Source organism: Schistocerca cancellata, chromosome 9, assembly GCF_023864275.1.
Source record: "Schistocerca cancellata isolate TAMUIC-IGC-003103 chromosome 9, iqSchCanc2.1, whole genome shotgun sequence".
In the NCBI taxonomy this organism is placed as follows: Eukaryota; Metazoa; Arthropoda; class Insecta; order Orthoptera; family Acrididae; genus Schistocerca; species Schistocerca cancellata.
The window spans coordinates 137049987-137194165 of record NC_064634.1 but is presented as its reverse complement, the minus strand read 5'-3'; the positions used below and the strand labels follow the sequence as shown (position 1 = coordinate 137194165).

Here is a 144179-nt window from a genome sequence, read left to right as displayed (position 1 = left end):
GTTCGCGGTCCCTGCTGTAGTGGCACGTGGAGCTCTGTAGTACACACATCAAAAAAAGCTTTGTTTCACCTCGGTTCCGAGAGTTCCGGAACCAGTACAGATAATTGGAATAGACATCAACATAAACTTCATTTCCGCACTTTTTATTGCTCATGAAAACCACACATTGCATGTTGTACCACCATACAGCGAGACCTTCAGAAGTGGTGGTCCAGATTGCTGTACACAGCGGTACCTCTAGTACACAGTAGCACGTCCTCCTGCATTGATGCATGCCTGTATTCGTCGTGGCATACTATACACAAGTTCAACAAGGCATTGTTGGTCCAGATTATCCCACTACTCAACGGCGATTCGGCGTGGATCCCTCAGAGTGGTTGGTGGGTCACGTTGTCCATAAACAGCCCTTTTCAATCTATCCCACGCATGTTCGATAGGGTTCATGTGTGGAGAACATGCTGGTCACTCTAGTCGAGCGATGTCGTTATCCTGAAGGAAGTCATTCACAAGATGTGCACCATAAGGGCGAGAATTGTCGTACATGAAAACGAATGCATCGCCAGTACGCTGCCGATATGGTTGCATTATCGGTCGGAGGATGGCATTCACGCATCGTACAGTCGTTAAAGCGCCTTGCATGACTACCAGCGGCGTACGTCGGCCCCACATAATGCCACCTGAAAACATCAGGGTACCTCCACCTTGCTGCACTCGCTGGACGGTGTTTCTAAGGCGTTCAGCCTGACCAGGTTGCCTTCAAACACGTCTCCGGTGACTGTCTTGTTGAGGACATATGCGACACTCATCGGTGAAGAGAACGTGATGCCAATCCTGAGTGGTTCATTCGACATGTTGTTGGGTCCCTCGTACAGATGTACCGCGCTGCATGGTGTCGTGCTTGCAAAGATGGACCTCGCCATGGACGTTGGGAGTGAAGTTGCGCATCACGCAGCCTATTGCGCACAGTTTGAGTGGTAACAAGACGTCCTGTGGCTCCATGGTGGCGTTGCTGTCGGGGTTCCTCCGAGCCATAATCCGTAGGTAGCGGTCATCCACTGCAGTAGTAGCCCTTTGGCAGCCTGAGCGAGACATATCATCGACAGTTCCTGTCTGTCTGTATCTCCTCCCTGTCCGAACATCACTTTGGTTCACTCCGAGACGCCTGGGCACTTCCCTTGTTGGGAGCCCTTCCTGGCACAAAGTAACAACTGGAAAAAAGTTATGATTTTTTCCCTAAACATTTAATTTTTGGTGTAAATTTTTACAATTTTAATTTCTTGAATTTTAACTATTACAGTAAATACTACTAAAGTAGAGTTACAACATCATTGTACTATCTATGTTAGGTGGTAAATAATTCATTGATGTAGATTCAAAAGTTTCTGAGAAAAAGGAGCTATTATACTGAAAAATGTCATGTTGATAAAACTGCGTTTAAAGAAAAAAATTTCAATATATAGCCAACTAATACACAAAAAATATGTTAGAATCCTCATCTCCTCCTTCATCTTCCTCACTCAGTGCTGCCCTCCTTCTCTTGGATCTGGCTTCTTTTGACATATTGTTTGTTGCAATCTCTGCTTTCATGATTCGCAGTTCGTCCAAGTCCATCACGCTTTTAGTGTTGTTGTAACCTTTATGAATGCCAAGATATTCCAAAACCTGTAGTCTTCCAGAATAGCCATCATTAAGAGTAAGAACAGCATCCAAAACACCAATTCAAAGACTGACCTTCCATCCCTGGCCATACAACATTGTTAAATGATTCATTCGCATTTTGTGTTCTGCCCTTGAGACATTTCTTGAACAGCTCTGGTTGGGCAAGATCCTGAAACACAGGTTTCATGGCAAGCATAACAGCATTGGTATAGAAATTTTGTGCGAGAAAGTGTCTTCTTTACCCTCCTCTTTTGCCTTCAAGTATTTACACCATTCAGTGGAACACAGGTTGTGTATTGGTTCAGCATCTGTAGACAGCTTATTTTCAAATATTTATTTAAAATAGTAAATAATCGAATATTTCAATAAAACCAACACCAAATTAAGCATAAACATCGATATTTTCATAATTTACATGAAATAAAAATGTTAAATTTTGTCATTTTGGGCCCCTTAAGTCCCATAGTGCTCAGAGCCATTTGAACCATTTTGAACTAATCTTACTTTTTCCATATAGTATGCTTCTGGTTACTTGAGCTGACATTGTACTGGCAGTACATTTACATGTCCAACATTTAGAACTAAGTTACAAACAATTCCCTTGGTTTTCCCCACATCTTCGTACAAAGTGACATTTCCACCACAGTTTCTACAACAAGTTCACGTAATAACCTCATGAAAATCAGAAAGTTTGTGTCAGTAGAAGTAGAAACACTGTTCAAACTATGTATTTCACTGTCACGCATTTGAGTGGCACTTGGAAAACCGGCAGCGCCTAGAAACTTTCTACTCGAACATTCCTCGCACTGACTTCACTTTCAATCTTATTTTCTTCCCTCTGTTCGCAACTATCAGTTTCGTGATTTATTTTTACATATTTATTTCCACGAAACTTGGGCTTATATCCAGACTTCCTTATTCTAGCCATTCTGCTATAACTTTTCACAAAAGCGTTTCATTTGTATCGCCAAAACGTAAACAAGAATGAGGAAAAGCTGACAAACGAAAGTCGATAATGCAGATAGACCCCTCCTATTCCTGCTGCGCTGTTCATCGCAAGCTGGTTAAAAAGTTTAGAAATTATACACATATAAAAATATAGTTTTAGTAAATTCTTCTTTGGAGGCGGTAATGACCCCGCATGACCCTCCCCCGGATCCCAACCTAGCTAGAGAAAGCAAAACAAAATACCGCAGTTCATTTCCACTGACCTGGCAGAGCAGAATATGACCAAAAGCACCCGCCTCCCCAAATCTAATAGCACAAACATATTAACTGAAATTGCAATATTTTGCTTCTATCGGAAAGTAAGTTGCAGAACATAGGACGTCTTTACCCTATAGCAACCGAGAAACTAGTTCGTAAATTCTTAGCTGAAGGTGCTATAGACAATATTCTTTCAGTTCGTAAAGGTCTTATTAAGACGGTGAACAGGCGCGAAGAAGCGAACAAATTTTTGAACGAAACAGAATTTCCAGCAACATGATAAGGAGGCGTACATTACTGCACATTTAGTAACCAATCAAAGAAACATTAAAAGGGTGGATATTTCCCTCGCAGAGAAAGAAAACATCGAAGCCAATATAAAATAGTAAATGACTGATGACTATAAAAAATATCGTACGTAAATGTTCTCTATCTCACGTCAAATTACAAACTTGTTTTTTAATTATTGGCTTACAAGTTTTGTCTCAGCTTCTGTCCATTCACGGCATGCGGTGCGACGTTTATCCTTATGTACTACAGTTCCTTAAGGGTTGGGCATTAAACAAAATTACAACAGCCATGTTTGTTGTGAAAAATGCAGAAAGGCCACATCAGTCACAAACTTGTACAACACTAATATCGAGATGTATTCTTTGAACACAAAAACATGAAGCTATTGACAAAAAATCAACCTGAAGATGAAAAGTGCACGAATCATCACAATGAGCGGTCGCAGTGAAATATATGCAGGGTGATTTTTTCCGCCGTGTACAAACTCAAGGTTCGATCGATGAGGACACGAAACAACAAAACTCTAATGAACTTTCGTCCGGAAATGTACGGTTTCCAAGCTAGAGACGATTTATTCAATAATACATTGTTACAGAGACTGCGGTCTAATAAGCGCTGTACCATGCAGCCACAGTTACAGTATGTGCTGAAATGGTTTCCATGTGCCTCAGTGCACTCGTGTACGCGCCGTAGCATTTCCTGTCTCACACGTTCACCTCGGGCAGGATGCATCCGAAGTGTCAAAGGCTGCATGAATACGCTGCTCCAGGATCCAACTGCCTGGTACTGACACGGCTGTCGCCTTCCACAGTGTTAATCACATTTTCATCCAAGTCTGGTGTCCGAACATTTCGGGTACGTCCTTCATTATTTCCTGCTTCCTGAAACGACGCTGTCTCAGACAAACGGCGAAACATCTTTGTAGACACTGAATGCTGTGGTTGTTGTTGGTGGTGGATACCGCCCGCCGCCCGATATTTGCCTCTCCGTAAGTAAACACCATGTTGCCAAGCTCTCTCGATTCGAATATGGAACTATTATGTACAACGCTATATCACATACAGGACAGTGAATCAGAGACGACGCTACCAATGACTATTGCAGGAGAGGGCGCTGGGGTATGACGTATGAGGAACAGTGCCACCCTCTAGGAGGAAAGCATTCATACTGTAACAGTGGCTACATTGTACAGCGTATATTAGACCGCAGTCTCTGTAACAAAGTATGACTGAATATATCGTCTATAGGAGGGAAACCGGACATAAGTTCATCAGACATTTCTTGTTCCATGTCCTCCCATAGATGTATTCCTAGGGTTTGTACATGGTGGACAAAATCACCCTGTATGTATGGACACAAACTGGAAATTCTACCAAAAAAATAAAACCTTTTAGTACCAATCCGATATGGTAGACCAACTGCCGTATAAGTGATAAAGCGTTCTGCACGGCTGGCAACAAAACTACAGTGATTAATTCAGAACGATCCCATACTAATCAAGGTAGGTCTAGCAATCTTGGATCCCGGTCTCGCACAGTCATCAAGAGGACTGAAAATCAGAAGAGCCATATGCCATCAACCAGACAATCGTTGGGGACGTGTTCGGAGGCAACCTGATCAGGCTGAACGCCTTAGACACACTATCCAACGAGTACAGCAAGGTGGAGGTTTCCTGCTGTTTTGAGGTGGTATTATGTGGGGCCGACGTACGCCGCTGGTAGTCATGGAAGGCGCCGCAAAGGCTGTAAGATACGTGAATGCCATCCTCCGACCGATAGTGCAACCATATCGGCAGCATATTGGCGACGTATTCGTCTTTATGGACGACAGTTCGCGCCCCCATCGTGCACATATTGTGAATGACTTCTTTATCGAACATCTCTGGCATAGATTGAAAAGGGCTGTTTATGGACGAGGTGACCCACCAACCACTCTGAGGGATTCACGCCGAATCGCCGTTGAGTAATGGGATAATCTGGACGATCAGTGCCTTGTTGAACTTGTGGATAGTATACCACGACGAATACAGGCATGCATCAATGCAGGAGGACGTGCTACTGGGTAATAGAGGTACCGGCGCGTACGGCAATCTGGACCACCACCTCTGAAGGTCTCACTGTATGGTGGTACAACATGCAATGTGAGGTTTTCATGAGCAATAAAAAAAGGCGGAAATGATGTCTATATTGATCTCTATTCCAATTTTCTGTACAGTTCCGGAACTATCGGAACCAAGGTGTTGCAAGACTTTTTTTGATGTATGTATATAGCAGTCTTTTCGCTGTGGCTGTCTGTGATGCGGCGTTTCCTCTATATGGTGAGTAGGAACTTACCCTTTTCAAGACATGGTTATTATTCAATTGTAGACTTTCTGTTGTTAGCTATGGGAATGCGAAATAAAAAAAAGAGATCTGGATGAAATTATAGCCACGATGCACAGAGCAAATGTGGAAACCCACTGACATGAGCGACTCTGATAGATGGTAGATTTTTATAGCCTGGCGCCTTGGAACGAGTACCTCAGAAACAGCGAAATTGGCAGGCTAACATACTACTATCGTGAGCATCTACTGAAAGTGGTTGAAGAATGGTGACACCACAAGTAGATGGCTAGGTGTACGATGTCAATACATTATCACAGAACATGGAGGTTGGAGGTTTCTCTGCCCTGTATAACATGCTATACTCAAGTTACGTAAGAAGATTCTTGACAGTTGCGCTAGGCTGGGCGCAGCAGTTTCGCACACCACTGGAACCAGTCACGTTACGCGATTTTGTAAATGTCTCTACGGCTATGTTCAAATGGCTCTGAGCACTATGGGACTTAACATCTATGGTCATAAGTCCCCTAGAACTTAGAACTACTTAAACCTAACTAACCTATGGACATCACACAACACCCAGTCATCACGAGGCAGAGAAAATCCCTGACCCCGCCGGGAATCGAACCCGGGCGTGGTAATACGGCTATGTCTCAGCGTTGCTGGATCTCTATACACGGCTACTGTTTTCGCCTGCAGCCGTTTACACTTCACAGTTGAAAGATGGCAACAGTGATGCCAAATGTCAGGGATCAACTTACACCAACTCCGCTATAGGCAGTGATGTGCGACGTATCTGACTACAGAGTACAATGCGGGTGCAGATGCAAGTGCTGCTGGGCATACAATTCAGCACATGTTGTTGAACATCAGGTTTTGCAAGATACAACCCCTAAGTGTTTCCATGTTGAGTGAACGACATTGTCAGTTACGACTGCAATGGGTTCCGCTTCATCGAGATTGGATCATGACTTAATGGAAACTGCTCGTCTGGTCGGATGAATTTCGTTGCTTAATATGATTGGTCGATGGTCGCGACTCGATACAATGTCAGCTGTGCGAATGGCTACTCAGAACATGCAGGCCGTTGTTATGCAATGGGGGACATTCAACTGGGGTCCATGGGCCTTATAATAGTAATCGATGGTATTGTGATAACTGCAGACAACGTGAAAGTTATTAGGAACCACATGCGCCCATTCGCGCTTCATGACTTCTCTGACAGTGATGGCATGTGCCAGTACGATAACTGAGCGTGACACAAAGCCAAAACAATGCTACACTGGTTCGGAAAGCATGATAACGAACTCACATTGATGTCTTGTCCACCACATACGTCTGACCCGAACATGATGGGAGACATCTGAGAGGCTATTGGGCACCAGCTCCGCGTCCTCTTACCGACGGTCTGTATAAGTTACGGGAACTGCGTGACTTGTGCGTAGACATAGAGTGGCACATACATCCAGAAAAATACCATGGACTTGTCAGGTTCATGCCATGCACATTCACTTCTGTACTGCGTCCCAAAGGTCAACCAAGACACTAATAAACAGGCTGTTATCATGTTTTTTGCTCATGAGTCTATTTTCAAGTGCTAAAGCGCAGGTGACTCTGGTATACAAGAAAGGTAAAAGAAAGTTCCCACATAATTACAGACCATTATCCCTAACACCAGGTTGCGTAGAATTCTTGAACACACTCTGAGTTTGAATATAATAAATTACCTTGAGACACAAAAGCCTCTATTCAAATCTCAGCCCGGATTTAGAAAGCACCGATTGGGCGAAATTCAGCTTGACCTTATTTCACACTATATCCTACAAACCATGGATGGAGGGCAACATGCAGATTCCATATTCCTTGATTTCCGGAAAGTGTCTATCACAATGCCCAACTGCAGACTGCTGACGAGGGGCCAAACATGTGATTTAGGGTCCCAGATATGTGAGTAGCTCGAAGACTTTTTAGGTAATAGAACTCAATATATTGTCCAAGACAGCGAGTGTTCATCAGGAGTGCCCCACGTAAGTTGTGATAGCACCGCTATTAGGGGTAACTCTTCCCATTCTCATAGGGTATTTTTGCCTCAGAAGCGGGCGATTCGGTGAATAAGTGGTGTAAGTTCGCAAACTTCTTGTTGACCGCAGTTCATTAGTATAGGTATTCTAACATTGGCCTCTCAATACATATATTCTTTACTGTCGTTTCTTCTAACAATATCAGCTTGTTCCCAAGAATTAGGAGCTTTCACTCAGTTAATACTAGGCATAAATCCAATCTGCGTTTGGACTGCATTTTCTTTACTCTTGTGCAGAAAGGTGTGCAATATACTGCAGCATTTTCAATAAGCTACCACAAGAATTCAAAAGTCTTCGCGTTTTCAAATCGAAACTGAAGAGTTGTCTCACAGGTCATTCCTATTCTATCGAACAGAAAAATTAAAGAGATTTTTGTGTTATATTGTTGACTGCGTTAGCATAAACTTACGGCTTATCATTTTTTATGGATTCATAAGCGTTTTATTTTATCTGTTATTAATTTTATGTTGTAATTTCGTTTAATGACACGTTCCATGACCATGGAGATGTTCTCCTTAATTTGGTCCTACAGAACCAGACGTGTAAAATTAATATATATATATATATATATATATATATATATATATATATATATACAGATGATCTGACGGACAAGATGAGCAGAAATTTACGGCTGTTTACTGATGATGCTGTGGTGTACAGGAAGGTGTCGTTATTGAATGATTGTAGGAGGATACAAGATGATTTAGACAGAATTTCTAGTTGGTATGATGATGGCGGATAGCTCCAAATGCAGAAAAATTAAAGTTAATTTGGATGAGTAGGAAACATAAACCTGTAATGACCGAATAAAGGATTAGTAGTGTGACACAGTCACATCGATTGAATACCTAGGTGTAACGCTGAAACGTGATACGAACTGGAATAGTCGACTTTGGTTTATTGGGGGAATTTTGGGAAAAATTAGCTGATCTATAAAGTAGATGGCATACTGAATACTAGTGCGACCCATTCTTGAGTACTTCTCGAGTGTTTGGGATATAATCAGGTCGGATTAAAGGAAGACATTTGCAGCAATTTAGAGGTGTGCTGCCATGTTAGTTACGGGTAGGTTCTATCAGCACAGAAGTATTACGGGAATGCTTCGTGAAATCAAATGGGAATCCCTGGAGGGAAGATGATGCACTTTCCGCGTGCATCCATCGTGGAAATCTAGAGAACTGACCTTTAAGGCCGACTGCAGAAAGATTCTACTGCCGCGAAATTTGGGGGCTTGCACAGAGGCTTTCAGACAGTCTTTTTCCCCTTGCTCTATTTGGTACTGAAACAGGAAAGGAAATGACTAGTAGTTGTACTTGGCCGCCTCCGCATGCTGTTCGAGTTTAGGGGAAATACCGAAGTGGGCTGAGCCGTGTAGGACTTTGGGTTAAGCAAGGAGGAGTGCTAGGATAGTCCGTGCAGTTGCGCAAAAGCCACTGTGCCAGGGTGGCGTAGTGGTTAGCGAGTGCTACTGGGCAAGAAAGACAGATTCAAATCCTGACCTTGGTACAAATTTTCATTCGTCTCTTCAGTCTGCATACACACATCATAAGTGAAATGTTATGCTGACTACGCGAGTGGATGATTAATAACAGTAACTGAACTTATTTTTAAATGGATTAACAAAGACACGATCACAACTGTTTAGAATAATGTTTTTCCTCTACTCATTGTGCGGTATTATAACAACCTTAATTCAATTTTTAATATTTATTGGTACAAATACACACCGCATTTGAAGATGATCATCTCTATGATGCGTATTCACGAATCCAAGTTCCATCTGTATCAGAATTCATACCACAGCTACTGATCGGTACGACTGGAGCACACCCGTTGAGTTGTCAGCACTGGATGACAAAAAATTAAACATTACCCCTCTGACATGCTCTAATCCTGCAGCGGCTGCGCTATTTACACCTCTGCTCCTGAGGTAAGCGGCCTGCTTTACTTAGCTCGTGGCTGCATTCATCAACGTCAATTAAAATGAACCACATCTTGAAATATAACTGTCACTGTAAGTATTTTTGTTTGGTAGTGAGCAACAAAACTAAACTCTTAACAAGCTCTTAACATTAGTTAAAGTTTTTGCCTCAGCTGTTAGTTTTAGACGCCGTTATCACAAAATACAGCTGAGAACCGAGGGCCCCTTGAATTCTTCATTCGTGCGGCATGTGGCCCTCAGGCTGCAATTTGACTACTACTAGACTAATAAAAGCCGGCCGCAGTGGTCGTGCGGTTCTAGGCGCTGCAGTCTGGAACCGCGAGACCGCTACGGTCGCAGGTTCGAATCCTGCCTCGGGCATGGATGTGTGTGATGTCCTTAGGTTAGTTAGGTTTAACTAGTTCTAAGTTCTAGGGGACTAATGACCTCAGAAGTTGAGTCCCATAGTGCTCAGAGCCATTTGAACCTTTTTTAGACTAATAAATTTGAATAAACACATACCCAGGCAACGATGGGAACTCAGTTAGCAATGAATAAAAGGACATTCCCCTTCTGCCAGCACAGCCAATCCGACTCTTGGTTTCCACTCCAGTTCTTCACTTTTATGATTCTTACAGTCCAATTGCATACAGTTCTATTTCGTGTTTAATCTTGAATGCACAATATTTTCTCTAGACATCGTGCATTATAACCATTTTGTGATGGAGTCGAAAATGCGCTTTCTTTAAACTTGTTAGAAATCCTATCAAAACATTTCCCCAGAAATGTAGACGGCAACAGCTGTGATTCCAGCACAATGTGTTTACACGAAATACACGGAAAATATTTTCCATTCAAGAGTAAACAAAAAATAAAATATATCTTGGTCCTGAAAGAATCGTAGAAGTGAGGAAATGAAATGACATGAAAAAGGTGGAGTCGGTTATAGAACTTGCGAGACCCCTCGCCTCATCGTTATGCACACCTGCACAGCTTTACTTCCTGTCAACACTGCATAAAATGCAAGCACATGAAGCCCTATCAACATATTGTCCATACATATGAAGTCGAAAAACTATCCAAACACTGTCAGACTGTTTCACGTAACGTGGGTGACTATACAGCTGCCGATTTATTTATCTCACATGTTTGCCTGCTGTGCTCAACAAACTAAGGAAAAAACGCTATTTAGTATGCACTGCACTAATACAAATGAATTACAACTTATCATGCTAATGTCACGAAAAAAAAAAACTTTTTTAATAAAACTAAGTATCCAAAATCTTCACGAATTAGCAGAATAATACGCACTTTTGGCTTCGAAATGGTATGTCTCTTACGTCCAGTCCACAGTCATACTGAAGTAGCGTTACAGGATTACTATGAAAGTATGCAAACGCAGCAGTAGATACTTTACAAATAACAAAATCCAGTAACAATCTATTCAGTGCCACAATTATGTCAATACGCTTGATAGAAGCTTATATACAGGGTACAGAATCAAGGTACCGGCAAGACTTACGGGGAAAAGTGCTCTTGGGACATTTTTTCCTTTTTTTTTTTTTTACTAACTGTCTGTCTGTCTCTAATGTCTCTTTCAGAAAAGACGTAAAAATCTTGTCTCCAGGGAGATTAGGACCGATAACTAATGCAAACACTTCGCCGTACTTTTTTTTTTAAACAAAGACAATAATACAAATGATTAGCTTGCAATGAGATGACATAAATATGGTAACAGCTAATCCCAATCAGTGACAGCACTCATAGAGCTAGTAATGACATTCAGTCTTCAACACTAGCACACGGAAACAAATTTAACAATGTCCCCCGTTCGAGAGCATCTTCACTGTCACTCTCAACTGGTGGCAGTTCAGCAGCCACATTTTCTTCCCCTGTAGCTTGAGCTTCCTCTTCATCTATGTCCAGATCCAAGTTAATCATTCCGTAAATCCTTGATGTAAGCGCCTTAGTCTCCCCAGAGTACATTAGGGGGACAGAAGAGCAGTCTCGAGGGGCAGAGTTGCAAAGCCCTTCCCTGCCTTGTCACTCTTGTCAGTTTCAGCCTCCTAACAGCATTCTTAGGAAATTTAGAAATTTGCTTTCTAACATACACCAGATGTTTGCCTCATATTCTTATATATGCTGTACTACTGATTTGTTTTTCATGTGTGACTTTTGGGAGAGTTAAGGTAGGGAACTCGCCGCAGAAGCAGGGGGGCCTCTCCGCAGCAGTGCTAGTGCTTCGTTGCCCAACCCATCCCCCTTCACAAGTCACGTAGCCCTAACGCATTCCCACTCTATTGAGGCAATTCGGAGTATGCTACCATATTTCTTATTGCGGCCAGAACACTTAAGAGTTTTTTTCCAAATTCAATTTCCATATATATTTTGTACTCAAGATGTTCATCGCTTCCAATACTGTTACAAATGTAGCTTGTGTATTTGCCCATTAACCAGATCACTGACGATATTTTTCGCCTGAGGGTAGCAGTTTTCTTCTTGTCTATAGAAAATGTTAGTCGGTACATTGTTTCTGGAAGTTCTTGTTACTTGGGAAGTTTTCTCCCTGGTCCACCTCCAGTTGATAGTACGATCGCCACACGTGTACCGATGAGGTACAGTGTCAGCTATGTTGCATTTACTGCGACGGTTAATGCCACTTCAACCGATGGTAAAGAGACAATCATTTCTGCTAATGATGTTATTGACAACCTGTACCACACTGTTCTCTCGTCAGACGAAAGAACATTATTAATGATGTCTTGCCAGACTACATTTCATGCTATCCCGACATATTTAGTTACTATGTTATTTCTCCTTCCACGTTTCCTTCTTTCTTCTAAAATCGCCTTCGCTATAATGTTTTTTGGATTTTAAAAGCTTCTTGCTGAAGTTATTTTCTGTATACTGATCACCAGTTCTACACTTTCCGGCCTGACAAGATCGTATAGTTTCGCTGGGTTGAAACTTCCTGGCAGATTAAAACTGTGTGCCGGATCGAGACTCGAACTCGGGACCTTTGCTTTTCGCGGGCAAGTGCTCTACCAACTGAGCTACCCAAGCACGACTCACGCCCCGTCCTGGGTTGTTACACATTATGTTCAATGTTCGTTTGACATACAGTGCCATCGCTTTAGACTTGATGTCGGTTAGTCCCATTCCTCCATTGCTTGGATCCAACGTTGCTGCCTTTACAGGCTCTGGAAACAATTCCCGTTTCCAAATGAAATTTCGCAAGGTGCACGTGATCGTCTTCGCCCTCAACGATGGGATGGGTAGATCCTGTGCTATGTAGTAGACCTTGCATAAAATATACGTTTTGATAAACTGTATTCTCTAGAACTGGTCTATGCTACGTTGACAATTTTCAGTCAATTCTCCCTTGATTCTCCTTGCCGGCCGGGGTGGCCGAGCGGTTCTAGGCGCTACAGTCTGGAACCGCGCGACCGGTCGCAGGTTCGAATCCTGCCTCGGGTATGGATTTGTGTGATATCCTTAGGTTAGTTAGATTTAAGTAGTTCTAAGTTCTAGGGGACTGATGACCACAGCAGTTAAGTCCCATAGTGCTCAGAGCCATTTGAACCATTTTTGATTCTCCTTGCCACATTCCGCCAGTTTATTGCTATCATTTTTAAAAGAGAAGTTGGCAGTGCTATTCCAAAAGCCTTGTCTCCCTTGTCTTCGCTAAAGTGGTTCGCCCACTTCTGCGTTTTCTCTGACGATTACGTCTACATCGTCCGCGTAGGTATCTCCCACTGTCTTTGTTTCCTGAATGGTAATGCCTGTCAGTCTATGCTGTAGCTGTCTCAGGAAAGGTTCCAGCGATATAAGAACAGCAGCACTGATAAGGGACTTTCTTGGGTAATGCCCCTTTTTATTTCAATTTTTGTTTGTTAGTTGAAAATAAACGGAGATCTATGCCATAGCCACGTTTCTGATGATGTCGATTGTTTTTTGTAGGAAGTACTTTCGGCGCATTGTGTCTATCACACAATGGTGATTCATTTGATCAAATGTCTTATGGAAGTCTATGAAAAGCAGTCCACATTTGATGTTACTTGCCTGTGTTAGTGCAATGACATCGCTTTACAAAGCAGCACCAAGCTAGCATAAAACTGCGTCAAAAAGCGCTCCCTTGTTGTCCCAGATATGGCTGAGACAGTAAATTCACAACGGAATGGCGAAGTAGGCTGCAGTTCCTGTTGGAACGAGCTTCCTGGACTCAAAACTAAGAGAGAATAATTCAGAATATTTCATCGTTGCAGTAAAATATGAAGTGAAATTACCATGATAATTCTGATCCAAACCAGGAAGTACATCGACGGTCACAGAGCTGCCAAACATATTCTACAATGTTCCCAACTCTTCGTTAGACTAGCGACAGGCAGAATACGGCCGCTCAGACGATGTGCTGGCTGGATGGCATCGGGAAAGCTCTCCTTTTGAAGATGCGGTGTTACCGGCTGCCACTGCATTGTGTAGGAAGACAAGTGCCTAGTATAGGTCAATGAGTTTTATCCGCATTTCTGTAACTATGATTTGGGTCTAAAGCGTAGTTACGAATAATATGCAGATGCACCGACTGCAACTCGAACACCATAAATAAAGAGCAGGGAATATTATTTCAGCGATTCTCCTCCACTGTAGCTGTCGTAGCTATTTTTGTTTTTCTGCCTTATGCAAACTACGAACTAAGAAACGCATTCACTGCTAGGGATTCGTTTCTTTTTTTTTACTATTACACCAAAGAGCCAAAGAAACTGGTACACCGGCCTAATATCGTGTAGAGCCCCCACGGGGACGCAGAAGTACCGCAACATGACGTGGCATGACTCAACTAATGTCTGAAATAGTGCTGGAGGGAATTGACACCATGAATCATGCAGGACTGTCCATAAATCCGTAAGAATACGAGGGCGTGGCGACCTCTTCTGAATAACACGTTGCAAGGCACCCCAGATATGCCCCATAATGTTCATGTCTGTGGAGTATGGTGGCCAGCGGAAGTGTTTTAGCTCAGAAGAGTGTTCCTGGAGCCACTCTGTAGCAATTATGGACATGTGGGGTGTCGCATTGTCCTGCTGGAATTGCCCAAGTCCATCGGAATGCACAGTGGACATGAATGGATGCAGGTGGTCAGACGGGATGCTTACATATGTGTCACCCATCAGAGTCGTATCTACATGTCTGAGGGGTCCCATATCAATCCAACAGCACATGCCCCACACCATCACAGAGCCTCCACCAGCTTTAACAGTCCCCTACTGATATCCAGGGTCCATGGATTTATGAGGATGTCTCCTACCTGTAAACGTCCATGTGCTGGCATAAGCTGTCGCCAGCACACTGGTCAAGCAAAGAGGTTGCGAGGAGATACTTGGCGCTGGATCAAACACGCCTATCAGGAGAGAGGCCAAAGACAGACTCGCAAGCAATGTTCCGCCGACGCCCTCTCGACCGCAAGTATTTAGATCGCCGCTGCGGCCTGGGGGGCTCAGTTGCAGTTTCAGTCTCTCAGTCAGTAAGTCTCAGTTACTATCTCGTACTTCACCAGCAGTGAGGCTAATATGGACTATTATGGAAGACCTTGTACCACAACACATGGACTTGGTTAGATGTAAATATCTTCCTGTTCTCGTAAATAAAGAACCCTGTTAATACATGTGTGCAGTTGTGTTGTAGAAAGAGGATACCGACCATCAAGCAACATCCTCTCCCTTGCTTCCCATGGTACAAAAATCTACAGTATCGAGGAGGACATAAAAGTCCATCCGCTCGATAAAATGTTAAACGAGACTCGTCCGACCAGGCACCATGTTTCCAATCATCAACAGTCCAAAGTCGGTGTTAACAGGCCGTGGCGAGGTGTAAAGCTTTGTGTCAATTAATATCGATTCTGAATCTCCAGATTGCGCACAAAGAGGAGGAAATCATTTTATGATGAAACTACGAATGCAGTGACACAGTTATCTAAATTCCGAACATTTATTCAAGATAAAAATGTTTTTACGTCGTTGTTCACAGTCTAGGGTCTAACTTGAAAAGCCGATATGAAACAGTGAAGACTTTATATGAAACAACTGGGTTTTTATGAAAATACTCAAAGATTACTGACAATCGGGGTCGCTCAGGCATGAAAGCTATTTATCAAAGAATAACATAATGTTGTCAGAACAGATTTAGAAGAATAAATTAAATAACAGTTCTTATTTAAAAGTTCGAATTACTTAAAACTTCAACCATTAAACGTACAAGCTTAAAATTTCAAGATTTTTATCTGAATGAATAGCTTTGCGCATCTTTTACTGTCTTCCAGTGGCTAGTAACCGAAGCTGGAGGTCATTCAGCACTTTGACTCGTGTTAAAAATCGTCTCAGATCAAATACGCATCACCAACGTCTCATAAATTTGGGGATCTTGGCAACTGAATATAACCTGATAAGGCAACTAGGCTTGGATGCTATGGTTCACACATTTGCTTAACAAAAGGCTCGCAAAACGCCACTGACAGTGTTACAGGCAAATAGGTTATAACATACTATCCGTTGCACGACTCACTGTGGATTACACGTGGACTTCCTGATGTCTGTTTACTGAATGGGGCCAGAACACTACATATCGCAGCTTTACTGGCACCAGACATTTCGTCAATGTACAATTTTTTTTTTATTCGGGTCAGAAGCACCATGGATACAGGAATATAAAAAAATGAATAGCACACAGAAAAAAATTAATTACAGGCATATATATATATATATATATATATATATATATATATATACATGTGTGTGTGTGTGTGTGTGCACAGAAACAAAATGTTATAGGCATTTGGTCCATAAGCGGGCTACGTCGACAGTATTTGGGGTTGCCAACATCAGATCCTCTAAAGTGCAGTGTGAAGGACATTCAGGGCAGTTATACATGTGCTGGGTCGTCTGCACCTCTCCACAGCCGCAGAGATTAGATGTTGTAGAATATCCCCACCTCAGAAGGTTATCTCTTGACCGTGCAGTGTTGGTGCGTAGCCTGTTTAGTGATCTCCAGACCACCCAGTCCTCATCGTAGCCTGGTGCCAATTCTTCCTTTGGTTCCATCCAGTGCCCTTCTCCCGACCGCTTCCATCTCTCCACCCTAGATCCAGGTTGGCCGCTAAAATCTTCGGTTGCTCTGAGAAAACTGCGTCTAGATTTCAAGCGTTTGGTGGCTGACTGAGTTTTGTGGAGGAGGTGGCTCTCTACCATCTCAGCCCTCGCTCTTTCACTATAGGCTGCCGCTTCTCTTCGCACTGCAGGAGGTGCAATCCCAGCAAGATGGTAGAGCTTGTCTGTTGGCGTCGGTTTCAGACATCCAGTGACGAGCCTGCAGGTCTCATTCAGAGCAATGTCGACCTGTTTAGCGTGGGTAGAGTTGTACCAGACACTGCTTGCATATTCACCTGCTGGGAAGCAAACTGCTAGTGCTGTGGTCCTCACTACCTCTGGCTTTGCGCCCCAGGAGGAGTTCGTTATTTTCCGAAGAATATTATTTCTGCCGCTCACCTTCATTTTGGTGTTAATACAGTGCTGTTTATACGTCAGAGCCCTGTCTAGGGTTACTCCTAGGTATTTGGGGTTAACGCAGTGTTCGAGGAGTGTGTCCTTCCAGAAGACACGCAGCTTACGGGATGCCTGCTTGTTACGGAGATGGAAGGTGCAAACTTGTGTTTTGCTAGGGTTCGGCTTGAGTTGATTGTCGGCGTAGTACTGACAGAGCATGTCTAGCGCATCCGTGAGCTTTGTCTCAACATCCTCAAAGGAGTCACTGCCATAGCACGGTCATCGGCGTAGATATAGTTTTCCGTACCAGCTGGCAGTGGTTGATCGTTGGTGTATATGTTAAAAAGTAAGGGTGGCAGTACGCTGCCCTGAGGGAGACCATTTTTCTGGGCCCGCCACCTGCTATGCATCCCTTGGAATTCCACAGAGAACCTACGGTTCTCTAACAGACTTCTAACTGTGGATGTGAATTTAAAGTCCCTGGTAATGGCATACAGCTTCTTCATTAGCAGACGTAAGTTGACGGTGTCATATGCGGCTGTCAAGTCTATAAAGGCGACACCGGTTATTTTCCGGTTCTCATAGCCGTCTTCAATCAGCTGCGTGAGGTTAATTACCTGAGATGTAGTGCTTTTTCCTGGGCGGAAACCTGCTTGTTGGGGGATTAGGTAGGGTTCTATGGCACTGGAGAGGCGATCCTGGAGTATTCTTTCAAAGATCGTAAAGATATGGCAGAGAAGTGATACGGGTCGGAAGTTTCTGGGGTCATCAGCATTTTTGCCTGGTTTTAAAATGGCAATGACTTTAGCCTTCCTCCAGATTGTGGGAATCTGACATGTTTCTATGCAATTGTTAAACAGTTTCAGTAGCCATTGTTTAACGTTGGGACCAAAGTGTTTAATCTGTTCAACAAAAATCCCGTCCAGGCCCGTGGCCTTCCTTAGCTTGCATTTCGCTATGGCTTTGTCCAGATCTGCCATTGTGAGAGGGGTGGTCAGAGTTGAATTTTCTTGGTGTTCAATCCTGTCTATTTTGGTCTCCGACTTCCTGATTTTGGTGTCGGGTTTCCCATTCTTGAGAAGCTGGTGGGCTATTTGGTCGGCTGTGACGGGAGAATGTCCTGGAGAGAAAGTCGGGTCATTGTTGAGACGTTTAAGGAGTGTCCAGGCTTTCTGACTGCTCCTTTTCATGTCCAATTCCTCTATTGTCCTCAGCCATTTCTCTCTCCTGGTTTTAGCTAGTGACTCTGTTAAAACCAGGAGAGAGAAATGGCTGAGGACAATAGAGGAATTGGACATGAAAAGGAGCAGTCAGAAAGCCTGGACACATCAATATAATACTTATGCTTTTGTTTTACAGTGAAGTGAAAGTAAATTACACCAATTTAAAAAATAAAATTATAGTGCGTACATATGTTTTACAATAATTCATTATTGAGTAACTTCGGAAGCTGAACTTGTTAAGTTCGTCAGTTGTATCAATTTTCTCTATTGCCGTGTAGGTCAGGGTGGAGCTGTCATCCAGTTGGTCTTGGGGAGCCCGATAACTGTTTTCGCTACTACCTTTTCATACCAGTCTTAATACTAGTCTTTCTGTCTCCCCGTCCGTGAAATAACAATGGCGCTGGTATTCTTTTTCGATTATTTAACCTTTGCACACTCATTCGTGATTCGTTTGATTGGTGTATTAGTTCTTTCAAAGCCCAAAGTGGAGACATTTTACGACATTTTTTATTTTACTGCACTCCAAATGATTTAGACTGCGACAGAACATTATGTAAGGAGTACCACATTAACTATTTCTAGTTATCTGAAATAAAAGAACGCACGGAATTAAACATTTTTCTCAACAAAGTGATGTTCAGTAATGCGTCGTTTTGAATTTGTATTGGGATGAAGGAAACTGTATAATGTAATAAAAATGCTGGAAGGACTTAATTGCATCACGAGTGTGAAATTTAGGACACATTCTTAGCAACTGTTATCAAACCATCCTCAGTAGTTCATTGTTGTCCTTGCATTCCTTTGCGGAATGTGAAACTGGATTTTCCTCTGTCACGTCCCGCCAGAAAAGCTGACTCCGAGCGCACGGAATGGAAGCTTCGGCTGATGTCACAGACTGTCGTATTTTCCAAGCGTTCCTCTCCACATATTCTCGACAAAATGGCCCTAGACTCTGTATGTCACCCAGTGTCATCGTAGGCTCGATTCTTCAGCGTCACCTTTGATTCTCGGTTGGCATGGAACCCTCACATGAATCATGTAATAAGTGACTGGAAGACCGTTAGTACTACACGATCACACTCCTGAGTTTGGTGGCCACCTGTTAACAGAAATACTCAGCACCATTTCGATATCTGTCTATATGGACATTTATTCAGTCATCTCTCATGAAGTGTGTATACATTCAGACGGTGTGTCACTAACGGAAAATCCACTCACCTATCGTGATATAAAGTGCCTTAATACCAGGTACGGCCTGTCTTTTTCTACATATAGATGGCTCCACATTAAGAGAAGGAGAAAATGTGCGATGTGCCTTTCCCTGTTCACAAAGACATGTCTCAAAAATGTTTCGTAACTGCCGAGGAAAACTTCGCCTTTTTCTGCGGAAGCTGTAGCCTCCAGTGGCGGAGACATTTGAGGGGGCGTGCCCCCTCGCCCCCTTGCGGGCCAGTCAGTCCGCACGCTACTCTTTCGTTTCTTTCGTCAGTCGACTCCACTAATCGAATTATTTATTGCTACAGTAACAAGAAGTTTTTCAACATTGCTGCGTACAAAAACATGGCTGAGGTCGACAATGAAGGAGGATCGACTTAATGCCTTAGCTCTGTTGAACACTCACCTTGACATTGATTGTCGTATTGACGACGTAGTTAACCTATTTGCCAGGAAGAATAGGCAGGTAGAATTCATCATTTAAGGAAGAGAACCACAGTTGTAACTTTTTTATATCATAAAATGGCATTGTCTAGTATAAAACTTTCCTATACTTTGCATGTGACTTGATTATTTTTTATTACAGTAAAAGTAAAGGTAGCTCACGATATCTTTAGCGCCCCCTCCTTGAGGATTTTCTGTATCCGCCACTGGTAGCCTCACTAGAAGCCTCAAATACATCAGCCCCCTTTATGTTTCCACGGACCTGATTTTATCTGATTCCAAGTCCGTTCTACAATCTCTAAGGCATAAGACGCGGTGAACTCACCCGCTCCGAGACAAATCGTCCGTTCCCTTGCGAGCAGGTTGTTGCAAGTAGTTCCTATGTTATCCGCTAGGTGGCTCTCTGTCCTGTTGCTCGCATCAACTGCCCAGAGGGCAGGACGTGCCACTGAAACGATCGCCGACAGAGTGCGATGCGAAGTAAAGCTGCTGCACGCGGCAGACGACGCACAGAGACGGCACGGCATATGTGAAACACAAAATCCAATGGGGCACTGCACAATGCAGGCAGCCAACGTAGAAGCAGGGCAGAGGCCGGCGCTGGCTGTGTTGTGTGGCGTGCACTGTGCTCTGACCAGCAGAGACGCTGCTGATATGCTCCGTCTCTCTCTCTCTCTGCCGTGGGAAACGTTTGGAGCTACCGTTCTTTTTTTCTGAATCACTGATTGTTCACTCCTTTGAAAGATTCAACTCTATGAATTAGTTCAAGAGCGGATCCCACATCTCTACCAGGCACTCTCACGCGTGGGGTCATCCTGCTCCACGACAATGCTAAGCCTCATACGGCCAACACGGTCGCGGCACTCCTGCACAAATTCAAATGGGAGGTTCTCGGCCAGCCTCCATACAGTCCGGACCTCTCTCCCTATGATTACGCAATTTTTGGTCCCTTTAAAAAGACTTCTTCTGAGTAGCAAACGATTCACCTCCGACGACAACGTCCAACTGTGCGTGCGGAACTGGTTCACATCGCAGTCCCGGGAATTTTATGAAACCGCCATTCACCGCCTTGTATCACAGAGGGACAAGTGTCTGAACAGCCAGGGTCAATACTTTCTTTTTGAACGCCCCTTTTATATATCTAAACAAGGTATTGCTTATCGTGGGAAACGTGGAGCCTTGTACTCATTGACGGATATCGACGACGGCCAAAACAAGAATCACGGAAACTTTCTAAATTTAGTTGTCCTATTGTCGAAGTATGATCCAGTTCCTAAAACCTACATATCCTGGGTAACTGTTGAAAGTAAGAAAAGAAAAGCGCCAGAAAAAGGTATGCGTGGTCTTATTACCTTTTTGTCAAAAAAGTCTGGAACCGCGCCACTGCTACGGTCGCAGGTTCGAATCCAGCCTCAGGCATGGATGTGTGTGATGTCCTTAGGTTAGTTAGGTTTAAGTAGTTCTAAGTTCTAGGGGACTGATGACCTCAGCAGTTAAGTCACATAGTGCTCAGATCCACTTGAACCACTTTTTGAATAAATTAATAAACATATGTATACGTCAAGTTAAATAAGAGATTGTCGAAGAAATTCAGGCGGGGAAATCTTTTAGCCTCAATGTGAATTTTTGCCAGGATGTCGTTGATCAGGCTGTAATTTGGGCACGCTATGTTACGAAAGGGGGCAACGGCCTTGCCGCAGTGGATGCACCGGTTCCCGTCGGATCACCGAAGTTAAGCGCTGTCGGGCATGGCCTGGATGACCATCGGGGCCGCTATGCGCTGTTGCCATTTTTCGGGGTGCACTCAGCCTCGTGATGCCAATTGAGGAGCTACTCGACCGAATAGTAGCGACTCCGGTCAAAGAAAACCATCGTAACAACCGGGAGAGCGGTGTGCTGACCACACGCCCCTCCTATCCACATCCTCAGCTGAGGATGACACGGCGGTTGGATGGTCCCGATGGGCTACTTGTGGCCTGAAGACGGAGTGCATGTTACGAATGGAATCCCACAAGTACGGGCGATCAGCATGGTTCCTGTTTGTAAATCAACAGGAGTAGCTTATCGAGCTCTTGTAACTCATGAATTAGCCCAAATAGGCTGAAATTTGCAAGATCTTATTAGTGCATCCTTTGATCGGCAGGAAATATGGCAGGCAGGTTTATTGTTCTTCAAGCGACACTGAAGGAAGAAGCACCAAAATTAATTTTCACACACTATTATGCTCAAGCTTTGAGTGCCATAGCTTCGAGCATGGAGTTCGAGCTAAAGCTTTCGTTTCAAGCGAAGCATTCATGGAGTCCTGTTTGAAATTCGAAACTAGACTGACAGCCTTCGCATTCAGGAAAATATTTGACCTATCAATCTCGGTACCCAATGTCTCCAAACTCCTACATTAGCCTACCTTAAGGCTCGGGGGCTTATCAAAAGCTTGTAGATAAATTTTCGAAAACAATTACATAATTTTGACGACGTCTTCAGAGCTGCAACTTTGTTTGCACTCAAGTTCAAGAATTAATGCAAGTCAAAAATACTGAGATCGACATATAGACCACGCTGCTATTACTGCGACTCTCTAAAAACAGAAAAAACACGATGAGTTCTGCCAGGACGAAGTGGCATTACTGTCTGCGGACCCTAAGAGATCATATTCTTTTCCTTTCCTTTCTACAAAGCCATTATCAACGCAGTTTTAGTGAAAATATATGCTAAATTCAGTTGCAACGTACAATTAATGAAAGATGCCACCTGTTTGGATCTGTTGAACTTCATGAAATATCAGAAGTGGGATTCTTAATGACGCATTACGTCTGTCGATAGAGAATTGCTGTCAAAAGAATCTTTTTGCAAAAAGTTTTAATGAACTGTCGAAAATTCTTTGTTATGAGCACGTTCCACCTAGGCAACAAGGCGGCGATGTCTCAAATTCTCAGAGTGAGGAACAAAACGACGAACGTAACGAAAATGTCTTAGACCAAAGTGCAAGGACACCATTTGTTTTTCCCGAAGCGGATCAGACGCCTGCCAAAGTTGCATACGAGGTGTATGTAAGCTTTTGTCACAATATAACAAGCACATTAGTACGTAACTCCAACTTCTATGTTGCTTATTGTGTAATACAATTTCGTTCACGCAAGTGCTGTAAAATGCATGGGCATTTATAAGTAGAGGCACATGCCCAGGATAAATGCCAGGGCAAATGCCCGAAGTTCATAAATGCCCAGGCATTTATGCATTTTAAAGATTAACTGAAAAGCGGTGCTTATAAAAAAATTTAAGTTGATATTTTGTACTGGAAAAGGTGTTTTGCAACACTGCCTCTGTAGTGGTTGTATAACCAAGTTGATAAAGCTGCTTGAGAGCTAGGGGAGCGTCATTACGAGAAATAAATTGGACTATAAACATAACTTTTTACATTTTTAATTAGATCAATTTCTGAAGTAGTGCATAATAAAAAAGTAAAACAACACTCAAGTTTACAAGTAATTTTTGAAATAAAGTAGATTTTATATTAACTAGCTATCATCATTCTTCAGTTCAATAATATTCAGAGATTTGACACGGACTGTAACGTGTGTTACATTACAAAGGACAATTAAGTGAATTTTATCCATAGTGGATTATATTGAACTCGTGACTGTCCTTTATAGGGTGTGGAAAATTTTCCGCTACCAGTCACAATATTGTGACTGGTAGCGAAAATTTTCCTACACAGAGGACAATGTTTTCTTAAACTGGCTTACCACTACACAGCTGTTCAACACGGTGTGTGTGTGTGTGTGTGTGTGTGTGTGTGTGTGTGTGTGTGTGTGTGACTGAGTGCGACAGAGAGAGACCGAGAGTAAAGAGTAGAACAGGTAACACTATAAATACGTAAGTTAAAGTGTAAACATTTACTAACCTTTAATATCGGGAGTATCATCCCACTTCTTATTTTAATTGGTAAATGATACATCCTGGCAGTCACAACTTTAAGAAGTAATTTTTCTATAAATGCCCAGGTTTTTGGCATTTAAATTGTTTAGGGCAAATTTCCAGGCAAATGCCCATTTATAAACGTCTCGCCCATTGGACATTTGCTCGGCCCACATAACTACTTGTGGGAGATGATATTCGGCGCTGAAGGGCATTAAGACGAGGTTTCAGTCTTTTCTAGAGCGAGAACTGTTGGATTCGTTGATTATCTTAAACACATGATGGGATATAATCAAGGATGACGAAAACAGCAGCTTTTACGATCGAGTTACTAACAGCTTAGTTGAAACTTCTCCTCTTAAAAAAAGAAACAAAATAAACGCTGATTGGCCAGCTTCTGATTTGTTTATTATACGTAACCTGAGCTATATTTACCTAGTAATATATATCACTGGAAGTCAATAATTTGTATATTTTTGTTATTATTCGATAGTATCCCATCTACCCTTATCCAAGGCCTGTGGGGAGCCATCGGGCCCTTCCGTCCCAGTCTGACCCTGACCACACTTAACGCTTATTGTCAAAAGTACAATCATATGCGAATCAAGTAAAATTTATGACTGGACGGAAGATTTTTTGGTAGGGAGGAAGCAATATGTTATCTTGGATGAAGAGTCATCGTCAGATGTAGTAGTACCACGGAAGTGTGTTCGGACCCCTGCTGTTCATGTTATATGTTAATGACCTTGCGGACAATGTCAATACTAAGCTCAGGCTTTTGTTGATAATACAGTTATTTATACTGAAGTACTATCTGACAGAACTTGATAAGATTTCAACGTTGTTGCAATGATTGGCAACTTGCTTTAAATAGTCACAAATGTAAAATTGTGGGCTTCACAAAACGAAAAACATGGTATCCAATGACTATAATATCAATGAGTCACTGCTGGAATCGGCCAACTCATACAATTACCTGGGTGTAACACTTTGTAGGGGTACGAAATGTAATGATCACATAGGTTCAGTCGTGGGTGAAGCAGGCAGTAGAGACCGGTTTATTGGTGGGATACTGGGAAGTGTAATCGATCTACAAAGAAGATTGCTTAAAAATCACTCGTGTGACCGGTTCTAGAATATTGCTCAAGTGTGTGAGACCCATACCAAATATGACTAAAGAGGGATACTAAACGTATGCAGCAAAGGGCAGCACAAATGGTCACAGGTTTGATTAATCTGTGGGAGGGTGTCACAGAGGTACTGAAGAAACTCAACTGCAAGACTCTTGAAGATAGAGGTAAACTATCCCGAGAAAAACTGTTCACAAAATTTTATGAACCAGCTTTAAATGGTGACTCTACGTATCGCTCACGTAGGGATCATGAGGATGAGATTAGAATAATTACTGTACGCTCATAGGCATTCAATCATTCTTCCCGCGCTCCATACGTGAGCGAAACGGGAAGAAACTCTAACAGCTGGTACAATGGGACGTACCCTCTGCCTTGCACCTCGCGGTGGTTTGCAGAGTATAGATGAAGATGTAGATGATAGATTTATAAACTTCCTGCTCGCGCGATTGCTTCTGGCTCATTTGCTTTCTAAATACAATGCAATGGCATCTCACAGTGTGTATAATTTCCTCGAATGTTTATAGGCTCGGTAATGCAAGATAACACTGCCTCCGACATGCAACCAAATAGTGGTTTGATTGACGCGTGTATACCACCGCACACTAATTTAACATATTGCCCCATAAATAACCGTTATAGTTCGCTGGAATTCCGCGGACAATATTTCATTTAACATATAGGGCATCGTACAACTTGCACTTGAGAGTATACGTTTAGTGTTTAATAAGAAATTACATTTATTCTATATTTCATCCGAATGGGTATTTTTTGTGTATCTCCACTATTCTCCGAATTATATTTAAATCGTGTCAGCCTTTCTTTAAAATCACAATAGTATTCGATAGCTACATTTGGAGATGGAGCCAATCACACATCCAGCCCTGGTACCTGTTCTGACTCTCACCAATTCTGTGAAAATATTTTAATGTAATATACTCCAGCAACATTCCCACCAACCTCAAGATATCTAAGTGAAACGATTGTTAACTGGTCCTCATTAACAGATACAAATAATACAGTACGACTAAGTACACTACATCTCACCCCCTTCCCCCCGTTCCTTTTTAAAAATGTTTTTGACCACACGAAACTCAAGAATCAGGGCACATAACGAACGATTACACGATTAACGCATCGGAAAATAAACAGCAGGGCAGTTAGTAGACGGAAGGAGTATATCATATGTATGTACAGCAGAATAGTACATAGGTGACGTTGCTTTAATTGATACTGTTGACGATGGTGTTGGAACAGTTTCATTTTGCAGCAGCTGTGATAAAGATAAGTCCCATTAGGTTACAAGCGAGAAGGTATTCTACGATTCACTACATAAATCTCAATTTTAATAACAAGATGTGCTTTGTGCAGAGTACAAGACAAAATAACTTCCACCACTTTTACAGTGAGTGAAACTCGAATAATTTCTACTTAACAGTAACATATATATAATATTCTTCACTATGGGCATAACAGTGGCTTCAACGACAAAGATAAATATCCAAAATTCATATTCTTGACATTCCAGGAGCTCATCATAGCAAAATAGTAACGCAGATATGTGTATAATAACTCCGTTAAAAACAGACTAATGACATTGTAACTTTCAAACAGTTATTTAGGTTTTGGTATAGTACAGAACAGTAAGTGAAAGCCTAAGTTAAGTAGTATAGAGATATAAATATAGATTCCAAACTTACTTGCTTGACAACGTTCTCTCTCACGTCAAAATACGTCCATTTGAAACTGAGCTACATTCCCCGACATAAATGCTGACAACCTACGAAGTGACCGCAACAAACTCACAAAACGTTACTTGGAGTATTTGAGAGTTAATGCCGATTCACAGTGATGCTAATTAAACAACATTAATCAATTTTGATACTGAATCTTACTGAATACATAATTGAAAACCATGGCTAGATTTACAGCTGTACTACTGAAATAAATAGTGTTGGCGTTATGTTGGCAACAAAACGTGGCGTTCCTGCTACGTAAACTTGGATTTGCCAATCGCATCATTATCTTAGTCTTCCCGTCATGCAACGTGTTTCTGTGTATGCGTGAGAGTGTGTTTGGTATGTGATTAAATAGCGTGTGTTTTCAGTGTAAGTTGTTGAAACATGGCTACTGGTATGGGTGTTTCTTTGCGCGTTACGGCCAGTTGTAGTCAAGGAGGCCGTCGCTATATGGAAGACACATTCACAGTCGCTTATCATCCTCTCGGAGATGGTTCCGTAGAGTACGCTTACTTTGGTATTTTCGATGGCCATGGTGGTGAGGAAGCATCGACGTTTGCACGAATTCATTTACTGAATTACATTATCGCACAAGAAGATTTCTGGTCTGATGAAGATTCTCGTATTAAGAGAGCCATAAGGAAAGGATTCCTCGATACTCACGAAGCAATGTGGCGTGATGTAGGTAAGACTTAAACACTTCCAGCGTTGTGCGACATCTTTCTTTCTACTTCCCTGCATTTTGTCGCTCTGGTTTCCGCCTGAAGTTTATGTTCACAATGTTTTCAGGTAATTGGCGAAAGACACCTTCTGGTCATACTAGCACAGCGGGTACAACTGCCACAATATGCTTCGTCAAGAAAAGCAAATTGTATATAGGTCACGTCGGAGATTCCGGAGTCGTTCTTGGATATAAGGAAAAAGGTTTTCAGTTTTTCTTATTGTTGCCACGATATTTTACAGTACCATTGTTTGCTAATTATACATGCTATTTTTAAAAAAACAAAAATTTTACTCAACGTTGTGATTGTTCTCGGACCGTTCAACGTTGATTTCCTTTTGTTACACTGTGCGAATTAGTTTCACAGATAGTTAGAAGAGTGCCTTGTATTATACGTGGTTTGTGCTTCCTCTACCCACTATAGAAACTGTGTGTACATAAAGCTGAGATGTCGTTTGGCTATGCGTGAAATTTAAAACTTGCCTGAATGTATGTTTGTATTTCATTGTTTCCCTGTAAACAATCATGCATCAGTTAATTTAGACTTGATTTTGATAAGCGAATTGCAGGACAACCAAAAATAAGTTTTTAGCCACGAAGTTGTACGAATGTGATTGGGGGGAGAGTTTGTCTTCTGTGTATATTTTACAATAAAAGGGTCTAATGTTTTGTTTACTGCAAACACACAACGCATTTCCACACATTCCTGAAATGATCAGCGATTCCAACGAGAGAATGAAATGTCTGGCATACTCATTCTTACTTGAAGTAATTATTTTGATGTCTCACGAAAATGTGTGCTGTCATCTGTTGGTTAATTAATGACATTTAAACGAGTTAGTTTTTAAGTTCATATATGTTTAAACTTGCAGTAAAAAGTCATCGAACTGTTTTCACTCGATTTGCTAGTCTATTTTCATTTTCGTTTCTACCTGCTGATTATCTGAAAATGTAGCTATTCAATTTTCTCTTTGCCGTTGGTATAGTCGTTACATATTAAATTTCTGATTTGGCTGATTACATACTTCGTGTAGCCGAAAGAGATTTCCATTCATCTATTGTGGCATGAATTGTTCAGTAGTAGTTTCAGAATTGCCCATATTCTGTGACTTAGAATATATTTACAAATTGTTGTTGCAGTTAAAATTGTCAATAGGGTATCTTACCTGTAGACAAAGCTAAGTGTGGAGGTAAGTTTGTAAATTAAACCACTTTATTTTTTAATGTAGTGTGTGTACTGCCTTTTGAGATAGACCTATGTTAATAATTTCATCATGGAATAAAATTGGTCAACCTATGTCAAGTGGATAATGATCCCCAAACTGACCATTTTCAGTTAAGTTGTAATTTCGCGCAGGTGTTGGCTAAGGAATGAGAGTAAACTGCTAAATGTTATACCACCATAACAACAGTATGGTAGAGGCAAGATAAAGACAAAATTGAAACCAATAGCAATGGAACCGGGACATTTTTATTAGCTGTGTAATGTTTTGTGCTCACACAAAATGTTGAAATTTCAATGCTCTGCCAAACACTATTTTTGTCCTGCATGAGGTAAAATTGAGGAAAAATCAATTGTGACTAAATTTCCGAATCTAGGCCTATATGAAGTGCCTATAGTTATTTCATAGAGAATTTACTTATTATCAATTCTACCAGGCTGCTGCTGTTGTGTGTATTCTACATCTATATTTTGTAAGCCACCGTATTATCGGCAGTGGAGGGTTCTTCCAGTATCAGTATTTTTCTGCCCATCGTCCCAGTTAGATACACGAATGGTGTGTGGGAACAACAGTTGTCGATAAACTTCTGTATGAGCTCTAGTTTTTCTGATTCTCTTCTTCATGATCATTCCATAAGATTATGTGGGAGGAAGTAATATGTTGCCCAACTCAACTTGGAATACACAGCACAGACTTTAAATATAAAATATCTCTGTGATGCATGTTGCCAACTATCATTAGATTTTCTCTCCGTATTATGTTGATCCAACTAGGTAAGGGTCCCAAACTCATGAGCAGACCTCAAGAACTGGTCTTAAGTGTTTTGTAAGCCACTTCTTTTGTGAATGAATTAGGCATACATTTCTTTAAAATTTACCAAGTGAATCTGCATGGGATCTGATTTCCCTGCAAATACTTGTATGTTATTATTGCACTTAGCGTTGCTCTGGTCTGTTGCTTCTGGTTAGCTTTTAAATATTTTTGGGAAATACGGAAGCGTCCGATCCCACCTGTCTCCTTTGACTCATGACGTCACAAATATGGCACAAATGACCATAAAGCACGATTCCAATATGGTGCATATAAAGTCGTTACGTACACATTATGATGACGAAAATACATCGAAAAACAAACGCACACACACTTTCCACATAAAGCCTAATGACACTAATGGGACAAGTGCGGGAAATGGGGTGTTTTTTGGGTGGGGGCAAACTAAATATAAACAAACTTAGGCACCCACCCTCATACAAAACCACACAAAATGACAAAAAAACCGACATCACAAAACTCCCCAAATACCACTAAACACAATATCATCTGGAATCGGACACTTCCCTTGACGTATATAGCTCAACAGCAGCTCCCAATCCCATAAATTAGGATCAAACACTGCCCTTGGCCTACATAGCTTAAAAACATCTCCCGATACCAATACCAACATACACAGCCACACATTGTGATCGAACACTTCCCTTGACCTGCGCACTGTTAATTTTATCCGTCATATCCATTCCTGAACAAAAACAACATCCGATTAATTTTACGAAAATTACCACACGACGACAGCGAACAACACTAAATTAACCTTCACACAAAATCATTAACTCACTGAAACGAATTCCACTACAAACACAGCCGACACTCAAACAATTCTGGATAATGAGCAAAAGCAAACTGACCCCATTACACCACACAAATGAAAACCCTGAACATACCACCAAAGAGCACAACAAACCACAACACGACGACATCTACAAACACGCCACACTCGCTCCGCGCCGTCATGACGTCACACACGACAACACCCTTACGTCAAGGGTCAAAGCCGACGCGTGGGATCGGACACTTCTGTCGACCCTATTTTTGGTATGAAGAGCTTTCATCTAAAACTATCTCACCAAATTTGCATATACTTAGATGTTATATTTCTAAATATTATTACTTTTGACTTTTTATTTTCATTTCAAATAAAGAAAAAGCTTTAGTGGGTGAGAAGAGGTATTGTTTTGGAGATCCTGTGGACAAGCTAACAAAATGGCTTGAAAATGCAAAGATTCTTCCATGTCAAGCAGTGTAGCTGTCCCAGCTCAAATTTGTTGAAAACTGTGCAGACTGTATCTTCAGTAAAGTCAGTGTAAGAAGAATCTATCATTGCAGTGGCCAGTGTGTAGCAGCTTCATGTGCCTACCTCAGCCAATCATGTAATGTAGTTTTGTAAATGTCTTTGGGGATATCTCATTATGGTTGCAGCTATGTAAGTGATTTCTGTTTTGCATGCAGCCGTTAACGCTGTGCATTTTAAAGCTGGCAACAGTACCGGTGGCTTTTGGGAATCTTCTTATTACTCAAGTATTGGGACTTTATGAACTGCTGAGTTTTGTCTCAGGCTGTAACTTAGACTAGGAACTAGTTATTTGCACGTGGTCCAGTTTCTTCAAAACTGTAAATGCTTAGAAAAAAATCTAAAGTTCAACAAGGCACTATTCCTGACATAATAAAGGTAGAACACGACAGCATCCTGTTACTGTCTTTTTACGTAGAATATAAAAATAAAACGAAGGTTAGAAAAGCAGGGTCCATGGCATGATTGCTATTCAGGCTTGGAAAAATTATGTTTGGATCAATTTTTCTGATTTTAATAATGAATAGGTAGAGAATAAAAGAAGCTGGACACATGATAATTTGTCAGCATATTGTCTGTCTGATTTGTAGAAAACTAATAATTTACCAACTTTTCTACAAATGTGTTTACCATAATATTAGCCTCTAAAGTTGCCACAAAAGCCAAATGGGCACCAAATTTTCCCTATTTTTAATACCATGTACCTTAATTGGCACCAGAGTTTATGGACCAGAAAATAATTTAGATATCTGTGCCCATTCAGTGAAGGTGCTAACATTTGGTTAGAGAGAGAGAGAGAGAGAGATATATCCTTCTGCAGGTTCATGGTGGTCGTGCTGTACAACCTGTCACATGAAATTCTAATATATTATGTATATTTTACCAAGTGTGAACCGTCTGCACCTAGTCACAGCAGTTATTTTTAATATCTCATGTGTTATTCAAAGATTTCTACCTAGCCTGTGTACTTTCGCTGATTGGTACCTCTGCTGCTTGCCCTATTTCATCTCTCAAAGCTACCATTTTAACTTCTATTGTATTTCTTTTGCCTCCGTCAGTCATTGCCTAATCTTGGATTTAAAGTTTGCCAGTTCCCATCTTTCTAACTTTCTTTCCTGAATTCTTAAGCCAGTCAGCATTTCATAATTAATAAATTTTGGTGTGTCTGGTACTCTGTATACGCCTAACTTGGCGACTTTGGCGAGCATGCTGTGAACAGAATCTTGTGATTGGCTGCTTGGAAAAGCCCTGCCGCTGCCGCCGCCTTCTCCCACAGCAGCCAGCTTACAGTTTATAAAAGAAAAGTGCATCACAGAAATGACACAAAAGTGAGCATTACTTTAATGCGTAATAATCATATATGGGATCTTATTGCTACTAAATAATGAATTCCACAACAACACGAGTGAATTGACAATATATTCACGCTGGCTGCTTATTGCCAAGGCATACAATACTGCTATGTAGATAAGGTTGGCAATGAGCATAAACATTCAAAAGTGGCACAAAGTGTGTGGACTTTCTTCTATCATAGTGGGACCCAAGTTATAGTGTACTATTAGTATGTGTGTCTAGAGTGATTTTTTATGGTAAAAATACAGTTTCAAAATGTTAGTGTTAACATATTATTCCTTCTGTTCCTTTCCCTTGTAATGGAGTCCTGTATTCCACGACAATTAAAATTTCAGCTTCCTTAACATACTTAATACAGTAAAAGTCTGTCACATTTGGGACCATCCCAGTCCTGGATTACTGAAAACGTCCGTCTATTGGACGGTAACTGTTACTACTGGTATATGCTAAGCCGTAAGGCAAAAGCAACTGTAACAAGTGTTTTACAGTAAATGTTGATTAGCAGAATCAATAGGTTAATAACCATAGCTAAAAATTAGGCCAGATTTTTATTCAAAATGTTTATTTTACATACTTGCACTTTACAACATTTTAGTTTGACTTAAAGAAAGAAAACTCTCAAGTATCTTTTTGTTTTAGAGATTGTTTTTACTAGGAACAAAAGTTCTTCTAATGATGTGTAAATCAGGCATTATATTTAGCATTACAAAACTTGTAATGATCACCGTACAATAAGCTTAATGAGTCACACCTTAAAGATATTTCTAAAAGTTATACACCAACGAATATACAAAAATGTAGAAGAAGGTATAAGTGAAACACAATTCGGTTTTAGAAGTTCCCTCGGTACAAGAGAAGCATTGTTTGCTTTTAACATATTAGCGCAACGATGTATGGAGGTTAATCAGCCACTATATGTGTGCTTCCTGGATTATAATAAAGCATTTGACAAAGTTCGTCATGATCATCTCATAGAATTGTTAGAAAAGAAAACACTTGATAAGAAAGACATCCGCATTATATATAACCTCTACTACAATCAAACCGCAACCGTGAAGGTAGAAAATGAGTTATCGAATGATATAGAAATAAAGAAGGGTGTGAGACAAGGTTGCGTTCTCTCACCCTTATTGTTTAATATGTATTCAGAAGACATATTCCAGGCAGCTCTATCAGATGAAATAGCTGGCATTAAAGTGAATGGGCTAAACATTAACAATGTTAGGTTTGCTGATGACACTGCACTACTAGCTGGAAACCTCAAAGATCTACAATTACTTCTTGACAAAGTCGCAGAAAAAAGTGAAGAATTTGGCTTGACTCTTAACGTAAGCAAGACTAAGTTCATGGTGATATCTAAAACACACCAACAAGAAAATCTTACAATCAATAGGGAAAGAGTCGATCAAGTACGTAAATTTAAATATCTCGGAACAATTGTAAATGAGGAGATTGAAAGCTCAGAAGAAATTAAATCGAGAATAGGACAGGCCAGAAGTATCTTTAATAAGATGAAAAATGCATTCTGTTCGAGAGACATTTGTTTAAACACAAAAATGAGGTTGCTAAGATGCTATGTATTCTCAAAATTACTATACGGAATGGAAGCGTGGACATTGAAAAAGAAGGACATGAACAGTTTAGAAGCTTTTGAAATGTGGGCATATAGAAGAATACTTAGAATTAGTTGGGTGTCGAGGATTACTAATCAAGATGTCCTAAGAAGAATGGGAAAGGAAAAAGAATTAATTAAAACTATTAAAGTAAGGAAGCTACAATATTTAGGCCACGTTATTAGGGGAGTAAATTACAAAATATTGCAAATAATACTAGAAGGGAAAATTTGTGGGAAGAGAACGAGGGGTAGAAGACGGACATCCTGGATTGACAATTTAAAAAATTGGTACAACTGCTCAACGTCAGAACTCCTTAGATCAGCCAAATCAAGATCAGAAATTGCCATGATGACAGCCAACCTTCTTAGAGGAGACGGCACATGAAGAAGAAGACAAACAGAGAAAGTAATGAACTTATTTAGAGACACTGCGGCTCCTGTACAGCTGATTTTCTGTTTCCTTGTCTGAATCACTCTCTGTAAGATTGTGTACAGGTTGATTACCCTTTGAATAATGTCCTCATCAGTTAACGCCTGCTCAATAGTTTCTTTGATATCCATTGGAATCCACTGCAAGAGTTCCTCTTCAGGGTCATTCCATGGTAACTCACGTTACAAAGTGATGTTTATATTATAAGTTCTGGACAGTTAACAGAAGGAAATGTTTCTATTTAATATTTTTTATACTGTATAACATATATCACACTAATTTTTATTTTACCATATTTATAAAACCAAATCTTATAATTATTCTTGATAACTCGTGTTACATTTCCAAGAAATGGCTTTTGCATATGATAAAGAATATACAAAAGTCTGTTCTGTTTTATGTGAACATTTCTTGTAAGTTTTACACACAGTACCTGAAGATTTTATAAGTATTTTAACAAAGTTACAAACCTTTAATCTCCAACAAAATAAATATTAAAACACAATGAACAGGTAACTTGCGTTAAAACATACGGTAACTCACGTTACATTGTCACAGATCGTAGTCAAACCTGAAATAACCACGGGAATTCATAACACTTGGAGGGTTCACTTTTCTGACGAGCTTGTATTTAGTGTAGTATATCTCGTCTTTAATTTCTGAACACTTTCAAAACTTCCCATTTTCATCGTAACATCAACTTTAAACTCACCATTTTCAATTTTAGTAACATTACCAGGAAAATATGAATTGTCATATTTCACCACCACCCAGTCATCTAATTGTATATCTAGTGATTTTTCTGTTCCGTTAGTGTTTTCCTCTGCAGCTGATGAAGTGGTGTGTCCTACAACTACATTATTATAGAGTTCCAAGTGATGAATTTTAGAAACGTTCAAGAAAGGCTGCAGTTCGTGATTAAGGCCGAGAGATGTAGTTTTTTGCTTCTTTGGGTCAAGTGTTCTTCACCCATAAGAACTGCTGTCACATTAAGAAGAATTCAACAATGATTTTACAAAATCTGTTGTATTGTTTACAACACATTTCCTGCTTTTCACGCGAGACAAAACTTGGCGTTTGACAGCCCCATCAATTCCATCCACTGGCCCCTTCTCATGAGAAGTTGCAAAGTACTTCCATGTAATTCTTTTGGCATGACTCTTACTTTGAACTTTTATAGCCTCTGCAATATATATGTTTTTAACTTCTCTAATATTTTTAGTAGTTTTTCAAGAAGTCTATCAATGTAGGGAATGACAGTGTTTTTTGTGTGGTCCAGATTATCAGATACCAACACGTAGGGGTGAGAAGTACCTTACTGCCAAATCATGGCAGTAAAAATACTAATTTGATTTTGCTGCCAATGTGCGCTTTGACTTGCTTATGTAAAATTTTCGGAAAAATCTATTTGCATCATGGCAGTTGGTATTGCAGAAGGTGGTGATTCCTTATCACTCTGATAGTCCTTTGATTGTTCTCTCTTAAAGTAGCAGTGCTCTAAAAATTTAGGTCCCATGGTAAGAATATGACCAATAAGATTCTGTAATGTACCTTCTTCCTCTACTTTCAAAATTCTGCCGTCACTCTACTACCACACATACCGTTTCACGCCGTACTCTTGTACACCAGTACATAAATCAGGAAGTTTAACTGGCCAATAAGTCTTTACATTTCATGCACTTTCCCAACCAATAGTCGGCTGTAGGCTCTGCACATGGAAAAAATTCTAGCCAGTTACTGGTGTATTTGAGGTACTATGCAATGAAGAGAGTTTAGCACAGATGAAATTCTCGTGATATCTGCAGAGACACACGTTGTGTTGAAGTTTATTGCCGAGCATGACATGCTTGGGTCTTAATTCTGCGAATTTACTTGGTAATCGATTTTGCATTTTCTTCACAAAAAATTGCATGGGCTTCTTTCAAAGAAAACATCGAGTGTCGTACTTGCATCTTACTCTTACCTTTCTCAGCTTTTACCGTCACAACATCTTAGCGTCCAGGGGCCTGGCTGCTAATGTCATCCCTTTTATACAATTTGCTCACTGCACTTATTATTTCATCACTTATTTTTTATTTAAAGATTCTTTCTACTTCTAAAGGTTCAACAAATGTATGATATAACCTTCTAATAACACATTTTTGTTTTCTGGGTGATGCTGTAAGTAAACGTTTCACTTTTGATATGACTTTTCCCAGTGAAGACCATATTTTTATATGGTGGTGAGGCAGAACTACTTGGTGTAGCTGAAGATACTTCCTTTAGCTGCTTCCTGTACTTGGCAACTCTTTCTCTAACATTCAATCCTGTCTGCAGCAATCCATTCTTGTTCTCGTTTACTCAAACATTTTTCCTGTTCCTGCTTATTTTTCCTTAATTTTTTCAAAGTTTCCTTTCGTGTGATTTTATACTCTTCATATGTGATTTCGTCTTTCAGTTCCTGCCTTCTTATTCTAATCTTTTCAGCATGCACTTAAAGGCATGCTGCAAAAATTGCAAATTGTTGTAAAGTAGAAATAGCTATTCCGTATGGGATTTTATGTGACATATGGAGATGAAAAAGCATTAAATATGTTGAAATATATTGTTAGTTGTGTTGCATGTGATTCAGAACCAATCTGACTACTCAGAATTATAACTAATCCTACAAAAACTATGGTAACTCACATTATATAAATAAAGGTAACTCATGTTGTGTGAATTAAATATCCTATACCAGAAGAAGGCTTCTAGGAGGAAATTTTAGACACCAAATTATCGGTACACTTATTTCAAAGGACAGCCTGGCATATAAGTTTCTGTACTTCAATGTATTTTGTGAAAATTTTAAAAGAATTGGCATTTGGTAGCTCATGCTAAACATTTTGGGTTAGGTTATATAAATATTTTTATATTTATCATGCTTAAATTGTTTGCTTCTAGAAATATACCAAAAAGAATAAGAAGTTATGCACTTTAAAGTGATATATAAACCATAAAGGATTATTACAAATTTCATGATTTTTTTTCCCCTTACTTTGAAATTGATCAAATCTTCTGCATGAACAAACTCGACAATATAGTCTTCAAAACAATGGCTCCTACAAGCAAACAATAGGTTTTGGAGGGAAAAATCAGTCTTGCCAACAAAATTCAATGTCCAACCTACATATGTAACAAGGGAAAATATGCCATCAGAAAAATTAATTTTTGATAATGATTCCTCGTTTACAGGGAATGACCCTTCACATGTTTTCAAAAGGATTGTTTTTGATTACACTTCTTCCAACATCCAAAACTTCGAACACTGATTTGGGATGTTATCCCTCATCTATAGTATGTGGTGTAGAATCAGATGTGGGATTTGCAGATGGCAAAATTTTGCTACAGGCCCATTGTAAAGTAACCTTTTGTACTTGAGCCCAAAACAGTGCGACATCATAGGTGGCATCTCGTACATTAAACTTTTTTTTGAAAGTTAGTTACATCACACTCAGCATTTAAATGTGAAAACGAAAGAGCTTCAATAAAAACATTGAACATTATGGTTTACCTCTTGAACTATTGGTTGAATCAGATACTACCGTTAGATGAGAGAAGTGTACAGTGTGTAAACTTTTAGATGGCAGACCTCTCCCTAGTCCTGAATCGGTAGAAGTCGGTAAACGTCGGGAGGCTTCGGTAGGCACGAAGTTACGACTGATGCCAACATTACGTAGCTGACTGTGTTGTACAAGGTAGCCATTGTTGTCTGCTTCGTTATTGTTTTGCGCTGTACTGTTCTGCATGTTTTTATTGTGCAGTTGTGCTAAACATTATCAAAATGAGTGAAGAGGCAGTTGCTGGCCCATCTCGGGAGTCGCCAACAACCCCTACCAGTAGGCCTACGGTTAGAAGGAAACGCAGTATTACGTAGCGATGCTCGCAAAATGCAGACATACATACGTTCATTTATATATATATATAGATTTTAATGTACATGATGATTTCAGTTTAGTTTACGAACAACATTTAAAGCAAGTTTTACTTCCAAGCCTTTCGTCTGCTTTCGTGTAAGCATGACGTGCAATTTGTAGTGCCAGCACTGCAACTGGTAGGCGTGCTTTGTCCCCCCAGCGGCTCCTCTCCCCTCGCCAGCCCATGCTTGCTTGCTTCCTCCTCTCCCCGCACTCCCCTCACAACTCTGTCGTCTTACAGTTAACACACTGTAGCAAGTGTGTTTTCAGTAACTAACTTGGCAGATGTACTTTATGAGAGTCCAAAAGGATGGCTTTGCTGTCTTCTGGTAGACCAAGGTTTTTGAAGCTTTGTGTGAGTTTGGGCATAAAATAATGAAAAACAGGTTTTGGAAAGGGTTGTGGTCACACAAGCATTTGTTTGAGTGTCATACTGGACAGGCAAGTTCGTAAATGCCTCTGGTTTTCCAGATTTACCAATTACAGAACGAGTTATTTGGTGGCTTCCACAAGCCTTAGCACATTTTTTAATCCTTTAGCTGCCTTTCCCCTCTCACAGTTCAGGTAGACGGTGGTGAGTACTGCCATAGCAGGCCTGTTTCATCAACATTGTAAATCTGATCAGCTGTTACATTATTACCTGTGATTGTTTCTTCATACTCGTCATTGTACTTTTCTGAGTTTTGGTTTGCTGAAATTGTTTCTCCAGTTATATAAAGTCTGAATTCCATGCCAAAACTTGAAAAATTCTGAGCGAGCCGTTAGAAAAATTGCATTTGCTTCCTGTAACACGTAAAACTCATCCAAATTTATTTGCTTTTAAATAACCATTGACCCTGAGATTTCCACTGGAGCATACTGCACTGAGCCATTTCTATAGTACACTGTTGAATTGTTCCATGTTCAGGTTTTTAAATGGTTGGTTTTTTTTCCCCCTGAGGCCAGTTTTTCATGTGTTACTGATTGAGAAGCAAATTCCATTAGTTCATCTTTTTGTTTTTCTATGTCTTAAATGGTTGATGAGCCAACATTAAATCTATTCATCAGAATATTTGTATTTTCATGTTTCTGCAGGTGTGTGATGATCTCAAGTTTATGGTCGATGGTCAGTTAGGTGTTTTTCTCTTGGTTTAGAACTTGAAGGAAGCTTCGGTTTCGAGAAAATTATCATTTTTTGTCAATAAAACTTCTGCAGGTTACTACTATTATTTACGTTCGCTACTGTAATACATGGGATGGTGCCAGACCTTCACACGTTCCAAGCTGTTTGGTGCCAAACTGATAAATTTTTCCATTCTTTGTACATGCCGAGCTAGTATGCCTACACACTTGTACTACTGTGGTAGGTCATGGCGTTTTGTCTTTCTTTGCTGAGACGATCCTTTTACTATACTGAATACCCTCACATTCCTATTTTTTTGATAATAATTAGACTTAAGTGCATTACCCTTCTTTGGTTTCTTCGTTGGCGAACGTATACTCACCTGGCCGGAAAATAGATTCTCCCTGTCCTTGCAGTGCATAATTTCCCACTGTATCTAATTCTTAATGTGCCCATTTCTCTTTCCAATCTTTCTAATCTACCTACAAAATTAAGGGATGTCCCATTCCATCCTGTAATCATTTGCTCTTTCTAATTACATCCTTCTGAGTAGTCTCTGTACAGTGATCTGAAAGGGGCTCTGTGTGTCACCTTCAACTTGCCTATTAAATGAAATTACTACTTTTGGTGCCTGCTTGTGTACTAAAACATAATGTTCAACTTGTTCTTGTACGCAGAAATTACTAATTTCTTGATTAAGATTTGAAAAAGGGAATAGATTATTTTCACGTGTAGATGATAAGCAATGAACACAGTCACAAGTAATAAACAGCAATCACACAAGCTTTCCTACAAAAGTATTTTTTCAAGCATTAGTGGAAACCACACAAGTTCATAGACAGCATTGCAGTTGATTTGTTGGTAGTTTCCAACAAATATCATATGAATGACCAGGTTGCATTCAGAATATAATTTTCTAGGCTTTCAAGCCACAATTCGAATAAAATTCTCAAGCTTTCGACAGCTATTCACGCCATCATTGTCAGGAGTAAAACCACAGACTGCCAGTGCTTGCTCAGTTTTCAGATTATGTAGGCATGATTGCAGCCTCTGGCACCAGTCAGAAAGGGCCAAATGGTGCATGCGTGGAAGGTGAGTTAGCAGGATTGTCACAAGTTTTGGAAATGGGGGAATTTGAAACTTGTCAGGGAAATCAGAGAAATTTGGGGAAAAAACTGGGAAAATCTCATTTTCTTAGTAGATGAAATGGTTTGTTTATGAAATGTCATGCATCATCACTGGCTACTATCTACTCCCTCATTTTTACTGCTTCTCCCCTCCTACCACTCCCCTTAGCTTGCAGTCAATGCTGCCTCCACTTCTTGCTGCTAGCCTAGCAGCTGCCGATGGGAGACAGGGAGGTGTGAACAGTGGTTTGTTTGGATCTGGTTCTCAGAGATTGTTGATGCAGCAGCCGGAGTCAGCAGTCAAGTGTGCATGAGTTGTATCTGAGAGATTGTGAGATTATGTATGTGGTCTTGTTTTCTGACAAAGGCTATGGCCAAAACTTCAGTTTTGAGATTGTGGTTGTGATGGTTGCTGAGATGCCTGTCTGCAGCTCAGCAATCATCTTTATGGTGAGTTGCTACCTATCCTCATTAATACCGATTCTCACAGTATTTGCGCAAGTTATCTGTTGTGTAGATTAATCACTGCGGTCTCATTTTATCAACATGGTGTGTGTGACACATGAATAGCTGGCCACACGAGTGGACTTCCACAACACTCCAAAACTATCAGCCATTTCTGCCGATCTGAAGCCCATCGTTTCCCACTAACGGGTAAGCCCTGCCCATTGAATCTAGTGTCAACTGATCTACCTGCAGGCTGGTTCTGTTTGTGTGTGACATAATGTGGCGGATTATGGACCTTGGGACAGTGGTGTTCCTCGACAGGCTAGAGGCCATAGGCGATGAGTTTCAGGAATTGCGACTATCTCAGCACAAATACAGTGTACAGTGTGGCATTTTATAGGCATTTTATTTATTCTAGTACATTTTGGCACCTCTAAAGTAGTTTATGTATTAGAAAGTATGGATGATAAGAAGAAAATTGCGGTAGACACTGGCAGTTTGTAGGGTACATACTCGTATATTTCTTGAAAGAAAAATCACGCAAAACCTGTAAAATAATAGACGTAACACAGTGAGTAATAACTGACAATAACAAACATAGTGGAATCCGCATTTTATTGGTGGTCATCTATAGTGTTGGTTTACACAACTCTTCCCTGCCTTATGCACTTCTTTCAAGATGCTTCTGGTATGCATCATCATCTAATAAATTTAGCACCTTCATGTGGTAGTTTTCAGTGTTCAGAACCACAATAGCATTTCTTTCGTTGGCTGGCAAGACAACCAAGTCCATGCTCTCGTGCAATATACATCAGCCACATCGTTTCTCATGGCTCATATTAGATTTCGGTTGCTTAGCTTTTGCCAATACACAGCTGGTGGTTAGTCTGACGTCTTTAGCTGCATCATACAAGAGATTCCAAATTCTCTGCTCTGTTCAACTAACGGTATCCGAAATTGGCAGACGTGGCAGGACTGGTGAAAAGTTAGGCTTTTACTCAGTTCTGCTATAGCGTTGTCATCCAGTTCTTGGTTGGAGAGATTAACAACTATTCTATAGGCCTCATTATTCTCCACGTCAGGTCCTCCGTGAGTTAAGTGGTCAAACTTGTTTCATTGCTTAGATGTTTTGCATAAACTGACATGCTGTTGTGCTGCTGTGACTATGCACCCACTTGCAGTTGAATGGCGACAAAATTGATGACAAAAATTGATCAAATGGGTTTCCGGCATTAAGATCACTCTCCACTGTCTCACTATGGTTTGACTTGTCCTCTTCAAACTTCTGTCCACTGCAGTAGTTCGAATGTGGTGCTTAACTACAGCAAAACGTGAAGTCACTGTTAAATGTTAAAGACTAAAGAACTTAGCAAATGTGATTTCATTTTCTGTAATTTTTCCGGCAGTCTCTTGCTGTGCATTATGTCCTCACCTAGAGGAAAGATGTGTGTCCTCAGAGTCTTTCGCAGTGGCGTGACTGAATAAAATCTCGATTTTCAGGCTGCATCGATTCAAATAAAATTTTTGAGCTATTGATGGCTAAGGCTACAACAAGAGGGATGTTGCAAACACTTTATGGTGCCACTGAAGGAGGAGTCCTTGTGAATTGGCAGAAGAGGCCAAGCTGACTGCTTTCCTGCCATACTGTGAAGCAACAAGCAGGAAGTTAGGACATGTGCTGCAGAGACATGGACTGAGACCCTTGTTCTGACCCACTCTCCAGATAAGAGATATGCTGTACTCTGTTACAGACAACACAGCTCTTCGTGTTCCCAGTGTTTATGGTGTCCTTTGCGAATGTGGCAGCATCTTTATAGGTCAGACAATTCGCACAGTTACAGAGCATTGTACCGAGCACAAGTGACATATTAAATGAAGAGAGCTTGACAAGTCAGCCAAACTCAGCATTGCCCGGAAAAGGGACACAAAATACAGTTTGAAAACATGAGAGTCTTGGCTCATGCAGCAACACGTTGGGATTCTGTTATAAAGTAGTTGGCTGAGATTAGAAAGACCCACAGCAATTTTAACAGAGAGCAGTGGTACACACTTAGTTGGATGTCGAAAAAAAGCAATGGCGGATGCTTGACGCTTGTAGGGAGGCGGTAGTGGCAGTTTCAAGTGAGGCACCGGTCCCTCGTGCCACCTGACTTCGTTCGGTTCTGCTATGGGATGCCCAACTCTCCTTCTCCACCTTCATCATTCAGGCCCTCTCCGATTGGTGCCAGAGGCTGCAATTGCGCCTATATAAGTGGAAAAACATGCCAGCACTATCAGTATGTGGTTTTACTCCTGATGACAATGGTGGAAGTAGCCATCGAAAGCTCAAATTTTTTTTAATTGACGCGGCTTGAAAGCTGAAGTCTTCAGTGAGACATACTGCCAGGGAAGACTCATAGGACACGGTTTGCAGTCAGTCAACCATCCATACAACAATACATTGTGTTCCATAGGCCCCATTAAGAAGGAGAGCCTGTAGGGATGTGAAATAAGTCACGTTATTTATTAACAAGAGACAAAACAAAAAGTAGACAAATAATCTCTATGCTGTATGAGCACTAAACAATCACTATACTGCTTGATGCTCTTTGTGCTTATCTCATCTAAATTCAGTTGATTAAATTTTAAACTAAGCTGCTACTTTCAAAAAACGGTTGCTGCCTTCTGAGTTACACTAGGGGGCTGCTGTTTATGTGCTATTAGTAGTGAATTAACTTTGTTGCAATGGTATTTCCCAAAGAGAACATCGACATACAGTCTGTAAATAATGAGTCTTGTTTACTGTACATTGCTACCAATTCATGGCACTTCACAGTGAATATAACTACTTGTTTTAACTAAGCGTACTTTCCAGTACCTGAATCTGAATATTCAGATAACCCATAGAAAGGGTTATTATATATATATTTTTAATTTTATTTTTGTTTTGAATTGGCATAGTTTTCCAGTTTCTTGCTGGTATACTCAGATGAAACTACATTTGTGATGGACATATAAGAAAGTTGTGGTAGAGGCCAGCTGCAGGCCAATTGTTTTTTCTTAAGCACCACATGCTCGCTGTGTTGCCATTCTGTAGGTACAAGCAGAGCCTTGTCAAATGGGGCTGGCTGCATACCCACTGCCCAGCAGTGCTGTCATATCCCCTTCACCTTTCCCCTGGCACTGCAGCCTATCAATCACAAAGTTATTTTATTCAAGCTATATCAACAGTTAAGTTAAAATGTAGCTGTTATTAGTCACACAGGCAAACGAAAATTTTTTTTTGGAAAACTTGTTTTCCTTTGATAGCTGATCTTTGTAGATTTTTATGAGCTGAAACCAAATCTAGCCTTAGTTTTTTTTTTTTTTTGTATCACCCATAGTTTTCGAGCAATATGCTTTTTATTACATAGCATAAAAATCCTATGATACACGGTAAATGGGGTAATTTGTGAAACATTTTGTTACAACATAAGCATGGTTTGTATTTACAGTAAGCTACTTAAAACAATGATATGTGTTAATAGAGGTTTCACTTGTCAGCTGGAATTGGTTTGTATTTTCTTTCTCTTTTTTCTTTGAAGCTTCTTGTGTAGCTTTTTCTACAATGAGTCACTTGCTGAACTTCTCGGTGAAGTGACCAACAGTAGTCCCCCATCATGTTGGTGTTCCAGCGTTTTTCCATCACTTAAACGTCATGGTGAAAACACTCTCCTTGCTCCTCACTAACATCTCCCATATTGTCCGGGAAGTAATCAAAGTGACTGTTCAAAAAGTGAACTTCAGGCTCATTAAACATCCTAAAGTTTTAAACTACTTTAACATTGAAGCTATAATAGAAACCTATTCTGGGTATTTTTCATGTCCTAAGAACTTTGTAATGACTTACTGGAATGATACCCATGCTTCTTTCTCATCTAAGGTCATTGTGGATTCAAAGTTAACATCGAACATCAATTTTCTAATGTCAGGACCGACAAAGACGCCTTCTTTTAGTTTAGCTTCTGAAAGGTGTGGAAACTTTTGGCAGGGATACTTAAAGCATGGACCATCTTTAGGCAAAGCCTTTACAAACTGTTTCATTAGGCCTAACTTTATATGTAGAGATGCTAGGAGTACATTTTTTGGATCTACAAGGTTTTGGCATAGAAGGTTTTTCTCACCAGGTTTTAAAGACTTCCTCGCAGGCTGTTCTTTCTGCACCAGTATTGATACCTAGCCCTGCTCTCCCATTCACACAAGAAACATGGAAATTTGGTAAAGCCACCTTGCTGACTAAGGAGCATATGTTACTTTTAGATCGCCACATATCATCCAACCATGAGCAGAATAGCCTATTTTATTTTGCACTATTTCTAGGTTTTCGAAGCTTTCTTTCATATGTACAGAGTGTCCAACAGCTATAGATGCATACATGTTACCATTGTGTAATAAAAAGTCTTTAAACTAGTTTTGGATGAATCAATAAACAACCTCCACTCTTCCTTTTTGTATTGAATAGGAAACTCATTCATCAGATGGGGAATGTCTGAACAGTACACTAAATCACCTTATGTTGAAAAAGCTTGAATAATTGATGCTTTCTCTTTCTATACATATATATGATGGTTCCAGCTGCCAATCAGTTCTTTTCTTTTAATCTAGAGCCAAGCAATTCAGCTTTTTCTTTCGTTAAGCCCAGATCGTGAACAAAATCGTTAAGTTCGATCTGAGTAAACAATTTGGGCTCTAGACTTTCTGAATTACAATGGAATTCATCATCATCTGGTTCATATAAATCACATTGTACATCAGAAAATACTTCTGTTGGAATAGAATTTAAATCATCTGGTGGTTCAGGAACAGTCAAATATACACCATGCACTGCTGGTCGTCAGATGGCAGATGGAAGGTTAGGATAGCTTATGACCACCTTGCTTTTCGAATTGTGACCAGTAATATCAACACTGCAAAAGTAGTAATCATCGGAATGATTTCTTGGCTCCCTCCATATCATAGGAACAGCAAATCTAAAGGCTTTTTTCCTCCTATTGGCTCCATTTTCTCAGATCTTCAACACACACGTAACATACCTTATGTGGCGCCCAAGATTTATCTTCATTACCAAGTTTAGATCCAAAGTATAATAGATAAACCTTTTTCACTAAGTCTGTAATCTTTCTTTGGTGTTTTTTAATCACAAATTCACCACAAATATAACAAAAACTGTCAGCAGAGTTTTTAGCACTATGATTAGACATTGTACAGAGCACATGTGCATGTGAGGTTAGGTTGACAGTGAACAAAACACCATCTGTTAACACAAAAATAGAGTCAACCTTTTTTTGCCAGCAAATGTTTTTCAGCAGTGATACCAACATCATCTACATTCATTAACCTCCTTTTTAAATTATGTTAACTATATAAAAGCTGTTAAATTCTTTAAAAAATTGCTAAATTTAATAAATTTAATTGTAAAATGTGAAGAAATGAGGAGGGGGGGGTGATACAGTTTTTTAAGTATCATATTTGGATTTCCCACCCTGAAAACGTAAGACTAGGGTATTTTCAGCAAAAAAGTTTTTCCATTGTTGGCCTGTGTCATTGTAGGTCTGAAGTTGACTGTGTACTGAAATAATGTGTTGAAAATTTTGATTCTGAAACCACACAGCTGTCAGGAAATAGTGCAGAGTGGTGGGAGAATGTCTGTCATCAGCTGTTTATGTGTCATTTTTAGTGTCATCTGTGGCATGGTCTGGTGATTGTCGTATGTATGCAAGTAGTTGAGGAGTTCATTAGAAATGGGAAAATTGCTGATAGCAACACAGTGATGTTTTTGTGTCCACTTTAGTCTTGGTCAACATGACCCCCTTCTGATAAGAAAATGATTTACACAGGGATTCAGAATTTTAGAGAAACAAGTTCTGCTTTGAAAAGGAACTCCTGGTCGCCCTCACACTGCATCAGGACAGGAAAATAAGGCTACAGTAGGGCAGAGAATGTGCCAGGATATTATTCAAAATGTGCACTTAAAGTGCCATCTCTTTACTGACAACGCCAATTTTCATCTTTAAGGTGCAGTAAAGAAACAAAATTTCAGATATAGGTCGAAAATAACCTCAGAGATGTCCACTTCATAGACTAAAAGTAACTGTGTGGTGTGCAGTTTTTTAATTGGGTGTGTTGGGTCCCTACTTGCTTGAAAATATGCCTAGCTGAAAGTGGATATTATTATTGGTGAACACAGAGCTGAAAACATTTGGTTGCCCATCAACAAAGACAAAAAAGGTTGACTGGGGGGAGGTTTAGTTGCAAATTTTTGTATGTAGGTAAGAGGGAGTGACAAGAACAACATAGTAAAAAGTCCCCACCAATGGGCGTGGGAGGGGGAGCTTTTAAAGTTTTTTAAATAATTTGAAAATCACGGCTTCTAGTGAAAATGTTTCCCAATATAAAATTAAACTACATAAAATTTCCTATAAAAAAGCCCAATTTATTTTTTCTTTAGGACTAACATTTCCGGGTTACAGGTGATGGAAAAAGTGTAGGTTATTAAGACTAGTGCACCAATGTTAACACTTATGAATAGAATTGTAAATCTCTAAGTACTATTCTACACTGCTAGAGGGGAAATTGACTCTTAGTCATCCTGTACCACAGCTGTAGTGGTCTTCTGAAGGAAGGCAACTGCACGCACCACGAGTGTTTTTCATTTTGCACAAACTATACCTCCCCTGCATTTCCTGTCTAGTTCTTTATGTGAATAGACAAAATTATTTCACTGAGCTTGTGTTATGTTTATGTAGTGGAATTATTTTCATTTTATTAAATCAACACTTGTTTGCAGTTGCTAAATGAGCTATTGTGTAAAGATTAATCAGCTGGAGCTGTCAGCAATCTACTGCTGTGAAGAGTCTGTCCCAACTGTAACAAACATATTGTCAGTATGTATTCGACATGTCGATTTTGCTGTATCAGTTACCACTGAGTGGAATACTTTTCACAGCATGGATGGTATCAAATGCGTCACCCCAGTCTCAGCTCTCCAAACATCTGGAGGGGCCCAGAGGCTTAAGTTGTCTCCCTCTTCAGCAGAAGTAGGTCACCTAGGTGTTCTAGAACTTATGATATTTAGCATATGTCAATCAGTGTGTTACAGCAGATTCCTATTTTAAATGTGAACATGATCGGTCCCATACGATCAGAGATAGTCACACCCATCTTGGAAGATATTCTGTGGATGTGTGGCAAGTAGTTCCACCGAGTTTAGCTTATTCTAAAAGTGCCGGCAATTCCTGGATGGAAGAGATTTATGCAGTCTACCAATAACACAGTTAATGGTGAGAGAAATGCAATAACTTCCTGTCATTCGGAAGTTCACCACCAAGCGACTACATGCTACTTACGTAGCTCCACAATACGCTGTCAACGAAAGATGCCATCATGGTACCACATTTACAAATCCAGTCCCTTTTCCAACAACACCACAAAGGTCACTGACATCATCACACTTAAATATTATAGACTTCTCACCATTGTTCATAAGAACCTATTGAAGATAGGAGCTCACTTAACAGCAGCAAATGCATGCTCATTTAATAAACTGAAAATAAGTGCACCATATACACTATGTGATAAAAAGTATCCGGGCACCTGTCTGAAAATGACTTAAAATTTCGTGACGCCCTCCATCGGTAATGCTGGAGTTCAATATGGTGTTGGCCCACCCTTAGCCTTATGACAGATGACAGCCTCCACTCTCGCAGGCATACGTTCAATCAAATGCTGGAGGGTTTCTTGGGGAATGGCAGCCCATTCTTCACGGAATGCTACACTGAGGAGAGGTATCGATGTCAGTCAGTGAGGCCTGGCACGAAGTTGGCATCCCAAAACATACCCAAGGTATTCTGTAGGCTTCAGGTCTGGGCTGTGCGCAGGCCAGTACATTAAAGGGATGTTATTGTCTTGTAACCACTCTGCCACAGGTCGTGCATTATGAACAGGTGCTCGATGTTTTGAAAGATGCAATCGCCATCCCCGAATTGCTCTTCAACAGTGGGAAGCAAGAAGGTGCTTAAAACATCAGTGTAGGCCTGTGCTGTGATGATGTCACACAAAACAACAACAGATGCGAGCCCCCTCCATGAAAGACACAACCACATCACACCATAACATCACCGCTTCAGAGTCTTACTGTTGGCACTACACTCGCTGGCAGATGACATTCACCGGGCATTTGCCATACCCACACCCTGCCATCAGATTGTAACCCCACATAGCATTTTCTACTGTTCAATCATCCAATGTTTATGCTCCTTACACCAAGAGAGGTGTCGTTTGGCATTTACCGGCATGATGTGTGGCTTATGAGCAGCAGCTCGACTATGAAATCAAAGTTTCGTCACCTCCCGCCTAACTGTCATAGTACTTGCAGTGGATCATGATGCAGTTTAGAATTCCTGTGTGATGGTCTGGATAGATGTCTGCCTATTGCACATTACGACCCTCTTCAACTGTTGACGGTCTCTGTCAGTCAACATACAAAATCAACCTGTACACTTTTGTGCTGCACGAGTCCCTTCACGTTTCCACTTCACTGTCACAACAGAAACAGAGAACCTGGGGATGTTTAGGAGTGTGGAAATCTTGCGTACAGACATATGAATCGGGTGATACCCAATCACCTGACTATGTTTGATGTTGGTGAGTTCCGCGGAGTGCCCCATTCTGCTCTCTCAGGATGTCTAATGATTACTGAGGTCGCTGATATTGAGTACCCGGCAGTAGGTGGCAGCATAATGCACATAATATGAAAAATGTGTGTTTTGGGGGGTGTCCGGATACTTTTGATGATATAGTGTAAACATGAGCTCTTTAAAGTTAATTAATCTGCTCACATAACAGTACTTGAGAGAAGATGCTGGGGAGGTACAAACAACCTATAAACTGAAAAGCAAGCACTGCTTATGGGAGGGAGAGTTGTCTATTTCAGAAGAATGCTGTCCACTACTTGTGGTTCTAGTGCCTAGCGTTGCTGCCTCTGGATCGCAGGGTCCCAGGTCCGATTCCTGACCGGGTTGGGGATTTTCTCTGCCCAGGGACTGGGTGTTTTTGTTGTCCTCATCATTCCTCATCATTCATCATCATTCATGAAAGTGGCGAGATTGGACTGTGTAAAGTTTGGGAATTTATACAGGCTCTGATAGCTGCGAAGTTGAGCAGTCCACAAGCCAAACATCATCCCGGAAGAATGCTAAAGCTACCATTCAGTATGACTAAGAATCAGTTTCCTCTCTAACATGCAGAACAGTGTGCAGAGATCAACATAGATTCTGTTCATATGCATTTGTCGCATTAGTATTGTTAGTAAGACCTTATTGTATTTCATGATGCAGTGTTACACACTTTGTGAAAACAAACATGACCCCCTCCCTCCAGTGGGTCCGGGGGTTAGAGTAAGCCCAAGGTATCCCTACCTGTCGTAAGAGGCGACTAAAAGGAGTGTCTCACTTTTCGGCCCTATAACTTCAGGTCCTATTTTATGGTTTGACTTGCCACTTTCCAAATTCTACAGAAGTGCGGGCCATATGGGGAAGGATGCCTTATGTGGTGTATGTATTATCCATAGTGCCCTTAGATTCGATCTCCTGAACCTCTTGTCATGGCTTTCCATCTCCACCTTAAAATATAACTATTTATATTACTTGAATGAATGTTAAATCTTTTTAAATAGAGAGAATATTTTATAATTGAGATAACTTCTATTGACAGTAAATAGTAACTTTTATAAAGTTAAGTTAGCAACATGAAATTTACCTTTTGTAGTTTCTATAGCGAAGTTCTGGAAGCAGTCATTCAGTGGTAAATACATCGTTTTTGGTTTTATGATGGCTAGCTTTTAAAGAGCAGGTTAAAACTTCGCAAATAAATGTTGTTTTTTTTTTTAGTGTCCAGAAGTGGGGTTGACTAATGATGAAATATAGAGTATCTTACTACTAAATACCCCCACCCCCCGCAGCTTTTTTTTACAATAATTCAGGTTATTATTTAGAAATATTGTTTCATGGTAGATATCTTCTGCAAAGAAAACACAGTGGAATTTGCCAACTGACGGCAAACATTAGTTATTGTTAACAAAGTTTAATATTTCCTGTTTAGAAATTAGAAGGCTCATCCGCAGAGAAAGTCACTGTGAGAAGTAATAATATAGCAGTAATTGCGATGAATAATAAGTCGTAAAACATAAATAATAATTACAGTATTAAGAAATAGAGTTCACTAGAGCAAAAATGTCTGACAAAATAGAATCTGTTAGTTCGAGAGGCTAAAAGAAAAGCACTAGAACAATAGAGAGCGCAAAATCGGTCACGCATCATAATTTATAGCAATAACAGAGATGTTATTGCTGTGCCGATCACAGTAAGCTTGGCATTAACACTCAATCAGCATTACATGATCGCTTTACTTAACGCAAAACATATCTTTCCTTTGACATAAATAATTAATTATTTCTACTGAGTCATGGGAGGCGTTATTTCACAACCTGCAATTCAACTATTTGGTCGTGGACACTTTCCGAGGTATGTCATCTGCCGGTGTCTCCTGGAACGCATGCAGCCTGTGCGTATGATCGTCTAATGCCGCTGCTACAACATTTCTGGCACCATCAGCTCCTAGTGTGAAAATTACCGAACAATCAGTTCAATAAGTCACGGATGCAAAATACTAACCCATATTCTCTACAGACAAATGGAAAAACTGGTAGAAGCTGACCTCGGGGAAGATCAGTTTGGATTCCGTAGAAATGTTGGAACACGTGAGGCAATACTGACCCTACGACTTATCTTAGAAGCTAGATTAAGGAAAGGCAAACATACGTTTCTAGCATTTGTAGACTTAGAGAAAGCTTTTGACAATGTTGATTGGAATACTCTCTTTCAAATTCTGCAGGTGGCAAGGATAAAATACAGGGAGCGAAAGGCTATTTACAATTTGTACAGAAACCAGATGGCAGTTATAAGAGTCGAGGGGCACGAAAGGGAAGCAGTGGTTGGGAAGGGAGTGAGACAGGGTTGTAGCCTATCCCTGATGTTATTCAAAATGTATATTGAGCAAGCAGTGAAGGAAAAAAAGAAAAATTCTGAGTAGGTATTAAAATCCATGGAGAAGAAATAAAAACTTTGAGGTTCGCCGATGACATTGTAATTCCGCCAGAGACAGCAAAGGACTTGGAAGAGCAATTGAATGGAATGGACAGTGTCATGAAAGGAGGGTATAAGATGAACATCAACAAAAGCAAAACAAGGTTAATGGAATGTAGTCGAATTAAATCGGGTGATGCTGAGGGAATTAGATTAGGAAATGAGACACTTAAAGTAGTAAAGGAGTTTTGCTATTTGGGGAGCAAAATAACTGATGATGGTCGAAGTAGAGAGGATATAAAATGTAGAGTGGCAATGGCAAGGAAAGCGTTTCTGAAGAAGATAAATTTGGTAACATCGAGTATACATTTAAGTGTCAGGAAGTCATTTCTGAAAGTATTTGTATGGAGCGTAGCCATGTGAAACATGGACGATTACTAGTTTGAACAAGAAGAGAATAGAAGCTTTCGAAATGTGGTGCTACAGAAGAATGCTGAAGATTAGACGGGTAGATCATATAACTAATGAGGAGGTATTGAATAGGCTTGGGGAGAAGAGAAGTTTGTGGCACAACTTGACTAGAAGAAGGGACCGGTTGGTAGGACATGTTCTGAGGCATCAAGGGATCACCAATTTAATATTGGAGGGCAGTGTGGAGGGTAAAAATCGTAGAGGGAGACCATGAGATGAATACACTAAACAGATTCAGAAGGATGTAGGCTGCAGTCGGTACTGGGAGATGAAGAAGCTTGCACAGGATAGAGTATCATGGAGAGCTGCATCAAACCAGTCTCAGGACTGAAGACCACAACAACAACAGCTCCGCCAACCCAGGTCACCTCTCAGAGGCGGAAGACTACACACCTGCCCCCTTGATGGTGGGGGGTATTTCCCTCACTGTTGCTCCTGCACCACCTACTTCGGGAGCAACATCCCCCCCCCCCCCCCCTCCAATCCTTTGGTGTCGTTCGTCCCCTCTTCTAAGCCGGAGAAGCTCAAGTCTTCTTCGGCTTCTCTCGCTAGGAAGGGGTCCCTTAGGTCACTCCCTTCCCAGGTTCCTTGTAGTGGGAAAGATGATACCCGCCAGTGGCTGAAGAGCCCAAAAACAGCTGGTCGTAGGGCTTCATGCTCATCCTCAGTCCTGGAGACTGAGCCAGTGAAGTCCTCCCAGCCAGGCAAACCCAAGTAGCAGCGAGAGAAATCCAAAAAGAAAACCCCTAAGACCAAGGAAATTGTGGTGGCACCCACACCGCTGCTACCTACAAGCTCTGCAGCTGAGGATGGGGTGTGGAGATTTTGACGTCCCCTGAGGACCTAGATCTCGCCAAACGCTCAGACACAATGCATGTAGACTGCTCAGGCAATAAATTGGTGGCAGCAGATGACTGAGGCATAAACTGCCTCATTGAATGTTCCATGCATTCCCAGTCTCAAGATGTCGTCCTCCAGTGGAATTGCAGCGGTTTTTTCCACCGCCTGGCTGAGCTACGGCAACTGTTAAGCTTTATACCTCCTATCTGCATTGCCTTCCAGGAAACCTGGTTCCCAGCAATACGGTCCCGTGCCCTCTGCGGCTGTAAGGCGTATTACAGGAACCGTAGCGACTATAAATGAGTGTCAGGTGGAGTTTGTGTCTATGTCCTAAACTCTGTCTATAGTGAACATGTGCCCTTTCAAACCCCTCTTGAAGCTGTGGCTCTCAGGATAAGGACGACACAGGAAATAACTCTCTGGAATGTATATCTTCCTCCAGATGGTGCAGTACCCCTGAACGATTGATCAACTCCCTAAACCTTTCCTACTTCTGGGAGATTTTAATGCCCATAACTCCTTGTGGGGTGGTACCATGCCTACTGGCTGAGGCAGAGATGTCGAAACTTTACTGTCGCAAATCGACCCCTGCCTCTTAAATACTGGGGCTGCCACACATTTCAGTGTGGCTCATAGTAGTTACTCGGCCATTGATTTATCAGTCTACAGCCTAGGACTTCTCCCATCCGTCCACTGGAGAGCACATGACGACCTGTGTGGTAGTGACCGCTGCCCTATCTTCCTGTCACTGCCCCAGCGTCAGGCACACTGACGCCTGTCCAGATGGGCTTTGAACGAGGCAGACTGGGGAACTTTCACCTCTGCTGTCACTGCTGAATCTCCCCCACACGGTAACATTGATGTGATGGTTGAGCAGGTGACTAGCACAATTGTTTCTGCGGAGAAAACGCGATCCCTCGCTCTTTAGGGTGCCTGAGGCATAAGGCAGTCCCTTGGTGGTCACAGGAAGTCGCTGAAGCAATTAAGGAGCGTCGACGAGCTCTACAGTGGCATAAGCAGCACCTTTCCCTGGAGCACCTCATAGCTTTTAAATGGCTCCGTGCCCGTGTTCATTACCTTATCAAACAACGGAAGGAGGCGTGTTGGGTGAGATACGTCTCCACCATTGGGTGCCACATGTCACCTGCCCAAGTCTGGGCATAGATCAAACATCTTTTCGGGTACCAGGCCCCAACAACTATCCCCAGTGTTACCATAAATGACTAGTTATGTACCGACACAAATGCGATTGCCAAGCACTTTGCTTGAACCTCTGTGTCTGAGAATAACCCCCCAGCCTTTCACACACTCAAACGGCGGCTGGAAGGGAACGTCCTCTCATTCACTAAGCAGTGCAGTGAATCCTATAATGTCCCATTTACAGAGTGGTAGCTCCTCAGTGCCCTTGCACATTGCCTGACACAGCTCCTGGGCCTGATTGCATCCACAGCCAGATGATTAAACATCTCTAATCTGACTAAAAGCGACATCTTTTTGTCATCTTCAACCGGATCTGGTCCAATGGTGTCTTTCCATTGTGCAGTGGTGGGAGGGCACCATCATTCCGGTGCTCAAACCCGGTAAAAACCCGCTTGATGTTGATACCAGTTGGGTTGGATCCTGGAGTCAATGTGGCTTGCTGGCTCCATGTTAGGGCGGCTTCCGCCAGGGTTGCTCTACCACTGATGCTCTTGTGCCTGTCGAGTCTGCTATCCGAACAGCCTTTTCCAGACAGCAACACCTGATTGCCATCTTTTTTGACTTACTTAAAGCATACAACACGACTTGGCGACATCATATCCTTGCCACATTGTATGATGTGGTCTCCAGGGGCCACTTCAGATTTTTATCCGAACTTCCTGTTGCTCCGTACTTTCTGTGTCCAAGTAGGTGACTCTCATAGTTCCATCCATATCCAGGAGAATGGAGACCCGCAGGGCTCTGTATTGAGTGCCTCTCTAATTTTAGTGGCCATTAACAGTCTTGCAGCAGCTGTCGGGCCCTCCGTCTCGCCTTCTATGTATGCAGACGACTTCTGCATTTCATACTGCTGCTCCAGTACTGTTGTTGCAGAGCGGCACCCCCAGGGAGCCATCCACAAGGTGCAGTCATGGGCTCTAGCCCACGGCTTCTCGTTTTCAGCCTCAAAGCCGTGTGTCATGCACTTGTCGGCATCGTACCATTCATCCAGGACCTGCACTTAACCTTGGAATGATGATCCATTCACTGTAGTGGAGACATATCAATTCCTAGGACTGGTTTTTGACGCTCGGTTGACTTTGACTCCCTCATCTTCGTCAGCTTAAGCAGAAGTGCTGGCAGCACCTCAGTACCCTCCGTTGCCTGAGCAACACCAATTGGGGTGCAGATCTCTGTACGCTGATGCAGCTCTACAGAGCCCTTGTCCAATCCCGTATTGACTATGGGAGTGTGGTTTATGGCTCGGCAGTGCCTTCAGCATTGTATTTACTCGACCCTGTGCACCACTGTGGGGTTCGATTAGCAACAGGAGCTTTTAGGACGAGTCTGGTGACCAGTGTCCTGGCGGAGGCTGCTGTCCCTTAACTGCAGATCAGACATGCGCAACTGCTTGTCAGTTACGAAGCACAGATTCATAGTGAACATCCGAATTACCGTCTCCTTTTCCTGTCCGTGGCAGTCCATCTCCCGCATCAGTGGCCCAGATCGGGGCTAATGATTGTGGTTCACATATGGTCCCTTCTTTCTGAACTGGACTCCTTCCCTAAAGGGAAGGTTCATGTACTCCTCCATGGTGTATGCCTCAGCCGCAGCTTCGTCTGGACCTTTTGCATGGCCCTAAGGACTCCGTTAACCCTGTGGCTCTACGCTATCACTTTCTTTCGATTCTTGACTTGTTCCGGGGCTCTGAAGTGGCTTACACCGACGACTCATTGGCTGATGGTCACATAGTCTTCGCATATGTTCATGGAGGACATATTCAGCAGCACTCCTTGCCAGTTGGCTGCAGTGTTTTCACTGCAGAGCTGACGGCCATATCTCGTGCTGTTTAGCACATCTGCTCGTGCCCTGGCGAGCCATTTCTCCTGTGTACTGACTAATTGAGCAGCCTACAAGCTATTGACCAGTGCTACACTCGCCACCCTCTGGTAGCGTCCATTCAGGAGTCGATCTATGCCTTGGAACAGTCCCGCCATTCCATGGTGTTTGTGTGGACCCCAGGTCATGTTGGAATCCCTGTCAAAGGAACTTGTCGACAGGCTGGCCAAACAGGCGACGCGAAAACGCTTCTGGAGATAGGCACCTCCGAAGCTGACCTGCGTTCTGTCTTACACCGCAGGGTTTTCCGGCTTTGGGAGACGGATGTGGTGCGATAGTGTCTTTCCATCGCAGTGGCAGTAGAGCACCATCATTCTAGTGCTCAAACCCTGTAAAAACCTGCTTGATATGGATCAGCTTCACCAATGTTCTTTGTAAGCTGTTAGAATGTATAGTAAGTCAGCAGTTGTGTTGGGTCCTGGAGTCAGGTGACCTACTGGCTCCATGCCAGGGCAGTTTCCTCCATGGTCACTCTACCATTGATAATCTACTTTCCGTCGAGTCTGCCATCCGAACAGCCTTTTCCAGATGCCAACACCTGGTTGCCGCCTTTTGTTATTTACGAAAAGCATATGACACGATCTGGCAACATCATATCCTTGCTACATTATATGAGTGGGTCTTAGGGACCCGCTCCCGATTTTTATCCAAAATTTCCTATCACTGTGTACTTCATGTGTCAAAGTTGGTGCCTCCCATAATTCCCGCAGAGCTGGCTGCCATTTCTTGTGCTCTTGAGTGCATCAGCTCATGCCTTGGCAAGTAGTTTCTTCTCTGTACAGACTCCTTGAGCAGCCTACAAGTTATCGACGCCAACCTTTGGTAGTGACCATCCAGGGGTCCGTCTATGCCCTGGAATGGTCCAGCTGTTCTGCGGTGTTTCTGTGGACCCCAGGTCACATCAGAATCCGAGAAAATGAACTGGCCAAACAGGCTACACGGAAACGATCTTCTGGAGATCGGCATCCCTGTAACTGACCTTTGATCATTATTACGCATCAAGGTTTTTCTGCTTTGGGAGACGGAATGGCATAATCTCAGTATGCACAAGAAACTGCGTGCCCTTAAGGAGACTATGAATGTGTGGAAGACCCCCATGCAGGCCTCTCGCAGGGACTCAGTCTGGTTCAACAAGCTGAAACTGGAGTGCTCCAACAGCATGACGTTGGGCAGTTTTGTTCATGATTTTGGAGAGAAGTTCTTCAGCACTGGCGGGGAAATATTTTGTAAACAATATGAAATTAGTGCAGGAAAGTGCTTTAATGTGCTATAACACTGTAATGTTGTCAAACAGCTCCACTACAGATGCAGAAATCAAAGGAACAAACACTTTCAATGCCAAGAATCAAGTGCTGTCAAAACTATGGAAGAGGTCTTCATAGGTACCTTACCTGGAAACTTTGAACGTATCAGTGCTAGCTTTTTAGTGATATCAAAAGCTGTCATAGGACTAGAAGCTGCTTGTAACCAACTGTGCTGATCCCTGGATATTGTGCAACATGTGCAGATATGGGTTGAGCTCATGGTCATGTGGCCGTCAAAGTAAACAACAATTTGCAAAGTGAAACTTGCTGGCACCTTAAAACTGTGTGCCAGGTAGAGACTCGTTTCTCAGGGTCTTTGCCTTTTGTGGACAAGTGTTCTACTTACTGAGCTACCCAAACATGACTCTCAAGCTGTCCTCACAGCTTTCCTTCTTCTGGTACCTCATCTGTTATGTTCCAAACTTCACAGAAGTTCTGCAAAACTTGCAAGCCTCTTGGAGAGCAGATATTGCGGAGACATGACTTAGTCACAGCTTGTGGAGTGTTTACAGAATGAAATTTTCATGTTGCAGAGTGTATATGAAAAGCATATGAAATTTTTGTATTTTTTGTTTACTCTATGGGTTCATGCTATGTGGGAACTATAACTTGGCATGCGGACTCCCGAGTTCTGATTTTAGTTCAGATTGGCAGCAGTCAAGAGACTTTGTGACATAGTGAACTGCAGATGTTCATAGCCACCTGTGCAGCTTACCATTCACTGGTGTTGATTGCGTTGTCATTTGCTTTGTTGATGATCTGTGCTTTGCTGTCACTGTCTGTGTTTTGTTGCACTATTTTCATCCACATCTACATCTATACTATGGAAACCACGATGAGGCACAAGGCATAGGGTACATCCCACGGTACCAGTTATTTGGGTTTCTTCCCATTTTGTCCACATGAGGAGCACGGCAAGAATGATTGTTTGAATGCCTTTGTTCATGCAGTAATTATACTGATCCTATCTTCATCACCTCTATGTGAGCAATACATAAGGGGTTGTAGTATATCCCTAGAATCATCATTTAAAGCCGGTTCTTGAAATTTTGTGAATAGACTTTCTCGATATAGTTTACATCTATCTTAAAAGAGTCTTCAGTCTTAAAGTTCAGTTCCTTCACTACATCTCTGACACTGTGCCACAGATTAGAAGCATGTGACGATTCGTGCTGTCCTCTGTGTACATTCAGTATCCCTTCTAGGTTCTATTTGGTATGGGTCCCACAAACTTTAGCAGTATTCCAGAACAGGTCGTGGGCATAATTTGTAAGCAGTCTCTGTATTGTGCTTCTCCAGTGTTCTACCAATGAACTGAAGTCTACCACCTACTTTACTTACAGCTGAGCCTCTGTGGTCATTCCTTTTTGTGTCCCTGCAAAGTGTTGCACCCAGGTATTTGTATTGATCTGGCTGATTCCAAAATTGTCTCGTTGATATTATAGTCACAAGATACTACAATTTTTTGTCTTGTGAAGTTCAGAGTTTTACGTTTCTGGACATTTAAAGCAGCTTACCAGTTTTTGCGCCATTTTGTAATTTTATCAAGATCTGACTGAATATTTATGCAGTTTGTTTCAGATAGTACTTCATTATAGATAACTGCGTCATCTACAAAAAGTCTGAGGCTAATATGAATATTGTCTGTAAGGTCATTAATGTACAACATGAACACTTAGTCTCGGCACTGATCCCTTCGACACACCTGAAGTTAATTCTACGTCTGACATTGTTTCTCCATTCAACATATCATGCCGCGCCTCCCTACCAAAAGGCTTCAATCCAGTCACATATTTTTTTTGATATCCCATATGGTTATATTTCTGACAGTAAGTGTAGGTGTGGTACTGAGTCAAATGCTTTTCGCAAATCGAGCAATACTGCATCTATCTTGACTCCCTTGATCCAAAACTTTCAGTGTGTCATGTGAGAAAAGTGCGAGTTGAGTTTCACTAGACTGATGTTTTTGGAATCTGTGCTCATTGGCATCGAGGAGGTCATTCTGTTCAATGATACCTCATTATGTTTAAACTCAGAATATGTTCTAAAAGTCTTCAACAAATTGATTTCAAGGATATTGGATAGTAGTTCTGTGGATCACTCTTACTACCCTTCTTGTAGACAGGCGGATCTGCGCTTTTTTCCAAGAACTGGGTACGTTTTTTTTGTTGAAGGGGCTAACTGCCGCAAATTCAATATAGATTCAGATAGCGATAGCGATTCCACTAGGCCCTGAAGCTTTGTGCAATTTTGATGACTTCATTTGGAACACCACTGACACTAACACTTATTTCATTCATATGGTACAAGGCTTAAATTGTGGTATTCTCGTGGGTTGTTCATTCTAAAAGAACATTTGAAAACAGTTACTTATTTCAGCTTTTATTTGCTACTGTCAATTTCAGATTCCATCTCATTCGCTAAGGACTGGACACTCGCTTTGGTTCCACTAACAACCTATACTTACGACCAAAATTTATTTGGGTTTCATGAAAGATCATTTGACAGTATTCTGCTACGTTAGTCATTGAAAGCAGGTTGAAATCTGAAATTTATAGCAGTGAAATTTTTGGGGACAATTTGAGCATATGTTGAAAGCATAGGCAAATAGGTGTATTTGTCGCAGTGGACAAGAAACACAAATCCGCTAAGATGCAAATTGAGGCTGCATGTGAGATTGTTTGGACAAGACTCAGTGTCAGGGATGGTCATAAAATAATAGTCCTTCAGTCGCCCACCAGACTCATCTCCTGATGTAACCGGGAACTTACTATAATCCAGGGTGGAGACTTTAATCATCCAACAATTAATTAGAAAAATTAGTTTTGTTAGCAGTGGGCATTATAAAAGATCGTGTGAAACATTACTAAATGACTTCTCAGAAAACTATGTAGAACACATAGTTAAGAACTCCATTCATGATGGATATGTATTGGATATAATGGCAACAAATAGGCCTGACCTGTTTGAGGATGTCCACATCAAAACTGGTATCAATGACCTTGACGCAGCTGTGGCAACAGTAAGTACAAAAATACAAAGGACAACTGAAACAAATAGAAAGGTAAATATGTACAGTAAACTAGATAAAAATTAGTAGTGTCATGTCTCAATGAGAAACTCGAAACTTTCAGCTCAGGGTGGGAGCATGTAGAGGAACTACCGCAGAAGTTTAAAAAAAATAGTTGACCATACACTGGATAGACTCCTATCCTGTAGAACATTTCTTAGTGAGAGGGAACCTCCATGGTATACATTAAACAGAACTGATAAATGAATCTCCACTGATGAGACATCCACACCTTAACAAAAGTTCGGAATGTCATAGTGTTTACTACAATGACTTTTTATAGTACACACGTTGAGGTTTGTGCAATACCTTATTAACAAAGTAAACAAATTCTTTCTGAAGACAAGAACAGTTCTGGTTAGTTACAAAAAATTATTACAAAACAAAACAGGCTCTCTCCTTGAAAATAAAAACAGTGAAAATCTTTATCTGCTGCTGCTGCTGATGATGATGATTACGATTACAATGACAATGATTATCAGTCTTGGTAGTGCATATGCTCTCCCCGCACACAGAGGAGTTCTTTCACTCTGTGAGGCGTGCTCTGAGTGAGACTATCAAGTTTATGTTGGGTATGAGGTCCCACTCAGTGGTGGCACCAGTGAGGTTCAGAAGATTCGGACGTTGTGTGATGGCCATCTACAATAGGTCTTGTGCACGCTCAATTGCATTCATGTCTGGGGACTCTGTTGGCCAATGCATTTGGTTGGTGCTGCATCTTTGAAGATAATGAGATACTGCTAGACTACAATGGGGTCTTGCATTGTCATTGACTAGGATGAAGTTGTCACAGACTTCACATGTGTAAGCTGTGGCCGAGCAGTTCTAGGCGCTTCAGTCCGGAACCGCACTGCTGCTATAATCGCAGGTTAGAATCCTGTCTCGGACATGGATGTGTGTGCTGTCCTTAGGTTAGTTAGGTTTAAGTAGTTCTAAGTCTGGGGACTGATAACTTCAGATGTTAAGTCCCATAGTGCTCAGAGCCATTTTAACATCTCTCTCTCTCTCTCTCTTTTTTTTTCATGTCTGTATCAGGGATTAGTCAAATTGCTGTAGATGGGAATTAGGTGGTCCGCCATCCCATCATTATTGTCGTCCAGAGCATTACACTTCCACCTGTAAACGGATGGCCTTCTTGAACATTTCAGCATTCCTGGTGTTGTCTACTGCTTCTCCAAATCCTAACACATGTAATGTCCAGTCACAAACCAATCCTGTTCTCATCAGCAAACATGACATTAATCCAATCTGCAGTGGTGCAGTTTTGCAAGAGATATGACTCCTTCTTACCTGGGAGAAGTCATTTCCAATATTTCTGACAGTTGATGTTAGTCACCTGCAAGTAGACAGTTGGAGGAAACTATCCTGCATTGGTGTTGTCATATGAGGACGATCACTGCAATATCTATCGTTCACATTTCCCATCTTTCTGTACTTTCTTCACACCTTAGATACACCCCTTTGAGCCCCCCTGCGGGTCCAGGGTAAGAACAGGCCCGAGGTATTCCTGCCTGTCGTAAGAGGCGACTAAAAGGAGTTTCAACCATTTCAGCTTTCAATGTGATGGTCCCCATTGGAGTTTGACCTCCATTTTTCAAAATTCTACAGATGTACGAGCATTTTGGGGAAGGACACCTTACATGGTGTATCACCGGTCCTCAGTGTACTAAGACCTTGGCACTCATCATCGTAACTGCACCCACTGTTGATCAGTATGGGTCTAAACGCCTGATGGGTTGCACAAGTTAGGACCATAGTGCGTCCCCATCTGCACCTATGATCATGATGGACTTTCCATGGCACCCGAAATCCAGCACGGTAGCCAGCCCATTGTGGTGGGGTCGCCATGTACCCTCTAGGTTGTAGCCCCTGACAACGCAGGGATCGTACTGCCGATACCTGAGCTGCACCCTCCCCACATCAGCCAAGGAGTAGATGTCCGTCTACCTGGGGCATCAGGACTCCCGGCAATGGTCATCCTGCCAGGTGGCCCTTGCTGAGGCTGGGTGGCGCCCGTGGGGAGAGCCCCTGGTCGGAGTAGGTGGTATCGGGGCGGACGTTACGCAGATGAAACGTCAACAAGCATCAGGTCGCTCTGTGACCACGTTTTCTAAGAGGAAAGGTTCTGTCTCTGGTTCTGGTACTTCTGCCTTTTCCCCCTTGGCCACTTCCTGGGAGGAAGGACAGGCCCGCCGGTTTGGGGTGAAATACTTCCCCCACTATTTAGTCTGTTCTCGGACCGATGGGGGGACATACGCCACCTCCAATCCCATGTTCTTTGTACAGCATATTGAGAATATCTTCGGAGAAATCGAGGCTCTTACTAAAATGCATTCGGGGTCCATTCTCATAAAGACCACCTCCGCTACACAGTCGGCGGCGGCATGCGACCGACTAGGGGACATGCCAGTGTCCTTTGTCCCACATCTGGCGCTCAGTCGGATGCAGGGGATTATTGTCCATCGGGACCTCCTGCTGCAATCTGCTGAGGAGCTCAGGGCCAACCTGGAGCGCTGTGACGTGCATTTCGTCCGGCGAGTCCAGCGCGGCCCCAAAGCCTGTCGCGTCCACATTGGGGCTTTTATCCTCGCCTTCGAGGGGATGTTCTCCCGGAGAAGGTAAATGTGATGTGCTACCGGTGTGATGTGCAACCTTACATCCCGCCTCCTATGTGATGCTTTCGATGTTTGCGCTTCGGGCACATGTCATCACGGTGTGAAGCTGAGCCCCTTTGTGGCGATTGTAGACTTCCTCTTCGTGAGGGACATACATGCACCCCACCACCTCGGTGCGTCAATTGTCCTGGCCTCCACTCGCCTAGATCTTTCGACTGCCCTGCATATCAGAAGGAGAAGAAGATACAAGAATTGAAAACATTGGACTGTCTGTCTTATTCTGTGGCCAGGAAGAAATATGACCACCTCCATCCTGTGATGTTGACAATGTCGTTTGCTTCGGTCGTGTCCACTCCTTCTGCAGTATCCTCACCCCTATCCTGTCCCCCCTCCACCTCCTCACCCCATCAGGGGTCTATGCCTCCGCCTCCCAAATCCCTCCCTTCCAAATCCTCCTCCCTCGCAGCCCCTGCCCCCTCTGCCCCAGGGGCCACCCTTCCTCCTCCTCCTCCTCCTCCTCCTCCTCCGCCGCCGCCTGAGAAGCGATCCTCTTCTCAGACATCCATCGGGGAAATGTTACGGACCCCGGCTTCTGAAGTCCGGCATTCCAAAAAGGACCCCGAGCGTGAGGAATTTCTTCGGGTCCAGCGCCCACAGTCCACCATCGCTGTGACACATTGGTCTTCCAAGAAGGCCTCAAAGAAGAAGTCTTTATCCCCCTCTCCACCCTGGCACGTTTCGTCTGATGCTCCATCTGACAGTTGCTGCTCCTGGCCGTCCTCAGTTTCTCCGGGACGCTCTGCTGCCAGGCGCTCAGCTGGCCTGTCATCGGCGGACGATGCTGCCCCTCTTGCGCAACCCAGGAATGCGGCCGCAGCTGACGACGACTCGATGGAACAGGATCCGCCTCCCCGACTGGTGTAGCGATGTTTCCTCGAAACCTGGCCCTCCGCGGCCGTCGAGGTGACCAGCTCTTTCACCCGTTTCGTTCCCCGTTTCTCCAATTCGCGATGGCTCTGTTACATTGGAACATAACAGGTATTTGATCTAATCGGGAGGAATTAAAACTGCTCCTCTGCCTGCGCTGTCCACTCATCATTGGTCTCCAGGAAACGAAGTTATGCCCAACTGACCATATTGCTTTTACCCACTATACCTCCGGGCGATCTGACCTAGCCCCTGTGGATGGTATTCCAGCTCATGGTGGGGTCATGTTGCTCGTTCGGGACGATGTCTATTACCATCCCATCCCATTGACCACTTCACTCCAAGCAATAGCTGTATGTATTATTCTTTCTACCTTTACTTTTTCTGTTTGTGCTGTTTACACTCCATCCGCAGTTAGTCAGGCTGACATGATGCATCTGATTGTTCAGCTTCCTCTGCCGTTTTTATTGTTTGGCGACTTCAATGCCCATCATCGCCTTTGGGGTTCTCCTGCATCCTGTCAGATAGGCTCCCTCTTGGTGGATGTTTTCAACCATCTCAATCTTGTCTGCCTCAATACTGGCGCCCCGACTTTCCTCCCGGACTCTACTCATACCTACTCCCACTTGGACCTATCGATCTGTTCTACCACTCTTGCCCGTCGGTTCGAGTGGTATGTCCTTTCTGACACCTATTGAAGCGACCATTTCCCCTGTGTCGTTCGTCTCCTACACCACACCCCATCCCCACGTCCCTCGAGCTGGAACATACCGCAAGCTGACTGAGAACTTTACTCCTCTTTGGCGACTTTTCCGGACCAAGATTTTCTCAGCTGTGACAGTTAGGTCGAATACCTCATGGCTGTTATCATCAATGCTGCTGAACGTTCCATTCCTCATAATACCTCTTCTTCACGTCGCGTTTTAGTCCCCTGGTGGAATGAGGCTTGCAGAGACGCTATCTGTGCTCGACTACATGCTTTACGCATCTTTCGCCACTATCCTACGCTGGCGAATTGTATTGATTACAAACAACCACGAGCGCAATGTCGTAGAGTCATCAAAGACAGCAAAAAAGCTTGTTGAGCCTCTTTCTCAAGCTCCTTTAACAGTTGTACTCCCTCTTATGTCGTCTGGGGTGGCCTGCGCCGGCTGTCGGGCATTAAGGCCCACTCCTCGATACCTGGCCTGACTTCAGGTAATGAGGTGCTTGTGGACCCTGTGGATGTCTCCAACGCTTTCGGGCGCTTTTTCGCGGAGGTTTCAAGCTCCACCCATTAGCACCCTCCCTTCCTTCCCAAAAAAGAGGCAGAAGAGGCTCGGCGACCTTCCTTCCACTCGCTGAATCTGGAAGATTATAATGCCCCCTTTACCATGCGGGAACTCAAACGTGCACTTGCACTGTCCCGGTCCTCTGCTCTGGGGCCAGAGAGCCATTCACGTTCAGATGCTGACACACCTTTCTCCAGCAGGCAAATGCTTTCTTCTTCGTACCTATAATCGCGTCTGGACCGAAGGTCAGGTCCCCATGCGTTGGTGTGAGGCCATCGTTGTTCCCATACCCAAACCTGGGAAGGATAGACACCTTGCTTCTAGTTACCGCCCAATTTCTCTTACAAGCTGTGTCTGGAAGGTGATGGAGCGCATGGTAAAGCTCGGTTGGTTTGTATTCTTGAATCTCGAGGCTACTTACCAATGTTCAATGCGGCTTTCATCGACGCCGCTCCGCTGTTGACAACCTTGTGATCTTGTCGACATTCATCATGAACAACTTTTTGCGAAAGCGCCAAACGGTAGCTGTGTTCTTCGATTTGGAGAAGGCTTATGATACCTGTTGGAGAGGAGGTATCCTCCCCACTCTCACAGGTGGGGCCTATGTGGTCACCTGCCCCTTTTTATTGATTCATTTTTAACAGATTGAATGTTTAGGGTACGTGTGGGTTCCGTATTGTCAAACGTCTTCCTCCAGGAGAACGGAGTGCCTCAGGGCTCCGTTTTGAGCGTAGCCCTTTTCGCCATAGCAATCAATCCAATTATGGATTGCATTCCACCTAACGTCTCAGGCTCTCTTTTCGTCGATGACTTCGCGATCTACTGCAGTGCCCAGAGAACATGCCTCCTGGAGCTCTGCTTTCAGCATTGTCTTGACAGCCTATACTCGTGGAGTGTGGCTAATGGCTTCCGGTTCTCTGAAGAGAAGACGGTTTGCATCAACTTTCGGCGATATAAAGCGTTCCTTCCACCATCCTTACATCTCGGTCCCGTTGTTCTCCCATTCGTGGAGACAACAAAGTTTTTAGGTGCTCACACTGGACAGGAAGCTTTGTTGGTCTCTGCATGTCTCTTATTTGGCTGCCCGTTGTACACGTTCCCTTAATGTCCCCCGTGTTCTTTGTGGTTCATCTTGGGGAGCGGATCGCTCTGTCCTGCTTCGCTTATAATCGGTCCATAGCCCGATCAAAGCTGGATTATGGGAGCCTCATCTACCCGACTGCTCGGCCATCCCTCTTACGCCGTCTCAACTCAATCCATCATTGGGGGTTACGTCTTGCGACCGGAGTATTCTATACTAGTCCCGTCGAGAGTCTTTATGCTGAAGCTGCCGAATTACCTTTGACCTACCGGCGCGACGTACTGTTTTGTTGGTATGCCTCCCGGCTGTTGTCAATGCGCAACCCCCACCCCCTCTTATCAGTCCTTCTTCGCTGATTCTCTCGACTGTCAGTATGGGTTGTATGTGTCTGCCCTGTTGCCCCCTGGAGTCCGCTTTTGTCGCCTGCTTCGACAATTGGATTTTGCCCTGCTTACTACCTTCAGAGAGGGTGAGAGTCCGATACCACCTTGGCTCCAGGCTCCGGTTCACATTCATCTTGACCTCAGCTCGCTCTTGAAGGAGGGTACTCCGGATGCAGTGTATTGCTCACGGTTTGTCGAACTTCGTGCGCGACTTGCCAGTAACACCTTTATTTACACTGATGGCTCCATAACTGACGATGGTGTCGGCTGTGCCTTTAGTCATCGGGGACGTCACCTTTAAATACCGGCTCCTCGACCAGTGTTCCAGCTTTACGGCCGAGCTTTTTGCTCTCAATCAGGCCATTCAGTATGTCCGCCGCCACCGCCATTCTCCGTATGTACTCTGCTCTGATTCACTCAGTGCTCTTCAGAGCCTTGGAGCTCCATATCCGGTCCATCCCTTGGTGCAACGGATCTGGCAATCCCTCCATTCTTTTACTGATGGTGGCTCTCCTGTTAGCTTTATGTGGATTCCAGGCCATGTAGGAGTGCCTGGGAATGAGGCTGCTGATGCTGCGGCCAAGGCTGCAGTCCTCCTGCCTCGGCCAGCCTCCCTCTGTGTCCCATTGTCTGACATTAGTGGGGTTGTTTGTTAGAGGCTTGTCATTATGGTGGGATACTTGGTCGCCACTTCAAGAAAATAAGCTCCGGGCCATAAAACCGTTCCCAACAGCTTGGACAACCTCCTCCCGACCATCTCGGCGAGAGGAGGTCCTTTTGGCCAGGTTGCGGATTGGGTATTGCCGGTTTAGCCACCGCTACCTGCTATCCGGTGACCCCGCCCCGCAGTGCCCTTGTGGTCATGCATTGACAGTGCGCCATGTTTTATTGTCGCGTCCCCGTTTTAATCAATCTCGTGTTGTCCTGTCTCTGCCATCTACTTTACAGGAAATTTTAGCTGATGACGCTCGAACAGCTGCTCGTATTCTTCGTTTTATTACGTTGACGGACTTGTCCAAAGACATCTCTTTTAATTATTTTATCTGCGTCTTTGTAAGTGCTGAATATATTTTGTATGTGCTGACAGAAAAGAGTACCAGGAAAACTTAGACGCAGAGAAAGTTGGGCCTCTCAGACCAGATCCGTTGTCTGAGGATGTGACAAAATCAAACGAGCATGATTACAAGCGAACATTTAACAAAGAAGTGTACAATAAGTGTAAGTTGTTGTGAGTGCAACATAAGTGTGAATCATTTTGAGCCGAGAAGTTTATTCGTTAACTAATACTTGCGGTAGGGATCTTGTACATTAGTCTGAAAAAATGAGAAAGCACTAAAACTCCTGCTGGTGCAGAAATACGAATAGGAGAACATGGGGTACTTAAACATTGTATCATTCTTGCCTCAAAGTGTGTTTAATTTTGTACAAAACAATGTTGTTGTTGTTGTTGTTGTTGTTGTTGTCAGTATTAGTGGCAGGGGCTGTAGTTGTATAAATATACTGACAAGCATAACTGTTATACATCAGATGCTATTAATTTCACACTCTTATATTCGTCTGAATCTAAAAATTTGAGAATGTCCAGAATGTATACTCGTGAGCCACCACTGGTTTTGAGACTTGTCCAGTTTTTGTAACAAGCCTCTCATTAATTTAGTGTTCAACATTCATGTTGATAGGTGTTTGTTGGTGCTTACTCTGTTACCTTAATTGCATCTTATGTGATGAAAATATGGAGCGTGTAGTAGTTTTTATTATACTGTCATTCTATTTTGTTCTTTTTAATTTTGTGGCTGTTTCCACAATTGGGTAGTATTGAATCCATCAACATGTCTACTCTGCAAGCCAGTTTCCGCTCTTCCTTCCTGCATTTACCAATGGTGTTTGGGTAGGCCAATTGTTGGTAACACTAAATGTGAACTTGAATTTCTCTGATTTTACGAACGTGGCTGTTTTGCAAGATATATATGGGAAGAAGTAATGAGTTCGTTCATTATTCTTGAACATACATAATTGGAAATTTACAAGAAACACCTCAACAGCTCTCTTTTATTGTCTCCCAGTGGAGTTTGACGAGATCTCCATGACATTCGTGCACATACTAAATGAAATCATCATGAAACTTGCCCCTCATTTTTCTGTCTTCTCTATGCACCTATTAGTTTTAACCGAGTAAGGGCATGCCATGTGACTTTGATATTTCGTACTAGGAGGATATATCCATTCATATGCCAGTAGTGCTAAAGGAGGTATTCATTTTAACTGTACAGCATGATTGAATAGAAGCCATATGTGTACAACACAAACTAATCACTCTGTGTTGCAAACAAGACTGTTCTGCACAGAAACAAGTGAAAAGTTTCACTGAGGAAGAACTGTTGTTTTGAAAGTGTTTTGGCAATATATACACTCCTGGAAATGGAAAAAAGAACACATTGACACCGGTGTGTCAGACCCACCATACTTGTTCCGGACACTGCGAGAGGGTTGTACAAGCAATGATCACACGCACGGCACAGCGGACACACCAGGAACCGCGGTGTTGGCCGTCGAATGGCACTAGCTGCGCAGCATTTGTGCACCGCCGCCGTCAGTGTCAGCCAGTTTGCCGTGGCATACAGAGCTCCATCACAGTCTTTAACACTGGTAGCATGCCGCGACAGCGTGGACGTGAACCGTATGTGCAGTTCACGGACTTTGAGCGAGGGCGTATAGTGGGCATGCGGGAGGCCGGGTGGACTTACCGCCGAATTGCTCAACACGTGGAGCGTGAGGTCTCCACAGTACATCGATGTTGTCGCCAGTGGTCGGCGGAAGGTGCACGTGCCCGTCGACCTGGGACCGGACCGCAGCGACGCACGGATGCACGCCAAGACCGTAGGATCCTACGCAGTGCCGTAGGGGACCGCACCGCCACTTCCCAGCAAATTAGGGACACTGTTGCTCCTGGGGTATCGGCGAGGACCATTTGCAACCGTCTCCATGAAGCTGGGCTACGGTCCCGCACACCGTTAGGCCGTCTTCCGCTCACGCCCCAACATCGTGCAGCCCGCCTCCAGTGGTGTCGCGACAGGCGTGAATGGAGGGACGAATGGAGACGTGTCGTCTTCAGCGATGAGAGTCGCTTCTGCCTTGGTGCCAATGATGGTCGTATGCGTGTTTGGCGCCGTGCAGGTGAGCGCCACAATCAGGACTGCATACGACCGAGGCACACAGGGCCAACACCCGGCATCATGGTGTGGGGAGCGATCTCCTACACTGGCCGTACACCACTGGTGATCGTCGAGGGGACACTGAATAGTGCACGGTACATTCAAATCGTCATCGAACCCATCGTCCTACCATTCCTAGACCGGCAAGGGAACTTGCTGTTCCAACAGGACAATGCACGTCCGCATGTATCCCGTGCCACCCAACGTGCTCTAGAAGGTGTAAGTCAACTACCCTAGCCAGCAAGATCTCCGGATCTGTCCCCCATTGAGCATGTTTGGGACTGGATGAAGCGTCGTCTCACGCGGTCTGCACGTCCAGCACGAACGCTGGTCCAACTGAGGCGCCAGGTGGAAATGGCATGGCAAGCCGTTCTGCAGGACTACATCCAGCATCTCTACGATCGTCTCCATGGGAGAATAGCAGCCTGCATTGCTGCGAAAGGTGGATATACACTGTACTAGTGCCTACATTCTGCATGCTCTGTTGCCTGTGTCTATGTGCCTGTGGTTCTGTCAGTGTGATCATGTGATGTATCTGACCCCAGGAATGTGTCAATAAAGTTTCCCCTTCCTGGGACAATGAATTCCCGGTGTTCTTATTTCAATTTCCAGGAGTGTATGTGTACACACACACACACACACACACACACACACACACACACACACACACACACTGTATTTAGAAAAAAACTATATTTTTGTACCTTGTACAACTAATCTTCTTTTACCAGGGGAAGCTGAATGGAGAGGGAAACCCTTAACTAGAGATCACAAACCTGAAGATCCAGAAGAATATAAGAGGATAGAAAGGAGTGGTGGTAAGGTGCAAATAAAAGCTGGAATTTGTCGAGTGGTTTGGAATCGTTCTCGTGTTTGCCATACGGGTCCTGTGACACGTTCTGCACCACCCTGCGAGGAAATACCTTTTCTTGCTGTTGCAAGGTCATTGGGTAAGTAGTATTTTGTAAACTGAGGTGAATTGTGATATAAACTGTAATTTGGTTGTGTACTCAGGGAAGAACTTGTCACTTCTTTCAGAAATTACTGGAGATACAGTTGCTGTGGGGCACTTAGGTAGTACTGGCTTTGTAACTGAAGGTGTGTGTAATTATTACGGTGTGTAATAATCGAATAATCAAATGAAGATAGAGGTGTGTAAATCGGAGTACATTCGGTAGTCCACGAGGCGAATGATTGGTAAGAACAGTTCTCATGGCCTGAGACCAAAATTTCCAGTTCTGCTACCTCTTCCGTTGTGTGGCCCAAACTATGATTGCTATCTGTGGCCAACATCCATTCTCCAATTTTCGACCTAACCATAGCAGACGATGTCACTGTGGACCCCATTGCTATCTCCAGCACCTTAGATTGGTATTTTGCAGAGATTTCGAGCTCCACTCCCTGTCACCCTACCTTCCTACATCAGAAATGTGGAGGCGTCTGCTAGGGTGATACCATTCTCCTTTCAGAATCATGAATGCCACCTTTATTGTGAAGGAGTTAGATCATGCTTGTACTTCATCCCAATCTTTTGCCCCAGGAACGAACGATGTTCACATTCAGATGTTGCAGCACCTTTCTCTTGCATGCAAGCTCTTTCTCCTTCATAAGTACAATTGCATCTGGGCAGATTGAATGTTTACCAGACACTGGTGTAAAGCAACTGTCATACTGAAACCTAAGCACTGTAAGGACTACACCTTCCTTGTACCTACCACCCCATTTCTCTCACCAGCTGTGTTTGTAAGGTGATGGAATGTACGATTCGTGCCCGGCTGATAGGGTGGATCAAGTCCCGCTACTTACTAACAACTGCACAACGTGGATTTCGAGGGTGCCATTCTGCAGTTGACTATCTTGTCACTCTGTCAACCCATGTCGTGAACAGTTTTCTGTGGAAATACCAGACTGCAGTGTTTCTTCATTTGGAGAAAGCTTACATCATCTGCTGGAGGAGTGGTATTCTCTGTACTCTGTACAAGTGGAGCTTCTGAGGGTGCCTGTCCCATTTCCTTCAGGAGTTTTTAAAAGACATGAGTTCGTAAGGTACATGTGGGTTTAGCCTTGTCAGACACCTTTATCCAGGAGAACAGAGATCCTCAGGTCTCTGTCATGAATGTCGTTCTCTTTGCTATAGCCATTAACCCCACTGTGGTCTGTCTGCCACCAGCTCCCTTTGACGATTTTGCTATCTATTTCAGTTCTCCACGGACTTGTCTCCTTGATTGGTGCCTTGAGTGCTGTCTCTATCACCTTTACTTGTGGAGATCGACAATGGCTTTAATTTTTCCACTGACAAATCAGTTTGTATGAATTTCTGGTGGCGCAATGGGTTTCTTCCACCATCTTTACATGCCACATCTGTTCCTCTTCTGTTCGCTGAAAATATGAAATTCCAGGTGTTTATGCTTGATAGAAGATGTTCTTGGTCTTCCCACATCTTACCTGGCTGCCTGCTGCACCCGGTCCCTCAATATCCTAAGTATCCTAACCATTACTTCCTGAGGAGTAGATTGGACGACCCTCCTCCATTTATACCGATCCCTTGTCCATTTGAAACTAGACTATGGCTGTTTCGTTTACCCATCTGCACTTTCATCCATCTTATGTCGTCTAAATACAATCCACCATCATCGAATCCACATGGCCACTGGCGCCTTCTACATTGGCCCAGTTGAGAGTCTATGCAGAAGTGGCCAAACGATCACTGTCACACCGGCGTGTTGTTATCCTCAGCAGATATGCATGCCGTTTGTTTGCCATGCCCAGTCACTCATCATATACCCCCACTTTTGATGATTCCTTTGCCCACCAGTTTGGGGCACGTCCTTCTTCTCTGCTACCTCGTAGAGCTCACTTTTGGGAATTGCTGTAGCAAACTTCATGCTACCCGCCACTTTCCTGATGAGTGTAAACCCATCACCACCTTGTCTTCGAGCGGTGGTCCTTGCTTACCTTGGACTTCATTCGTTTCCTAAGGATACTGCTACAAATTCGATCTATAGCTGTAAGCTTCTTGACCTTCAATGGAACTTAGCGGTAGTACCTTTGTGTACACTTTTTTTATTATCGTTATTATTTTAAAAAAAACTATTTGTGTTCTGTTTACTGTCTGAGTTATCAGCTGTTTTAGCAAACAATGCATGGGCTGTTGCCTGTGGTTTACTTTTTATCCATCGTAGCAACATGACGAAGGTCATTTAATCTTCATTCTATTGAAAGGGCTTAACATGTAATCGTTTTTAACTCCTTTTTTCATATTCGTATTCTAAGGTTCTGACATGGGCGCATAAGACCTTAGTTGGTTTTATGCCTGAAAACAAAACTGTTGTGTCGGCAGATTAGCCAACACAACGCACATTAATTTAGAGGAGGCCGAAATGCACGCGTCAACTCATGCAGGCTGGCGTTAGGCCTGAAACAGGATACGTAATGAATGCTATAAAGAAAAGTACGTAGCTGCTGGAATACTTAACTTTAATCCATCATTTGTATACAGCGTTCTTGATGATACAAGTGAGACACTCTCTAGAAATGGTTAACGGTGCCTTGCTAGGTCGTAGCCATGGACTTAGCTGAAGGCTATTCTAACTATCTCTCGGCAAATGAGAGAAAGGCTTCGTCAGTGTAGTCGCTAGCTAAGTCGTCCGTCAACTGGGGCGAGTGCTAGTACGTCTCTCTAGACCTGCCGTGTGGTGGCGCTCGGTCGGAAATTACTGACAGTGGCGACACGCGGGTCCGCCGTATACTAGCAGACCGCGGCCGATTTAAAAGCTACCACCTAGCAAGTGTGGTGTCTGGCGGTGACACCACAAAAACAAACGAAATTTCCATATGTGGTGTACCGCACTGTGGTTGCTTCATGCTGCCAGAGACCAGTAGTGCCTCATATGGTGTACAGTACCCTGGTTCCTTCTGTTTGCATACTCGAGTTGGAGAAATAAACAATGCAACATCAGTTGTATTTATGTGCATATATTTATTTGCAGTTAATAGTAATAATTTATTAACCTCAAACATTGAAAATTACCATTCACTATATAGTATGCTGAAACATTGGAAAGATGTTATACTCCACGCTTGAAATGCATACTGTTTATGCAATATTGTGGATCATACACAATTTTGTTTTTTCATTATTAAGTGTTACCATTTTAATTTATTTCACAATGTGCAACCAACTAATTTGTTGTTGTTGTTGTTGTTGTTGTTGTTGTTGTGGTCTTCAGTCCTGAGACTGGTTTGATGCAGCTCTCCATGCTACTCTATCCTGTGCAAGCTTCTTCATCTCCCAGTACCTACTGCAGCCTACATCCTTCAGAATCTGCTTAGTGTATTCATCTCTTGGTCTCCCCCTACGATTTTTACCCTCCACACTGCCCTCCAATACCAAATTGGTGATCCCTTGATGCCTCAGAACATGTCCTACCAACCGATCCCTTCTTCTGGTCAAGTTGTGCCACAAACTTCTCTTCTCCCCAATCCTATTCAATACTTCCTCATTAGTTACGTGATCTACGCATCTAATCTTCAGCATTCTTCTGTAGCACCACATTTCGAAAGCTTCTATTCTCTTCATGTCCAAACTATTTACCGTCCATGTTTCACTTCCATACATGGCTACACTCCATACAAATACTTTCAGAAACGACTTCCTGACACTTAAATCTATACTCGATGTTAACAAATTTCTCTTCTTCAGAAATGCTTTCCTTGCCATTTCCAGTCTACATTTTGTATCCTCTCTACTTCGACCATCATCAGTTATTTTGCTCCCCAAATAGCAAAACTCCTTTACTGCTTTAAGTGTCTCATTTCCTAATTTATCAGCATATTAATACATTTAATCTGAAAAAACTTTGCATGCTGCGACATTCATGAGATCATCTTCTTTTAAGTGTATTGCAATTACAGTTTATGGAAAAACATTACCAACATCACTGTTGAGATCTGATTTTGAATCATTCTGATCTGCACTTTTCATGTTATCTATGCTAATTTCCAGTTCTCATTAGTCACTTGATTGACATCTTCCGCAAGGAAATTTATCGATTTCAGTGATGAACTTTTTGTTGTTTAGGGCCAGGTATTGTTCTAGTTGCACCCATACACCTTTAATAGCTTTGAAATGATGTTAATGTGGAGGAAGCCAAGCAATTTTATGCCCATGTCTTACAAAAGTTGTTTTCTGATTGTGAACTGCTGACAAAGATAAGGGACATTATCCACAAAAATTACTAACTGGCCTTGCGAGAATTGTCATAAACCAGTTCTGAGAAGTTGGACTATTCGTGTCTTCATGAAGGTAATCAGTCTTTCTCGAATGAAACATTAACTATCGGGTATACCTGCAAGTAAAACAACAATTAGTCCTTTCTTTTCCAGGATCTCAGATTGCCATTGACTCAATTATACTACCTCTACCTATTCACCATTCTTGTGAAATAGTTAATAATTTTTAGTCTTTGCTTTTGAGTTTGTTCAGTCATTTGTAATTTAGTGTTTCAGCAGTTGGTAAGTTGATACACAGTGTTATTCATTGTTAGTTTTGAATTTTGGCTTTTGTAATTATGCAAACATTATTTCATTATGAACTTGTTTTCCCATTGCTGACTGACAGAAAACTGTGTTTTCAGGTGATTTATGGAGTTTTAATCCAACATCAAATACTTACGTCGTGTCTCCTGATCCGGATGTAATAGTCTTACCGTTAAATGTTTCTGTACACCACTGTTTGGTTTTTGGGACTGATGGTCTGTGGAATGTTGTCACACCTGATGCAGCAGTAGCCGTGATTCAAACTTGTGAAATACACAATAGTGCAGATGTTGTTTTGGATGGAAACCCGAAACCTGACTTCGTAAGTTGAATTCCATCTTTATTGCCAGAAATACATGGTGTTTCAAAAAGTACTTTATAACTTTAAAACATATAAATTTATTGAAAGAAGATCTAGAGCTGGGTTTAGTGTTTTCATATGGAAACATACAAAGCTTTTTTACCTTAAACTGAAGATGTTGTATGTTGCTTCTGGTGGTTATCATGCCTACACCCCATCAGAAGTCAGTTTCTTCCCAGACTAGCTGTAGCATTGCAGGTGTAACTTGCTCAGTGGCAGCATAAATATAAATTCTTGCTCTAAGTTCAGGTAGAGAAGCCGGCATGGGAGGTACAAATACGATATCCTTGATGAAGCCCATAAAAAAAAAAAAAAAATCAAATGGTGTCAGGTCTGGGAAATGGGGTCATGCAATTGGCGCACCTGGAAAGCTGTCACTGAGAAAATCCCGGACTTCAGCCATCTTGCATGAAGTAAACATTTTGTTCTTGATCATCCTCATCGATCTGTGGTATCAAATATTGTTAAAATATATCCAGATACACCATCCCGTTGATGGTTCCTTCATGGAAAACAAGGGGCCGTACACTTTGTTCTTGCTCAGTGTGCAAAAAATGTTCTGTTTAGGACTATCACAAACATGTTACAACATTTGATGTGGATTGTCACTGCCCCAAATCCTACGATTATTAGTGTTAACCTTGTCACTTAAGTGAAAAGTCGACTTGTCAGAAAAGATGATTTTGTCCAAGAAATGTTCATCCTTGTGTAATAGATTTAACATATCCACAGGGAAATTCTTGGAGCAATTGTATCAGTGTCTTTTATTGCTTGTATGATCGTCAGTCTGTATGGTTTCTTGACACACGCCGAGCTGTCGCATGTGGGATTTGCAGTTTGTGAGATACATGCTGGGTCGATTTTGTAAGGATGCTGACAAAACGTTGTCTCACTTGCTCCATGACGTCATCGGATGTGCTAGGATGACCTGACGACTTCCCATGTCTTTCCGAGCTCCCTGTTTTTATAAAATATGTATGCCACTCTTTAACTTTTAGGCCTATTAAGAAGATCTTTAGCATACTTGGCATAGACATTACGCTGGGCTGTTATTGCCGATTTAGATTCTTCAAACCAAAACACACAGGCTCGGCTCCAGAGAAGGCAGCCATCTTTAGCACCCCTTGCGGTGCAGTTTGGCACTAGCAAACTATGCGAGACAAAACTTAATATGTTTCCCTACAAATTGACACTACAGTCAACTTTGTAGGTACTATGAGTTAATTTATATGAATTTTAAAAGTTGTAAAGTCCATTTTAAAACACCCCGTATTACATTACTGTGTGTAAATTAATTTCTGTCTGTCAAAAATTAGATGTTTATAGCAAAAATTTTGTTTGGCAAGTATGAACAAAAATTTGTCTTCCATTGTTGGAAAACGTAATTCATTAAAAAGGTATGGGTTTGGATTCTCTGATTTGAGCATCTGGGGATGCAAATTAATTTGTGATTTGATATTCCAGTTCCATGCCCTCTTTCTTAATGGTCATTAAATACCTGCATGGTATTTGTATGAAAGGTGTATCAAAACTGTGGGCCTTCTGTATGAAGAATGTTTTCTTGTGTTCAGAGAAGAAAAAACTTGTATTTCTTTCATCTCATTTTAAATGTTGATCTTGCAAGGGCAAAATTTCTCTCTCTCTCTCTCTCTCTCTCTCTCTCTCTCTCTCTCTCTCTGTGTATATCACCAAGAGCTTGGCCAGGACAGAAACAGTATTATGTGATTGACCACCAGCTGTTCCAGTGAAAGCAGTGGTGCCAAATATTCTTTGTGCATGTGGCTTCTTGGCTGACACCATACTAATGCGTACATCACTCTTGAGAAACCCTGTATTACAAACCTCGGCTATAATGTAATAAAGTAATGCATAATAAACAGATAGATGGCATAGTAGATTCAAACACAAGCAACTTTAATAACGATACTAGTTACAATAAGGTTAAAGAATGACAAAACTAAGTTCATTCTGTCAAACTTGAACTATTTTTCTGAAAGTTTTTAACACGCACTGTTCTCTTCCCTTTACAATGCAATTTTGAGCTTAAACTTCCCACTTCTCATCACATGAAGGACACATTTGTTCCACTCTTCTGCAATTACTGTTCTCACTGCCTGTTGTAATAATTCTTGAACTTTTTAATTTTTTAGGTCCTGTTTTTTGCTGCAACACAGCATTTGACTCTGGCCCGCACTAACTTGGTGACTCTGAATTCACAGTGATACTAAGTAATTCAGAGAACAGTTTTCCTTGCATTCTCAGCCATTTCATCTACTGTGTTTTCCATGTGCGCTACTATTTTAATGATATCTTTTAGTTCTTCTTTACCATACCGTCTTCAAGGGAGATGATTTATAGATTTTAGCTGTTTAATGCATCTTGGTTATTAGAATTCGCATTAGGAACTTTCTCTTTTCTACAAAAATGGTATGGTGCGCTATCAAGAACAGTCACTATGATTTTCCTGATGCCAAGGAAGAAAATCTTGAAACTATTTCTCAGAAGTATCGGTGCACTTCTCCTCATGATAATCTCCACTCTTCTGGAATTCGAAAGTCCACAAACAGCTTTTGACAAAACCCGTCTTGCTCTCAGTGAGTGTAATAATATTTTTCACCTTACCTGGTGGGTCATTGTTTTCAGTGGTTAATCCGGACAGAAACGCTTGTTTCAAGGATTTTATGCCTTTGTTTACCCAGACATTATTTTTGATATGTCCTGAGTCTGACCATCTGTTGTCTGAATAGTTATGGGCTTTCCTTAATCTCTCAGCAATTTGATGGTTTGGACAAACTTTCCATTTGGTATACTTATTATGTGGCAAAAGCCCAGAGACCTGTCAAGTGATTGCTATTTTTGTATAATGAAAAGTCAGGCTACAACAAGAAAAACAAATGTAAAATAGAGTATGGAAATAGGTCTGGTGAAGATCAGATTGATTCCAACAACGAAGATTTTGATACTGAGATCATTCCACTCATAAGGAATTTCAGCAGCATGAGTAGAATGATTTGGCGTGAGATATGGGACTATCCAAAAAAGCTTCATAACTGTTAGCATCAAAACTGCATGAGAACAACTTGCTCGAAAAACAAGGTGAGGTACCCTATTTTCAATCAAGAGAAAGTGCATTACTGCAGTACTATTGAAGTGATGCAGATTTATGTCGCCGCTATGTGTGTGGTTTAATGGAAGAGTTGGAAATTTCAGCCTATAACGGAGCTGAATGGTGGTTGTTCATTGTTAGCTCAAAGTGGAGCGTAAAGTGTGTTTTCCTCTACAATGGAAATTTATTTGGTGTAGTTGCAATTGGCCAGTGAGTTTGCTTGTGTGATGAGTTTGAAGACATAGTCACTGATTGGTTGCAGTATCACATGCACCAGTGGATCATCTGTATTGACCTTAAAATGGTCTGTTTCCTCCTTGGTCAGTAACATGAAAAAACCAAGTATCCCTGTTACTTGTGTTTGGGGGAAAGCAAAGCTCATGAGAAGCATTGAGTGCAGTCAAATTGGCCGCTAAAATCTGACCTGAAAAGTGGTGATCGAAAAATTCTACATCAATCACTTGGTTAACAGAAAGAATATTATATTCTCACTTCTGCATATGGAACTGGCTCTTATGAAGCAATTTGTTAAAGCTTTTTCAATAGGATAGAGTTTCAAATACATATTATTTCGGCATTTCCTAGCCTGTTATGTGAAAAGATAAAGACTGATGTGTTTGATGGTCCACAGATTTGGCAGCTCGTTAAAGGTGAATATTTCATTTGAACAATGACAAAACTTGAAAAAATGTGTGGTAGACTTAATTTAGACACCACCTGTTTCTGGGAAAGGCCTAGCTCCATACACTCGATATCACAGAATATTAAGTCTATGACACATACACATGCACAGCTTCATTTCAAGTCTGAATAACTCCTTTTGGAGAGAGCACTTTTTTCAGTGAATAAATAAATTTAAACTTCCTTGTTTAGGTATGGCACACTGTAAAATGAAAGTCTTAAACAAACAGGTGGACTAGAATAAGACTTCCAAGATAACTGACCCTTTTAAAGCCGTGCCACTCCTCTGCAAAGTGTTTTGTAAAGTGTCGAGACAAATTTTGAGAATTGTGTGCACAAACATGAAAACTCGTATGCGGAAAGAGTAAGTTGCTGTTACATGGCAACATAATCATTGCTAATAAAAATAGACTACAAAAATAGGAAGATGTCAGTCAGTAAGTAAAGCAATGAAGATAATTACTAACTCCATGTCTTTTTCCCTACAAGATTTATTCTAGCTAATTGCTGCACATCATAGGTTTTCATGTTTTGTCACTAATTCCACATACATTTCATCATATTATTAAGAGCTGTTTAAATATGTCAGGTTCATGTGTCCCATTTTACTACTGAAGAGTTTCATTTGTTGCCATCTACATGTGGCAGCCACTGAACTTTTGCATTTAATGCAATATCAATTTTATTACCCTTTCCTTTTTCGAGTCGGCACACACTGTGTACTAGAACAACAGTAGTTTGCCTTCTTTTCTACAATTTACTTTTGATCACAGACACTCATAATTTTCACAGTAGACATTTTTGTCACAAGCATTAAGGGGAGTTGGAACACCCTATCCTGACCATGTTAAATTTAGTGTCTTGGCTTCCATTTATTTCAGGAACCTCTGTAGCTATTGACATGAAACTTTTACAGGACATTAAATTGTGTGTTCTGTGTCTACTGAGCTACAATAATTGCATTACAGCCACTGCTTGCGGAAATACAAGTTTTTTAAATTACTTGGTTAAAATTTTGTGTACTTTTTGTACTTTATCTTAAATAATTTCAATTATACATAATATTATGTTCTTAATTTGGTTCAGTAGACTCAAGATATGTATGTTATTAGTCACTGAAAACTTTAATACTCTGCTCGAAGTGGTGTCTGAGATTTAGGGGGAAAATGAAACAGAAAATGTTAATTTTCAGGAACGGCTTCTAAAGTTTCAGAAGACTGTAACTCACTTAATATCTGCTTAATTCTCTCTTTTTAGTTACTCAGAAGCATCCTCCACCATACTGTATATCATCCTCTTGATCTTTTTCCAAGTTTTTTCTTCTTTCTGGACTCCTTAGTGGCCAACTGTGCTGCATACTCTGCTTTGTCAATGAGAACCTTGTCCATCTGTTAAAGTTCTTTGATGCAGTTTGCTCCAGGATTAATTCCCATATGCTGTAGCACTTTCACCCTATCAATACTGCCACCATTGAAAGCAATAACAGCATCACTGCCCCCCTTAGTTTCTTCATTCAAACAAAAACATTTTTTGCTAAGTGAGTACATATAAGATTATTGAACGATTCATTGGGATTTTGTGTCTGACAATGCAGACACTTCTTCAGTAATTCAGGATTTGCTAGGTCTCTGTAAATAGGTTTTATGATATCCATGACTGCTGCTGGGATGGAATGTTTATGGCTGTATGAACTGTTAGAGTACTGGGCATTGCACCGTGAATCAGGTCCAGGAGGGCAAAGGTGGTGTACCGGTGTTTCATCAGTTGACAGTCTGTGGAAGAAGGTAGCCCATACTGCCTGCTTCATTTTCAACAGATCCTTAGTATTATTTCTTATGGCCATTCCATAATACTGCTGTAGTTCATCAGTCATTTTGTCTGTCAACCTGCCACTTATGGTTTTACCATCAGAAAGTTTCTTGTCTCTCAAACTTTGTTTAACTTCCTCAACCTGATGCCCATCCTCTTCTGGAGATGACAGATACAAACATGTAATTTAACCTTTATAACACAGCAGTCCACTGGCGTCTATATAAAGAATTACCGATTTTATTACATCTCGAAGTAATGCACATAAAAATTTTAACATTTCCAACCGTTGTAGATTATATTACAACAACAAAAAAAACAAACAAAACTTCCCATGTGAGGTATACACTCGCGCGTGCGCACATCCGCACGTATGTATGTGTGGATGGACATGTGTGTGTGTGTGTGTGTGTGTGTGTGTGTGTGCGCGCGCAAGTGTATACCTGTCCTTGTTTCCCCCTAAGGTAAGTCTTTCCGCTCCCAGGATTGGAATGAGTCCTTACCGTCTCCCTTAAAACCCACATCCTTTCGTCTTTCCCTCTCCTTTCCTCTTTACTGATGAAGCAACCGTTGGTTGCGAAAGCTTGAATTTTGTATGTATGTTTGTGTTTGTTTGTATGTCTATCAACATGCCAGCGCTTTTGTTTGGTAAGTTACATCATCTTTGTTTTTAGATATATTTTTCCCACGTGGAATGTTTCCCTCTATTATATTCATACACACACACATATATTCGGAAAATAGCAAATTTTATAATGATATAAAAAACCAAAAACGTGAAAAAAAAATTTTCCGTTGTAACTCCTCTTAACACTCCTATTGCAAAAACTTCGATTCAATTTTAGCTCTCTGAGGTACTGGGGAAATTACTGAAACAGCCAGCTATGATTTTTGACAGTAGTATTGCTTACAATGTGTGTTACCTTTTCCAAAGATTGACTGTCATCATGGCGTTCTTGTTTTTATATTATAGCATTATGAAAGAGCATGCAAAAGCTGTTCCTGCAGCTGTTGAATTGCTGTAATCTCCTTAGTTTCTGACCATGTGATTCTGTTAAATGAATATCATTTTTGCTGTTATTGTAAGTAAAGTATGCAAAACTATCCTCATGAAGTCCACTCCTAATAGTACCCAAAACAGTGGTTCACATAACAAAATGACCACAATCAGATACCCTTATGGATTTTATTGATACGCTAAATTGTCTTTTATGGCTTAGCAAGGCCATTGTATTTTACAATCATCAGTGCTGTTCACTATGAGAGGATTAGGCCAGCAACTGGGGCATATGAGATCAGTTTAATTTCTAGCGTCTTGTGTTGAGGCTAGTGAGTCATCACTCTTCAACCAGTAGCAGATCATCATATTGTGACATGTTTAGCCTGCAAGTAACCTGCATTCCATACCATTGCTTGCCCTCCGGTGGAGTGACTATTCAGAAATAACCAAATAACCACAAGCGATGACGGCAGACAGGCTTTGTGCTGAGTAGGTACTAATGGTTCTTAGTGAAGACCATATTTGTGTTAGTTGGAGTTGTTCACCACCCTGCTTGATAAAGAGAGCCAGAATTAGTTTAAATTTAACATTGTGCAAAAAAAAATCCCAGGCTGTGTTTTGAAATATATGTCCTACAGAATTTTATCTGAACACTGCATGTATGTTGTAGTTTACACTGGTAAGTATAAGCAGAATTCCATTAGCTGCAATGTTTTATTTATAGACTGTACTCTCAAATTCGCGTACCTAGTGCATTCACAATGTATATTCAACCTTGAGGGCAGAGGAGCAGATATGCTACCGAAGTCCTCATCTGCACAAACTCCCTCGGAGCCCTTCATGTTATCTGTCATGTGTACCCAGCAGAAACATATTTTCAGATGATCCACAACATGCCTACAGAGGCAGGGCAAGGAGCTGTCATTCTGCTGGGTACCAGGACACGGGGAAAATGAGGGTAATGAAGCAGTTATGGATGCATGTGTGGAGAACGCAATTTTCTGGTGTCTGCCTCTATAGGTGCTTATACTTTGCTGTCAAGATGCAGGATCCTGTGTCTGTGTGTGAGAAGTGTTGGTTATAGTTGAGTAACAACAAGCTGAGGTTGGGGGGGGGGGCGCACAAGAAAAAGTACTTTCTAGGTGCAATTGCGTAGGGCACTGTCCCGGGATGCGTGGATTCCTCCTATGACGAGAGGGCTCACCAGCATGCAGTACTTGCAATGTACCAATCACTGTACATCACATTGTAATTGAATGTATTTCTGTAATCAAGAGTCAAAGGCTGCATTTGTATTACCAACTGATCTGCCCTCTATTTTAGGAGATGCTGAAATGAATGCGGTTCATAATTTAAGGTTCTGTGTAATCTACGATATTAGACATAGGTTATTAAGTAGAAGATTTAAATATGCTTTCAGTATGACTGGTGTTCATATTTGTGGATAGTCATCAGCCTGCGCCCTTTATATTATTTTGCTATTGCGTAGTTATAATCTGTATTTTAGCACTGGGTTTTGTAGAAGTATTTGGTTTTTTATGTGTGTGTGCATAAGTGTGTGTGTGTGTGTGAGAGAGAGAGAGAGAGAGAGAGAGAGAGAGAGGAGCAGAGTGCGTGAAACTCATTTCATACTAGCTGACAAACCCAGCAGTGTGGTGCCAATTTTCTATTAGAAATGAAAGCAAAAAATGAACTGTGTTTGTAGTGAAATATTGAAAAAAAAAATTTTTCTGTGTATTCGTGAAAACCCCTTCGAAATTGTGAAGTAGTCATACAAAGAAATATGCATAATATACAAATATATAAGTACTGTATCAAAATTAAGAAACATGATTGTGGATGGTTTTTGTATGCTGAATCACAGCTGTCTTGTGTGTCTACAACTCAATTTTGTAAATGTCCCTATGGCAACACCTCTCACAGCTCCATAGATGTCTTATCATTTTTGCCTACAGCCATATGTGCTTCACAGTTGAAAGCTGTCAAAGATGCTGCCATATGTCAGGGACTTTCTGAGGTTGAGTTGATTGAGTGTCTTAGCAGTAAAGAATAAGTGTGTTACAATTTCACACATGATGTGGCATTGTTTTCGTGGATCCTGGCATCTTGATGTTTGACGTCAAAATCTCTTGTACTGTATGTGGTACAATTGTATACTTTTGTAGGTGCATTTAGCAACATTTGCGAATACTGCCCATGAAATTCATTGCATATGCAGTCAGTAGCACAGAAATAATATATTTAAATGTCATTCATGAAGTGGCAATTTCTCACGTGCCTCGTTATTCATATATACATATATAATCTTCACAAATTAACTTTGCCATTAAATATCTACAATTCTGTATGTGAGTAATAAAAATTTTATTTTGTCCTCCATAGAAAAAACTTGGTTGGATTAACCCTGCAAGAAAGCTGGTGGATGTTGCCTTGCAACGATGGTCAGAAAATCAGATGAGAGCTGATAACACTAGTGTAATTGCGGTGATGTTAGACCATCCCCTTGAGGAAGTAAGTTTCATCTGTAATATTTTTATAACAGTTTTGTTCAATGTAATAAAACACTTTCTGTGTTTCTTACGAATTATAAATACATAAAACATTTAGTCGTATTGGAACAAGAAAAGTTTTTCCCCTTCCTCCAACCTGTGAAATGGCCCATCCATCTAGTTAAGGGACCTACAATTTGAGGGGATTAGAGTTAGAATTATGTATCTATAAAATTCTTGTTTGAGATGAATGCAACAAAAATTTTATAATAGTAGAAACACTATCACTGCTTCCACCAAATTCATATTGCTGATAATTGTGATAGCTCATTGTTTTTAGTGTTTGTTTACATTCATTCTGCAATTCCCAGCTTTAACATTAAGACAGTGGTGAAGCAGGTATGTCAGTATGGCCAGATTGTAGATAGTTCATATGACTCTAAACCCCCAAATTTGAGTAGAGATTTGAAACACTGTTTCATGTTTCTCACTTCAGTAGCTCATTGCCTAAGAATACTCTTAATACTATGCCATCTGGCGACACCACAGTGGCATCGTGCACGAAATAGTGGTCAACAGCCGGTGACACAACAGTTGTGTCGTGTGCATAGCAGCGCTCAGTGGCCGGCGACAACACAGTGGTGTCGTGGACATAGTATAGTGCAGTGACTGGTGACAGCACTTTAGTATCTTTTGCATTCTGTTTGTGTTTTGTTTAGGCAATAATAAGTTACACACGTCAAAAAGTATATGCCCTTTCATCATGGCAGACGGAAAGAGATGATACGATTATTTACGATGAATCCATGGACGTCTTGGCTGACGTTCTGGATGACGTGGTCGAGTGGGTAGGACACATTGAATATAAAAAATATGAAAGTGAAGCAGAATCGTCAGAAGATAGTGAAATACGTCCAAGAAGAATTCGGCGAACGCTGCGGTTGCCAACTGATTCAAATGAATCAGAAGACGACAATACTGCACAGTGGTCAGCCTTTGATTTACCTAGGACCAATAATAAATTTGAAGGATCTCCCGGTCCAAACATATTTCCCAAAGATACACAGAGCATTGAGGATATCGTAGAATTGTATATTGGGAACGATCTATTTGAATATATTAGCAACGAAACCATCAAGTACTTCAGTCAAAATTGCAATAGAAGAAACTGGATAAAAAATGCCAAATTTGTTGACGTTACAGGACCCGAACTTAGAAAATGGTTTGGGCTTGCTATCCTTATGGGAATCATGAAAAATCAAGGATTGATGATTATTGGTCAACAAATCTGGTGTCACACACACCGATATGTCGCAAAAAGACGTCCCACAACCGATTCAGACAAATATTATCATTTTTACATTTTTCTGACAACAACAATAAACCGGATAATTGCGACCGGCTTTTCAAAGTGCAATTCATAATTGATTATTTTTCCAAAAAGTGTAAAGGAACCTTTAATCCAAGTCAAAACATCTCAACTGATGAAGGAATGATACCGTGGCGTGGACAGTTAAATTTTAAAGTTTACTACTCATCAAAAATTACGAAATGTGGCATACTCTTTCGGATGCTGTGTGATTTGAGTATGGGATAAATTTCCTCATTCAAGATATATAGCGGAGCTAGACAGCCTTTAGCAAAAACAGTGATAGAACTATCGACACCTACTTATGGAAAGTGGCATCATCTCTACATGGATAATTATTGTAACAGTGTAGAACTTGCGGAGAAGTTACTTGAAAAGAAAATTAGAGTTTGTGGAAAGATACAGCAAAATATAGGATTTCCGGAAAAATTAAAGCACGCAAAAGTCCAATGTTTTTGAAGCTTGTCATCAGCTGACAGGTGAAGTACTCGCACAGGTATGGAGAGCTTCGAAAACTAAAACGATACAAATGATCTCTACAATACATAATGTCACTTTGACTGTCACTCAAAGAAAATGTAGAAAAACCAATTTCACACTAAAAAACCTGAAAGTGTATTAGACTACAACATATACATGAAAGGAGTGGATAGGGCAGACTAATATTTGAGTTATTGACCTGTATACAGAAAAACTATAAAATGGTCAGAAAAGGTATGTATGTACCTCTTGAACTGTGCGTTATTTAATGCGTTCCGCACATGGCAATATTTCAATACAGACCAAAACAGTCTCCGAATTCCCAATTTTTTTAAAAATTGAGTGTGTCCGATTTGTGGATAAAAGACCATGCTCCTGCTTATGAGCAAAACTTGGGGGTTTGCCACTACATCGCGTACATCTCATGATCCGGTTGACAGACTTTGCAGTCACATAAAGCAACACCAGCTAATACTTATTCCCAAAACAAATAAACGAAAACGAAGGAACTGCAATGTATGTTCCAAAAACAAAAAAAGGAGAACAATGAACTTTATGTGCAAGTCTTGTGGAGTTGCGTTAAATCTTGGAGACTGTTTTGCTGCATATCATACGAAAGAGAAGTATAAAGTACCAAAGACAATGCAAATAAACAAATATATGAAACAAACAAATTATGTATTTATATATTTAAAAAGAAAGATGGTGAGACTTACCCAACAAAAGCGCTGGCAGGTCGATAGACACACAAATAAACACAAACATACACACAAAACTCTAGCTTTCGCAACCAACGGTTGCCTCGTCAGGAAAGAGGGAAGGAGAAGGAAAGACAAGAGGATATGGGTTTTAAGGGAGAGGGTAAGGAGTCATTCCAATCCCGGGAGCGGAAAGACTTACCTTAGGGGGAAAAAAGGACAGGTATACACTCGCGCACACACACACATATCCATCCATACATACAAGACACAAGCAGACATTTGTAGAGGCAAAGAGTTTATGTATTTATTTACGTGTGTATATCTTCGAAATTGATGAAAGTAGGGGAACAGGGTTGTGATCTTAGGGAACTAACGACGAGATTAGTAAAACTTGACAATTTATAATCTCCCAATAATGTCAAAAATGGCCGGCGACAAGCCAAGTAATCCGAACTAGTGCTGCCGGTGCCAGCCGAATACATTTGTACGAGACGTGCGGACGGCAATGCGTTAAGTACCTGAAATGTTGACAAGTTAGTATTTCTTCTCATGATGGGTGGTTTATAAGTTTCAGGCCCTACATATTACTGCTTCTTCACTTACATATTGTGTGTTAATTGTGCTACTTAATTTTTGTGTACAATAAAATTTTGCTATGACACTCTTAAGAGTGTGTGTGAATCCCATATTGAAGCATAGAGACATCTTAAGCAGAAAGCACCATAGCAGCTACTTCTGTAAGAAATAATGTAAATATGCATCTACATAAAGAGATGGCAGATAAAAGAAATGTGTGCAGTTACAAACAAATTTTAATCAATTTGTTTAATAAACACAAACTACTACTACTGGAGCACAGAAATTAAATGTTAAAAGTTTTGTATATTGTTAAGCATACAGTTAATGTCAAGCAGATTCAATGCATCTGCAAATCATTCTAATTGAATACCATACTAATCTCATCCAAGACTTCATGTTTCAAAGGAACATGCTTATATTTGCATTCCATCTCCGATTGTCAACATAATCATCTTTTGCATCGTTGAGATAGCTTAACATTATCACCAGCTGAAAAAAAGTCTTTAAAGGAATTTCATCAACTTATTGTGACCTGCCTGCCAGCCTTAATCATTGGAATCTTCAATATCAACAATTATCCTTCCACATGTCTGTTATAAAAAATTTATGTAGTCAGTCATGCACACTATAGAAACTGTTTTTTCGAAAACTGCAATTTACTAACAAATCCACCTCAAAAACTCTGGCCTTCCAAAAATATTTTTGTTGATTTCATTCTGCAGGATCCCACCCACACAGCTGAAATAAAAGTGCATGAGACATTCCGTAGCTTTGCAGATTCCAGGGAATGAGATGCTTACAATGCAGTTTTTCTCACTAGTAATTCCTTGATCCATAAGTGGAAGTTTTTTTTCTGATTTTATTGGGAGGAAGGAAAGGAAGGGACACACACACACACACACAAAATTACGCATGCGCAACTGCTGCAAAACTATGCTTTTTATAGACAGCTGTCTATAAAAAGCTTAGTTTTGCATTTTCCTTTGATAATTGCTTTTAGCCATGTAACAAAGGCTTGTCACAGATTCGTGTATTCAGGTGACAATTTAAGCATATGTTTGTAGCATTGAGGATTTGCAGCTTTAACAGTTGTGATCATGTTGTTTCTCTATCATGTCAGCAATGTCACAAGTGAGTACCGTCACGCTGTCTTTGCTGAGCTTTCCACCAAGGAAAGTTTTATTTTGTATTGTGGAAGACTTGTCAGGCACAAGTTTGAAAATGGGTACAAATTCATCTACATTAAATATGCTACACTCTTCATAGCATCCCATTTTTCCTTGTAGTAACATTGCCTTCATACAGAGATTTGGCTTCACAAACCAGTTAGTGTGTGAAGAGTTCCAGTGTATCTCTTAAACTTGTCGAAATAATCTGTAGATAGATTTAGTAACATTTTTGGTTTTCATTTTCCTCATTCTGGAGCCATAGCTTGAATTACTGCTCCACTTAGAGTGACTGACATAGAGCTAACTTGGTGTATCCATTGGATTAAAACATTTTCTTTCTCAGTATATACCCAAGCTCTCACTGTCTGGCGCTTCACAAGCAATTTTTTCAAGGTTGTTCAGTTTGTTGACAGTACCTTATTTGAATTCCTCTCATAATACTGTTTTTTGAAACTTTGGAAGTAGGCTTTGATGCAGTAGTTGATGTCTACCTTAAAGTGTCCATGAGTTGAGGTCTTTCAGCATATTCAAGATTATCAAACAAACCTGTGACCATTCATTCTACTATTATGCGTTACACATTCCTGGTTAGTCTTATTTGGTATGGGTCCCATACAGTTCAGCAAATAGTTTACCGTAGATTGTACGAGTTTAGGCAATTTCCTTTGTAGATTGATTGCATTTTCCAAGTGTCCTACTAATGAAGTCTGCCACCTGCTTTACTTAACACTTGAGTTTATGAGGTTATTCTGTTTTCCATCTCTACAAACTTTTACAACCAAGTATTTTTATGAGAACTGATACCAGTTTTGACGCATTGACATTGTAGTCATAAGAAACATAAGTCATGCTTGCTTACAGTTTTAAGAAATTGGTAACCAAGCCCGAACATAAGTTGTGCCACAATGCTGTGTTCAAAATACTGCCCCCAAATATAAATTGGGTCACGATTTGCTCGATGTGAGCCACCTGTCGCTCAAAAACTGCACACATTTCATAGGAGAACAATGTATAGGCATCTCGCTACCTGTCCTTTGGCAGTTGCTGCCTTCTGTGGTCAGTTTCTAGAATTACATAGAAAGAAACATTAGCGAACCTAACAGTTGCTGTTGTGAATCGCTGAGCCAATAACTGATTATGATGACATAATTTTGGGTGTGTACACATTTGGCTTCAGTCGGCTGTGATTCTGCTACAAATACATCATATTTCTTGAGTGAGGAAATAATTTTGAAACCTCGAGAAGAATAAATTTGCTCAATAACTCAACTCGCGCTTTTTGAAAGGGTGGTGGTGATACTTCCTGGTGTAGTAGTAGTAGTAGTAGTAGTAGTAGTAGTAGCTTTATTCATCCGTAGACCTTTTTTTACGAGGTTGTAGGACATGTCAAAGTATTTACAAGTTTATACCAAATAAATTAAAATAAGCTAATTCGTATACACATACACGTACGCTTACAGACTTCTAGTTAGACAATCATTGGATTTACTCCTGGTATACAATACTTTCTTTACAAATAACTTATTAGATAATGTAATGCCACATGGTTCACTCATATCTCACTACCAGTCACTGCACGCAGTATACACATATTGTTTCGTAACACTTTATATAGACACAAACACACACACACACACACACACACACACACACACACACACACACACACACACACACTAGTGATCTCTGGGCCATTTTCTGTACTGCAATTTCCCATTTGCTATCCAGAAAGACTGAGTCAGCATCCCTCTTTAATAAGTGAGATGTTGAGCTCAGAAAGGGGAAGAGGTGTTAGTATTGTGCTACCCATAGATTGGGGATAAGTTTTTCTAGAAAAGGAAAAAAGAAGGAAAAAAACATTGTGTGAAGATGTTATGTGGAATGTTGGATGTTTTATAATAATTATTATTATTTATTTGTATAACTTTTTTTAACCAAACCCCAACTCTGTTTTGTCTAAGTAATCCTTCAATGTGTAAAATATATTGCATAACAGGTACTTTTTAGCTGCCTTTTTAAATAAGTGTATTTTTGCAGTTCCCTTAATCTCTTTTGGTAATTTATAGTACAGTTTTATACCTTGGAGTTTTATGTAAATTTTTTCCTTGGTAAGTGTAATTATTTTAAAATTTATAGTCTGTCAAAGACTAAAGTAAACATGAAAAATTAATCTTAAAGCTTGATCTTTTTTAGTGTGTGTTACTCCTTACAGTATATCAATTACATATGTGTCAGTAATGCTTTAAATAATGACATAAATGGCTGTCTTTCTAGGCCCGAAATTCTTGTAAGTGGCCAGTCTTCAAAGTGTTAAGGTCTCCAGTATTTTTCTCATGTATAAAGACATGAAGGACTCAGTTTGTCATTTGAAGGTTCATATTACAATACCACTTATAATTTTATATGCTCATAAATATTCTGTCAGTAAGGTGGTGAACATGACGTTTTAGATCTTGTGAATACATTATATCCTTAGATTATTATACATTTTTGTACAATAAAATGTACCCTTTTCCTATTGTCTGTAACAGGCGTGGGCAATCTTTCGTGACCTACGAGCCTATTTCGTGTTCTTATTTAAGCTCGTGGGCCAGCTTATCACGTGATGTGACACCAGCATTTCTATTAATAGGTTTGTTTATAAACAAATCTTCTTCTATCAGTCACAATTTTTCTTTATTTTGTTGCTTGAGTAGTCTCTTCTCTGCTTTTGCTAATGTCCCATTTCTAGGGATCCAGTTTCTGATGACTTCAAAACCTTTCTCCAGAATCTCACAGTTTTCAAAGTTCTGTACTTCCTAGTAAACTACTGTATCGACAGCAAATAGTCATAATCAGAAACAGTGATGGCTGTAATGTACTGCTTTGTGATATACCTTTCTCTATTGTCACTACCTCCGATCTGAAGTCTCATACTTTCACACTCTCTTTTCTGAGTTGTAGAAATTCTGTCATCCAGCATACTACTCTTCCATCCCAGCCCTTGCAGTTTTGTTTGCAGTACCATGCCATTTACCTTATCTAAGGCTTTGGAAAGATCAGTGGCTGTGCGGTCAAATTGCCGTGTCCTGTCAGCCACTTCCTGCTGAAAGCCAATTAGCTATGAATCACATGAAAGCTGTGTTGTGAATTCATTTTGTCTCTTAAACCAGTGCCCCACTTCCCTGCAAACATTCATTGTACAGGGTGTCCCACAGAAATTCAGTACGCATTATATCCAACTTTCAAGTAACAGTGAACTAACTAAAAAAGAATAGGCAAAAGGAACATTAAAAACAGTTACTTGTTTAGAAGAGATGCTGGAACTCATGATCATGGGCGTCCAGGCACTGCTGACTTCATGTGACACCGCTGACTTCATGTGACGACATTACCGGCAACACGCTGTAATTATGCAGGTGTAATATTAATTTCTGTGGTAATGTTGCATTTAAGATCGTCTGTTGTATGAGGATTGTAAGCATACACTTTGCTTTTTAGTGTGCCCCATAAATAAGTCACACAGTGTTAAGTCTGGGGACCTTTACTAACGTGCTTGTCTGCATATGTTAATTGTGTGTAGAAAGAGTCAAAGAGCTCTTAAATATGTTGCAATGTTTCCAAGTGCAATTGAAAAATATGGGGCCAATAACAAGCATGCTGGACAGTGCATGCCAAATGCTTATCTTTGAATGAAGAGGGCCTTTGTGTAGTATTTGTGGGTTGTCCTTTGACTGTTATCTGCAATTTTGGTAGTTTACATAATTTGACAAATGAAGCCAGGCCTCATCTGACATAAAGTAAAGCAAGGGGTCCAAGTAACCATTAGCAAGTGATATTAAAAGTCAGTCGAAATAATGAACTCTTTATCTCCTGATACTCAAATTTCGGCTATTGCACAACACTCGCATGAAAGGCTGTTACTTTCATATTATTTAGTACATGATGACACAATGTAAGAGATACACCAGCCTTATGCGATAACCTCCTTCCTGACTTCTGGTACTTCTTATAATGTCCATGCGAATTCTGCCTGGAGTTTCAGGGTTCCTCAGTGTCTGTCACCTATTCCTCTGCTCATTCTGAACAGATTCTACAACTCTCTGTATCTTGTACCGATCTTGAATAGTGCTGGTTATGGGAAGTTTCCTACCAGGACGCTTCACTTGAAACATTTCTTTACATTCCTTGATGGAGCCTGTGTTAACGTAACACTTCATTGTATCAATTCACTGTTCTAATGCAAACTGCGCCAGTTCTCTAACTGCATGAGCTGCTCACAACTACTGATGCGTGAACACACACAGCTGCACTCAACTTTGCATTAAAATGCAGTGTAGCCAACTTTCGAGACACTGTTGCCACTTCACAGGAAATTCAACTAGAGATAATTAACCGGTATGTGAGGTATGCTGGTTTTAAGTGGGGCACTCTTTATATTTATCGATGGTCTCTCAGATATTTTACTTACATTACTGGTTAACTGGTCTGCAGTTTTTGATATTGTCTCTTGTCCATTGTTCCTCTCCCCTTGTATACAGGTGTTACTACCTCTTCTTTCCATTCATCTGAGAGCACACTATTATTTATAAAGAACTCAAACAGGAATCTTAGGTCAGGCACAGCGCACACTCAAGAATTTTTAGTATTTCTCCGCTTATTCTGTTCACCCCTGCTGCCTTCCTTGCACCTAATGCAGTGATTGAATGTAGTAATTGAATTACCAGTTTAATTGCTGTAAACTGAATGAACTATTTTCTATTGCTTGTCCTTGTAGGTAAAGGAAAATTGTGAACATGTAGAGACTAGCAACACTCAAACTGCTGGTGCTTCGGTTTCACGAAAGGGACCACAGCAGCGTTGTGCTGATGGCATCAGAGAAGCTGATAAAAATTCCAGATTGCCATTTGCCACTCCTGGTGAATGGGTTGGGCCTCCACCTGTAGCTGCAAGAGTGAAAAATGAACCTTCATGGAGTTCTGTTGATGGTGACTCTGATGCCTCTGTAGTCCCTCCAGCAGTGCGAGACACTAGTTCTGTGGCAGAAGATACAGCTGGTCGTGTTGTAAAAGTTGGAGATTCACTTTGCAGGTATGTTGAAAGTTATGGGAATGTAGGGGAGTGTGGAAAACTGAAGTAAGATCATTGCAGTTGCAGAAGACTTGCACCAAGAATGTAATGTGCAGGAAAAAAAAAAACTATTCATTATTACTAATTACATAAGTTAAATACTGTCTTTTGAGATTGTAATGAAAGTCTTGTTAAAACCAAATGTGTTCCCCTTTATTTTAAAGCATCTTCAGTGGTCACTGTAATGATGTTTTCTCCTTGCTTGCTTTTGTTTCCTTGGATCACCAACACTTCTCACACTTTAAGTTACTGGTGTAAACGGTACGATCTTTAATCTCAGGTTTTTTGTTGCTTATGTCATTCTTTCTTGCTTATGTCATTCTTTCTGTTCTTCTATCATATGTGGTTCATTTTACCACACATAACTTCACTAACATAAAATATATTAACGTTTTTATTTTGTGAAGAACCATTGCCATCTCGCCATTTCATGTGCTTTGTTTTTGCTATCTGAATTAGTATGTCCAGCTCCTTGTTACAGTTGTTTGTCAAGTAGTACTGTGATAAGTTTGTAGAGCATACATCTGGGAGCTGATTCTGTGTGTGTTTAGATGCTTAGTGTAGTATTGTGTATGTTGCGATGTTTTTGCTGTAAGTTTTGAATGAGTGTTGGTTATTTTTTTGTTGTGATCAGATGCTATCAGACGACAGTTTGGTCATGGTGCACCCGATCTCATTCGTCAGTTTTTGACGGGTGCAAGCAGGTTAGGTTAGGTCAGAATCTAGTCCAGGGCTGGGCAAATACAGTTTCGCAACCACGGGTGCTCGCAGATGTCCGCAAGGCCTGCCCTCGGCTCTCCCACCAGCCAGCAGTACCCCCACCATCTACTCGCCTAGCCACGTACGTCACTGCACCGTGCGGAGCCACTAGGTCCGTTTACTTACCGCCGTTTTATCGCATTCGGTGTTTGTGATAAAACAGAACTACTAGGAGGAAAATGGCTTTGGAGGAGTTAAAATCGTTGAAACGTAAGTCCTTTGATCTGTAATCCGCAGTGGGAAGAAGAGTACTTTTTATTGGAACGCAAAGCTGATCTCGGTAAATGATTTGCAATGCAACATTGTCTTCATGGAAGAAGTACAATGTGAAGTGACATTATCAACTGCTTCACGAGAAGGATATAGTCTGTTTCAATAATGAAGAAAGAAAAGCCAGTCTTATCGAACTGAAATGGAAAAAGGAGAAAGACTTACGAATGCAAGTAGATAATTATGACTTTGATTCACATTATTACTGTTATTACTAATATGTTATGTGCGTTTTCCATCATTTTTATCTTTTCCTGTAAATATTTAATGTACGAAAACCTCATCATCCACAATGATGCAGCGATGACACTAAGCTATCATGTAGCTCTTATAACAGCTAAAACAGCACGACCCTTCGGCGTTTGAGAATTTGTGAAAGAATGTTTTGTTGCTGTCACAACAGTTTTGTGCCCAGCATGTCTTCCTGTTTTTGGAACTGTTCCTCTTTCACGGAGAATGGTTTGCAGGTACATTGTAGAAATGGCACAAAAGAAAGAAAAGCCAGTCTTATCGAACTGAAATGGAAAAAGGAGAAAGACTTACGAATGCAAGTAGATAATTATGACTTTGATTCACATTATTACTGTTATTACTAATATGTTATGTGCGTTTTCCATCATTTTTATCTTTTCCTGTAAATATTTAATGTACGAAAACCTCATCATCCACAATGATGCAGCGATGACACTAAGCTATCATGTAGCTCTTATAACAGCTAAAACAGCACGGCCCTTCGGCGTTTGAGAATTTGTGAAAGAATGTTTTGTTGCTGTCACAACAGTTCTGTGCCCAGCATGTCTTCCTGTTTTTGGAACTGTTCCTCTTTCACGGAGAATGGTTTGCAGGTACATTGTAGAAATGGCACACAATGTGGAAGTTCATATGAGAAACAGGATCAAAGATTTGGTGTTCTTTTCATTAGCATTGGACGAAAACACTGATGTATGTGATGTTGCTCAACTTGCAGTCTTTTTGCGAGGAGTTGATGTTCAGTTTAATGTGATTGAGGAACTCCTCGATTTAATGCCAATGTGTTAAAAAACAATGGCCAACAATATATTTTCGCACATTGAACATATAGTAGAGAAATACGAGCTGTGTTGGGAAAAACTTTCATAGATTGCGACAGATGGGGCTCCTGCAATTATTGGTCGTAATTCTGGTGTCATTGCTTTTATACAAAAAATGGGTGAAAGCCGTCAGTGTTCAGCGGGAACTACCAGCAGTGCATTGCGTTCTTCACAGTCTTAATTTGCTAGCAAAATGTGCCAAACTAGTTGGCGTCATGGACGTGGTTATAAAAAGTTAACATTTTCAGATCGCAGAATTTCGGACACAGACAATTCAAATCGTTCGTGGCAGATGTCTAGTGTGAATATGGCGATGTTCCATATTTTTGTGAAGTACGCTGGTTGAGTGGAGGTGTTGTTTTAGAATGATTTTTTAATTTACCTAAAAATACAACATTATTCATGGATGCGAAAGGAAAACAGGTGCAAGAATTGGACGACTTTCAGTGGATTTTAGACCTTGCGTTTGTATCTGACGTAACCAAGCATCTGAATAGTGTGGATGAAGCTTTGCGAGGTTGAAATAAGGTAATTAGCAAAGTGTTTGACACTGTTTTGGCTTTCAGGAGAAAACTGCTTTTGTGGGCAAAGCAACTGCCAGAAATGTCGGGTGTACACTTCCCGAGCGTTGCACTAGTTGTTAGTGAAAACAATTCGGAACAGGAGGGGGTCAAAGAAATTTTTGATGGCTTTGTAACGATGTTAGTCTTTAGTGGGTTTGAGGACTTAAATTGACTGGAATGCGATGTCAACCTATTTGTGACTCCTTTGGCAGTTAATGTTGAAAATGTGCCTTCCGAAATTCAGTTGGATCTCATCGACTTTCAATGTAAACGTGTGCTGAAGGAGAAGTTTCACACTGCAGAAACCGTGGAAAACTTTTACAAATGTTTCACACGTTAACAGTTTCCATTGTTATTTAAAATAGCCGCTCGTGTATATAGTTTTTTTGGAACAACATACTTGAGCGAAAGTATTTTCTCCGCAATGAAACTGACAAAATCGAAGCTTAGGAGTGGTCTTACTGATGCTCATATGACTGGTGCAGTGCACCTAATGACTAGTAATTTCACACCAACTATCGAGATGCTAGTTCACAATCATTGTAAAAACATCCAGGATGATGTAAATTAATGCCTATGCCCTATTCATATGTAGTCTGAACTACACGTCTGTGTAAATATAACGTAACATTTACAATACAAATCTGTTCGTTTCATAATCCTTTATGTCTGTATCCTATTTGTAGCCATGAAAGTACAACACGTTACAATGGTTCAAAACTGTTTCATCTGTACGTGGCCAACCATTGCATGGCACAGGATACACAAACTTTGGATAAGCACATTTTACACTTATGTCCCACACACGCATGTTGTGCACATATGATAGGCCCCCGACAACCGTGTACTGGTGCCGAGTTCACGGACACCACATACATGTGAAATGACCTCTGAAGTATGCGTGCTGCACCTTCACTACGTACGTTAGCTGGTCCATACTCAGCTGTGTGTGTGATGTGCTCTCGCAGCAGTTCTCCCCCCCCCCCCCCCTCCCAAATGGACAAAAAATTAGTATGGTATCACTCTAGGAGAATGCATCTGGAATCTGCTCTCACATTAGGAAAATAAATCTTACAGGTTCAGGAGATTTTGGAGGTGGTATGTTGGCTGTAATTACATGGACCTTCACAGGTTTTGCAGAGCCAAAAATCACACTGGACTGGCTTTTGGGAGCAGCTGAGTTCAATCTCAGTGTACTCAATCAGATGCAGTTCTTCTCTAGTATTCCAAAAAAGTTGAAGCAGATGCTTGGATGTCTCAATTGAAGAAGAGACAGATGTTATCCTTCCTGGCCACATCCAATTGAAACTTCCTTTTTTCTGTAACGACATGTCAAGCGTTTTCCTACCTACCTCTCTCCTTTAACTTATTTTATTTATTTATTGCAAATAATAGTTAACAGTGTAGAAAAAGATAGCTTGCTACATCATAAAGAAGACACATCAAGTTGCAGACTGGCACAATATCATGTGGGATGCAAGCAGCAATCTGGAGGGGGTGGGGAAGAGGAAGGCATAGTAGTGTATGGGTGGGGAGAGAGACAAATGCTAACTGGTGGAGTGTGCAGGGACTAGGCGGTCAACAGGTGCAGCGCCAGGAGATTGTAGGGCAGGGAGGTGGGGAAAAAAGGAGAGGAGTGGAGAAAGACAGGTGGACGCATTGGCAGAGGGCTACAGAGTGGGAGACGAGAATGGGGAGGAAGACAAGAATGGGGAGGAGACGATAGGACAGACGGGGTGGAAGCTGTTTGGTGGAGGGTGTGGAAACAGTATGTTACCTTAAGTTGAGGCTGGGATGATTTCGGGAGTGGAAAATGTGTTGTAAGTGTAACTCTCATCTGCACGGCTCAGAAAAGCTGGTTGTGGAGGGAAGGATCCACATGGCTCGGGTACTGAAGCAGCCATTGAAATAAAGTGTATTAAGTTCAGCTGCATGTTGTGGTTTACTTCACTCTTGGCCACAGCTTGTCAGTGGCCGTTCGTCCTGGTGAACAGCTGGTTGATAGTATACCGATATAAAAAGCTGTGCAATGATTGCAGCAGAGCTGGTAAATAACTTGGCTGCTTTCATAGTGGCCCAGCCCCTGATGGGATAGGATAAACTTGTGACAGGACTGGAATAGGAAGTGATGGGTGGGTGGATTGGGCAGGTTTTGCACCTGGATCTTCAACTGGGATATGATCCTTGTGGCAAGGGGTTGGGATTAGGAGCGGTATAGGGATGTAGTATGATGATGTGAAGGTTGTGTGGGTGACGGAACACCACTTTAGGAAGGATGGGAAGTATCTCAGGTAGGATGTCCGTCATTTCAGGACACGATAAGAGGTAATCAAAACTTTTTGTATTGGTATGACTACCAACCAGCTGTCCACTAGAATGAGCAACCACTGCCAAACTGTGGCCAAGAGCAAAGCTGAACATAACACACTTGATTTCAATGGCTGCTTCACTACCTGAGCAATCTGGATCCTTTCGTCCGTCACCAGCTTTTCTGAACTACGCAGATGATTGTTATGCTAACAACACATTCTCCCCTCCTATAATTATCCTGGCCTCAACATATGGTAACATACTGTCCCCACACCCTCCACCCAACAGTTTCCATCCCCTCTGTCTTACCATATCCTCCCCATTCATGTCTCCCACCATATTTATTTGCATTTTTGTGCCAATGCATCTATCCACCTTCGCCCACTGCTCTCCTTTTTTGTTACTTTTTTTCCCCACCTCCCTGCCCAACAACCTCATGACGCTGCACCTGGTTACAGTCTGAGCCCTGCAAACTCCACCGTACAGCTTTCGTCTCTCCCCCCATCCTTACACTACTATCCCTTCCCTTTCCCCACCCCCCTCTAGATTACTGCTTGCATCCCACGTGATGTTGCATTCTGGCCCAAGATGCTGGAGTTGGGGGGGTCGAGCGCGCGCGCGCGTGTGTGTGTGTGTGTGTGTGTGTGTGTGTGTGTGTGTGTGTGTGTGTGTTTACTGACGAAGGCTGTGTATTTTAATCGTGCCTGCCTGCAATTTGACGTGTCTTCTTTGCAGTAAGTAGCAATCTACCATTTCCTACATTGTTGATATTTTTACCTGGAGTTTCCATTGTAAATAGTAGTTATATTTGTATAAAGCTTTCGTTAAGCACTGTCATTTTCATGCAGTTAATTAACCCAATGTTTTGTCACAGTCGCAGGTTCTTGTTCACAGTGCTACAATTAAAGTTTTCCTCAATTGCTTCTAAGCTGTTTTGAGAGGATATTGTGTGGATCTCTGGAGTGTGTATGGGTATCAGTGCCTCCAATCTAATTTAATGTAGTTAGATTGGAACATGAGAGGAGTTCAAGAAAACAAGACAAGCACACTGTGGCAAAATACTCAGTAATGGAGACTTGATCAAGAATATAAGTCTGATGAATCAGTGTCTCATTAATATTTCCTGCTTCTTTATTAAGATTTTACTTGTAACATGTGAGAGCTTGACCTTTACAGCAGCGTATATGAGAAGATACAAATTATTAATTTTATGGGTTTAATTGTGAAAAGACATAATTCATATGATAGTCTCTTTTAAAGGGATATAGAGCTGGACCGTACACTCAAATGGGAAGTTTTCGGTTATTGTGGTGTCCAGTGCATATTGCATGGATGAAGAAACCTATCAGATGACTGGTTCAAGAAATGCCATGGACAGACCAAAGGATAGGGTGGGGAATGGGTTCTTGCGGGGGGGGGGGGGGGGGGAGTTATGGATCAAATAGTATATGTAAAGTCAAGGTGGACTATATATAGTTGTGGGAACAGTAACTCATAGTCTGATTGGAACCCAGGCAGCTAAACTGCATAGGACCACTGTTACATAGCAATTGGTGGTGGTGGTTATTGCCTATTTCACATGAAAGCACCCAGTGGCTGTTGCCCTCCTATCACAGATGTAGATGAAATTTTGGTATAAGAAAGTATGTTGTAAAATGAGGTTAAAATATTTTTCCAGAATTTTTTGATCAAAACTATATTTAGGGAGACCATTTTGAAATTTGAAACTGACATAGAGAGACGGGGGTGGCTTTTTAAGTTTATTAATCAGTTTTATTCAATTTGATGTTGCTGGAAAGATAAAATTATCAATATAATGCTGGATTTATGCATGCAAATATTTACAAGTCTGTGATGATGAAATCTACTTCTAAAGACTCCCCCCCCCCCCCCCCCCCCCCCCCCCCCCCCCCCCCCCCCATTCGCCATAATCATAAGTTACACCATCTTAATATTTATTTCAGATAATACCTTTACTTTTAAATGTTAAAAAAATCAGAAGGGTGTTTTAGCCTTCTTGCTAGGACTCATACATTGAAATAAATCTGTAATGATTGTTGCTTTGAATGACTAAACAGTAATATGTGAAACAACAATGAAAAATTCAGACTAGCAGCAGCACTCGAAAACCGCGTGCGTGCGTGCGTGCGTGAGAGAGAGAGAGAGAGAGAGAGAGAGAGAGAGCGGGGGGGGGGGGGGGGGGGAGTGTCTCTGAAGGACTTTTTTGTTTTTTGATTTCGTACTTTCTATGTGCCTTTCTGCTCCTGTCAATGATGCCACTTTAGTCGGTAAGTTATTTCAAATTAAAAAAAAAAAAAAGTTTTTGCGAGTAACAGAAGTGTGCCTGCTGTGAACTGATAGAAGTTTTACAGTTGTTCTCACTTGAACATGCTACGCAGCTATTTGTGCTATGTCAGATTTAAATCTTATTTGTCTCCTAACATAAAGTGTTAAAGATCACATAATGTAGTCATTAACTTTCTTTTTCCTCCTTAAAAATACTTCATAATACATCTTCAACTGATAGGTGTATTAGAGAAAGTTACAAAGATCCAGTCCTTTTCTGCAATGTACTCACTCTTATTTACTAGAAATCATTGTGGCCAACACACATTTTACAGGTTTTGTGTTGGAAGAAAAGTAATACTAGCAAAGAGATTGGTTTGATAAACATGTCATTTCTGAATCAATCTGATACTGAATTACTAAAGCTCTAAGAAGTACTTGTGTAAATATTGACAATGTTTGTTCTCATCAGATGCTCAATTTGGGGGCATTTGAAAATAACAAATTTGCTGTGACACTTTCAAGAAGCAGCTTTTAAGAATGCCCAAATAGTCACAGGTGTACTGCCGGTCCATAGTGTCCAACGGCCACAATATTCAGTGATCAGAGATGTCACCATTGTCAGGTATGCTGACGAACTGAGCTTCTGAGGGCGATCGGTCGTCTTACATCCCCTCCCCCTGTGAGGCGTTTTCTCTGTGGCCCGCGGCCGTGTGACGGCGGTTGCTGAGATGCTGGTGTTGGCATCTGTGGTGGTGTCGGTGTAATTGCCTCGTCTACCCTGGTCGCCCATTCGTTTTCTTAGTGTGTGTTTGGTTGTCTTTTCTCTCACGCCATTAGTCATAACAAAAATGCATTGGATGGAGTTGGTGTACTATTGAATATCTAGCCACAAGAGCTTGTTCACTATGTTCATATGTCAACACATTTTTAAGTCCAAAAGATCTGTTAACATTTGCCAAAACTCATGTTCCAGCAATACAAAAATTTTATATGATAAAAATTCACAAATATGTTTATATATATAAAAAAAATGGTTCTATCATTGTGGGAAAAGAGTGAATAATTTTTTCAAACAACTAAATGAAAGCAAGCTGCTGATAAGCATGTCTCATCTTCTACTAAATTCATGCAAGTTCACTGCACTTCCAAGCAAGGTCTTAAAAAAGACCTCTGTCACTGTAAAAGAAGAAATGTTAGCTGCGGCTGTCTGTGATGACAGAACATAAGTGGAGATGGAGAGTTCAGATTCATGAGACCAAGTGGATCTTCCTCACTCGATTCATGGTCACTTACTAATATATGCTGTATCCCGTATGAAAATATTTTAGTGACTTTGCATATTCCTAACACATGCACCAGTAGCTCATATACTTTTGGATTAGACACAATATTCTCTATTGATAACTTGCTTCAAAGAGTGAACACTTTTTGGAATGTCACCAGTGTGTTTTACAAAAATGTTTAGGTAAGGCTAAAGGCTGTCATTACAGGTGTGTAGTATTTGTAAGCATAATTCCAGCATTGTAATGGTTTTCTATCGTAGTTGATCCCTTTTTTTTTTTTCCCAACAAAAGCCAGTTCAATAAAATTTATTTATAAATTAAGTTACAGTGGTTACAAACATACCCATTTTTCCTACAGATGCTATTTTGCGAAAATGAACTGAATTTCAGAATTACCCCCATAACCACAGTTTTGATCAAAAAGTTAGGGAAAAATTATTTTAACTGTCTTTCATTATATACTTTGTGACAGGAAGACAACAAGATTTACTTATTTTGTTTGATTTCTAATGAAATTAATCTTACCTGTTTGATAATTATGGACTTATCACAGCTCCCTTAGACTCTCCAATGCATTGCAGCTTGGTGAAGTTAGGGGAGTGTTGTCTTTCTTTTCATCTGTAAATGTTATGTTATGTTTTGGTTGGTAATTGTGAAATTTCAAATACTGATTATGAAGTGCTTTATGAAGTCATGGAAGTCACACATTCGTCTGAACATTCTGAAAATGTAACCCTTAATTGTACATTGCCAGGTCTAGTATCGTCTCCTGATTAGTAGTTTTATTGTAATCATCCTAAATGTAGATCATTGTTACACAGTGCTACTAACATGGGTTTAATGTCCCTGTTGCTGAAACCTTGAACACCATTTACTTATATATTCACTGTTGCGGATTCTTGTTGCTGTAAATCAGCTTTGTAGCACTGAAGTCTGGTTCCCGTATGTTAAAACTGCACTTAGAACATTGGGCATGAAAATGCTATGGATCTTTTGCCATTTCCCAAAAATGATGTAATAAATATTTTCTCTTAAATATGTGTATGTTTGTGTGTTCCTTGTCAACCAAACAATAATGTTCACGCCTGAAATAAGAGAACACTACCATTACCATTACACAATTCTGTTAAGGTGCAGTACACTGATGGTCAGTATGCAATGGAACCAGATGTTGAGGAACAGTGAAGGGCCCATAATTTTGAAATGACTAATATGCTAGTCCTAGAGATATTCAGCGCAAAAATGGAATTGTCAGTTTGGCTGAAAACACATCAATATAACATCTACCATGTATTCTTTGATTGCAGATAGTCACATCTGCCATTCATATGGTAGGACAGATTGCTAGGAAAATAAAATTTTGTATCAGATTTCTGTTGATTCCTTTCATCAGTGAATATTCTGTCAACATTATTTTAGTATACTGTGGAATCATTGCATTTCCAGTTATGCATATACTCAATTTAAATGTTGGGCATGTGTATTACTTTCAGGTTGTCATCTTCAGAGTTGGACATACAAAAACATTTGCATGTTAGGAACCTTTAAGTTTGCTAAAAGAACAGTAATTTGTAGGAATGTAAAAAGAAAAAACTATATGCAGTAACTGCACTTCATGTTACTCTTTTACAGTTATTGTGTCTAATTAGGTTGTATTTTGTTTGTTTCAGTGATCCTGTATGTCTGACAATTAAGGACAATTGTTCAGTGCGAAGAGATGAAACATCTTTGGCTGCGGCACGAGTAGAGGAAATTAAAGTGTGTTCTGATGAAAATAAGGCTACCACTACCACAAAACAACAGGGTACCACGTTTCCAACATGCTACACAGCAAAACTTGAGAATATTTGTCCGGATTGGCAGCAGACTGTAACGAACAGCTCTTTAAATAATGCCGATAATGATACTGTTTTGGAGGGAAGTAGGGTGGAACCACTCCAGAAAAGTAAGAGGAATCAATTGAATGACACAGAAGCTGTTACGTCACTTTTAACTCGCCCGAATATGAGAGACCATTCAAATGAGAATGTACCATTTGCTTCAAATTTGTTGCAACAGAAATGGTGGGCAAGGCAGTCTGAGGATACGAGTACAGTCCTTTCATCTCACAGGAGCAGATGGGGTAAACATAGTATCAAGAATATGAGTTCACCAGTTACTGTTGAGCATAAGAGGAAACGGAGTCATTCAGATGACAGAACACTGGTTTTATCACGTTTAATGCAAAAGAAAAGTTTTAAACCCCAACCTAATGATATTCTTTCATATGCAGGTCCCCCATCACCAGAGAAGAGCTCTAGGAAGCTATGCAGTGATGCAGACACACTTAAATTACCTTCATGTTCAGTCCAAGAAGTCTGTAAGAAGAGTTCTGATGATACAGTTACTACATTCACATCCAAAGAGAAGAGGACAAGGAGCCAGTCATATGATAGGAAAAGAGTCACAACAAATTTTGCCCAACAGGAAAAGTGTAATGGAGATGCTGGTGATGAACCTACAATGAACGTTTCTCAAACACAGACCAGAAATTCTAAGAGACACATAGACAGTGAACAGTCATTTGCTTCAGCATCATCATCTCAACAACAGAAGCGGAGGCGAAACCTATCAGAAGACACAAATGGTGCATCATCTGTGAATCAGGAAAGTAGTACTAAATGTCAGATTGATGAAAGATTAGTTGCCACTACAAAAGATGGGAAGAGAAGTTGGAGCAAAGAGTCTGTTCTCAGGCAATCGGTTGCTTCATTTCCAAATCAACTTAGAGGGAGGAGAAGCCAGTCTGATAACAGAAAGGTAATCACATCATCTGTTACTCTTAAGAGGACTCGCAGAAGCAAGTCTGTTGATGCATGCAGAGATATTTCTGCTTTGAACAAGGACAATAGCTCCAAGATTGATGCTGATGACAGGCAGTTACTAGCTACTTCTACAACTCCACAGAAGAAGAGGAAAAGGAGGAGGAGGAGCCAGTCACATGACACCTTATGTTCCTCAGCCTTGCAGGCAGCAACATCTCTAAACCACACCAGCAATGACCAATTAATTATTTCTCCTCATGTTAACCATAAGGGCATTAGGAGGAGTAAGTCTCTTGATGGGAAGACATTCACGTCATCAGTAATGCAACGTAGGGATTATAGGCGACACTCTGTTGCTTCACAATCTCTTGTTATGCCTGTAACACAACGAAATAATTGGGGACAGGCCATTGACCGGCAAACAAACGTATCATTTCCATACCAACAGCACAGTTTGGGAAACGAGTCTGATAACAGACATGCAGTTACCTCATCGCGAGTGAAGGTAAGAAAATACAATGAGTACATGTGTATACTAATGGATAGTTCTGGCAGAATGTAAACAACTTGAGAACAAAGGTAACAACTCACCGAATAGTAGAGATGTTGTTTCATTGATAGGAATGTAAACAAGACTGAAAAGTTACTAACTTTTGGCTGAATCCTTTTCTTGTGCTAGAGTACGTATGCACACATAAGCGTGCGCATGTACCCCCACCCCCCATGCAACTGCTCGTCTGCAGGTTGACTGAAATGAGGAGTTTTATTGGGTAGAGTGGGAGGCTGGAGAAAGGAGGGTTGGAGGTTTGAGGAAGGATGACAGATAATTTGGGGGAGGCGACAGATGTATTGGATAAGAGTAGGTATGTGGCAGGTGCACATGATAGGATAGGAATGTGACACATGCGAACCAACATCTGTGAGTTTGTATAACACACATTGCTGATACTCTGGAGAAGTGGATTGGGAAGGAGAGCAGGGGTGAAAGTACAGGAGGAGATACTGTGAGGAAGAGGTTGAGGGGGTGGGCTTAGTGAAATTAAGGTGCTGAGGCAGTGCAGAGGTGAACGTGAGCTGGAGGCTAGTGGAGTTTGTGGGCAGGAAGATTACAAGAATAAAGGTTGCATTGCAAGGAAAACTGCTGTCTATGTAATTCAGAGAAGCAGGTGTTGAAGAAAGTTTCCATATTGTATGGGTTGTGAAGCAGCCATTGAAATTGAGGACATTGTCCTCAGCAGCTTGTTCTACTGCTGGGTGAACTCTATTCTGAGTCACAGTGTGGCAGTGGCCATTTGTTCAGGTGGTCATGCACATACATTGTGCTGGGGAGAAATTTCAGCAAAGCTGATATGACATGGCTGCTTTAACAGGTGGCCCAGCCTTTGATGGAATGGGGTAAGCCTGTGATGGTAATTGAGTAGGATATACTGGGTGGATGAATTGGATAGGTCTTGCATCTAGATCCTCCCCAGCGAAATGACGCGTGTGGCAAGGGTCTGGAAGTGGGAATGTGATAGGGATGGTCCAGTATGTTTTGTAGATCGGATAGATGATGGAACCCACTTTCATCCTAAAGCCAGCAAGTTTTCAGTCTTGTGTATGGGCCTGTCAGTGACTCAGTGCCTCCACTATTCAATATGTTGTTACATTTACTTTTTAAGTTAGCAAATAAATTTGTGTTGTTTGATATCCCATCATTATTTTTATGCCGTGACTGTCAGCAATACAGCATTTTACAATATCCCTTGCTATTTGTAAGAGAACGGGTGGATCATTTAAAAAGAAGTTGAAGCACAGTTTTTTTACTTGAAGTGTTATTACATTGCATTGTTGTAATTACATTTGCTCCACTTTCCAAGTGAGATAAAATTTTTGGATTTGATAAAGTTAGTTTCAAACACACTGTCCTTCCTTTTACAGTGTGACACAGCCAGTGTGTTAATAACCATTACAGGTTTTCTGTCTGTAAATTTGTGCACTACATGGTTCATGAATTAGTAGTGTTCTTTGTATCATTTATAAACATCATTATTCATTTTAATTGGGATCCTAAAGTGTAAAAGACAGTGATAGACCATGTAAGATGATGAATCTTTGATATCTCATACATCAGGCAGATGCTTCATATATGTTTCCAGGAGAGTCCAAAAGGTTTATAATAAAGAAATATGCACCATTGTGTAGAATGATTTGAGAGGTTTTTCGAAAATACTTAAAATACACACTGCGTGTCAGTAAAAATGAACCATCCAGAATGGAAGAAGGTAATGAAACTTCGCAATTTGAGAGAGTACGTGAAGTTTGATATCTCAAAACCAAGCCAAATTTGCAAAGAAACTGGCAGTATGAGCCCACTTGTCCGTATGACATTGCACCCACCCCATTTGCCCTTGATGGATGCACCAAATGAGTTAGGAAGGGTGTCTTAAGCTGTTGTATTCTCTCCAAAGGAAACGGGCCCACAACTGTAGCAACTGGCCCTCTATATCCCGGATACTGCCATTGAGACGAACTTTACATGCATGTTGGTCCCATACTTGTTGTATCTGTGAGAGATCTGAGGAACTTGCTGGCCACGGGAGTACCTCAACACCACAGACAGTTCATAGATGTGTGTGCCATGTGTGGGCGAAGTGTCCTATTGAAAAATAGTTCTATGGTTCTTCCACATGAGAGGGAGCACAAGAACACAGTATGTCTGTGACATACTGTTGAGCTGCCAGAGTACCTTAATCACCATCATCCATGACCTAAAGTCGTACTCGATGGCTCCAAACACAATGATGCCAGCAGTAACAGTGGTGTGCCTCTCCAAAACTTCAGAAGAATGGGGCATCACCCCAGGATGCTGCCATACTTGCCCCCTTCAGGGGGCTCTTCTTTGGTTTATGATTTTGGACACCTTTTTTTTTTTTTTTTTTTTTTTTTTTTTTTTTTTTTTTTTTTTTTTTTTTTTTTTTTTTCATTCCGGCACTTAATACAACTTTTCACCCTAACTTTGTGATCCCCATTGTTGTGTTTGACCTACCATACCTCTTCCAAATTTTATAGAATTTCGGATCGTTTGGGGTAGGTCACCCAATGCACTGTACATTCTGCATTTTGTGCCTTTCTTTCTTGGTACCCTTCCTTTCCAGTAAAAAATAATACAACCAAAACTATAGCCATCCAGTTGGGGTGGGTTGGGGAGGGGGGGGGGTCGGGTCATCAGGTACCTGCGTGGTGGTAGCCCCCTGACCACACCTGGATCCTACTATTGGTACCTGCATTGGAAATTCCCCATCTGATGTGAAGTCTGAGCCCTTCATGGCTGGAGCTCGGAGACTATGGGCAATGGTGGCCCAGCCATATAGCCATTGCTGTGGTGCCTGTGGAGAGATTGGAATTTGTGGCACCAGGGTGGATGACTCGCAGATGAAGTGGCTCAAACTTGCATCTGCTGGGAGTTGCACAGCTCCAGTAGTCTCTTCCGAAGGAAAGGATTACCGTAATGCGGAGGGTATGACGCCACAATTTTTCTTTCCTCAGTTACTCCATTGGAGGAATGTAGGGCTAAGTGACAAGGGGAGAAATCTGCCCACAATGCAGTTTGCTCTAGGACCAACAGGGATTCCTTTTTGGCCACAAAGCTGTTACTCTTTGTTGAACATCTTGAGGACAAGTGTGGCAAAGTAACAAGAATGTCGAAAATGAAAAATTGTTTCGTTCTGACTAGAATGATGTGCCCTTCTCATATTAATAATTAACAACCACGTAAAACAATAGAGTTTTCAAAATCGAACTAGGAGAGAGAGCCACTAGATAACAGTGTATTCACAATGTTATCTTCCGTGAGCCCAGTTCCAAAATCATAGATCTGTTGAAAAGCCACTAAGTAGGGGAGATTTATGGCAAGGTGTGTTGATTACCCTTTGTATTCACCTTTTTCGCATCTGAGAAATATGTTCTTCATTTTCTGTTGCTTTTGAGCAACACAGCAAGACATGTTATGGTAGACTATATCACAGCATTTTGTATAGTAATTGAAGTAACAGGTTTTAATATGACTGGGGGGTGGGGGAAGTTGGCAAGTATTTTGACTCGAGAAAGGAAACAGAAATTTGGAAGTTTTCCTTCTTTTCTTCTTGATGTAATTGTCTTGGGTATATTAATATTTCTAAATGGTCCTTCATATAAAGCATCAAATTATATAATTCCAAAAGCTAGTAAAATAAAGAATGAAAAAGGTATTGGTGCATGACAAGATTTCTACTGTGGGCATCCATTGCAAGTTGATATGCTAAATGTTGCTCTGGAATATTACCTTAGCGAGGGCAAAAATTACAGCAGACAAAGTCTTAATCACACTGATGTTATCTCTGTTAAAGAAAATGGTGAAAAAGTTGAAGTGAAAAGATATGACAAGATCAGTAAGAGAAGCATATCTCTTAATGAAAAGGAGAACCCAAATTTAAAAATTGGTCCCTTAGAATTTTATTCTGTATTTTTTTGAAACTTATTTGTTTCACAATTAGTAGTGTCGCAGGGAAGAATTTCACAATAAGTAGTGTCACAGGGAAGAACTGCACAGAGGTGGACCTGATGATTTGTCTCTGTGTCAAGAGCTGCAAGATACATGTTGGTTGCAAGAGTGTGCAGTGTATCCTTGTGCTGTTGAAGCATTACACATTCAGGAGACTGACAATTATGTAATCTATTCCTTGTGCGAAGGAGGAGAGCTGGTGAAGAAGACAGTGGAACTAGGGAAGTTTGTTACAGAGGTTAGGCATTGGATCATGAAAAGAGTAGCTCATCATTATTTCTGCAGAATTGGGATACAGACCGTAGCAGGAGTAAAATCTGCCACATCCCACATACTAACACAGTTCTTCATTTCGACTTTGCCGAGAACTGGTATTTCTCTTTGCAGAATGAAGTTCATAGTGACCACTGGCATTCATTACAAGTGTCGATATTGACATGTGTTGCTCACTTCCTTGGAACATAACACTATTTTTCTATTATCATTGATGACGTCAATCATGACAGTGCACATGCATGCTATGAGCATGATAATTAATGAAATAGCATCTAGAGGCCATACATTTCGTAACCATGTGTATGTGACAGATGGTGCAGCATGTCATTTTACAAACTACTTTTATCTTTATGGGCTTGGAAAATACTGTACAGAATTAAGAAAAAAATGTGTATAGTCAGCAACAGCTCATGGAAAAAGTGTGTGTGGTGGTTTGGAGATCCCTGTAAACATCTTGCAACAGAATTTAATCTCCAACATGAAACTGTTGTGCTGTAAGAGATGATATTATATTTGTACTGACCATTTCAAAATTACTACGAAACATTTAAAAAAGAGAAAAGTTTGGTCTGCTCTGAAGCCAGTGGCGGGAATTCTGTCTAGTCACTGCTGGGTTACATTCCAGAGTGGCATATACACTGCAACAACAGTTCTCCACGAAATGCATCCTGTTTCTTTGTGTGAAATGCAGAGATCATTGTTCTGAGCAACTTCATTTCTTGTGTGTATCACAATCAGTGGTGGGTGGGACAGATTATTTTGCTGCATGAGCTGCAAGATGTAACCATTATGATACCTTATGGTCCAGCAAATTCTTTGAAATGGCCATCATTAGCAGGTCAGTGTGCAGCTCCCATTTCCCAAGTACTGTCTTCTGGATCATCCTAGTCCATGTGCGAATCCAACTCGGCTACCGAAATTAAGGAAAAAAAAATTTCCCGAATCTAAGCCGCACCTGAGACTCGAAATTCAAGGGGAGAGAAGTTTTAGGCCGCACCTCCAAAGCGAAACAAAGTTGGTCCATTGTAATATGAGACACAATTTAGGTAGAATGAATGACGATACAGCTACAGTAGTTTGGTTCGAGCCGTAAGCTTAGCAGTTGAGCTTTACCGGGTAACCATTGCTATGCCTCAGGCTCTCCGCCCGTATTTATACGGGTACCCTTCGTTTTTCACGTGTTTCGTCTGGTTTGAATTGATTGCTTATTTTTCTTTGCTGATAAGTGCTGTTCTCTTTGTTATAGGTGCTTACGTCACTCCGAGCTGAAAATGCGTTATTGTACTGTGTCATGCATTGTTTGTCGCATTCTGATAATGAATGTTTACGACGTGTCGCCGCTCGCGGCATGGTTTGCTTTTGTGCGTACTACCGCCGCTTACAATTAAAAAAAAAAAAAAAAAAATATATATATATATATATATATATATATATATATATATATATATATATATATATATATATATATATATAAAGAGGAAAAACAATGGCAAGACTCTGCTATTTGTTGTTATTTACACTGCTGCTTTCTTTGTTAATGATCAACAAGAACCAAGTAATAAACTATGTATGATAGAATATGTTCTGAACGAGAGTTTTAGCAAAAATTTTTCTCCGTTTGAAAATCTTTGCAGGCGCCTCTTTAGTACATTACTTTCTGCACAAAAATTAGTCATCTTAGATTAAAAAATTTAGTCAATTGCCGTGCTTCATTTCTGACTGTATCCCTATTAGGCATAAGAATAATACGAATATAAACATGATATGATATGTGTATACTTCAGCGTTTGCTGTTGTCTCACTCTAGTTTCGTAGTTTATTAGCCAGACAGGATTTAAATGAGATAGCAGCAAACACGAAAGAATACATGGCAAAATGTTTATATTCATATTATTCTTATGGTGAAGACAATACTGCATGTGATTCACAAAAGTTCCCATTAGCAACCATCTCTTCTCACAGGTAGGAAAAAATTCAGAACGTAGAATTGGCCATACTGACAAACATCGCAAACAGTCTTGTCAGTCGGACTTTCGTAGTACATTGAAAAGCTGCTACATTCGAAGATGAACAATACGGAATTTGTATTTGCTTCGTTGGATAATGTTTGAAAATGCAGTGGTCGAAATTCAGGGTGGAGAAAAAAGCTCGTCTTCCGCCTTTTTTTTAAATGACGCAGAGGTTTTGGCGCCAGTATTTATCTTCGTGCCTGCAAAGCATGCCTGTGTAGCGCTACATATATTCGACGGCAGAAGTTAGTTGTGGTGGCACCTACCAACATATTTCAGAACTTTCGCTTACTTTGCACTTGATTCTAAGCCGCAGGCGGTTTTTTGGATTACAAAAACTGGAAAAAAAGTGCGGCTTAGATTCGAGTAAATACGATATACATGTTCAACGAGGAGCAGATGGAAAAAAAATGAACTCATTTCAACAGTGCAGTGTTGTTAGAGGGTAAGCAGTTTTAATTCATGGAATATCATAAAGGAGTAAAATCATGACAGAAGACAATACAAATTTGTGAATAATAGCAGAAACAGAAAAATATATATACAAAGCTGTTTTATATATCTAATTTTTTTTTAATAAAATTCTTGAACAAAATGAACAGTTGTTTTCCCACCCACTTATGAGACTGTAAATAATTCTTTTGACTAAGATATACCAATTTTGCATTACATTCACTCAACATCAGCAATCAGTTTAAATTTTTATGTGTCCAGGACTTTTTTTACCTTGAGAGTAGTTATTTCTGACATAAAAATTTCTCAAATCCATAAGTACTATCACCAACTAACATACCATGCAATTTTTAGAATATTCAGGATGGGGGTTTTAGAGAAAATAATTTATTAAAGAATCGAAAAAGTTTCATATTCTTCCATGTAAATGTAAAAATGTTTTAACAGTCTTAAGAATTTCAAGTATTAATGTCATGGCTGACAGTTAGCAGTCCTTCCACTTTATCATTCTTCAAGACAGTTAACATTCTGTGACTATTCGTATTTTCAAAACTTGATTTTGAAGTTAACGAAGTTAAATTTTCATAGTTGAATTTTCCAAATTAAAAATGAGAAAAAGCTCGGAAGTGTGCTTGTGTTAATCATGTCTGACAGTATTGTGAACAAGGTTTTTATTGAAAATGAAAATGAGTTCAAATCTCAGTTGCTTGCAGCTTTTTATTACAATTTTTTTTATTTTCCCTTTTGTTATAACATATCCACAAATACTCTTTGTGTAGAGAGGTCTATAATGTTTAACAAATCACCAGAAAATCAAAATATTTCAGTTTTTGAGAGGTGTCTTGAGAAACTTTTAACATACATTTTATTCAGAAAACTTTGAAATAATGTGTGACATTCACTCGTGACCTATATGCTTTGAGATGAACTCACTGTGCGTACTAATCATTTGTCACATAGAAAAAGTGACTGATGGCGTATATGCTTTACACCAATCAATCAATTGGGAGGGAGATAATATTTGATTATGTTGTGCTTCCACAATGATTAATGTGAATGTTAGAAAGCCACTTTGAATTTTATTATTTTATGTGTGTTTATTAAGCCACTGGTTTTATTCTGTGGGGAGTTCCTCAGATGACAAATTAGCACAAATGTGGTAGTGTCACAAATTCAAATGCTAAATTTCCCAATAAAATGTTAAACAGCACATGCTGAAATACAAGAGATATAATGTTTCACTTTGATGGCTCTGCTTGGTACTTCTTGTATTCCAGTATGTGCCTTCCAACATTTTATTGGGTAATTAAGCATTGTAAATTATGACACCTACACTTTTCTGCCACTTTATCTCTGCCGAACACATATACTTAATGACTTGTACATCCACACAGCAACCTGGTTCTCTTTCCCTTGCCAGTGCTTTGCTAATTCTGCGTCAACAATCCATCTCTATTGAAGTGAATTACTGTCAACGAAATGATTGTTTTTGTTTTATTATACAGGACTATTACAAATGATTGAAGCGATTTCATAAATTCACTGTAGCTCCATTCATTGACATATGGTCACGACACATTACAGATAAGTAGAAAAACTCAAGTTTTGTTCGGTTGAAGCCGCACTTCAGGTTTCTGCCGCCAGAGCACTCGAGAGCGCAGTGAGACAAAATGGCGACAGGAGCCGAGAAAGCGTATGTCGTGCTGGAAATGCACTCACATCAGTCAGTCATAACAGTGCAACGACACTTCAGGACGAAGTTCAACAAAGATCCACCAACTGCTAACTCCATTCGGCAATGGTATGCGCAGTTTAAAGCTTCTGAATGCCTCTGTAAGGGGAAATCAACAGGTCGGCCTGCAGTGAGCGAAGAAATGGTTGAACGTGTGCGGCCAAGTTTCACGCGTAGCCCGCAGAAGTCGACGAATAAAGCAAGCAGGGAGCTAAACGTACCACAGGATGGTGCTCCACCGCACTTCCATCATGATGTTCGGCATTTCTTAAACAGGAGATTGGAAAACCGATGGATCGGTCGTGGTGGAGATCATGATCAGTAATTCATGTCATGGCCTCCACTCTCTCCCGACCTAACCCCATGCGATTTCTTTCTGTGGGGTTATATGAAAGAGTCGGTGTTTAAACCTCCTCTACCAAGAAACGTGCCAGAACGGCGAGCTCGCATCAACGATTATTTCGAACTCATTGATGGGGACATGCTGCGCCGAGTGTGGGAGGAACTTGATTATCGGCTTGATGTCTGCCGAATCACTAAAGGGGCACATATCGAACATTTGTGAATGCCTAAAAAGCTTTTTGAGTTTTTGTATGTGTGTGCAAAGCATTGTGAAAATATCTCAAATAATAAAGTTATTGTAGAGCTGTGAAATCGCTTCAATCATTTGTAATAACCCTGTATATACTCACATTTGTACAGAACAATTGTGTGTGTGTGTGTGTGTGTGTGTGTGTGTGTGTGTGTGTGCGTGTGTGCACACAGAGTTGTTCCACAGATACGAATTGAGCAACAGTAAATTAAAAGTTAATGGAAAATGCGTAATAATGTTTACATTATCTATGTCAATTGTTATCTGCCATAGTTTAGTACAATTTTTAAATGATAAACTGAAGTGTGCTTCATTGGTACTCATTAATTTCATTTTAACAATAGTTTTATGAACCAGCTTGCAAAGCAAGTGTAGTTGAGATACAGTTAGCAATACAAATAGCAGTAAAATAAAATGTATTTCCGTATGTTCTCTTTTGAATGCCATCATGAAATTGGGCACATACATTACATGGTAGTGTATGATTAACATACTTTTTTTTCCAAAACAAACAAAATACCTGATCATGAAATTTTCAAAATTTGCAGGTGGTTTGGTTTGGGAAAAATTAGCATTTTACTGAAATAATTCAAACAGCACATATTTAAAAAGCCTGTAATAAACAGATTAAAGTGGTACAAATTTGACATCTGTATGTCAAATAATTTCGTCATGTGGCCATTTTAAAATCCCACACTTCGGAAACTTAGAAATCAACAATTCAAAATGAAATGTCCAGAAAACCTTCATAATTTTGGATTTCATTATTTTGATAGGCAGAATAAACTGGCAAAAAATTACAAAATGCTATATCATAAAGGTTTTTTATTGGTGGATTTCACATGGAATGATATAGGAAGTGTAATTTAAGACTTCAGATTCTCATGTTGTCTTGGGTTTTCAGTCACGTTAAGTGGTTAAAACACCACGAGCTTTCAACTGGGCATCCCTTGGTCATTGTCAAGTGTAATGACAGCTTCTAGGCTCCTGGTATGCCCCTATGTACTCCAGCTTTCCAGCTGTGATGTCACTGCTGCTAGTGGAATTACCATATGTGGCCATACATTGGCTCCACATTCAGTTTGCCTGCTTCAGCCTCATAATTCCTGGATCTCATGCCACCCTGAGCTGTAAGGCACACTCTCTCTGATGAGTGTTAGCAGTGAGTTTTATTTAAAAATCCTGTAACTACACAGCACCAGAAGCCGTTAGTGCAAACTGTGACACAGCTTTTGTCAGATTTGATCCGTATAGCATTACTAACTAAAACTATTTGGGATAGTGTAGGCGATACAGCTTCCCATACTCCTTCCATTATTGTACAGTGAACACTGTTTGTCGGACAAAAGATTGGTCATACTCGCAAGTTATCTTGTAGAACTCAGGTGTTCCAAGACTTGTCATATCTCTAACTGGTTTAAATAATTACCACATTTTTTACGAAGGCTCGAAAATGGACTTGATTTTGTGTCTCTTCAGCACGTGACTGTCTTATACGAACGGAGCCGCAGAACAGCTAGAAAACAAGGTTGTTTTTTTTTTTTTTTTTTTTTTTTTTCCTGCCCTTGTGCATACTTCTGTGGCAGATGGTAATAGCTGAAGCACTGTGTAAAAACAGTGGTACATCGTTACAGAACGTAACAGATGCAGGTAACCTGCCCTTATGACCTGAGCCATCTACGAAAGGTCTTCAGGCAATAGTTCAACACATACCAAACAAATGAAGTGATCTCGAAGAAGAATCACAATTTTTGTCATTGTATGGCTCCCTATTGGCCAAGATAAGCAGTCTGGTAAAAAGCCACCAAATCAAGTTGATTCTTAAGCCTCCAACTAAAATCCAGTAATTGCTGAGATCAGTTATGGCTGTGGCACATCTTGGAACACAGGATGTCTAAAAGACACCATCCGGGGTGGCTCTTACGTCGGACAAACTCTGCACACTTAGAACAGTGCAAGAAGGTAACATTCATGTTAACAGTGGGCTATAGAAAAGGTCATGGATCAATTTTGAGATGACCTCTGTTGTAGCTCACGCTAAGAAGCCATTGAAATAATATCAGATGCCACTCTAAATAGAGATAGCAGCCTGTAGCTCAGCATGACATGGGATCAGGCGATCATCAGGTTGAAAGATTAGTCAATGTGTCTGTATACACAGAGAAGCTTCAAGCACCAGTGATGTCACAGCCAGCAGATAGAGTATAATGTAAGGGCATACCAGAGCCCCTCTGCATTCATTCTGCTTGATAATGACCAAAGTGTGCTCGGCCAAAAGTTTGTGGATTTTTAACCACCTGACATAGCTGGAAAACCAAGAAATTTTTATTAACAAAATTCAGTTCACCTGTGGAAGATGTCACAAAACACTCATTTGACTAAATCTTATGCTTTGGTAATCACTCAAAGACCCTTGCCTGTTTGAATCAATAGAAGAGATAGGGGAAAATCCAGCAAAATGTGGCACATTTCGGTCACAGGATCATTTAATAGTTATGAGAGCATTAGAGGCTTTCGAAAAACTCGGTGGCAGATGCTACAAGAAATCTACGTATTACAGGGAGGTTTGGTGTTGAAATTATGAGTACAGAACTATACAGAGTGGTACAGCTTTGTTTGAAAAAGCTACGAGACCCCTCCCTCAACCCCCACCCTGCCATCTAAACCCGTATCTGACACTTCCCTTTCCCTTTATACTGCCTTACCTTCCAGCCCACTCTGACTCTTCCCCTCCTACACGGTCATCCCTTCTCCAATGCCCTCTACCTTTCTTTCTTCGCTCACTCTTCCTTCCTCCTCCACTCTGTCTTCCCTACCCTAATAGATCCCATCTCCCAATCTCTCCTGTATCCCCATTCCCTACTCCTTGCCCCCTCCCTACTTTCTCTTTCCTTCCTAACTTGGTGGTTGTCTCATAATCACCAATAGTTAAATTTCATTCAGTTGAAATGTGTGCTCTTTATGATTCGTATGAATCACATTAAAAATGTCATCCATTTTTTTCTTTCAGTCTGGATTGAGTTGCTCAAGAAATGGGCACAATTGTGGGAAGCGCTGGGGAAAGAGAAGAAAAATGACCTCCACACATGTTGGACAACTACGCCGAAATGCAGCTGTGACTCGTAGAAGGCCTTCTGCTTCTCTGATGGTCACATCAAGTAGGTCAGTGTGGCCACAGAATTCATCATCAGACTCTCATAAAGCAACTGTTGGTTCTGTCAGAGAACCAGGGAGAATTCTGCGTTCTGTAACGGCAGCTGTTATTGCGGAATCGCTTCCAATTGCCAAAAAATTGCGATCTTCTTCTTGTCAAGCACAGCCAAAATGTCACTATGGGTGTGGCTTGACATGGAGAAAGGTCTGTGACCACTGTTTTACAAAACGAAGTAATGTGCATAGCAGGAATGTACCTAGTGTATGTAGATACCATTTTAAGTGACATAGGAGGTGGGTTAGTGTATGTAAAACCAGTAGTCCAAAGTACATAAAAGGAACATGGACATTTTGGTGAAACACGAAAGTGAAGGAAGCAGAGAAAAATACCTTGTAGTCAGCCCAGAATAAACATTTAAGGGTGTCTCCAAATGACATGAATTTCCTAAAACAAAAATGTTACTGCATTTGTGCATCAGTTATGTATATTTACAATTAAATTTATGTGCCTACATGTTGCCAGATATTACTCTTCAACTCTTGAACATTTATGTATGAGAGATTTTGAATCAGTGAATAATGGAGCATATTTGATGACCTTTCTCACCTTTGTTCTTGGTACGTATTTCCATAACTGTACAAATATTGCTATATACCAGTTGATATTAAGAAATATATGTGTATAAAACATCTGATATTTTTAGATTTTTGTGAATTTTCATTGCACTGATAGTACCAGATACTGAACTATTTTGATTAAAAAATTGTACCAGCATACATAGTCTCAGTTTAGTGTGTGTGTGTGTGTGTGTGTGTGTGTGTGTGTGTGCATACATAGTCTCAGTTTAGTGTGGGTGCGTGCGTGCGTGCGTGCGTGCGTGCGCGCAGTCAGGGTGGGTGCACGCACGCAGTTTGAGCCATAAGTGGTTCCGCATGTTGTAGTACTGATCATTTCACTTTTTCCTCAAGCCTTTCACCAGATAATAAGCTGTACTATACTGAAATGAGACAGTTTTAACTAGACAAATCAACAGTTGCTTCGTGTAATGAGATATAAATTGGCTGCAACTGTTCACTGAAAGACATACACAAGGTGGTACAAATAGTTACTGAAGTATGTAATTACAATTTTAATTTATACTGATGAATTATATTCTTTATATTTATGACCAATGAATTATATTCTGTATATTTATGACCAATGCCTTAGGAAGTTTTGTGTGTATGGTATTATGTACGTGTATATATAAATAAAACATAATGTATTTTTGCTGTTTGTAGAACAACTTACCAGTATGTCTAGCTACCAAAAATTATACAGTTTTTATTACTACTTTCTTTCAGAATTGTGATATTTGTCAGTGATTTTAGCTTGTAAATATGTAGAAATATAGGTTGGTGAATGTTTTAAATTCTGCAGTGATTTTTTTTGTAAATCAGAGTATACATACTAGATAGACCAAATTTAATTTAATCTGAATAATGTACTGGTGGTTTTTATAGTTTCTGAAAATACTTGCAGACAAATTATTTACCAGTGAACTGTGAGAAATAGACTGATTGTGTAATGAAGTAATTCAGCAATTACTGTTAAGGTAAATTTTCTGATGTGACTGTCCTGCCAGTTCTGTATATTTTGGCTTCATAATATTTATGATTTTCAAATAGGCTGTGAACACTTATGTCAAGTATTTATATGATATCATACTTCATTCGTTTGTTCCTTTCTGCTGAAACAGCAGCAGTTACATTGAAGCTGAGCCAAATGGTTAAGTAACATACATGTTCCATTAAAAAATCTATTCGAATTTTGTTCTTTGCAAATCACAGACAATTGCAATTACTCATATTTTAAAAAGCGACTGTATGTTTCAGAGAGAACCTTATGTTAGACATGAAACGTCTTTTCTTGTAAAATATTATTGTGCATTATAAAATCTACAGTATAGTGTGCACTGGTGCTGTTCTCCAGATACTGTGTTAAATATTGCATTTTCCTGTGGATGGGAGAATTTAATAATATTTGAAAACTGCCAATTTTCTCCTTGGAAAAAATACTGTAAATAAATGTAATGTGTACATTTTCAAATGAAGAAAAAAAAAAGAAAAAAAAACAGATGAACTGAACTACTTAAATCAGTTATTTGCCCGTACAGTTACTATACAACTTCCTAGATTTTTCAGTAATGCTAACACACAAAAGCAGAATTTACCTGTTAATTCCAAGCAGTATTGGTTAATTAGTTTGTGTTTGGGAGATGCACATTATACATTCAGTACATTTTCAAGAATACCACATCGGTTCTATGTGGAAGCTTAATACAGACAGAGACTGAATACTTTATTTAAAATGGAATCTAAGCCAGAAGACATTGCCTTCTGACATGTTAACCAGACCAGGCCTATAATAGTCTCTCTATATTGTATTTTTAAATTTTGTACAGTTTAATGTATACAGGAAGAAAAAGTATATGGCGAATTACAGCTGGTGTTAAAACAAAAATTAGTCGGTATAATATGAAAAAGTGAGGTGGTCATTTTAGAGTACTCCGATTAAAGAACGTGCAAATGCATCCTATAAAACTATATAATGTGCACTCCCTGATTGCTCATATGTAACTGCAGCTCCTTTTGGGAAAGAGATAGTAAGGAACCAGATTTGGGCTACAGAACTGATGAAAAAGTGTCTGGCTGTGAGGTGATTCACAAAATGCTTGAGTTTTGTTTCTCATAGAGTATTGTAACAGTACTAACCTGGTTCAAGCCTCACCCTTATGTTCTGAGCAGTGAGTAAATTTTTTCTTTCTCAGCTGAAAATTTTTTTGTGTAATTGTCAGACAATGACATTTATTCCTACATTTATTAAATTTGTATTGAATTGAATTTTCGGATGATAACAAGTTTCTTAAACCAGATTACCTCCCACATTCAGTGGCAGTTACAGTGACAACACTCATCGTGAACCTTGTCTCAAAATCACAGCTGATTGATATAGGTTGTTACTAACATCACTGTACCAGAGGGCCACAAGTCCGAGACATTTACAAAATGCGGTCTGTTGAACACAGTTTTTGTTCGTCACAACCAAAGAAACTCTTGGAGATATTTCACACATATGCATTGTTAATGAGATAGTTGCAAGCTTGTGGAGTAGGAGACGTGCTGGGACAAGAAATGTTAAACATCCTTTTGTTTTACTAAATACCCAAAGGCTGGTAATATCTAACAGCAGTTATTGACATCTATTGAACTGTAGGCAAGGCTTTCTTTTACTTGAGAAACCATGACAGTTTTAAGTTTATATTTATGCAAGACCTTTCAATAAAACCAAATCTCAAAAAATTAAATAACTTTATAGTATATTAAAACAAGCTTCAAAACTTCCATCAGTTTTAAAATTTCTTTAGGTTAACTTGATCATAAATTTTGAGGGAACAAATATTCAGTTATCGACAAATTAAATCACTCGAAAGGTAAGCAATGCAGTGGCAAGTAGGCTGATCCCTTTTATAACAAGTGAACATTAAGTGCCTCATTTCCAAAAGAACTCCATTTACATGGCATATTAACTTTAGATTGGGCATATGGCTGGTACCACCTGTACACGGCATCTTCATGCTGGCCTTACATCAACACATTTTATGCACATAATAAATGATAATGATATGATAATAGATCTTGCAACACATCAGCTGTTGAGCAGTTGTTATAACCAAGCAACATGCATAAAGTATCTTGGCCCTAACAACATCAGAGCTTGGTATAATTAGGTTATTTAAAGACACAGGTTTTAATTTACTCAAAAATGTTACTTAACTAGAGAGAGCTAGACAGGTTCTTTGCCAAGACAATCAACAAATTTAAATATTAAAAACAAATACTGCAGCCCAATTACTTGGTGCAGTTTAATACAAGGAATTTAAACTGCCAAAAAATTACTGAACTAGAAACAAAGCTAGACAAACTTCAATGACAAATTTAAATGTGAATAAACCACACTTCAGTTACTTGGTGTACTATACTCTTTAAATTGAAGGTGGTATTTTTGCCGTGTTACTACATGGCCACTGGAACTAAATCTGTCTCTGATAACCAATATGATGAACTTCACAGAGGTTTGCTTTAGTATGAATTTTTGGAGTAGGATAAGTGTTTATAAATGTAAAACTTAGTGTCCATTTTTAGTGCTGGAATACAGTTCTCATATACCTCAGCTGAACTAAAAGAATCAGCTGAGCATGTTGCATGCACTAGAACCAATAATTTGTTACACAAGATATCTCTATAATTATTATTATATATATCAATGGAAAGTGAACAGCAACTGCTTTGCTGAAATTGCAATCCACTCGTGGTACTGAGCCAAGCTATCTCACACTACTTGCAGACACTGCAGCATTGTGTACTCCACTCAGCCTGGCAGGACCAAAATGGCACATACAACTGCCTGTCCATAGAGCACATCACTCCCAGTGGCTCTACCTACAACTAGTTGCAGTATGTCTCCACCTCTTACCTATGCAAGGCACCCCCCCCCCCCCCCCCAAGCCAATGTCCATGTTTGCTCTGTAGTGTCATCGTGCGTACCTTTTTTAAGGCTAGTCACACGGATAGCAACACGGGGATGATGACGTGCGGATTCAATACATGGATGTTAACACGGTAATGACTAGCTGCAGACTGCAGATTTGGGGGTGGGGCAGGCTAGATAAATACTTGTGTGCAAATATATTCAGATTTGGTAAATAAATAATTGTTTGTAAACTATGTGTTAGAAATTTAAGGGTGGAACTGGTGAGCTATGAATTCAGGCAATAATTTGGTTTACACAGTAAGTAGTTAATTTGTAAATTACAAAAGGTTACAGAATTATTTTGTGTGTTTATGCTGAGACTTACTTATTTTCAAGTACCAGCAGAAAAATGCTCGCATCAGAACACAAAAAAGGTGAGAATGCCCCTGTTTAAATGGCTGTGATGTGAGTGTAGAGTACCAGCTGTCTCATGTAATCTTCCTGATCACTTTTAAAAATTTTTTCAAGAAATTTGGACAGCAAACGTATTCATGCTCTTCATAATGTGCACCTCAAATCTTGCTCCCACAAGCTTCCCTAGCTGTAATTAACTCACACCCACCCAAAAGTTCATGACTATAACTCCATCATACCCATCTATTCCCACTTGTCCATTCTTGCTTACTCATTCAGCCCAACTCATTATCATATCTCTTTGTTTCTCTATCACTGTCTTCTGTCTGACAGCCACAGTCTTCCCAATTCTGTCAACCACTTGCTCTGTTGCTTTTTCATTCTTTCCTTCTCACTGTTGCTGTCTCTTCTCACTGTCACTATATCTACCTTCCTTGTTGTCATTGTCATATACTCAGTGTCTCATTATCACTGGATATCACCCATTTCCACTTTCTCCATCTCTTCATTCCACTGCTTCTCCCTCAGCATAAAAAAGATCAAATATATTTTAAATGTGCAGAGGAAGATAGAATGAGGCAGCTGTTCCCCATTTTTTAGTCAATGTTTTAATAAACTGGAGCATATTCGCCTTTTTAATGTTACAATAGGAGCATTTTTTGATTGGTTCCCTTCTTTTCCTTGCTGTGGCAGGGCATCTTATTGATACGAAGAGAGCTTGTAAAACTTTGGTAGTTCACTTATGTGAAATTCAAATAACACAAAACTAATTTTAGACCTTGGACCAAACTTTTACATGTACAATGTAGGACATATTACATCATAGGATTCCCAGAACCCTTCTGATCATAACAACCGACATACTTTACAGCATATTTCTCGGTGCTGTGTCACTTCATAAAGGATAGTGACTCTAAAATGATCCTTCTATTGTGTATACAAATGGTCTGTAGCCCAAGGACTATACAAAAACACTTGACTCTACCTTTCCATCACCAATAGAATCTGAAGTATGAGCTATGGGAGAATCCAGTTTTTATCCGTAGTGTTTTGGAAGATATTAGGAAGTGTGTGCTGTCGCATGTGTAATGATACTGGAAAGTATGACAGTTTGTGCAAATTTCTGATTAGTGTCGTGATTGTATCATGAAGGATGTCATTCTTTCCAGAGAAATTAGGGCAAGTGAAGTACACTGTCGGACAAAAAAAATCGTAACACGAAGTAGGTGGTGTGCGACATCAACAAAAGTTGGCAGGAATGTTTCTGTATGTGAAAGATGATGTCTGCTCAGATTTCATGTCAGTTGCAGATCTTTGGTGCTAGTACTGTGAGGATGAAAATTCAGGTTTGCTTTAAATACACACTGTAATGATCATGAGTTTTAGTTACCTTTGATGGTGAGTTGGTAGTCAAGAACACCTTTAAGGCGACAAAGATGCTATTATTAACACAACACTGAGTTCAAAAGAGGTCATGCAATAGGGCTACTAGAAGCTGGATGTTGCTTCTGCTATACTGCAGAAAGACTTGGCAATAATGTAACTACTGTACGTGACTGCTGGGAGTCGTGGTCACAAGAATGTACGGTCACAAGAATACTGGTCTTTGGATGGCCACGTGGCACTACCAAGAGGGAAGACCATCATGTTTGGCGTATGACTCTGGCACATTGTACTGCATCTGCAGCAATAGTTGGCACAACAGTGACAGAGCAAACTGTTACAGACTGGTTACTTCGAGAGCAACTTCGAGCCAGACGCACTGAAGTGTGCATTCGACAGACCCCAAATTGCTGCGATTTGCGACTTCAGTGGTGTAAAGCGAGAACTCTTACAAGGGAAGGGTGAAGGTCTGCTGTGTTTTCTGATGAAAGCTGGTTCTGCCAAGGTGCTAGTGATGGCCATGTGTTGGTTAGGAGGTGGCCTGTTAAAGGACCTGCAACCAACATTCCTATGTGCTAGAAACATTGGATGTAAACCTGGAGCTGTGGTCAGGGGTCTGATTTCTAATGATGGCAGGAGCACCCTAATGGTGTCCTATGCAATCCCAGTGCAAATTCATATGAGTGTCTGATGATCTGACCTGTTGTGGTGCCATTCATGAACAGCATTCCAGGAGGTGTTTTCCAATAGGATAATACTCATACACATCTACATATACATGATTACTCTGCAATTCACATTTAAGTGCTTGGCAGAGGGTTCATCGAACCACAATCATACTATCTCCCTACCATTCCACTCCCGATATGCGCGCGGGAAAAACGAACACCTAAACCTTTCTGTTCGAGCTCTGATTTCTCTTATTTTATTTTGATGATCATTCCTACTTATGTAGGTTGGGCTTAACAAAATATTTTAGCATTCGGAAGAGAAAGTTGGTGACTGAAATTTTGTAAATAGATCTCGCCGCGACAAAAAAGTCTTCGCTTTAATGACTTCCATCCCAACTCGCATATTGTATCTGCCACACTCTCTCCCCTATTATGTGATAATACAAAACTAGCTGCTCTTTTTTGCACCCTATCGATGTCCTCTGTCAATCCCACCTCGTAAGGATCCCACACCACGCAGCAATATTCTAACAGAGGACAAACGAGTGTTGTGTAACCTGTCTCTTTAGTGGACTTGGTTGCATCTTCTAAGTGTCCTGCCAATGAAATGCAACCTTTGGCTCACCTTCCCCACAATATTATCTATGTGGTCTTTCCAACTGAAGTTGTTCGTAATTTTAACGCCCAGGTACTTAGTTGAATTGACAGCCTTGAGTATTGTACTATTTATCGAATTCCAACGGATTTCTTTTGGAACTCATGTGGATCACCTCACACTTTTTGTTATTTAGCGTCAACTGCCACCTGCCACACCATACAGCAATCTTTTTTAAATCACTTTGCAACTGATACTGGTCTTCGGATGACCTCACTAGACGGTAAATTACAGCATCATCTGCGAACAACCTAAGAGAACTGCTCAGATTGTCACCCAGGTCATTTATATAGATCAGGAACAGCAGAGGTCACAGGACGCTTCCCTGGGGAACACCTGATATTACTTCAGTTTTACTCGATGATTTGCTGTCTATTACTACGAACTGCGACCTTCCTGAGAGGAAATAACGAATCCAGTCGCACAACTGAGACGATACCCCATAGGCCCGCAGCTTGATTAGGAGTCACTTGTGAGGAACAGTGTCAAAAGCTTTCCAGAAACCTAGAAATACGTAATCAACTTGAGATCCCCTGTCGATAGCGGCCATTACTTTGTGCGAATAAAGAGTTAACTCCATTGCACAAGAACGATGTTTTCTGAAACCATGCTGATTACGTATCAATAGATTGTTCCCTTTGAGGTGATTCATAATGTTTGATGAATACATGCTGCTATTGTAATCCAACATGCTCCGTAGAGTCTCGACATGTTGCCCTGGCCCACTCAGTCACCAGATGTGTGTCCAATCAAGCTTGGCTTCATCAGATAACTCCAGCATCATCCACAAACAGCATTAACCATTCATTTATTGACCAACCAAGTGCAACAGGAATGGAACTCCATCTCACAAACTGATATCCAGCACTTGTACAACACAGTGCATGCATATTTACATGCTTACATTCATTGTTCTCGTTGTTACACCAGTTGCCAACATTTCACGTTTGCTGTGGCTTATCTCGTGCTTACGCTAACCTGCAATCTTCCAGTGTTATATTTTGTAGACAAAAGTATTCCAGAAATTTCATTAATTTACATTAATTATTTGTTTGGTGCAGTTTTTTTTCAGTCAGTGAATAATGTCAAATTTAGGAACCAAGCAGGTGTAATTGATCAAAAATCAAAAGTAATATTAGGTGTGTCCAAACTTTAATGCTTAATTACTGTAATGTTAGTTTCCAGTTTTTTTTGGATGGGGTTGGGGGGGAGTTGCCGGTACTCAAAAAGATGATATTCCAGCACCTTCCATATTTTTAATATATGCTCAGATGTACTCTCCTAGTTTGTAGACCATTCTTGCTTTTGCTATCAACTGCAGAAGGATGAACATGAAGCAGCCATGACTACATGTTTATTAGTCTTGAACTGAGTGAGAGGAGGCCCTACCATCCTAATGAACAGCGGTGCAGCTGTTGTCTGTACAAGCACAGTGACCCATTTGAAGTCATTTGAGAGAACCCACTTTCACATTCACTGGCAGGTATTGCAGCTGTGCCAAAATTGTGCTTCATAGTAAGTAGTGGAAGTGAGAATTTGTTTCCTTGAAGATTGTCACAGAAATGACGAATTGCTTCTTTTTTATACAAGCAAAATTTGCTGGCTAACTTCCTAAATCCTGCTGAACAAAATTTCAGATGCTTCCCAGGATTTTCTGGCCAATACTAGAATCTAAAATCTTGGCACTTTCAGACAAACCATCATCATCTCCTCAAAGCAGATGCTTTCCAACAGTTTCTTTCAAACATTTTATAAAAATCAGATGAAGCAGTTGCATGACTCTCTCTTTCATTTTTGTGCAGTTAATTGTCTTTGAACTTCGTGGTCTACTTACTTTGAAGAGAGATACTGTGTATGGGCCAGCACTATGGAAAAAAATTGGACTCTATTCACTGTTCTCTTGTGTGCTTTGTGTAAGTCAGATTTCTCTTTTGTAAACCTAGACTTAGTTCTTGGAGAGCACCACACGAGGCCCAAATAAAAACAACTCACATGACATTATATTTCTCAGAAGACCTTATTTTTCTCAAAAGACCCTCATAAGGACAGCATTCTGTTGTGCTTCTTTTACTGTCTTCATTTACCTCCTCGAAGTGGTGGAAAAGGGCTTCAGAGTTTTGTCACACTGCAGGAACAGTGTCAAAGCTAGAGGCATCCCAGCAAGAGATTAAAATTTTGCCAATTTTAAGAAGTTGAAGCTCTAGAGTTGATGCAAAAGTCTGTAATTTCCCAGCATTCTTAGGTGAAGCATGATAAGTTACTTAAGTTCATCCATAAAACTCTTGAAATGGCTCACTCGTGCCTCACTGTTCACCATTGACATATAGCCACTTGTTTTTCTTGCAAAAGTCGTTTTTCTGCAGCAGCACCAACATAACAGCTAGTCTTAATTGGAATCTTTAATGTCTTGATCATGTGCAGATTTGGCACTTTTTGCTTCTTTGGCATGCCTTTCTTTAATAATCGACATAAGGAAACTACTTGCTTCACTATTTTTTAGAATGATTGCACTTATTTAAGCTACATGACTCAAAACAACGAACAGCTCTCAAACACTTGCTTGTGACAGTGAAAACAGCACAGAACAAGAAACACTGAGGTAGCAAGTGAACTTAATACGTATTCCTGTTTACAACACCAACATAGGAAACAAAAAGATGTGGTGCCAGTGACAAGGAATAAAGCTGGAAATCTCATTGGCAAAGACAATGTAAGCTGCTGGTGTATTTATAATACATTTCACTCTAAATAAATCGAACACTTTTTAAAATATTAGAAAAAAAGGTGCCAGTACAGAGTACTGCTATAACAAAAGCACTGGTATGTGTCAATATTTCCAAAACTCAGTCAAATCTACCATTACATGCTATTATGATGATTTGTTATTCATTACTATTAATCAATATGGTTTCCAATAAAACTAAACACATCACCTGTGGTCAACACTGAGAATAATGATCTGAGTTTTGACCTTGCATGGAATATGGTCTGAATAACATTTTAACAGATCTGGGCATACACTATGTATTTACATTTATATTCTGCAAACCACAGTGAAGTGCATGGCAGAGGGTATGTCCCACTGTAACAGTTATTAGGATTTCTTCCTGTTCCATTCATGTTTGGTGCATGGCAAGAATGATCTAAACGTCTCTGTGTGTGCTATAATTAATCTTCTGCTCATAGCCTACATTGTATGACTTCCGCTCATAATCCCAGTGTGAGCGAGATGGGGGGAGGGGGGGGGGGTTGTTTGTAGTATATTCCTATGTTTATCATTTAATGCCAGTTCTTGAAACTTTGTAAATAGGCTTTCTTGGGATAGTTTTCAACACACAGACAGTTCAGTGTCTTCAGCATCTCTGTGACCCTCTCCCATGGGTGAAACAAACATGATCGTTCATGCTGCCCTTTTCTGAATACGTTCACTATCCCCTGTTGGTCCTATTTGTACAGGTCGGATACACACTTGAGCAATATTTTAGAATGGGTCATGCAAGTGATTTGTAAGCGGTGACCTTTGTAGATTGATTTAATTTCTCCAGTATTTTACCAACAGAAATCTGATGCCTGCTTTATCCATGACTGAGCCTATGTAATCATTCCATTTCATTTCTCTACAAAGTGTTACATGTAGGTTTTTGTATGAGTTAACTGATTGTAACTGTGAGTCACTGAAGTTATACTTGGATATTACGCTGTGTGTGTGACAGTATTTGTAGCATTTTGAAATATTACCAAGATCTGACTGGATATTTATGCAGCTTCTTTCAGATTGTACTTCATTATAGATAATTGCATCACCTGCTATATGAATAGTTAGACTCAAAATGAAAAATGAGAGGAATGAAATATAGTTAGTAATAAGAGTAAAACAATAGTAGGTGGAGGAGTTCCAGATTACGGTGTTTCATCACCCCTATTGGATTATACAGACAAGATATTGAAAAATAGCTGAGTGGATAAATAAATACTGTTTACAAATGCTGTAACATTAAGTGCAGATCATATATCTTAAATCTTTGTGAACTACAAATAGATGGACAATAGAAATGTACAGGTTATTGTCCTCCTTCATAAAAATTACACCACTTCTGAACAGATTGAAATGCAAAAGGCTGTTACTATAGCACCAGTTAATGAAAAATGTTGTGAAATAATAAACTCAGCTTCATTTGTGTACATGTTTGAGGTTATATGTAAAGCTATTTGTTTGGATTAAAGTGAAACTAAAACCAGATTATTATAGTAACATGGCAGTTTAATGAAAGATGTCACCATGTTACTCTTAAGGTCAAAGTAAGAAAGCTAGAAAGACTCAAGTAATGTTGCCCTTAGCATTTCCATAAAATGCTATGTTTATAATGTGAGGCCCCTTCTGGCAAGGTCAGAGAAAAATAAGTGGTTTGAAGTAAAGTAATATCCACATCTGGAGCCACTAAAATGAAATTGATAGGCTTTTGTCTGTAATGAGAAAAAAAAGATTTGTTAATAATGTCGTGACTTCGATGAAGTGACATTTCACAAGAGTAATATTTTTTTGTGAAATAGGTCACTGCAGGAACATTCATGTTCAGTGATTAGATAGCAGATGAGTATATGATGTATCAACAATATAGATTGATAGTAATGAATTAATGATGAGATTAAGACAGTCTCCAGGCAAGAGGTATACAGGAACACTTGTTTATATTTCAGTGCCTATTAAAGTTTATAACTTTATTTGTCTAAAATTGTACAAAGGACCTCAAAATTTTTTATGCATTTTGGTACAGTTCAGTGTGGGCACCATTTGTAGGTTGACGTATATCAGAAAGATGCTCCATTTCTCACCACATACTCATAAGCATGACAGGTGTTGTGGCCTCTGCTGTGGCATAGATACATTGTCTTAAATCTACCAGGTCTCAAACCAATTCTATTAACAGTATCCATGATAAACCTCCATGCAGTGAAATCCAGTAGAGTCACATTGATAGACTGAGAGGCCAGGCAATGCAAGCCCCCTTTCCGATCCAACATTCAGGAAACATCTCATGGATAAATGTTGAAAATACTCATAATAGTGATGTAGGGCATCATCCTGCTGTAAGGTGTCAGGAGGCAGCTGTGGAACTGCATAGTTCACGAACATGTGGAGATAGGTGTGTCCTGTCACTAGTGCACATGCAACTCAGTCCTGTTCATGAAGTGGTGAGGATCACATCTTGGAATGTGTTACTGTTGATTGCATATGTACCAAAAACATAAAATGTTGAGTTCTTTTGTTACAAAGATTTGTTTGTGTATACAATTAGTTTGGACAATTTGTACAGGGGATAGGCAAAATAATGTGAACATCTGTACTTACTTGGGAATGGTTTATTAATAAGAGGTTGGACCCCCATTTGCCCGTAATACAGCTGTGATTCTTCTTCGAATACTGGTATATAATGATTGTATAGTCTCCAGTGGAATGTTATGACACTCTTCAATCAGAGCCTCTTCTAACTCCTGTAGTCACGAGGGAGGTGGAAATCTGCTCTGAAGTCTGCGCTCCAATAGTGCACACAAGGGTTTGATAATGTTCAAGTCCGGGAACTGCGCTGGCCAGGGAAGATGCTGTACTTCAGTTGCATGCTCCTCATACCACGATTGTACTGTCCTGGTTGTGTGAATGGGTGCATTATTGTCCTGAAATATGGCATCGTTGTTGGGGAACAACATTTGAATCAAAGGGTGCACCTGATCACCTGAAATGTTCATGTAATTGTTGGTTGTAACATGGTCTTTGATAGTAATGATGGGATGGAGCCACTCTGTAGCAATTCTGGATGTGTGGGGTGTCGTATTGTCCTGTTAGAATTGCCCAAGTCTGTCAGCACACAATGGACATGAATGGATGCAGGTAATCAGACAGGATGCTTATGTATTTGCCACTTGTCAGAGTCGTATCTAGATGTATCAGGGTTCCCATAGCACTCCAACTGCACAAGCCCCACACAAATTCAGAGCCTCCACCAGCTTGAACAGTCCCCTGCTGACTTGCAAAGGTCCGTGGATTCATGGGGTTGTCTCCATACCCGTACACGTCCATCCACCCAGTATAATTTGGAATGAGACTCGTTTGACCAGGCAATGTGCTTCCAGCGAACAGGCCAGTGTCAGTGTTGATGGACACAGGTGAGGTGTAAAGCATTGTGTTGTGCAGTCATCAAGGATACATGAGTGGGCTTTCAGCTCCAAAAGCCGATTTTGATGATGTTTCATTGAATGGTTTGCATGCTGACACTTGTTGATGGCCCAGCATTGAAATCTGCAGCATTTTGTTGAAGGGTTGCACTTCTGTCATGTTGAATGATTCTCTTCAGTCATCATTGGTCCCATTCTTGCAGGATCTTTTTCTGGCTGCAGTAATGTCAGAGATTCGATGTTTTATCAGATTCCTGATATTCATGGTACATTTGGGAAATAGTCATATGGGAAAATCCCCACTTCATTGCTACCTCAAAGGTTCTGTGTCCCATTGCTCGTGCGCTGACTATAACACCACATTCAAACTCACTTAAATGTTGATAACCTGCCAATTGTAGCAGCAGTAACTGATCTAACAACTGCGCCAGACACTTGTCTTATACAGTAGTTGCTTACCACAGGGCCATATTCTACCTGTCTACATACCTTTGTATTTGAATATGCATACCAATAACAGTTTCTTTGGTACTTCAGTGTATTTTGGTCCTGGGGTCCTTGTTTAGAAGGCAATGTGCAGACTCATCCAATAACTTGTCCATCTTTCTTAAGCACATCTGTTTGGAGAGAATAGGAGTAGCATTACCTTTATCCGTCAGGATACAATATTAGGATCCTCACTTAGCGATTGCAGTGTTGTCATCTCTGCAGCCGAGACATTGTCTTGGGTTGTTGGTGCCTGTGTCAGAGCATGGCATGTCTCCCATCTGAGTTCCTCAGTAGTGTACCTGGGCAGTGTGTAATCTTACCCCCCCCACACATCACTATTAAAATTCGCTGTCTCTGCACAAGTTTTGAAAGCTTCGCGAGGCGTAAGATTTACAGAAGAAAAACTTTTTACTTATCGTTATTTTACCTTGTTGTTGGCTCCAGTTATTGCATCTAGGGGTACATTCTTGCAACTGAAATTTTGATTTAACTTTGTGGTTTCCTGGTGACTAAATAACTGATGAAGAACTATATGTTGCTATGATTTTCTTTTATTTTATCCCATTCGTCTATAACACACTGACTTTACAATCTTCATTTTCATACAACCATAATTACATTGTTGTAGACAACATTAAAAACATGTGCATTTCCATCAGAGGCATGCATGCCCACTACTTCCTATATTCTGCTGTACTCACAATATTCCAAAAAGTTTATAAAGCAAAAGAATTTACAATCTTTCTTGACTAAAGCAGAATCATCACCAAGATATAACATTCGCTTATAAATGAATCCAGAAATAAATTTAATAATTATCATCAGATTGTACAATTAATAATAGGAGTTTTAAGTATGTCAGAAATTTCATAATTTCAAATATTGCTTAAAGAAGAGTAATTTTAACAAATTAATTTCTGTTCTGTACATTTTAGCCTGAAATATAATACATTGTATACAGAATCATATTAAATTCATTTAGTTAAGCAGCCAAGAACATTCACCTCTACCAGATTTGGGATTAATGCTGGTATTGGCTACTTCTATAAAAAAAAAAAAAAGGTATTGTTAGAAAAGTGTGTCCCATTACACAAATCCCCCTCACAAAATTTGGAAACAGGGTGTTTACAGTATTTTGTGACAGACAACAACGTTTGCTAAAGGGTGTACATAATGATGCCCAGGATAGCAGATAGATGTATAGAAGTATTTGATACATAACATATTACAGAAAATATAAGAAAAATATCTACTATACATGTCATAATCCATACATATATCAGGATATGGCATTCAGATTTTCAGATCTGTGGAACATACTGTTGCAAGGCAAATAATACCAAGTCAAAACTACAACATTAGACCGCTAAAACTGTAGAAATAATTACAGATACAATGTAAATTACAAGAATTACAAATTGTAGGTTAACATCCATCCAAACAAACCTTCAAAATCTTCAAAAGAGAAGAGAAAATTCCAGAGCCTAAGTGTACAATGAGTGAGCTGAATCAAGAAACTTCACGGTGATGGGTAAAAACCAGAATAATATACCGGTACTCAACCATGATTAGGCATATAGTACAAAATCAATCAGCCACATAAACCAGGGTATTCATGATATGTTGATTCATGAAAGAACAAAATAATAGAAAAATATAAGGGCCTAATTTTACAAATTGGGGATCGACCCATGAATCCAAACCACACCAGGAACAAACCATCAAAAACGTTTTGACACAACAAAATGAATAAAGTTCATAATCATACCAATACATTCAAGAGTAGTTGTAAGAAGCACCTAGCCTCAATCAAAGGTTGTATGCTCTCCTTGAGTACACACACACATGGTACCCAAAACAGAGTTAAGCAGGAGTCAGTCCACAACTCAAGTTCCAGTCAGGTGCAATACTCAGGATAAATTCAGATAAACGAGTTATAAATAGCTTTGAACAATGACACAATCCAGTAGCTTGGGAACCAAAATCAGTGTATAAAAGCAGACATGTATACATCCTGTTATACTGCCCATACTAGTGAACGTCTTCCACACTATCTGCTAATTGTCCATACAAACTAACCTACGTACATAAAAGCCTAAAAGATTCATTTACAAATGATAAAAAAAATCCATACTGACTTAAAGTTACATAATGTATTGGCAAGTCAGTTCCCACACTTGGAAAAAAAAAGACCTGCTTTTATACTGAATAACGCTGTCTTTAGCAGTCTTGGCTAACAAGTCACAAATATCCGTCACAACACAGATCCAGTCAACAGATGCTTGAGTATGTTACCCAGCACCCATAATCTCTAGCAAGTCCAGCAGGGCACAGCCATACAGCAGTGTGGGGAGTGGATCCACTCACATCTTTCAGTTTCCTCCCCAGAGTTCTCACCACATGCTCCAACAGATAGGTAACTTCCTGTATAGCATTCACATCAAATCCTGAAACACTATTTTGTGTGCAAAATACGCTGTTCAATACCTTCTTCACATCACATGAGATATGCTCTCCTTAGTCATTTTTTAAAGTCAATTATATGGAATTTATGTCAGGTGAAATTAAAAAGTGTTCACATATGAAACATTAATAAACAGAGTTAAATGCAATAAAAATGGTGTATTAAGGTATCACACACAGATATGCTCAGATACTATTCCTAATTTTTACAGTACAAATTATAATTGTTGTCCCATTTCAAAATTGCAAAAGATTCTTACATTTCCACAAAATTTTTACTATATTGTATCTCATCTCTAAATTGTTCAGATATGTCACAGATTGGGCTACCTGTATCAGTCAAACAGTTCCTTTCCCTCTGATCAATTTTAATATTAATGTAAGGACATCCAAAATCTGAATCATCATCTCTGTTGTTTGACACCTCATGTAAAAGATCACTTTCAATTTCATCAAATGCTACATCCACACTGTTTTACAAGGGTTTAACAACTTTACTGGTATCATAACATTACTTTGGTAATACATGTTGTCAGGTAAAGATTGAACACACTGACTAGATTCCATAGCACAATTAACATCACTTATTACAGAAGGAACACAAAATATATTACTGTCAAAATTACATTTCCTGCTTAGATCTTCATCCACTTCCTTCCACCAATTTGGACACAAATTTTGACTAACCACAGCTAACTTATTCCACAACAGAATAGAGTAGTATATAAGTTTATTGTCACATAACATACAATTTCAAGCCATTCACTTAAAGTACAGGAGACTTGTCAAAACACAAAAACTGCTTTATAGTTTTCCTTGTAATACTAGCAACATAATACCTGGTACAGAATAATTACTTAATTAAGCAATTAAAAATTTTTCTTCAGAAGTAACAAGCTTTTAAAAATTAACAGTCCTAAGTACTTGCTCTCTCCTGCTCAAATTTTCAGGTTGTCGTTTATGAATTCTTCTACTGAGTAGTAACATTTCTGCACTAGTTTCTCATATAAGGATTTTTTCAGTGGTTCTAATTTTATGCTGATCAATTCTCTTCCTTTCACTTTGTTACAAATTTTTATACCCATATAATGTGGAGTTTGAGCGTAAAGTTTTAAATGGTGGGTGGGCAGCATAAAATCATTTTGATTTCTGGTGTTGTAATTATGTTGAAAATTATTTGCTACAAATAAATCAGGGTTACTGTGTACAAAGATAATCAGCTCATATATGTATAGTGAGGGAACACTTAATATATTTAGATTTTTTAGGAGTGGATGACATGATTCTCTTCACCCTACATTGTGCTTATTTCTAATGATGGTTTCCTAAAGTTTTGGTATTCGACACATATTGTTTGAGTTACCCCAAAATACAATTCCATACCTTATTACTGGCTCAAAGTAGCTGTGATATACTACTTTTCTTATACCCATACTGGTAGCATAGTACAATATAAACATTGCAAATGCTAAGCTATTTAATTTATTTGCAAGGTACTGTATATGTGATCCCCATGATCGATTTTTATCTAGTTGCATTCCTAGGAATTTCACACAGCTAGCTTCCTGCAAATCCTAGTTTCTGTGACTGACCTGAATATCATCTAATTTTGCTTGTTTTGTTTTAAACTGCTTTAACTGAGTCTTTTCCATGTTTAATTCTAACTCATTTAAATCAAACCAGGTATCTAATTTTTCTGAAGTATTTAATACAGTTTGTGGAATTTGATCAGTACTGTTACTTTCAATGATTAAAGACGTGTCATCTGCAAATAAAACTGAGTAACACTCAATATTAAGTGGCAGATCATTTATGTGAAACAGAAACAGAATGGGGCCTAAGACAGAACCTAGGGGTATGCCATGTGAAACGCTTTCCCATTTTGAAGTATAAGTTCCTCTCCCTGATGATATAACCACTCTTCGTCTTCAGTTGTATGAAATTTTGAATTTTTATGGTGATACCTTTTCAAATATTTTTGTTAGTGATGAAAGAAGAGAGAGTGGGCAATAGTTTCCCATATGTTCTTTTGTGCCTTTTTTGAATAGTGGCTTAACTACTGCATACTTCAGTGTGTCTGGAAAATAACCTTCTTGAAGGGACTGATTAATTATTGTAATTAATGGTTGTACAATTATTTTAGAGACTGTTTTTAATACTTTTGTTGGTATCCCATCCCATTCTGCTGATGTTTTACTTTTTAGTGATAGTATTACATTTTCTTTATCTTTTACAGTAGTTTTGGTAAATGCACTGAAAAATTCACCATCAAATTGTTCACTGTTGAAGAAATTTACCTTGTCTGGATAATATTCTACATTGACATTAGATTTGTTTACACTTATAAATAATTAATTATATAATTCAGAAATCTGAGCAAGATTTACAATAGTTTTATCCTCTACGCTGATTTCAGAAATATGATGGCCTTTACCTGTGGCACCCGTTTCAGCTTTGATCACTCACCATAAAGCCTTTGATTTGTTTTCACTCGCCAATATAAATCTATTATTTGCCAGTTCTTTGGCTGCCTTTACAAACTTTTTCAAAAATATTTTTGTAATCTATATCTAAAAACAAAGATGATAAGACTTACCAAACAAAAGCACTGGCAGGTCGATAGACACACAAACAAACACAAACATACACACAAAATTCAAGCTTTCGCAACAAACCGTTGCTTCATCAGGAAAGAGGGAAGGAGGGGGAAAGACGAAAGGATGTGGGTTTTAAGGGAGAGGGTAAGGAGTCATTCCAATCCCGGGAGCGGAAAGACTTACCTCAGGGGGGAAAAAAGGACAGGTATACACTCGCACACACCCACATATCCATCCGCACATACACAGACACAAGCAGACACTTGTAAAGGCAAAGACTTTGGGCAGAGATGTCCCTAAGGTAAGTCTTTCTGCTCCCGGAATTGGAATGACTCCTTACCCTCTCCCTTGAAACCCACATCCTTTCGTCTTTCCCTCTCTTTCCTGATGAAGCAACGGTTTGTTGCGAAAGCTTGAACTTTGTGTGTATGTTTGTGTTTGTTTGTGTGTCTATCAACCAGCCAGCACTTTTGTTTGGTAAGTCTCATCATCTTTGCTTTTAGATATATTTTTCCCACGTGGAATGTTTCCCTCTATTATATTCATATTTTTGTAATCTTTTATGTAGGTAACAAAACCAGGACTTTTGTTATGTTTTAGTTCCCTATGTAGCCATCTTTTTCTTGCACTAGAGATTTTTATTCCTTCAGTTATCCTCTTTACTTTATTTCCTACTTTTTATGATGTACAATAAAGGGGGAAGTTTCATTAAAAACATTTAGGAAGTTTTCCAAGAAACTAGCAAAATTTTTGGAACATGAAATACGATGATTTATAGGCCACTATACTTTATTTAATGTCATAGAATAAGTTCATATTTTCTTAGCTGAACTGGCGTTTTGTGTAGGTTTTTTTCTAGCAAAGTTATATTGTTTTTGGTAGCTCCATAAACAGAGCACAATTATAAGAAAGTCCTAAATCTAAACAAAACTTATTTGCCTTATTTTAAGTGTAATTGGTCAGAATATTATCTATACATGTTGGAGACATTTCATTTACTCAAGTATAATCAGTGAAATTTGCACTGAAACCAGATACTTGAATCGTTTCAATGAATTTTGTTGAGTTACTAGCTTCACTGGCTAGATCTATGTTGAAACCAGCAGTTATTATGACTCTTTTCTGGGTTTCTTTTTGAAGTTTTTGCAACAGAAACTGGAATTTCAATGAAAAACTTTTCATTATTTCTGCACCTGGAATTCTATACACAGATAGAATTACAATATTTTCCCCTAACTCTATGCATATTTATCTATGTTATCATTAATCTGGTCCCAAACAAATTTCAAAAAGTTTTCAGCTTTATTCTCTAGGCTTACAGATAACTCACCATCACTGTTTGGATTATTACTCTGCATGACATTAATGAAAAATTACTTTGACTGAACTGGTGTTCCATGACTCTTACTTACATCGTCACAAACATCAATTATCCGTATTCACAAATAACTCTGAAACTTCATTATTCTTAAACTCTACAAATACCTGATACTCATCATTATCATCATCATCATCATCATCATATTCTTACAAAATTACTTCATCAATAACATCACTAACACACAAGTCTCACCTCCATCAAAGTCACACATTTCACCTACATTCATTTGCAATAAGCTACCAGTCTCAGACTTACCAACCTCAGTCATTTCACAGTTCTAATTAACATCTAAATCAAAAATACTACCTAATCCAGATCCAATACAGCCGTCACCTGTTTTACACACATCAATAACACTGTTTTCTGACCAAGAGAAGAAATCATTAGTACACACTACATCAAAATTCTTATTACTTTCACATTATGGTCTGTGATTAGTATCTACATAACTATAATTAAACACAGTATCCCAAAACTTTTGATCAAAAGATAAATGAGAAATCTGATGTTCCTTCTATTGAACTTCAGATACCTGTGCCACATTGTTAACATTGTTTTTATTGTTTAATTGCAAGTGTAAATTGGGGGTCCTATACTTGTGTTTCCTTGCCCCAAAACTGTGGACCTACATTGAGGCGAACCGTTTCCTGAGTAGTCACCTCTGTGATTGTTCCTCCCATTAAATTGCCCATGGTTATCCCCCTTATTCCTATTCTGCTGATGTTAAAAGTTTCTGTCTCTATTACCATGTTGACCCTGTTAGAAATTACCATTATTTCTGTATCTGTAGTTATTACCATTGTGATCTCTATCATTTTGATTTTTATGGTATGTGCTTCTCTCTACTGCCCTATCCAGCCTGTCAACATATCGTAAAATTGTTCAAGGCAATCGGCAGGTCTGTGTACTAAATCCCACTGCAACCTTTCTGCTAATCTCCTTTTTAGTGCATCAATCAATGTCATTTCTTCAAATGATTTGTCAAGATCTGTTAGTTTCTTAAGTTGATTCTTACAAAACTCTTTCAAAGTACTGTCCCTATTCCCTATAATTTGGACCATTCAAAAATTCAGTTTTAATTCTCCCTTGTTCAACTTCTGACCAAAATTTATCTAAAATTTTTTTTCAAAATTTTGATATGTTTCCTACTGACTTAAATTTATATTTACCCACAGAGCTTTGCCTTCAAGACCACTCTTAACAAATTTAACCTTTTGGTCGTCACTCATGCCCGACACAAAACTATCTCTACAGTGGCGTAAAAAATTCACTGGATGTAAATTGTTTGATGGAAAACTTTTGGTTGGAATGTTGGACCACACAATACCATTATTTGAATACAGATTGTTGTGAATGCAATTACCTAAACTACTGAAATTTTTTGATCTAAAACATTTAAATTAGTTAGCATACTGTTTTCAACATTTAACATTTTTTGATCTAAACTACTAAAGTTCTGTTCCATTTTTTCCTCTATCGCCTTCTGTGGAACTCTGACATCATTAACATTCTTCTCCTGTCATGCAGATTCATTTACTAGCTCATTTTTCAAAACAATAAATTTACTTTCTAGGACATCAAGTTTTTCATTCGCACTTTTAATCCATCTGACAGCCCATTTTTTAGCTCCAAAACCTGATTACTAAGTTGGTCTATTTGGCATTGTACCCTGTCCATTTTACTATTGTTTTCAGACTGTTCTGTTGTCATTACCTCTCAATTTGCTAAAATCAACTTCAGAAAATCAGTTTTAACTGTTTCTTTGCTGACTACACTTTCACTTGTTTTAAACATGTCTTGGCTGGGTTCTACAGCTTTCACACCTACATCACTATCCTTGCCTCTGTTCATTTTGCTAGCAGTGACACGAGTTCACAAAAAAATTTCACAAATAGTTTGTTTGTACTTATCTTTTTTCTTATGGATGTACCTCATTGTAGTTGTAAAGTCTTGTTTCAATTCACCTGGTCCATCATTGTTGATATTATCTCGGCACTGCAGATCCGACTTTGTTGAGCAGCTCTCAGGTCTTCTTTTATCAACTGATTGAAGTTAATTTACATAAAAACTGCAAATACACAAATAATTGTCCTTTCTTCTTCTTTTGCAACAGACAAAACTTTGTTATTAGTCAACTGATCATGGCCGATGCCCACACTTATAATCTTACCCTCCCACACATTACTATTAAAATTCTCTGTCTCTACACAAGTTTTGAAAGCTTTGTGAGGTGTAAGACATACAAAAGAAAAACTTTTTACATATCTTCATTTTTCTCTTGTTGTTGGCTCCAGTTCTTGCATCTAGAGGTAAATTCTTGTGGCTGAAATTTTGATTTACATTGTGGGTTCCTGATGACTAAATAACTGATGAAGAACTATCTATTGCTATGATTTTCTTGTATTTTATCCCATTCTTTTATATCACACTGACTTCACAATCTCCATTTTCATACAACCATCAATTACGTTGTTGTAGACAACATTAAAAAACATGTGCATTTCCATCAGAGGCATGTGCACTACTCCCTACATTCTGCAGTACTCACAATATACCAAAGAGTTTACAAAGCAAAAGAGTTTACAAACTTTCTTGACAAAACACAAATCACCACCAAGATATAACATTTTTTTGTAAATGAATCCAGAAATAAATTTAATAATTATCATTAGATTGTGCAATTAATAATAGGAATTTTAAGTATGCCAGATATTTCATAGTTTCAAATATTTCTAAAAGAAGAGTAATTTTAACTGTACATACATATTAGTATATAATGATTGTAACAAATTAATTTCCTCTTTATACATTTTAGCCTGAAATATAAAACATCGTGTACAAAATTGTATGAAATTCATTTAGTTAAACAGCCGAGAATGTTCATGTGTACCAGATTCGGAATTAGCCTTGGTATTGGCTACTTCTATAAGAAAAGGTCATGTTAGAAAATGGTATCCCATTACAAGTTTAAGGATTCCCTGCTCAACAGAGCAAATAGTATCCCGAACAGGTGGCCTCCTTGGGGTGGGTGCGAGGTTCGGTCGCTTCCTCAAGACTAAAACCACCTACTCAGGCAGAGATTTGTCTGGAAGTTTGTACACAGTCTGTGTACAAATTTTGGCATTTAATTTTTCTTCTTACAGAAAATGGCCTTTGAAGTGATGAAATTTTCTAGTCTGACACGGTGTGTCATGTTGTCAATTCCAGTCCCTGGATGCCTATGTGACAGTGTCAACCCACACACAAGAATCTTCTGAGAATCGTGATGAAATCTTCAGATAAAGAGCCAGTACATCTCTGGGTACAAAGTCCAGTTCCCAGTGAGTTTGATGAATACTCTCTCTCAGCAGAACATGGCTGGCTCAACTTTTAATTCTGTTGGTCGCTGCAAAATAAAGTGCAAAATCTTCATGAAAGTTGGGATAATTAGATATATCCATCTTAATAACAATGTTAGTGCACACAGCAGTTTTCTCTCCTTATTCTGAAGTTTATCAAACTTATTCACTTCTTTCATTATCAGCTCCATGTATGGGTATAAAGTGTGTTGCATGAGGCTTTCCTAACAGACTAGTTGTAAATACAGCTCTCGGGTGAGATATCAGATGTCACTGTGATAATTCCACAGTATTTCAACAGTGCAAATAACTCACATCTTTAGGTGGAGCAGACAGTCTGCTCAGACTGTGACTAAAGCCTCCTATTTATGACAATCAAAGAAGGAACTGCGGAGGTGTGAACACACAAAAATTTCAGTGACCAATAGCGCAGATATGCAGATCAGTAGTGAGATAGATAGCTAAACCACCTGTCGGATGATGGAACACACACACAGAGGCTGTCAATCGCACTGTGTGCTGCTATCAGCTGCCCCAGATCATCCGTCTGCAGCCACGTGTTGAAATACATGTTTGCACTGGTATGTGCCCTTCTCTGCTGTTGTTAACCAAATATCTATGTCACCACTGCAGTGTCATCCCTCGTATGGCCAGCAGTTCTCTTTTGTGTATGCTGTGATTTTAACATGGCCAGTGCTGGATCCCATGCTGTGCTAAGTAGGTTTCCTGTGTCCCTGTTAAGCAAATTAGTCGAGCTGCGAATTTCAACTGCTTCGTTACTAGTGCTGTCCCATTACAAAGACATCAAAGACAGAATTTTGGTGTTTTTGTATTCCACACAATGTCCTGTACTAAGGCAATGCTTGGCTAATGCAGATTTCTCTGGCTGGTCCACATGTGTGTGTCATTGATGTTTGACACATCCATCCTCTATAGTGTGAAAAGCTTGTCCAATGTATGACAGCCTGTGACTACAAGGAATCACAAAAACACCACACCTTCTTAAACCAACATCATCTTTCACTGAGCCTAAAAGAGCTCTGAGTTTTGTCGGTGGATGAATGATGCATTTTTTTTATGTTTCACCAATAATCTTGCTATTTTCAAAAAACCCCCTGACATATGGCAAAATGACCATTCCTCTTTGTTCATAACTTTCTTCCAGCTCCTCACTTTCTCTAGCATGCACCAGATGTAAGGCATAGTGAATGTCCCATTCAGAATATCCATTCTCTATAAATATGGTACAGAATTGGTGTAACTCATCAGACAAGCTTTTAGAATATGAAATGGCTCTGCTCTGTGGACCAGTATCCTAAGCACGCCATTTTGTTGTGCCAGATGGTGAAAGCTGGTGGTCTGTTTATACAAGACTGTGCAAGTACATTTATGGTACACAGTGAGAGCCAAGTTGCCATCCTCTTTTCTCCACACCAACTATCCAGGAACAGTAGTTCGCCATTTTTCTCCATCTCTATCATGGACCTGTTTTAATGAAGAGGATTTAGGTGTTACA

At 40.3% G+C, this 144179-nt stretch overlaps 1 protein-coding gene across 1 annotated transcript; it reads left to right on the top strand.

Annotated features, from left to right (window-relative positions):
• The first annotated feature begins 26996 nt into the window (after window positions 1–26996).
• On the top strand, window positions 26997–120728 carry LOC126101555 (uncharacterized). Its single transcript, XM_049912192.1, has 8 exons — window positions 26997–27368; window positions 27473–27607; window positions 70844–71062; window positions 75749–75972; window positions 84990–85118; window positions 94151–94464; window positions 104718–106356; window positions 118446–120728. The coding sequence occupies exons 1-8, from the start codon at window positions 27068–27070 to the stop codon at window positions 118872–118874; spliced, it is 3390 nt and encodes a 1129-aa protein (XP_049768149.1). The 5' UTR covers window positions 26997–27067; the 3' UTR covers window positions 118875–120728.
• The last annotated feature ends 23451 nt before the right edge of the window (window positions 120729–144179 follow it).

Bases quoted from the DNA above. Each gene is read 5' to 3' on its own strand.
- LOC126101555 (XM_049912192.1), top strand. From the start codon at position 27,068: ATGGCTACTGGTATGGGTGTTTCTTTGCGCGTTACGGCCAGTTGTAGT. The intron at 27,369-27,472 runs GTAAGACTTAAA...CAATGTTTTCAG, and splicing joins AGCAATGTGGCGTGATGTAG to GTAATTGGCGAAAGACACCT. The intron at 94,465-104,717 runs GTATGTTGAAAG...TGTTTGTTTCAG, and splicing joins GTTGGAGATTCACTTTGCAG to TGATCCTGTATGTCTGACAA.